General features: G+C 35.8%; 8 protein-coding genes, 3 long non-coding RNA genes and 1 pseudogene across 16 annotated transcripts; 6 read left to right on the forward strand and 6 right to left on the reverse strand.

Annotated features, from left to right (window-relative positions):
- Nucleotides 1–19,024: 19,024 nt before the first annotated feature.
- LOC117232358 lies at nt 19,025–21,399 on the reverse strand. Its single transcript, XR_004493109.1, has 3 exons — nt 20,671–21,399; nt 19,775–20,577; nt 19,025–19,420 (listed from the first exon to the last, which is right to left on the reverse strand). It is a non-coding gene; the product is annotated as an uncharacterized LOC117232358 (long non-coding RNA).
- A 1,089-nt stretch (nt 21,400–22,488) lies between these two features.
- LOC117232357 lies at nt 22,489–29,284 on the reverse strand. Its single transcript, XR_004493108.1, has 3 exons — nt 29,030–29,284; nt 23,671–26,434; nt 22,489–23,369 (listed from the first exon to the last, which is right to left on the reverse strand). It is a non-coding gene; the product is annotated as an uncharacterized LOC117232357 (long non-coding RNA).
- Nucleotides 26,430–57,118, forward strand: LOC117232348 (zinc finger protein 1). Of its 2 annotated transcripts, none has more exons than XM_033491682.1 (9): nt 26,430–26,908; nt 49,150–49,511; nt 50,762–50,902; nt 51,581–51,881; nt 52,447–52,802; nt 53,881–54,234; nt 54,544–54,876; nt 55,226–55,385; nt 55,664–57,118. In XM_033491682.1, the coding sequence occupies exons 1-9, from the start codon at nt 26,875–26,877 to the stop codon at nt 55,855–55,857; spliced, it is 2,235 nt and encodes a 744-aa protein (XP_033347573.1). In that variant the 5' UTR covers nt 26,430–26,874; the 3' UTR covers nt 55,858–57,118. The 2 variants fall into 2 exon arrangements, with proteins under 2 accessions (XP_033347573.1, XP_033347574.1); XM_033491683.1 differs by lacking the exon at nt 26,430–26,908 and adding an exon at nt 45,924–46,035.
- LOC117232359 lies at nt 29,568–30,906 on the reverse strand. The gene is made up of 3 exons (XR_004493110.1): nt 30,826–30,906; nt 29,955–30,015; nt 29,568–29,617 (listed from the first exon to the last, which is right to left on the reverse strand). It is a non-coding gene; the product is annotated as an uncharacterized LOC117232359 (long non-coding RNA).
- Nucleotides 57,119–62,725: 5,607 nt separating the features above from the next.
- On the reverse strand, nt 62,726–64,626 carry LOC117232350 (trafficking protein particle complex subunit 12). The gene has a single exon (XM_033491688.1). It carries the CDS (start codon nt 64,417–64,419, stop codon nt 62,848–62,850), a length of 1,572 nt encoding a protein of 523 aa, XP_033347579.1. The 5' UTR covers nt 64,420–64,626; the 3' UTR covers nt 62,726–62,847.
- Nucleotides 64,627–64,702: 76 nt separating this feature from the next.
- On the forward strand, nt 64,703–66,336 carry LOC117232355 (glyoxal reductase-like). The gene is made up of 6 exons (XM_033491693.1): nt 64,703–65,019; nt 65,149–65,229; nt 65,320–65,427; nt 65,532–65,818; nt 65,898–66,099; nt 66,164–66,336. The coding sequence occupies exons 1-6, from the start codon at nt 64,959–64,961 to the stop codon at nt 66,301–66,303; spliced, it is 879 nt and encodes a 292-aa protein (XP_033347584.1). The 5' UTR covers nt 64,703–64,958; the 3' UTR covers nt 66,304–66,336.
- LOC117232351 (tRNA-specific adenosine deaminase 1) lies at nt 66,258–67,821 on the forward strand. The gene is made up of 3 exons (XM_033491689.1): nt 66,258–67,024; nt 67,110–67,361; nt 67,488–67,821. The coding sequence occupies exons 1-3, from the start codon at nt 66,336–66,338 to the stop codon at nt 67,765–67,767; spliced, it is 1,221 nt and encodes a 406-aa protein (XP_033347580.1). The 5' UTR covers nt 66,258–66,335; the 3' UTR covers nt 67,768–67,821.
- Nucleotides 67,822–67,867: 46 nt separating this feature from the next.
- Nucleotides 67,868–69,519, reverse strand: LOC117232353 (RNA 3'-terminal phosphate cyclase-like protein). Its single transcript, XM_033491690.1, has 7 exons — nt 69,318–69,519; nt 68,989–69,228; nt 68,724–68,890; nt 68,475–68,649; nt 68,250–68,400; nt 68,076–68,180; nt 67,868–68,014 (listed from the first exon to the last, which is right to left on the reverse strand). Exons 1-7 carry the CDS (start codon nt 69,457–69,459, stop codon nt 67,870–67,872), a joined length of 1,125 nt encoding a protein of 374 aa, XP_033347581.1. The 5' UTR covers nt 69,460–69,519; the 3' UTR covers nt 67,868–67,869.
- Nucleotides 69,520–69,550: 31 nt separating this feature from the next.
- On the forward strand, nt 69,551–70,786 carry LOC117232356 (UDP-N-acetylglucosamine transferase subunit ALG13 homolog). Its single transcript, XM_033491694.1, has 2 exons — nt 69,551–69,842; nt 69,949–70,786. Exons 1-2 carry the CDS (start codon nt 69,750–69,752, stop codon nt 70,366–70,368), a joined length of 513 nt encoding a protein of 170 aa, XP_033347585.1. The 5' UTR covers nt 69,551–69,749; the 3' UTR covers nt 70,369–70,786.
- A 77-nt stretch (nt 70,787–70,863) lies between these two features.
- Nucleotides 70,864–73,476, reverse strand: LOC117232354 (succinate--CoA ligase [ADP/GDP-forming] subunit alpha, mitochondrial). 2 transcript variants are annotated; one of them, XM_033491692.1, is made up of 7 exons: nt 73,262–73,476; nt 72,287–72,522; nt 71,998–72,219; nt 71,757–71,861; nt 71,461–71,640; nt 71,173–71,307; nt 70,864–71,094 (listed from the first exon to the last, which is right to left on the reverse strand). In XM_033491692.1, exons 1-7 carry the CDS (start codon nt 73,296–73,298, stop codon nt 71,008–71,010), a joined length of 1,002 nt encoding a protein of 333 aa, XP_033347583.1. In that variant the 5' UTR covers nt 73,299–73,476; the 3' UTR covers nt 70,864–71,007. The 2 variants fall into 2 exon arrangements, with proteins under 2 accessions (XP_033347583.1, XP_033347582.1); XM_033491691.1 differs by having other exon boundaries at nt 71,437–71,640.
- A 729-nt stretch (nt 73,477–74,205) lies between these two features.
- Nucleotides 74,206–80,344, forward strand: LOC117232349. Of its 4 annotated transcripts, none has more exons than XM_033491684.1 (13): nt 74,206–74,732; nt 75,308–75,492; nt 75,693–75,984; nt 76,073–76,179; nt 76,264–76,391; nt 76,480–76,619; nt 76,685–76,800; nt 76,876–76,999; nt 77,060–77,285; nt 78,376–78,543; nt 78,605–78,805; nt 78,881–78,963; nt 79,054–80,344. In XM_033491684.1, exons 2-13 carry the CDS (start codon nt 75,309–75,311, stop codon nt 79,181–79,183), a joined length of 1,899 nt encoding a protein of 632 aa, XP_033347575.1. In that variant the 5' UTR covers nt 74,206–74,732; nt 75,308; the 3' UTR covers nt 79,184–80,344. The 4 variants fall into 4 exon arrangements, with proteins under 4 accessions (XP_033347575.1, XP_033347577.1, XP_033347576.1 ...); XM_033491686.1 differs by having other exon boundaries at nt 76,685–76,794; XM_033491685.1 differs by having other exon boundaries at nt 74,207–74,732; nt 76,483–76,619.
- Nucleotides 80,345–81,619: 1,275 nt separating this feature from the next.
- On the forward strand, nt 81,620–100,258 carry LOC117232346 (annotated as a pseudogene).
- Nucleotides 100,259–110,548: the final 10,290 nt, after the last annotated feature.

Here is a 110,548-nt window from a genome sequence, read left to right on the forward strand (position 1 = left end):
ATGTATTCATTGAACATTGTATATTTTTTAAAGGAGAATTGCAAAATATTTAAAGGTAGCAATATTGTTGATTTAACTATTTTCTTTCTATATAATTATATTAATATAATTTTTACGATAGAACGTACTTGGATATCTACAAAAATTAGTTACGAATTGTTTTTTTAAATACCAAATGCTTAAGATATCAACGGTAAATAATTAATAAAACTACGAAGAAATACTGCTACTATAAAGTAATTGGCAAACTTTTGAAAAATGTGGCATTGCTATATTAAACAATTCTTAAGGGTACAATAACAAATAATTGAGAAAACTATAGAAATATTGTTATTGTGCTAAAGAATAATTCACAAATTTTTTACAAATTCTCTCTTATTATACTATACTGTGTGACATGTGTATTATGAAAGATACACAACTGTATCAAATAAACAGTTTATTTGTTTCCACCTTTTTACACACTTTTAACAATTAATAAATTGCGGATATTTATACTATTACTTTCGAGTAACGCGCTATTACTCATATATTTTTTCATATTATGCATATCCCCGCGCTTTTAAATTCCCCATAAAAATTCCGAGATCTAATAATCGATAATTGTGCTGACGATTATGAAAGTGGCAAGACAATTAAATCACACTTATATTTTTCGTTCCGAGATATTTCAAGTTTTGCATTTTACGCTTCAGCCAAATTCTGTTTAACGACACAACTACCAGATCTACCTAAAGATTCAATTTTCCACTACTTTACAAAAATTGTTACATCGTGCAGTTACATCACTTTCATAATTACCGGTACAATCGATACACGCGATACAATTACCCTGCGCAAAAGAGATTTCCCAACTCTCAATTCCACTAAGTCCTTTCCTTTAATCAACCCTGTCGATCCTATTGCAGATTCTGTCGAATAAGAAATCTTCAAAAACAAAATCGCCTAGCGGAGCCGATCGTGACAAGTATCGCGAATCGAGTCGTTAAAGTGAGTCGTTGGTGAACTCTGCGAAAAGTATTTAGGTTGAGAGAGGGGGTGAGAAAAAGGGGTGGCGTCGGTGGTGGAAGGTAAGGCTCGACGGAAGAGCGGAGGGTTGAGGAGCTATCGGGCGTGAATAATGCGCGGCGCCGTCCGTTCCTTGGTTCGATTCTGGCTCGGCTGGATGGATTGATAAAGATTAAAGGTAAAGGGAGGTGGCAGGGTCCAGGGGTGTTTTCGAGTTAGGCGACAGAAGTCAGCCAGCGAAACGAATCGGCCGCACGTATGGAGGGGGATGATGTCACATAGGGGCTCCCCCCAGCTTAAATACATACAGATGCAAGCTGGACTGATGCATCGAGTCTCGGGGTACAGTGACGTAGGTAACCGAGGATTTTCATCAAACTTTTCCCTTCCACATGGATATGTATACATATTATACGCCGCGTCCCGTGAATATAATACCATCCTAAAATTGTAGTTTCTTATAGGCAGGACATGGTCAGAAAACAATATATGAAACAAAATATTCTGTAAAATATTCTGTCAGGTTGGTTCTGTAGTTACGAAGTAAGAAAAAAATTAGTGTCTTTATCATTTTACTCAGATTGACAATTATTTGATAGATTTTATAGTCGCGAGACGTAATGTATTTCCTTTTTTCAGATGAAAATAGTGCAATTTTTATATGCTTTAGTAACGAATGAACAAAAGTTTCATCTTTTGCGATTATTTCATTAAGAAGAAAAATCCTTCATCTACGCAATAATCGTTGTATAAAGAAAATTTGTATATTGGAATAGAAGGACGCGTGTAAAAGAAGAGATCCTACCATTGTCTAGAAAAATCACACGCAACGATTATTCCATTGAAAGGAGGAGAAAAGATCGTTTTCACCTATGCTTTCCCACAATGATCGTTACGTAAGGAAATTTCTATACGTAAAAAGATACGTGTATAAAAAGAATTTCCCCACTGTATTTAAAAGTCACGCTCGATGATGGGACTACTAAAATTCGTATAGAGCGCCCGCATATCTGCTATGATCGGTACCAGTAGCGACGAATTACATAATTTGATTTAACGTGTAAACCAAGTGAACGAAGCTGGTTCCTTAACGATCGCGTTACGATCGCACGAAGAATGGTGAACGGTGACCAAGGGTCGTTTTATCTCGCGATGGAACAAAGGAAATCGTTACTAGAACGTCGGGTATTCTCCGTGAGTCGTAATATCGAGGAAGCTGCGCGATGAAACGGCCATTTAAAATGAAATACAATTCTTACCGTCGTGAAGCGGCGTACCAACGGCGACACGACATTCCATCGACCTTCTAGAAAATGGATCTCATAAAAGACTTCTTTCTTTTTCGTTTTTCATTTCTTTTTTTCTTTCTTTTTTTTTTTTTTTTGTCGCAGACTACTTTCGCAGATAGCGTCGCTGGAGCAAGGAATCTCTTCTGTGCATGTTTTGGATGGGATGTGAGAAAGCGTACGAAAGTAACGATATCGTTTTGAGAGTTTGATAGGAGGATAGTTTGTCTCTGAACTTTATCGATAAGGTTCTTCTTACACCTTTTATTTTTGGACAGATTTGGGAATTGCTGGAATATCGAATCGATGTATTGGAAGCGAGAAATACCACCGTTTCAAAGTATTTTCGGTGTAAGCTTTTTATTTTAATTGATAATTAAATTATGAACAATGTAATGATAAATTTATAAGCAACCGTATATCGTGTGTCCTACAAATTAACACCATTATGAGACTCATCATGATCGTTTATGGTGATTATACCGATAGAATTGGAAATGAATCTGAAAGCATATATAGAAGTTATTTATTGCAAACGAGATAAAGATATTTATTGCAAGCGTGCACTTTATACACATCACCAAACAGTTAATTATTCATTATGTGTACGAATGACTCGCGATATTTGAAGAAATCATCTCTATTTATACCGCATACTAATTCTTTATATGCTTGTAATTAATATTTTGTAACTTCCATATGCGTTATTAGATTGGTCCGAAATTTTACCAATGTAATCGCAATAACCGTGTCTCGTTACGGCGCTAATGAAAATTTCAAAACGTTTCGTTTGACACGTACGATGTGCGCGTAAAAGCTTCGTACGACAAGTGCGCGAAAAATACTTTCGCGAGCCAGTGTATCTCACTGTATGTAGGATCATCTCATTGATACTTCAACGAAAGTATTGCGGGATTGTTCTACGCCAATGGAAACGGCTCGGCACGGATGACTCACGCGATTTCTCTCGCAGCCTCCTTTGCACGGTCCCGTATGGTAGTCATGTACAATGGAGAATAGTAAACGCAGTAAAGGTAACTCGAAAAGAAGAGGGCCGGTGGTGCAGGGCCAGCTTCCCCCTGTGAGCGAGTACCCGCGGGTCACGTGCCACGATTTTCACCCCCGTACGACCGATTGCCAGTCCGAGCGGATCCGGATCGCTCGTTCGAGACGATTTCGCACGGCAGGGTACGAATTTCCTTCGATAAAACCGTATAATGACCGTGTTCGTTCACTTTTAACGCTAGAACTATCGATGACAAAAGTAGAAGATATAATACGAATGGCAGGACAAGCTTTTATCCATAGATTGTAGAAAAAGTCATTAAAACTTCCCCAGATATATCGTTCTATATCTATAGTTTGTAATGAAAAAGTATAAACAGTATCGGGAAGAAAATCTTCCTGTATTTTGGAAAAAAGTCGATTCGAACGTATCTTTGTATATTTATAAAGATTCTTTGAAAAAATCGTGAACTATACCGGGAGTAGAATAAGTTTGTACCCTTATGCTTTGGAAAAATCATTCGAATCTACTAGCGACAGATTCTCAGTATTTTCACACTACGTAGGTACCGTGTGTTCGTGTGCCATAGCAAGTTTCATTAATTGAGAACATCGTTACGATCCTCCTCTGCTACGCGTTTCGCTGTAATTTACACGCGTTTCGAGCTTCTGCTGGAATAAAGTTATTATCCCTGTTCGGTGTTCTCGCCAGTGACATCATCCACCGTCAAAAATTGCGAATCAACGCAGTCACTAACAAACAGCACGAACAACATATTTACGCGAATTGTTCAGTAACAAAATACATATTTAATTCCAAACGATTTCCACCAACATGGGGTCAAATTAAAAGAAGTGTTTTCCTTAGAAAAATCGAAGAATATAGCTTGAAACGCATTAAACACCTCGTGATCTACAATGTAAATAAAAATTCGAAAACTTTCTAGATCCGCAACAAAAATCTCGTTTCAAGTTTCTCGTTTCAACAAACGTTGAACAAACGTTTCAGATCTGTTAGGTTCAAACGAGAACTGGTATCTGATGAATTTTTGTGGCTCAAACGCGGTGGAAGTAGCGGCGCGCGGTTCGCGTCAGCAATTAACCGTTGCAAGCGTCTCCGGCGAGGAGGATCTTTAATTAAACAATTACGGTTAAATCGAGCGGAATTTCCAACGTTGAACCCGCATGCTCGTTAAAGAACGATACGTGTGTTCTACCTACGGCTAAAGGTAGCTCTGTGAGAAGTAAGCAGCGCGTGCAACCTTTGATCAGGTACCACGTGGACCCACATATTTCAATCCAGGGAATTGTGAGTCACGACAAGAGGCCGAATTTAGATCCGCGATAAAGAAGGATTCTATCAGAGACTGTCGCCGGTTAATTCTTCTAAGGCCATTCTCTACTTTCAACGTGAAGTGACGCGTTCAATCAGCGGCCAACCAACCATTCCTCGTACCTCGAACGATCCTTCAGAAAAGGAAACCGGAAGATTACACGTCTGCCACGATAAATAGCGTTCTCTTTCGTTGACACGTACGCTACCATGCGAATTTTATATATCGTCGATGGAGCGCGGATGTTTGTATATTTAAAAAAAAATGTCATATTACAAAATGTAATATGCAGAAATATATGAAGCGTTTAAAGTGGAATATTTATCAGGATATTTTACGGATCAAAGAAATTTCTATTAAATTCCATTTGTTTAATCATGTTTGTAAAAGTATGAAATTGCGTGAACATCGATCGTGCACTTTTAAACAAAATTGTTAATATATCAATGGACGTTACATATCGTCATTCGATAGCCGATTTGATAATTTTTATTTATGCGAGTGGTCTCACCTTAGTGGAGTTTCGGTTTACCGATAACACTATCGTTTTTTACTTGATTTCCTTCGCCGGCCACAACATCCTTTCATCAGTTCTCTTATTTTAACCGGGCAACTCGATCTTACGTCCACGTTTCGTTTTTATCGCATTTACGAGCATAAAGATGCTTTCAGATCTCCTCTCGTCAAGATCCTAATTTATCCGCGTAGCCGAACGTAATTAACGATTGCGTTTTTATCTCAATCTTTGTACGTTTTTGTAATCTTGATCGGTAAAGGGATTATCAAATTAAAAAACTTGAACGGTGTAATACTTGGAAGAAACGTGAAAATACGAAGAATTTTTAAGTAATTTATCGTCTGTACGCTCTTTGTAAAATTCTTCCTATATTCTTCCAATATAATCTTCCCTTCTATAATAACAAATTTTACGTTTTGGAATACCAATACGCAATAAGGTAGGAAATTTGAATATTTTAACGTTGCTAATAAATGTAAAAGCAACAAATTCCTTGATCTCTCTCGATATTTAATAAATATTCGAAGGCAGAATAGAAGACTCCGATACTTAATAAAGTTAAAAAATCGAACATCGTAATATTCCGAAGAAACGTGAAAGTACGAAATTTTCTTATTTAATACACGCTCGTACGTTGCTGATAAAGTTCTACCGATATTTTTTCCATATTGTCCGTGACTCTTCTCGGCCTTCTCCTTAAAAAATTCTTCGACAGAACGAAGATGAAGTGGACTGATAAATCGATCGATGACTCTTCGATGAAAAGCGTGCATTAGTAATCGAGGAACGTATATGAACGTTCGAGGAGTTGGTTTATTCGCTTTGGATACAAAATATCAAAAGGTACAGCCCCCTCGAACGCACTTAAGTTTGCCGACAGATATTGATTTTCGTGAGGTCAAACACGAGCCAATGGTGAGTCCGAATCCACCGCGACCGACGACTTGCACAGGACTCATTGTCGTGCGTATTTATCGTGGTGCGCGAATGGCATTGCGGAAATCCATTATTTCGCGAATCAGAGTGAATAACTTCGCTCGACTATTCTCGTTCCAGTTTTACGAAACTGTAACTACGAAGAGTTTATTTAGAGTAACTCGTAAACGAGGTTCGAGTAGCAGAGTAATTCGTACGTCGAAGTAAATTCAAAGACTCGATGATTTTTATAATATATTATCAAATTTCTTACAACATTGTTGAAAGTAAGAAAAAAGTTAGTTGGAATGGAATGTCTCTCTTTTAAATATCTTATTTACTTGTATCATTTTTATTCAGGGAGAACATTCATTTTATTCGAAACAAAATAGTTTTGATTGAGAAAAGAGTATTTATATAAGTATAAAAGAATTCTTCTTTGGAAATTCCATATTTTTTCGCAAAACTCCATGAGATGTATAACCATCCCATATATCAAACATTTACCAACGATCCTCCTAAATCGCATCCCATCTTCTCTTGCCAGAGGTCCATCTTGCAGATCCTCGTTCTCAAACACCTCATTGACTTTCAACTCAAAATTTCACTCTCCACAAATTCTACCACGTGATTTATCTGAGAAATCTATTTGCAAATCGCATCCATCATCTTCGTAATTCCAGCTCCATCGTTTTTCTGAAATTTATATTAAAATAGCGTCGCCAATCGTAATACGCTTAGATCCCAGCTACGTCGATTTTACGCTGCGATTTTACTACGATTTTAACGTTCTGCCGGTTTTCTTATTCGTCGAAAATTAATGCTACGAGTATAAAGAGCGTTTTCTTCCTTTCAGAAGCATTTTCGGCGAATGAACTTTCCAGGTTAACAGAATCTTAAGCCGAATCCTCCTTAAGCCGACCTCAAATTTTTAATTAGACGACTTTTCCTCTTCTCGGTGAATGCTTCAACCTCGCAAGCTGTCCGACACTTCGTATTTGAACGTATCAATAGGCGAAATAAACAGCGGAAACAGAAATAATGTAAATTATTCAAATTTCATATCTTCTACGATAGATCCAAATTACATATGCATTTAACGATTGCTAGCGATATTGCTAAAACTTAGAGCAGAAAGAACTATTGTAACGTGATTCGAGTCTTAAAGGGTTAAAGAAAAGGGACAAAGCGAAAGAAAGAAAGAAAGAAAGGGAAAGGAATAGTAATTGAGCGTACCTGTAGGCGAAGAGAACGCGACAGAGAGGGTAAGCAAAGGGGGAGAGGAAAAGCGGCAGGAGGGTGGTCGACGATGCTCTCTCAGTCAAACACGGGGAAAAAATACAGGGCAACCGAATGAATGAATGGCTTCCAATCTGTTCCATCCCTTTGTTGAAGCGGCTCGTGCCGCGTGTGCAAATCTACCCTTCTCCCCATTTTCTCTCCTTCTCTTTCTCACACAGACATTCCTTTTCTCTCGCTCGTGCATAGTCTTCTCTGTCCACCCTCCCCCTCTTGCGAGCACACGCCTCACACCTGAGCACAATGGGATCCCGATTTCACCCTCGTGCACCACCTTCCCATCAAGCGTGTTTAAATACTGACGTGCGCCGTAATATGTGCGTCTGAGCATGCCCAGTTTGTCTGCCTGTCTCCTGTATATACGTATACACGTGTATGCGATTGTATGCGAGTTTCACCCTCTCGTTGGGCCATGTAACCCCCCAGTCACGTCGCCAACCATCCCCCTCTTTCCTTCGTTCATTCGACTCGCCTTCGATTTCACGTGACCGTAAACGGTCGAATGTGTGTCGGAATATGACTTTTGCCTGTACCGTGATCATTGATTATCGGATTTTATCATTCGTGGTTTCCTTCTTCTCTTCTGTTTTAATCCCTCGTCGATGAGGTTTCTTTCGTTCGCTCGGTGGTATTTTGATCGTGGATCGCGGTCCACTTAATTCGCAGACTATACTTCGGGTTTCTATATTTCGCGTTTCCGGGGAATTTGAAAGTACGGGAAATTGCGCAGAACGTACGTGGGATGGAAAAATATACGAGACATCGAAACGGTCAAGTTAGATTGCAACCGTCGCAAGAATTTAACTTCAACTTATCGGCTCGTTCTACAATTTCCGTTCTGTCTGTCGCGGCACGTGAGAAAAGGAAGTATGCAGTCGCCAGCCACCGCAAGAATTTCACTTATCGTTCGATTCTACGATCTTAGAAGTTAAGGTAATTAGAAATTACAATCGCCACAGTAATTCAATCTCCGCTCGTATAATTCTACGATCTTCGTTCTACTATTACACGCAATAGGGGAGTTTCTGATCTGTCCAAGAAATAAATACACGCGAGCAAATCTACTCGTTTACGCAAACGTTGTGAAACGGGAAGAAAAATCGTAGCCGTGACCACCGAAGGAAAAAACAAATTGATATTCGATTTCGTCGATCACGAGTCTAGAAAATCACGAAATTAAGAAACAGAAAAGACAAGACCGAAAATCCATCCACCTAACAAACCGTATAATCCATTCACAGACCAAAACGATTAATTCGACTTTTGCAAATTTTACTTAACGTCTGCTTGCTGTTTCGCAGAGTCAATCGATCAATGGCAAACGAACGGTTCGTATAAAACCGAAAGGAAGATCCTGATCGTAATCGCTGTAAAAAGCCTTCAAATCCAATTTCATCGATCATCAAGCTCGTGACAAAAGTGACTGGTAATTAAAAGAAAGAAGAGAAAAGGACCATTTCGATTCAGCTCGATACCGAATAGGTGAACGAGCGCGCATATTAAAAGCCTTTTAACGTAACCGACTGTATTCAAGGTACTTTGGAGGCAGGGTTGAAACCACCCCAGTCGGATTCACCCTCCTGGCACAGTCCAAGCTCTACGTGCGCCGATTCGTATGTACCTACGTGTTTAGGGAATAGAGAAGCACCACGTAGGGGGATGAAGGATAGAGGAAGAACCAAAATGGATGTTTGGGGGTAGGTGGAGGAGGAGGGGGCAGGGTGAATCAGGAGGAGTATGGGATAGGGAGGGATAGGTTATGTTCTTTCCGCCTGCATAGCCATCTATTCAAGTTATTGCATTACTGGCTTAGCTTTGCTACCCCGTAGTTCGTGCACGATGCGTAGCCACCCCATCGTCCATATCCAATATCCATCGACACCGCGGCTGCATTTTGCAGCGCGCACCTTCCCAGAACACGTAACCGCAATCCCTTTAACCTTTTGTTTGCCGATTCGATGCCACGCTCGATTCGACGGATTGCTGATTTTATGGCGCGATTGAAAAATGCAACGGAACGTTTTTGCATGCAGGGGCCGGCTAGTTTGTAAATATTGGGATTCTTCACATTTTTTTTTTTTTTTTATGTCCTTTTTCTTTTCTCAGATATTCTTATTTACGATATAGTATTCTATGGCGACAGGTGAACGATCTATAAAATTGAAATTTACAGAAGGAATATTGTATTTTAAATATTCGTACCACTGTAGACGAGGAGGTGAGTTTAGGTTGTCGTTGATGAGTATCGAAAGTTTGAGTGGCTTTCGGCCATGAAAAGACACGTCTGTCGCTTTACGCGGTAAAAGTATTTGCAAAATACGTTTTTACGTCAGACAGACGGGTAATTTTATTTGTCTTGTGATTTCTCGACAGTCGAAGATTATAAATTGTAAACAATTGTGGCTCGTTAACAATTGCAAGAGAAACTCTTGTACGCGTTTAACTATTAATTCTGATTGTTTAAAGAATGGTTTATTTGGACGCGTGTTGCCGATGAATAGGAGCGATAATTCAATTTATTATCACGGCTGATTTGACAAACGCGGCGGATCGAAAAATCGGAACGTTCGCTGAGATACAACCACGGCCCCGTGAAATATCTGTCAAATATCTATCTCTTGGACGTGAGTGCGAGCATAAATTATTTCTGTAAACAGTAGTCTGCCTGCGAATGCATATGCACGCGGTCGTATTTCATTACGCGAAACGTGGGCTGCGCGTCGCGCACCTGAGACACGTGCCATTTCACGTAGCGAACGAAACTTGTACCAGAAGATCTGCACAAGACGTTTCGGATAAAATTATCGATTTACGAAACTATGAGCTTCTACGTTCATCGATGTGCAAAAGTACAGGACATTAAAAGGCATAAGAGCAACGGACGAATAACGGTAAAAGTAAAACGGACATCGAATTATCTTGGTTTCTTGCGATATTACATTTTTGAGTTAGTCGACGTAAAGATGTTAGATGGACCAATGACACTGTACCTTTCTGACACAGAATAGCAATTTTCGCGTAAATTCTCGTTCGATAAAACTACGAAGAAAAGGAATATAAGCAGCAAGAAGAAAAAAAAGAAAGGAAAGTCTTTCAATCTGTCAAATTTTGTTATAAACGTCTAAGAAATTGTTTTTCCAATTTTATTAAACTTTGTTTTACTAAATCGATTAAAAATACCATTTAACTAGCAAATACGTTATATTTAATCAGATGTAGAACTTAAACACAACGTGGATTTAGCATCAAATCCGTTGAACCTATTCGTATTTGCAGCATTGAAATAATATTAACAGACTATTGTGATACTACTGGCGGAATATTAAATGAATTAAAGCTGCGCAGCCGATTCAGCAGACATACAACGGTACAAAGGAAATAATATTAATCACGATAATGAACAGCGAGTCTGTGTATATAAATGATTGAATTAGAGGCAGTATCGATGTTGCACGAGTTTCATGGTTCCATGATTCGGCCGGTGGCGTTGCAGGACGTATCGATAGATGCCACATGTGGGAGGAAATACGATAAAATTACCGGAGGAACAGCGATAGAGCAGCGCGTCACGAGGAAATCCAGGTTTATCGCGATACGCGTAGCCACGATTCGTCACGTATCGACGAAAAATCTATTTTGCGACAAGGGGCTTTCGTCGAACGCGATAAAACACGGCCGATGTGTCCATTGTAACGAGGCTAATGGACAGATTTATGGTCACTTCGCACCTCGTTTACGCGCCCTTCCAATTACCGGCGTTTCGAGCACCTTTAAACTACTGTAAAATCTCTACCCTCGACACGCTGATTTCCAACACGCGATCATTTCGTCGATCTTATTTTCTCAATTTCTAACTCACGCTAGATTCAGTTAGTTATCTAAATTAAGTGATATTTACTTATTCATAATACTTATTTATAAATTATACTCATTTATAATAAGTATTAACTTATTATAAATAATCAGCCATGTCACTGCGCCACGCCAGGAAAATTACTGAAAATTCTCAACGCGAGAATTGATCGTAATTTTAATAAATAAATAAAAAGAAAAATTTCTAACTCTCCGCTGGTATCATTATGATTAAATTACTTTGTCTTGGAATTTTTTATCGGTCCTGTTCTTTCATCGCATCTTCTATCTTTTAAATTCTCAGTGAATGGAACTGAGTTTCTTTTCATTTATGAGCTTCCAACGAGACACGTTTTTTCTTTTTGTTCGTTTTTACGTTTTTTTTTTTTTATTAATGGAATTTTCGAGTTTGCGAACGTATAAGAATGCGCGAATGGACAGCGAGATACAGACGACCCAATTTGTTTGCCTGTTAAAACGAAATTTCGAAACGTCAACGTGATAGCTCCGATAAAACGGAATTAACACGCGTGAAACAGGTTCCGCGTGTCTACGTCCGAGCTAACAGCGCGCGACCTGGATAATTTTGATATGTCGACGAAGTATCGATGAAACGCCGACGATAAATCAACGCTGGCTGATGATTACCTACGTACGGGGAAATGCGTTTCAACGATATTAATTCTTCAATACGGAAAGCTTAGGGATTAACAACGGAGAATTAACCGAGCAACTGTGTTTCCGAGTTTCGTTTCGTTTTTCTTTCCAGCTCATCGAGAATTTTTTTTTTTTTATTATTTATTTATTTACATTTTACAATTTGTCCAGTAGGACATTATCGAGAATTAGCTAGCGAAATAATAACGTAAGAGATACGCGAACGAAATTTTACAAATAAATACAAGAAAAAACCACAAGGAAGATGATTCTTCCATAGATCATACGTCTACTTTTTACACGAAAACAATTTTAAAATTTTCCTAAACTGTTACTGTCACCGCTCACGCAACTTTTCTACATTTATTTTATTATTATCATTTTTCATATTATTCACTTATCCTACCAAATGTCACAAATTGTGAATGTAAACAACTAAATAAAAGAAAAATATTGTTCGCTTGATCTCTAACGAGTTAGAAAAAAAACCACAAGGAAGATGATTCTTCCATAGATCATACGTCTACTTTTTACACGAAAACAATTTTAAGTTACTGTCACCGCTCACGCAACTTTTCTACATTTATTTTATTATTATCATTTTTCATATTATTCACTTATCCTACCAAATGTTTGTGAATGTAAACAACTGAAAAATCGCTTGATCTCTAACGCTCACGCAACTTTTCTACATTTATTTTATTATTATCATTTTTCATATTATTCACTTATCCTACCAAATGTCCAAATCGGACAAATTGTGAATGTAAACAACTAAATAAAAAGAAAAATATTATTCGCTTGATCTCTAACGAGTTAGAAAGAAAAAAGAACTAAAAACACGATTCCTCGGCCAATTTCGATGGTCCAATCGTCGTTTAAACGGGGGCAGAATGGTTACCCCGAAGAGGAGGCACGTGGTATAGGTGGGAGAGCGAGATTTCCTCGTGGGAACTGGCTGTGTCACTCTAGGTCGAATTTATCGATGAGTCACGCGTGCGATCTCGCGACGCCGCCACGTTTTTGCAGAATCGTTTCGCCTAAGGGGAACTCGCGGTAACGGCGGCCCTTTTGCAAGCAGCGCATACGTACCTAGCCCATAAAATCTGGCCCGCATAAGGGGCACCTAAGCAGTGAGCAAAGAGAGAGAAGAAGAGGAAAGAGAGGAAGGTGAGCAGCTCTCTGTGGACCCCCGGGCTGTCGCCCATATGGCGAACATCGTTATTGCCGCGTCGAGTCCATAGGTAAACTACGCCAGCAAGCACACACTTTTGTACTTTTTGTCTCGAAGAGAAAGAGAGAATATCGTTTGTGCTGTCCCACGTTCGTGGCTCCACCTTCCCCATGGAACACGATCTGTCGTTACAGGAACTCTGACCTGTAACGTTCGGCTCGACGTGGTGCTGATGAGAGCAGACCATCGATTTCCAAATGGTTGGTCCATCAATAGGTCACGTAGTCACGTTAACTGAGATTTTTGTCGAGTAAAAAATTCTTGCTATGTTTCAAGGGTACCTATCTATAATAAGTATTAACTTATTGTAAATAAACAGCCATGTCACTGCGCCACGCCAGAAAAATTACTGAAAATTCTCAACGCGAGAATTGATTGTAATTTCAACAAATAAATAAAAAAAGAAAAAAAAATGTTTCAAGGTGTTTCAGATAAAATTAATGGGACGGATGACGTACAGGTAGCGGTAACAATCTCGTCACATGTTCTACGAACTGTGAAAATATCTTTCTTTTTTTTTTTTTATTTGTTGAAATTACAATCAATTCTCGCGTTGAGAATTTTCAGTAATGAAAATATCTTTCAGCGTTAGAAAACTCGGGTCGTGGATGGTCGAAAGAAGGGACCCGTCTTCAAATTTTCATATTTCAATTTTCTTCCCGTTTTAGCAAACAAGAAGGATTTTTAACGCCGTAAGAGGAGATTTATCGTAAAATTGAAATATGCCAAGGTATTCCTTAATGTTAGGGAAACATAATCGCGTCGAAAATGATGGTCGAAAGCATGATCAAGATATAAAATAGTATGGAATAATTTAACTGTTTATCGGGAAAATTTTACTCGTCTAAAATCGTTTAACGAATAATCGAAATCCGATTCAGTTAAACATCGCACGAGTGTGTTTTTTTTTTTATTTAATTCTTTACATTCACAATTTGTCCATTTTGGACATTTCGTAGAATACGAAAAATTATCGTCTTCGAAAGTTTGACGAGCCCCGAAACAGATCAAAGACTCCCTTCCTTTTCAGAGACTCTTTCCTAAAGTACAGGTAGCTGAGTAAACGTTTGGAATGTTTGAGAATGGAATTTTCTTCAACGAATGATTTACTCGCGTTACGCGTAATATACAGAAAATGTTACTGCTAATAGAACAGAGTAAAGTGGTATTACGCGAAAAGAGAAGATAGAATCTTTTCAAGATTTTTATAGAGTTAATCTTAACGCTGGAATTATCAAATCGATCGAAAAGATTGATATTAATTTCCCTGATAGTATTAATGTTTAGATTTATTGAAAAATATCATTACGTAATTAATTACGTATAATATATTTAAGCTCGTTTTAAAGATCGATAAATTAGCATTAAATATTTACTTGGTACGTACATATTGTGTACGCATTTGATTATTTTTCCAGTAAAAAATGTTGTATAAATTTCGAGCGATAAATGCCTGGGGAACGGGGATCCGATGTGATTTCTGCGATGTTTTCACTGCAAAAATCGAAGATCATCGAGTCAAGTTTACACAGGGTTGTTTCAAACAAATTCCATTCAAAAGAGAAACTATCATATTCCAAAGCCAAGCAATCACTATTAAATTACGCTCACGTTCCCCAACATGAAATCTCCCATCGATAAGACCTCCAGCTTCCTCTTCGCTGTTCTCATCAGAAAACTTTTTGCCCTATACGGGTGTCGAGACGATCCTTCTTCTATCGCGATTCGTCTTTGCTTCTGACAGCAAAAACTCAGGCGAATTCGATATCTCGTATCGTTAAGAAGCCGATCGAGCCTCTGTGTAGCGACTGTAAAGGCGTACAGTAAAGGGTTGAAGTTGGTACGCGGAATTGTCGAAACAAAAGCAAGAAAACGGTTGCCCCATGGGCGTGAACCGAGGTCGAGTTGTTAATATGTCACGCTTTATGAGCCGACAGGTTATACAAAGTAACCTGGACACGGGGCTGCGTGTTGCTACGGTAAGCCTGTTTCTTAAAGCTTTTAAAGTGTAGCGATAGGGAGAGGAATTTGCTTGGATGCTGAGATGCTGTGAAATTTGTATCATACTTTAAATGGATTGTCGGGGTAAAGAGTAAAAATAGCAGCTTGGAATTTTATTTGAAAAATTAAGTGAAATATCTTGAGAATTTCTGCGAAGCAGCGACAACGTTGAGATTTTAGAATTTAGAATTTTTAAGTATTGGCGAAAAGACTTCTTAGTTAGAGCGTAGAATTACTGTGACGTTTGTACATTGATATAAATTAGAAAAATTGAAAATACCGTTCGAGAAGGATATTGGGATTTTTCTTGGCATCCAATTTTCTTCCAAGCTTTCGTAATTTCAAAGCGAAAATTCCCAACCAGCCTTATAAATTGCGGTATACCACTGCAATTTTCCAAATAGTTCCATCCAACGCAATATTTATGACTACACCGCGTATTTTTATATAAATCAGTATCTCTTATAGGACTAATTAAACAAATGGAATCCAAGTAGGAGTTTATTTAATCCACTGAATATTATTATCTTGTCCCAAAAGTTTCTTCCGTTTCGTAAGGAAATAATGGATGCGCGCCATTTTTTCTTTCCTATTATTTTATTGAATTATGCATGATCCATTTGTTACACCAGAGCAAAATGATATAGAAACATCAAATAGAACAAACGTACATTTCTTTCAATGGAATAAAATGGATGAAACATAATTTAATAAAATAATGTGAAACAAGAAATGTTGCGCATTATAAAACGAAGGAAACTTCCAGACAATTTAATATATTAAGTACTTTATACATGTGAATTCTGTGTAATTTTGCAACTCAAAATTTCTTATTATATAGGTGCATAGAAATCCGTAGCTTATTTATGACCTTCAAGGAAACACCCAACAGATCTCACAAAGGACGTCAATCAAATTCGAAGATGGTATCCCACTGAGAGTAGCCATCCACATGTTATATTATTATATCTCTAAGCTATAATATTTTACCAAACGTCCTACTGGACAAATTGTAAAATGTAAATAAATAAATTAAAAAAAAAAAAGAAATCCGTAGCTTATTTACGACCTACGAACTATTCTCCATCTTGTAAACCTGAATTTATCTTTTATTTAACGTTCAAATGATACACTTACGTTTTAACTGAATTGCCTTACTTAGTATCTGGATATAATCGTTTTTATCGACAAGATTCCTACAATGGGGGCAAACAGCTCCTCCGCGTTGTCGATTGGCTCAAGGGAAACCCGCGGTAGCCAGGACTGGTGCCTATCTTATTTTGCAAGCGGCACTCTCAGGGTAAACAGAAATTCGAACGTAACAAATATTTGCTCCGCTTGCCCTGGTTATATTATACCGCCTGACTGCTTAACTTTGTTCGTGCTCGGACATACTAGCCGTGACTTATCCACCACGCGTATTAAAAACCTTGGAACTTTCGTTATATCGTCACGATAAGGGGTATTAGTTCACGTCGTGATTATTGATTGCAACATTCTGACTCTGACGTGTTCTTTTCTCAGCCATGGTTAATCATGGTTGGTCGAATGTTGCATGTAATTGATGGATATACTGTTGCAATTTCAGAAGACGATACTATAATTGGGACGCTGATTGTCTTTTTTATCTTTCCGTGTAAGATGATGTAGTGTTTTCATTGTAAAACGATACGGAGCTTGAGTATTCCAATGCGAAACGACGAAGCAAAGAATGGCTGATATACGTGTAAGTAGTTTGCGAATGTTTACACAAATTCGCATTTTTATAAACTAAAGAAATGGAACTTACGTATCGTCATCGACATATTGTAACAGATAATTATATCTTGAGTTTTGATTGAAGGAGATTAAATTTTTTTTTTTTATTTATTTGTTGAAATTACAATCAATTCTCGCGTTGAGAATTTTCAGTAATTTTTCTGGCGTGGCGCAGTGACATGGCTGTTTATTTACAATAAGTTAATACTTATTATAGATAGGTATAATTTATAAGTATTATAAGTAAGGAGATTAAATGAAAATAGAAGAATTCGGCCATCAACGTTGGAAAAATGTCGACGCAACGATTCCAATAGTTTGACGAATGACTTAAGTCGATATTTTATGAGAATGTTTAACCTTTTAAAGATTAGAAGAATCTTGAGAGAAAAAATGAAGAGTCGTTGATTTTTCTCTTTAATCTTAAGAAGCAAAGTTTGATGAATCGATAATTTATCAAATATAAGATTAATAGACAGTGTACTGAAAATGTTTTAAATTGTTCTGCTGTGAAGTGCAAAAGCACGTCTAATTATTCTTTCCATATAGTCGCTTGGAAGGTAAGTAGACACGTGAAGCTAACGAAGACAGATCTATGCTCTCGCTTTCTTCTTCCTCTTCTATCCTTCTCTTTCGGTTTATTTCTTCTCAAGTTTTTCTCCTACGTTTTTCTTCGAGATTCTTCCCTCTCCCTTTTGCTTTTCTCGTTAAACGGAATTCTTCTCGTAACGCGAAGCTAGTTCAGATTCTTGGAATCCTTGATCGAAAGGTTTGTTCACTCGCATGGTTTCACAGTTGACGTTTTTCCTTCTTATTTGGCAGTTAGTGAACTGGCATATAATCACAGAAATTGAAACTCGATATTTGACTAAGATATTTGCACGTTACGTACATTCTGTTCATCTTTGCGCCTTCAAATATTCGTAAAAATGTAAGTTTCCGTAAGCATCCGCGATCCGATGATAAAACATCAATTCTCTTGAATATTTCGAAATGGTAAAAGTGAGGATTTAACTGACTAACGAGGATAAAGGTACAAAGCGGCGATCGTGTTTTTCCCGAGATCGTCTTTGTTTCTTATTCTCGTGCGTCGAGCAGGAAGAACCACGACGCCTCCCACTTTTGCTCTTGGAAGAGGAGCAAGAGCACGGAAGAATGCTCGCGTGTGTGGATTCCATTCCACGCCAGTTTTTCGCCGTATATACCTGATTAATCGCGATCGGGAAGCTTGTGGAAGCGTGTCGGAGAGAAATGGCAGCGAGATCAGCGTAACGTGAAACGAAGAGAGAACAAGGGAGAGACCTGGTATTGGATGGAAAGAGAATGGGGAGAAGAGAGGCGCACAAGTGGCGCACACATGGTGCACAGTTGTTCGAGAGGTCAGGTTTTTGTCCACGAGCCTTCAGTTTTACAGATCCGGCCGAGTTTCTCTATGTCTCTATATCTATATACAGGGTGATCCACGTAACGCGACATTTCCATTCCTCGATGGGATTATAGTCGGGGCTGTTTCTATGGATGGAATGACAGAATTGGGGGACAATGTGTATCGTCAGAAAGTTTCTCTGGGTACGGATTGATATTACGTTGGGATGAAATCTTGCGAATGTTTGGTATTGGGGATGCGTCGCAGCATACAATTTTACCCGGCTAGTTGATTATTATACAGAGATAATATTTATAATCGTGCTCGAAGATATTCTTTATCGTCGTTCATTGGGATAAATAATTTTGACGAATTGTATCTTCTCACGTTGCTTCTTTCTTTTCACAGGCAATCTTTACTATTGCGTTTGGAGATATTTTTTATTGTTACTCGTGCAAACGAAGAGTTTTGAAGAAGAATCCTTTTACATTTTTCTGAGTTCATAGGTACACGATTTTGTAATATTCTTATTGTACAGGAAGAGGGACAGTACTGACCTTGGTACTAGAATAAAGCAAAATGAAGACACTGAGAGAGAGTGAAGTAAAATAAAGGTATTAATATACCGTGGTAAAATTTTTTTTTTTTTTTTTATTTATTTGTTGAAATTACAATCAATTCTCGCGTTGAGAATTTTCAGTAATTTTTCTGGCGTGGCGCAGTGACATGGCTGTTTATTTACAATAAGTTAATACTTATTATAGATAGGTATAATTTATAAGTATTATATTGTCACTAAATGACGTAGAATTTATAGAATTTAACTCAATTAAGAATCAAGAATCGGCTAACAGAGACAAAGTTAGGAAGGAAGAATCCGTTTTAATTATCTCTTCTGGAAATTACACAGCCTGCAAGATCGAGTATATGCAAACTTCGTTAGACAGACGAATGAATCAGCCTGTACACAAGTACACAATATGCAACCGCCAGTCCCCATTCGTTCTAACAAATTGTCGAACCTTGGCGTTTACGTTTCGTTTTGTATAGGTGGCCAGGCTAAAGGTTGTAAGATACGGTGAAATTTGAGCAGTCCAAAGGAAAAAACTTACGCTTTCCAGGAGAAGCGATAAAGAACATCGATTTCGTGGCACAACGATAAGTCACCCTTCGCTTTTCTTTACGGTGCTACAAGAAAAATAGACACAATAAATTAACTTTTCGTAATCCCGATTTCCATAATCTCAGTTCTAACGACAAACATTGAAAGAATTAATTGAAAACAAAATAAAACTCTAATAGGGAAAGATAGTAACAATTATCAATTAATATCTTAACAATGAGAGATAACTTGCCATAGTTCAATTTCTTATCGTTAATAAGAATTAAAAACAAGACGAAAGTACGATAAATTCTCAATGAAAAATGGTTTTATGAAAATAGAATTTATTAATACTAATATTTTAATTCGATCTCCGACCAATTCCATTCTGATCTCATTGACGATTATGTGGCTACCGATCGTTAGAAACTATAGATTACATTTCTCGAGAAGAGTTCTCTGAACGAGTTTAGAATTCATGATCAGCTTAGGTGGCATGGCATGAATCATAGAAAAATTCAGTCGGTCGCAATGAACTCATCGATGTATCGAACGAAAAAGCAATGAGGCGAGCCAACGCCATCGGTCATCCGTGAAAGACGGTGGTATAAAACCGCGCGTTATCTGGATAAGAAGAAAGCGCAATCTTTGGTAAAACACAATTGACCGATGATCCCTGGAACAATAAGCGTCGACTGGCCTTTCCATCCAGTTATTCCACACCGCGTAGTTACCCCATCTCGTCCACGGAAGATAAAAATCTGGTCCAGTTTTTCATTATATAAAACCCTGGAACGTGGCTGAATGAACTCGTAAAAAGACAAGTGGAAAAAATGGTTACCTCCAATTGGAACGGACCAAGGAGAAAAAGAAGTCGAACCCTCGTTAGACGTTTATTCCTTCCATCATCGTTGATTAATATATAGCTCGAGATAAAAGCGTTCAACTATACTGTACACTTAAAAGGTATCAATCTTTGAGACGAGATAAGCGAGATAAACCCTCCAAGATCTCAAGTACCATTTAAAAAATGAAGCCATATATCACTATATATTGCGTTGTTTGGAAAGTTTGTAACAGAAGTTAAGAAAGATTTAACATTTAAGTAGAATTTTCGTCACCTGTAGCTTTACGAGTCTTTTAGATTCTAGAATACGATTACGTTGTTCAATTAATTTCTTGCAAGTGTTTTTCAAACACGAGAACGTTAACTTTCAGAATTCCTTGAACGTACGAGGTCTTACTGAAAAAAAAGGAACCTGTTTCATTAACAAATTTTCATTACGAATCAAACATTATATTATCTGATATAAATTCATAATAAAACAAAACGAACCTTTCGAACAATCCAATAGAGGGGAAAATATACTCCAGGAATAAATCTTTTCGAAACAACACGAAACGGAAATACCCTCTAAAATATTTCCATATAAACCATCCCAGTTCCCAATAAGGAAGATTCTTCTCCACCACTAAATCCTTCCAAGAGAAGTGTATCTGTATCTTTCTCTACGATTCAAAAGTCGAAACGTGATCATAACGCGTGGGGAGAGACGGAACTCGAAACGTGGCACGCGGCAACTTATCTGCGCGCATATACTACACAGAGATCGGAAACATCGTACCTACGGTGAATCACTCTGCTATTGTCCAAAGGGAGGAAGAGAAGGACAGAAAAAAGAGACAGGGTGGAAAGATAGGCAAGAACGCGTGCAGTCGGTCGCGTTCGCAGAGTCTAGCCTGGCTACGGCGAAGATAAAGAAACACGGTTGCGAATCACGCCGTGGTGGCGCCTAATGGGCGGCAACAAAAAGGGACACGGTGTGGTCACCACACCGCACCGGCATCGGGGAATTCCCCTCCGCGAGGAGACAAACTCCCCACCACGTACCATGCTCGACTCCCACTCGATTAAAGTCGGCCGAATTCGGATACGCTCGGTGATCTCCGCGTCATTGCTGGACCCGCCACGCCGGAGATCGCGCAGTACCGTATCCACCGAAGGAGATTTCATCCTTAGGCACGTTTCTTATCACTGAAACACTAACGACCCCTTTGGAATCCTTGATTAAGGGCTTTTAACATGCTACAAACGTTATATATAGTGGCTCGTGAACGTATTTGAATACCTAACACGGTAAACTTTTATACAATATTGCACGAGTTGTATAAAATATTTTGAAATTTCTTTGCACTGCAATCAGTAGACTGCGGATTTTTATGCATCTATAGAAAACTTAAAATCGTAAAAATGTATATAATATGCAAGAATATGTAAAATACGCAAACTATAGTCCTTGTAATGATATTCTGCTTAGATTCCGTTTGTTTAATTAAGTTTATAAAAATATGAATTTACGTACAAATCTGCAGTCTAGTAATGAAACACGACGACTGTCATGATTACAGTAGCTACAACGAGCATGAATGAAACGGCTTTTTTTTTTATCAGATTCTACCCCATTTCATTTTCATAGTATATGAAATTCATATAAAAGTACTTGAATTAAATGATACGAAATTTAGTATGTTTGTACATCATTAAGTAGTATGCGAATATTTCTTGTAGCTACTATATATTAATAATACTGGAAATTTTTTGAGAGGTACATTGAGAAGTTTCGTTGTTTTTAAAAGAGTGGAGGGTAATTTCATTGGTTTTGGAATTTCGGGGGTCGTATAGGTAATCGAAAGAGGTTTTTACGATTTGGAGCGTTCTGTTGAAATGCTGGTAGAACGATGATGGTTCAACTGGTGAGATATCAAGAAATTCAACACCTCGAGACAAGACCTTTGGGAGAAGGGGTCGGCAACTATTGGCTCTAATTGCCAGTACTCGTTGAATGGAGATGGTCCGGCTATGCTTTCGCTGGTATATAAGTCCGGCTTTAAACGATCACAATCCGACGCTTCTCGTTTAACACTTGAACACAAGAAAATTGTGTACGATGATCCCTTTTCATTTGTGTTCTTCTGTCATATGCTATATCTTCATCTTTTTTAAGCCTAACGTCATAAATTTTTATATAAAGTTTATCACATAGCTTTCATTTTAAAAATTTATCATTTTATTAAAAATACCTCAGGAAAGAGATAAATTTCAAATATTGCAATAAATTTTCTTAATATAAAAATGTGTAAGAAAATGTATATATAAGAGTCAAAAAAGGAACTGTTTATTCAGAAGATTTTCCTGATACAGTTCCAATCGTCTCAAATGTGAAGTACGTAATAACACGTAAGTACATATGTACAATATGTTTGTTCTTCTATGTGGCTCAGGACTGAAATAAACGTATGACTATCTCACAAATTAGTTTCATGAACAATTCCCTACTCGTATGTGAATCAACGTTTATACTCATCAGAGAAAATTCAGTCCAGTCTTTCGCTGATATTCAAAGCAAGCAATCAACGTGACGCTAAATAATTGTCCATACTTCTCTCGTAACCTGATACGTATACTCGAACGTGTGATAGATGACTTTCAAAATAATATATTACGGTCGTTCTTACCTTGCTCCATTGGACAATAAGTTCAGTATTAAATTTTCATGTTGATCGATTCATGTAATATTCAAGGTTTGATTGAAACCAAGTACGAAGGAATATACATTAATTTACAAATCAATCGATTCATGACGACTACGCGCGACGCTTTCGTTCGATGGCGCACGCATACATAGATGTACACGCGTAAATCTGACTCTAAATAATCGTCGGATGGCTGTCGCTTTAAACGATGCAGCGTGCCTCCCGTCTCTTTCGGATATTGTTTCGAAGCGGTCCTTCCCTTTCATTCAGTAATTCGCAGGCAGCTGCACACTAATAATAGTATCGGACACTGCCGCCACTGCTTGCCGTCTCTGCTTTCGTCGCGGCTGTACGTACACATTAGCCATCAATATCGTAGTTGCCGACGATAAGCTACCTTGTAGCTCGACCAAGCCTGCGGGTTAACTTCGCTTTCCTGCGTTCTCTCTTTCTTGCGGTGCGCGCACGTTTATCTGACGTTTATTCGAAGGAAACCGTGGTCTGGAAACGAAGTTAGAAACTGCTGGATATAAGTCTTACCGATCTCCATTTCAAATCGATTATTATTGGCTAATAATCAACTTAATATGTTTTTAACGTTGTTAGTATATGAACTGAAGGTGATACTCGCGATTCGTTTATTAGACGATATGTATTAAATTAGATGTACGGTGACTATAAAAAATTTGCAATTTGCATCATTGCATCTGCGTGATAATTAATTAGATCCAAGTATATTAAATTTTGCATCATCTATCTAGTAATAAATATTCTCATATGAGTATGAAAATTTAATACGTACCTGATAAAAAGATACGTCATGAAATAAGGGTATATATATACAAATACTTTTCTTAGCCACTGTATATATTTTCGTGATGATAGAATTGTTTATTGTTGAACTATTCTTGCTAGGAAGAGGAGAGAATGGAAAATTTCGTTGATACCGATGCGACGTTGTTACGTAGATTGCATCGCGAATAAGAGCTTCTTGTCTACTTTAAAACGTATTTACATACCTCACGGCGGTGAAAAGTCAAGGGAATCGACGAAGATAACCGCACGCGCTACCGAATGTTATCTCGTTTCCCCTCCGGGAGAGTCCGAGGTATTCGAGCCGTGATTGCAAAATATCTCGTGATATGTATAAACATCACGAAACGATATTGAATTTTTCAATTGACAAATTGACTTGACAAACGACCTCAAAAAAATTCAAGAAGAAACTAATTCATCTTTCTAACGTCTTTTCGTTTTATCACCTTCGTCTTACACGAAAGCTGTTTTCCTTTACGAAATTGCTACGAGAATTTATTGGACGTGAATATACTTGATAGCAACATTCTCGTAGATTTACACACCCCCATTCGACTGGTATTTCAGCGAAGTATCTTGGAGGATGCGCATAGAACACGTGAAGAGGAAGCTATATAAAAGTAAATACAATATCGGCGCAACACGCATCCTTCCTTTCAGCAGATAAATAACGAGGTAATCACATCTGTGAGCCAATGAGCCAAAAGATACCAGGTTTCCGGTGAACGAATGCGCCACGATAACGGAACACCACCGCGATCCATAAACCGCTATATTAGTGAAAACAATACTGCTCGACTACATAAGTATAAGTTCCCTCTGGCTACCCCCTTTGTATCGTCGTCGACGTCGTCATCGTAATGAAATCGTGGTATATAGAATCGATAGAGCGGGGTGCCACAGCTAGCCGGTTACGCTCCTGACCTTGATTGCGGCCAACGCACACGTCGAGATGCGACGCAGGTAGGGGATGTGGCGACGACACGGGTAGACGAATATATGTATAGTACGCACGAATCGCTCGAGGATAACATCTCGTAGCCCAGGGAAAGCTATAGCAGAGACCTGTATGTGAAGAGTAAGAGGAAGAGGAGGAAATGTAGAGAGAAGCGTGCAAGAGAAGTGGGAGAGAAAGGGGGTAAGTTGGATGTTGAAGAGGGGAGTTCCAGCGTGTCCATCATAACGCATAGAGGGGAGAATAGGAGAACGGTTGGAACGGTTACGGGGAGAAGTAGAGAGTGGAGGGAAATAGCAGTGAGAAACGGTGGTGGGGGCGGCGGTCGAACAAGACAAGGGAGACGAAGAGAGAGAGAAGAAGCATGGGGGCGGTGGCTGCTCTGCTACGGCCGCCATCACCATCCGTCCCATCCTATAGTAAACTCCGAAGCAGCAGTCCCCAATCTGTCTCCATGTGTGTTAGTTAGGACCGTGTTTTACCGGTGCTTGCTACTCCAAGCTGGTAGTAACACCGACATTTCTGCCTTGCCCGCTCTCTGCGATGCCCTAGCATCAACTCCCGATCACCGTCGCGCTCTTCCCTCGTTCCTTTCTTCTCTCCATCTTTTTCCCGCTATTCTTTCCCTCCAGTCAGTCTCCGTAAGTGTGTGGTTTTTTGCCTCGGTGCGTGGGAAAACGTATGCGTACGCGAATGAAAAGAATCGGTAGAAAAGGAGAAGGCGGTGGAGGAGGAGGTGGCAGAAGAAGAACAGCGTATCACTTTCCGCACGAATCGTTTCCAGGGATATAACCGGTGCGCGCTGTCTTCCTATCCGTTTTTCGACGTTCTTTTCATTTATCCTAGTTCGTTAAAGAGAGAGTGATATATAGTGTGATTAATTAGGAAGTCGTAACAGTGCATCACACCCATATCTTAAATTCGTTCCTCAATATACTCACGGATTCGTTCGAGACATCGAGCGATCCTTCAAACAGCGAGCAAGAAGAAGCGGTCCAGACACGAAACGATATCATCAAAAGAAGATTCTTTGAGTGGTTGCGAATCAAACACCGTCTTTAAGACGCAAAGCATGAGATCGAATGAATATACATGCGATAAAGCAGGCTATACCTTGGGACATAAAATAATAAACGAAATTTAATTACCCCGTTCGTTGTTCCTCGTCCGAAGAAATCCTCCAAGTTCTTAAGATACACTCGTAATCATTGGTCTGTGGCATATACACGATGAAACGGACGTCGAAGATCCAACGAGGCTAAAACGCGTCCCACCCAATCGGTCCTCTCGAATCATCGTCGTGGAATCATCACTTATCGGACGAGGGGAACGAAGGAACGGACGAACTATCCGTGGACCTCAGCGCTGCCGCCCGCTGGAATTTCTCCTGTCGTCGTCTGCACATAACCTCTCTCTTTCTCTCGTCTCTCGAGCCGCTCTCCTTTCACCACCTCTCACCTCTCTGTCCCTGTTATCACTCTATTGCTCCTTTTCTGTCTCCCTCGCGTATCCAAACACTTGACTTCGTTCGTCTATTTCACATCGAAGAGAAGAAACGTGATCAACATTCCCGTGTTTCGTTGAACTCGTTGTGCGCGCGAGTGACACGGCTGCTTTTTAATGATCGCGGCCACGGTAAGTGCTGGTCGTTGGTTCTGGTCCCACTGTCTGAGCTCTTCACCACCTTGTGGATATCCAGACTCGAAAATCAATTATCTATGATCAAAACGCAAAGGTGATACTCGCTCGATCCTTCATATACGTACGAAGCAGCCTTGTTACCATCGTACGTAACCTAAAAGCAAACGAAAGATAGAATAAGAAATGATACTGAACAGCCGTGCACTAGAACGTTGGTGGATGTGAAATAACAATAACACTTGGAGTAGTCGTGACGAAGTCCTGTCCAGTTTTCTCCGTCGTCCGATTAAACTCTTGCACGAACGGACGTTGAAGCCTCTGTTTCGTATCTCTATGCTCCTCGACACTAGAACAGCCGATTATCGTTGCTTTGTACTGGCAGTACGTTATTTATCGAACGACTCAACGGAGAAACGGGGAGGAAGGGTATAACCATGTGTCGCCGCTGTACCTTGAAACGTCACAGATCACGCTGGACGAACTCCTGAGCGGGATCGCAAGACGCGCTGCTGCTACCGAAGCATTCAACCTGGCGAAATTGTCGAAGAAACGCAAGACGTACCTCGGGGAGCACTGGCTCGCGCTCACGCGAATATGAGCATGACTCTCGTCCGCAATACGTTCAAAGGTAAGCTCATATTTTTTTGTAATCTACGTTCGTGTGCGTGTGAAACGCCTGTTGTTCTTCGCGGCTCGCATTCATAACAGTTGCGTATATGTCATTACGGTATCATTAACATTTAAATAAATTCTGAACATTGTTAGGTACTAACATGTTGACTAAAATTTTATATTACATTGTTATATTACACTTTGTTACGTTTTGTGTATATTGTTACTGTACATAGCATTGGATGTAATTGTATAAAAGAATAAGATTGTTTAAATGTTTTATGATGCATTTAATACTTTACATTGGTATTATAACATTAAAAGTATTACAAATGTTACGAATATGACTGTTTCTTTCACCCGAATACTTCAATTAATTTTGGCAATGGCGGTCACTTGTAAGCATGGCACTTAACCTGTTATGATTTGAATATGTACCTTGTTATTACTCTGTAAAATACATAGATCTGCAAAAAATGTTAACATAAGTCAGAATTTTATGCATACAAAAGATAGTTTTACACTCATAATATCGTTTTCTATATTTCTATGGTGAGTGATGGTTAAATGTACTTTGATCGTATGATTACATTTGGAAACGTAACATTACGTGTACTTCACGATGTGTTGACGTTTGTGTTTCAGAGATTGTGTTTTATTGATTTTCTCTCAATGACAGAGTTTTTCGTTTAAGGATCCATAAAGTTCGAAAAATATTTACACACATGTGATTTCTGCGTGTGCTTCATAAATACGACTGTGTCCGCGCGCGTGCGGACATAGACGAATACGCATTGTGTTTAACATACGCGTGCATTCCACGCATGCGCACTATATTCATGAAAATATCACCTATTTTTTGTGGACCGGTGGATAGGATGGCGTATATCTGTAAATCGTAATAGGAATCTTTACATAAATTGAAAAAATTCGATATATTCTCTAACGTGGTAAATTTAGATCTTTATCATATAACGTAATTATATTCTATATTTAGACCTTACGAAATTTGTCACTCGATAACGTTGCGACACATGTGCGTCTTAATAGAAAAAGACAAAATATAGCGATATAAATTTTTGTGAAAAAGACAAAATTCTAGTATACAGATTATTAAATAGAACATAATAATGTGTTCTTTGTAGTAAAAATAATTTATCCTTTTTTGTACAACCTTACCAATAAGGATAGTGTGTAATACATAGAAAGTAGTACGATCTAAATACGTGCATATAATGAATATTGGAACCAAATGTTTAAAAACTAACTACATTGAAAAATGTTCATTGGAATAGAATTTTCATCTAATAAATTAACTAATTAATTATGGAATATAACCCGAGGATAATGATGGGGTTAAATTAATTTATAGTAGTCGAAAAGCATAATATTCATGAAACCAGGTATATATTTTCATATTAAGTCATTAAGGTCCGACTGTTTATCAATTTACATTATCGAATTCTGTTTTCTATGCTTCAAATTAACTCACAATAACTAAAAAGAATAACACTCTATCAACTAGAATATATTTTTACATTACCCACACACGTGATTTTAGCTGGCGAGAAAAGTAATACTCCTTAAAAGGTCAACACCGATAAATCACACAATTTATTTCCCAATAAAAATTCCGCGTTGAGCCTATTGTTTAATGGATAACTTCCGAGAGATTGTTGTAAATAATTCGAGGAACGCGTCATCAAAGGAAAGCGTTGGACGCCGAATCTCGGACACGCGTGCATCTTAACCTTAACACATTGACTGGCACGCGAATTTTATGCATTTTGTCCCGGGAGCCGCAATAGATTGAAATATGCTGAACGGTAATATGTAATTTTTGCAAAGTATTATATTGGACCTATGCATTTTTTTCTCTGATAATGTTATCTAAATCATTCGCATTATTTTTTTTTATCGATTTAAAGTCAACAATTTCTTAGTCACTGAAATTTGTCTTGTTTTAATCACTCTAACAAAATGTAGTAAAAATTTAGTAAAAAAACTGGACAAATTTCTAATAAATTTAGCAAATTTTTAAAACATGTAAATAATCATCGAAAACCACCGTGGCAGACAACGTGTTAACGTATATCGGTGGGCGCTTTCGTCCAGCGAAAAAGTATTTTTTACTTACTCGTGATCTATAGGTTTCGCAACTTCGTTCGCCTTGCTTGATTCGTTGGACAATTTTTATCGCACACGAGCATACGGGCGTCGCGTCACCTAACGATGAGCCCCGACGGTTTTTCGTGATTCACGGCCGGTAGGAGCTTGTACGTTCGGCTGAACTTTAGACCCGACACGTACTACTTTCGTGGCGCGGATGTGCGAAATGAATTCAGATGTGGCAGTCGGTGTGCGACGGCTGTTTCGTTTCGAGTATCGTTCTCGCGTTTTCACGTAGGACTGCGTCTTTGTTCTTGGCTACGGGTGTAACTTCATAGGTAGCATTACGAAATTCCGACACGCAGTAACACGGCCACTGTGGCCAAAATAATTAACACAAAAAGGAGCAGCACATCCACCGTTAGATGTTAAATTCGTGGTACAATTGAAGTCAGCGAGATTTTATGGCTCAAAATAATATGGAAGATAGGAATGACGAAATTGCGTTGGAGATTTCATTTGTGATAAAGTTGGACTTGAAAAATTAGTTGTTATATCACACACTAGGTACAGACTATTTTTAAAGAATACTTGAAAGACATCTGAACTGCTATTTCTGTAATAAGAAGGGTCACAGATTTAGTTGAATTAAAATTTCATTCGACTATCAGTTGTTGAAGTTGAATGTTTAAATAATTATATTTGCAGTAGAATAATGTATGCACAAATGTAGACCAAAATATGTATTCCTATAACAAGGAAGTTCAAATAAGATATTTAAACATTGTATGTGGCCATTGACGCAGAATGAAATAACATGTGAAACAAAAGAGTCTTTCAAATGCTGTTCTTGAACTTATAGTAGAATGCTCTCGTACTCGACAAGGCAAACAAGAATTCGATCAATTGGCATAGCCAATTTTTTTCTTTTCCTATTAATAGTAGGTACATACCTGGAATTTCGGATGGTCTCGCAAAGAAGACACAATGTTCTAAAATATCAAACTGGTTTTACTGAAAACAAATACATTGTTCAATTAATAACCTACAAGAGTACAAATATAATACTTAATATATAGAAAGTTATATATATCATACACCTAGGGAAATGGTTAAAATACTTTTGAAATAAAAATATTAAATTAGTTGAAACAAGTTTTTTATTCCTATTTCAAACAAAAATTACTCTTCAGATGTAGAATCCGAACGTTTAGTCATCCACAATCGAAACGAGACTTCATTCGCCACAATTTAAACGAGATACTCTCAACTTGAGTACTAACTCGACAAAAAAAATTTCGCTCTTAGATCCTGTGGCATCTTGCCAGTCACTCGAAAGATACAAAAGAATTCTCTTCTCTGATGGACTAATTTACACGAGTTTACAAATGATATCGACAGTCAGACCGGTTCCGTACATCAGAAACGTAACTTGATATTTAGAAGCCCAAAAGATCATGCTTGTATATGTATGTGTATTATTTCTTCACGTTGACCATTCGGTAGTGTAGCTCATGAGAAGAAAATCTCAAAGAATCTAAAAAATTCTACGATACTTATTGTGAAATGCTCTGTTACACATTATACAATCAATTATCTACAAAGGATTAGATATCGTTATACGTTATACAATTATTAATATTTATTTTCTAAAAAGTTGAAAGTACATAGTTTTTTCCATCTAACCTCAGGAATACAGTTTTATTTTTAAATCCGTTATTCTGAATTCTTCGTTATTTTATTATGACACTGTCAAAGGTTAATAATTGACATATGGTAATCATCGAACGATATAACCCTTAATGAACGTAGAAAAATATTTACCGATTTGAAACCGATTCCCTGAGAAACTCTATTTGTGACGAAGAGTGGACCGTGTCGGTGGGAAGGATTCGTCGTTTCAGCGACGGCCATTCAATCGATTCTACCGCCCTCGATGGATCGAGGCCGCAACGCGCTCGTGCTCTTCACCGATTTGCTTCCAAGTAAATATTTACCCCACGCGAATGAACAACTGGTCCTAGACTATTTTCCGTATTCTTGTCGTCAATTTTGTTTGTTAATCGACAAAAGGGGCTCTCTTTGTTTTTCTTCAGCTTGTTGAAGTGTATAATTTGTATTGCTATTGTTGCCTTTGGAATATTGGCTAGGTTAATGTGCGGTTTTATAGATTGGCATGTAATGGAGGTTACAGGACATATTTCATTGGATAGGTAATATACGTGTAATAATATGAAACGTTAAGTAGCTATAATTTAATGTTTATTTTTCTTCAGATTGGCACAGTGTGAAATTTGTGGTGTTGTTGGTTATTAGTATTGATAAATTTTATTGTTAGGGCAAATATTGAATGAATTATTTTATGTAACGTATATTATAAGAATGCGTTTCGTCGAATGATAAGATAATAGAACATGGAACTATGAAACGTTAATTAACTATAATTTAATGTTATTTATTATTAATTCATTTTAAGATCGATAGAATGTGTAATTCCTATTACTATCGATGATATTAAATTAAATCGAATGATTTATCCCTATGTGTGGAATACAATGAATATATAAAATGAATGTAGAATATAATGAAATAGGTTATAGATATGTTATTAATAGTTTTTATTTTTTTAAAAAGCGTTCTTTATGATTCTTTGTAACCGAACACTGACTTTAAGGTGTCATTATTTACAAATCTATTTATTTCCGAACTATTACTAACCACGTGTAAAAATGTCAGCTTTGAATCTTCTAAACAAAGATGATACTTTGATATTTATAGTTTCCCGAGAAAACAATGTCACGCTTTTGGTACGCGACATTTAGTTGCCTCTAAATCGTCATCTGCATAGGTGTAAATCAAATCCTCGAAACGAATGCCAAATCTATGTCACGCCGAATTTCTGCCGTCTGTTTTTTCGAGCAGAAAATTCTTTTGTTCTTTTGTAAACGCGTACGAAGTGTACATTGTTCTTGTGGACAGATAAGCCACTCGTTCGTTCCCCATATTCCACGATGAATGACGTTACTGTATCGGAGACAGCACGCGTCGTATGCAGTTCACTAAGTCATCCGCCCGCTTGTTCCTCTCGGCCTCTTCTTTCTCTCTGCTTCCGTTTATCTCCTGCTGCGGCCGGTTATCGCGATACTCCGTCTGTTTCTCCGTTTTTCAGCGAAACGCGGACGAATAATCGACTTGCACACGCGAACCGCCGACGTGATTGCGAAAATGTCCGGTTTCCGCCGCGTACAATAGAAAATTTTAGACCGAGCTTGTTGTACAGATCTTCCTTTTACTTTTTTTCTCAAATACGTCAACACCGACCCGTTCCGCGGAATTTAATTTCTTAATCATTTAATTAATTCGCGAGAATCCTTTCGATACAGCAAACAAGATTAGAAGAGGATTTATAGGTGAATAATATTAGTGATTGCTCTATGTTTACTCAGACTGAAGATCGCAAGAAGAAAGAAAATGAAAGAAGAAGGGGAAAGAAAAAAAAGAGAGCAGAAATAGATAAATAGATAAATGAAAATTAAATGAGATTTTCCCGTTTGAAATGCTAATAATGCCTTAGGGAACGAGTCTGTAGTGGTATATAAATTGCACAGAATTTGTTTATTGGCTAATACTCTTTAATCTTTTTTTAATCAACGACTTTTTCTTCAGATCTCTGAAACAAGAGTATAGATATACCTGTCCTGAAAAAGTTGCTGCAAACTCGTTGATAATTGAAAGAAAAGAAATAAATATAAAATATGACAATAACAATATATATTTAATATAATAGTATCTATATTCTAATATTCTGTTCGCATGGTATACAATCTTTCTTGTTTTCTGTTTTCATCATAGTAATAATTTCTATCTCCACGTGATTAAATTGTTTTGCGGAAGAGAAGAAATTGATCGCATTATGACTTAGTACATGTATTGGTGAGATTGAGGCCTTGCTGTATTGTTTAATGGCATATTTCATCGAGCTAGTAAATAAGGGGATATTGCAACACTAAAAGCGTTAAAGATTAATAATAACAGGAACAAAGCATTTATAGGATATCTAAATTTAATGATTAGTTGGAATAAAAAAAAAGATATTTAATTACACAACAGTTTATTGTAATATAATTTATTAAGTATATAAAAATTCAGTATATAAATTGTTACAAGCGGATTAAAAATTATATATATTATATATTAGAAAACGGGGAAAAGATGAATAAAAATGAATTTTTCCTGGAATTAAAATCTGGAATAAATCGTACGGTAATAAAATATAGCAGGTTCTCCAATATTGCCAGGCAGTCATCTCATGCCAAACCAGTCATCTGGTTTGGTTAAGCTCGTAAGGTTCTAATTTTGAATTAATTGCGCCAAAGTAGAACTATATACAAATATCTTTAAGCGTAGCACGTTTAGACGCACGCATGGTTGCCTGTATTTGCGAAGTTCTCAAACACGGCGCACGACAAAAGAGTAATTAACTCTATTCGATGGCACAAGGTCCGGCCCTGTAGCTGTATTTACTCGGTTGTTTCATTGTAGTTTATACCTTGATGCGTTCCATGTATCGTGCGCTTCAGATTAACCTTCATTTAGTTTTCTTACTTTCCTTTGAATTATTACGGTACTCTCCAAGTTGCAACACGTTAATAAAAGAGGGAATTAAGAAGAACTTTAAAGACCTTATTCGTCGAAATTTACCGAAACAAAGAAACTATCCCGAAACAAAAGAAAAGAATTTTTAGTTTTATGCTTCGTTAAGTGTTAAATCTAAAATCAAAAGACAATATAGATTACTTAAAATAAAGGCTAATTAGGATATAGATTAATAAAATGTAGATTAATTAAGATGGATCGCGCTAATACTTAATGTAGAGCGCAAATTTGTCCGTAATCTCGAATGGAACGAGAGGTTACGGTACACGTTTGATTTCGCGGAAGAAGCTGATCACGAGCAACCGGGTGGCGTCAAATTCATTCACGCTATTACAACGTAAAACGATAATACAATGTGACGTAATTATTGTTTTCTCTTTTCGATAGGGAAGTAACACTATCGTTTCACCCACATTCCAGTATCTCGTCCCTTTCAACTTGCTGCAACGTTTTAAAGAATTTAGCGAACACGATAGAGAACGATAATTCAGCAAATAGGGAAATCATTTCGTTCTTTAAATTTGCAAATTTGTTTTCTGATTAACAGGAACTCGAGTGTCTGTCTTATAAGGAACGATAAGAGCAGTCTGATTCACTTTCTTTTTCCATGTGATTCATAGGAATTAAAAATACGTGTCAAAGCTAATACACAACTAAAAACAATAAGCTCTGATAATATCAACTTCACTCGCCTATTCGCGAAAATGATGCTTAAATCTTTACTATCTAAACATTTCCTCTATACGATTTATAAATATGAAAAATACACGCGTAAAAATTTCTAATCAAACAACAGCAATAATAGATTATCTGCATGGGCAGAAAGATGAAAGCAACAACTTGACTCGCCCTTTCGTGAAAATGATGTTTAAACGTTAACTATCAAAAGTCCGAAGGATCTCCGTAAACGTGATTTACGAGAGCGAAAAACAGTAGCCAAAATGAGTGGCTGAAAAAGCAACGAGGCACGCACATCAATCTGCGTAACGGAATAACGCAGCATCAAACGTTATTATCGCCGTTTAAATCTCGTTCGGTGAAAATATTTCCATGTGGATAATCGTGGCAACGCGTCGTCTCGTACTTGAAGCCAATAGCCCATTGTTTCTTGATAAAGAGACTCGTCCACTGAATCATCCATGACCCGAATTGCACGATTTCGAATGGTTTCTCCCTTCTCTTGTTATTACGGTAGAACTCGAAATTCGAAAACCTCTGTGGAGAATTAGTCGTGAATAGGTATCGCGAAATAACGAGGGCGAAATATTGCTGTCGCAGTCCGTCAAGTATATTTGAAATAAATAAATATGCGTACAGTGAGTTGTTGATACAATATGAAATTCGGAATAAATACTCGTTATTGTTCGTCGCGTAGATACTCGAAGGTGCTCGTTCATACTCGATATGAACTGTTCGACACTGTGTCGCACGCGATCACGTCTGTTTATTTATACTGGTCGGAGGAGAGTCGGAAAATTCAAATTCGTCTTCATTCGATGGTTGCATGTAGCGGCGACATTGTTTTGCCCGGAGTTTATTTGTTCTTACGTTACTTGTAATCTAACGGTCTTGATACTCAAAACAACAACATGATTTGAAATGCCCTTTGACTCATGTGCCGCTACACCTCTATAAGATTAGAATTTCGTTCGTTCGCTTGCACTCCGCTGTAAAAATCTCTGTGGGAATATAAATTTCGTCCAACTGGAATTATTCTCTGCGCGTTCGCACGCGTCATTATACATGTGTAACTCGAATTCAGAGAAGCTCTTCGTCCTCCGTAAGTCGAAGTTACCATGTACCATCCTCTGTCTGCCTCTCTTTCTTCCACGGAAACCATGTATATACATATCGTCTTTTGTCTAGCGCTTGTTCCTCCCGTAGATACCATCCGAAAGCCAAAATCTGTATGATTTGCATGTGCAAGTTGAATTTTCGTTCGTTAAGTCTGCCTTACTTGAAAGCTTCGATAAGTGAAAACCAGCGTAACTCGAAGATTTAAACTGTTCCCTTGAGATTCGAGGTTCCGTTGTAGTTGCGTTATTCTGGACGATATTCTTATTGAACGATCGATATATCGAGGCCGCGTGAACGACGACGCAAAGATCACGTGGACGATCCACGAGCATTGGTTCATCGAGAATTGACTTCTACAGATGGTATTCGATATCTTGGATGAGTAATCGTTGGCCAATAATGGCACAGTAGCGAATTTTTATCGACTCCACCTGAACCATTTGCCACGCCATTCGTCGATTTGGCCAGTGTTCCCGTTAAATCGTGGCTATTTGTTATCCACACTCCAAACAAGTCGCTCCTCCTCCAATGCTATTATCCTATCGGTCGATTATTTTTAGGTACATATCGTTGAAAAGCCGAGGGCTGGTTTAAAAAAAGGAGATCGATAATTTTACTTTGTGTACACGTTTGATAGACTATATTTTTCATTTTTCTCAAACATTCTGTGACTTTGTTTTCCGTGATTATTGCACTGTTTGCCCTCACTCCAAATTCCAAAGCATATTTTACCGCTCTTTAGGCTGCCTGTAGCGTTAACGTTCAATTCTTAAAGTAACATAGTATTTTCGGCAGCCCGACTACGACGTATCTAACTTAAGAAGTACGAAATCGTAAATGGTGTATGGATAAGTTGCACGTTTAACACCGCGTCAATGATAAACACCGCTGAAAGTGTCGAGAATATCAGAGACTTTTGTAAGAAAACTTTCGTTCCAACACCATCCACGTGCCTCGTCGTGGCTAAACAATTGCAGATACAAAGAACAATGAAATTTATCGTAAAAAAATGGTCGAAAGGTAAGAACAAAATTGTCGATATAGAAGAGAGAATGTCTCGATGATAGGAAATATTCGAAATTTTTAGGAATAGAGCCACGTCCTGTTAGCAAAAACGTCAAATACTTTTGGTATAAATCTCGAAGCGGCGAATTATCCTTCGCGTTTGGTACATCCACTTTTCTTCTTCTCTTGACCATTACGCGATTTTCAAGCGTTTCTCTCGAATTAATCGACGAGGTTGATACGACCGATTGGACGACATTTAGCCCGCGGCCAATTGGTGCGCGCGTCCCATTGATTGGCTGGTGCGTACACATAATACCGTGGAATAACGGTGCCATTTGTGTTCAATCACGAACGTTGCCGAAGATTTACCGCCATCGAAGTTGTTCCCATTTGCGTCGTTTGGAAATTGCTGTTTAATACGCCATTGTAAAATGCCTCGCTGCTTCCTCGTTTTTTTTTTTCGGAGCACGATTCTTCCTTCTCGTTCGTGGAAATAAATACTTAGATCGATGATATACGTCTTTCAGATCGTCTCTTTTCCAGCATCGTTTGCAAATTGCCATTTGATACACCGCAGCAAAACGGTGTATTTTACGCTTCGCTGATTCCAACGTTTTTTCGCTTCACGATCGATCTTTCACGTTTGTGGAAGCAACGTAGTTTCTTGATCGACGATCAGATCGACGATATCTTTATGCAAATTTAGCAGGAAAATCAAGCTGCGAGGTAAAAGGTGTAACGGATTCGAGTTTGCCAATATATTATTGCGAGTTATACGAAACATTTTCAGACACTGGCATTGACCTTGTAAAACATCGATTTTTTTTTTACTATTTAATTTATATTTTAGAATTTGTCCAGCTGGACATTTGGTAAATTTTTCTAACTTAATCGGTAAGTAACACGTGGATGGCTACCCCCAGTGAGATACCATCTTCGAATTTGATTGTGTAAAACATCGATGAGACGATTATACCGATAGAATCGGAAACGAATGTGGAAATGTATATGGGAGTTAGAAGATATTTATTGCGATAATGCACTTCATAGAAGTGAGCGAAATATGTCAAGAACCAAATTGTTCATTACCTAGGACGAGACTCGTTCTACTTTTAGGGACCATCTTTGGCACTAATTATCTACCTTTAGGTCTAATTTTCTGCAAAATATATTTGCAGGGAATTTATTCTACATAGATAATTTATTCTACATACAATTTCAAATTGCTTTCAAATTTCATCGATACAATCGCGACAAATCGTGTCCCGCTATGTATACTAATAAGACGTATAAATGAACATAAATTTATATAACGATACAATACGAACATCCTACGTTTCTACTGTACGATAAATATTCAAAGTACATTGTCGCGAGCCAACGCACTTTGCCGTAGATCGAATTCTCAAAGGAGTCGCGTACCTGCCACTTTTCTAAATTCTTTAAAATATCAACCCTAAAGCACTCCGACCAACGTTTATCTTACACGATTTCATATCGTTATCCGCAGAAAACGAAAAGCTATTACGGAGAAAATTGACGAGATTACGTAAGATATGCATCGATTGAAGTGCTGTGGCGCTTTTCAAATTCAAGAAATTTCAATCAAGTGGAGTCAACCGCTTTGGCCTGCCAGCGTTTCGAATAAAAGAATCAAAGTGAACGCCGACAAGATGGCGCGATGTTCGTATGGGAATGAACCCAAAATGAAGAGAATCATCGGCATCACGTGCACAGTCGTATCGTTGGAACACGCTGACCAACGATGCGTTAATAGAGCAATCTTTGTCGAAGAGCAGCTCGTACGGGGATCGTTTCTGGTCGGGCACGCGGTGCGAGCGTCGCCACGAAAGTCGTCGGGAAGTGGTTTGAACGTTGTGGAAGATGGCGGCCGCGCCCTATCAGGCTCAATGACCTCTCCGACAAATCGTTTACTTCGCACGCGGTGGCGGCGTCAGCGGGATAGACGCGCCGCGCCGCATCTTCGGCGCCGTGCGAACGCGCCTTTATGGCCTGTGTGTGATCCACGTTGCTCGAGTGACGTAAGCGAGTTCTCATCCTTCTCCCTCGACCAAGGTGTTGCCCAAACCTAAAGTTCATCGGGGCCCTTTTTTCTCTCTTCGTTCCTCCTCCGTTTTGTGGTTGTACGCCGAATACGCCCATCATGGCTCCCGTTTCTACAACCCTTTTGTCTTCGTCATTTGGAACGTCTTTCGCTTTGATTAAATATCCCGCGTTAGCGGATTTTTTCTATCTTTTTTTTTTATTCGATTATCTTCTTTTCTTGCGTTGTTAGCCGAGTTTCATTTGCTTTGTGAAGCATTTATTGAATCATTCGGTGTTTGTATCGTGGATGTGGAATTTCTTCTGATTCGATTAAGTCGACGTTCTTTTTTTTCTTCTTAGAATTGTTTGCTCTTCTGATCCGAACCTAATTGATCTTTATGATACATACATACATATGATACATACGTACATACGTATGTATATATTAGGTTGCCCGGAAAGTCTTCCTTTCGCAAACGTGTTTTTTACAACAGTGCACCTTTATACAAACGTGAAACCAAGTCTGTAAAATGCCGCGGTATTTATCTCAACAGAACAAAATGGATCGTACGTAATTCGATAAAATAATATAAAACAAAGAACGTTACGCGTCCATTATTTCCTCATAAAACGAAAGAAACTTTACGGACAACCTAATACATGCTGAGATTGGATGTTAACCCTGTCTTCCAAGTTCACATTCGAAGACACTAATTCAACAGAAGCGTTTCTATACAGAAACCTGACCTTCCTTTCTTCATGCGCGAAAACGTATTATCTTTATCGCTACATTATGATGACAAATATCACGTGTTTGAGGTTAGAAAGTCTCTTGTTGTCACTTGCAAAAAGAGTATAAGACGCTCGAGCTGATTTGCTTCTAAAAATTTCGAACCGCTATGGTACGAATTAAAATAAAAATTAAATAATACAAAGTGAACTCTTTGTAAAAAGAAGTGACTCTTTGTAAAAAGGAGTCTAAAAAAATATACATTTATCAACGAATCGCAGTACATACGTAGCAGGATAGTAAAGACGAAATTTCCCGAAATTTTCTACTAATCACATCATCTTTTGAATACCCAAATTATCTTTAAGCCCCGAATTAATTCGAATCTCACGTTTCTCATACAGAAGCGTTAAAACCTTTTTTTTTCAGTAAAATAATGCTGTATTCCGCGATATCTACGCTAATTATCAGCGAATCATAATACCGCGATACTAAAGGTGAAATTCCTCGAAGACCAAGAGAACGATCGGTCTCGTTTCCTCTGATAAATAGTTAGCTCGAACGCGGACCACGTAACTGCGATCTTTAAAAATAGAAACAATGAGACACGCGGTTTGATGCAGCGGTAGACATTGGCACGTCGTCTACAGTCTAGAGAAACTAAAAGAATCGAACCAGTCGTTTTACCGAGGCATTACGAGAGAAATTCGCACGATCGTTAGCCGATACACGTGTCTTTCCGCTAAATAATTATCGCGCCAAGCGTGACTTCCTCGAAATGCTTGGAGAGAGCATAGGAGCAAGCGTTCATCGCCACGTGACAAATCGCCCTCCATTTAATTTGTGATGAAAAGCCAGAGGAAACTCTGTCTATAGCGCATATCTTGTCGAAATTTATGGAAAATGTAGTCGAAGACGATGAGAATATCAGAAGATTATCCTTTTTATTGCGTTCTGTAAATCGATCAATTAAATATATTCGTTTGGTCGTGAGAGGATAAGATTGAAAGTTTTTCAAATTTATCGTAAAATCTACTACCGCTTGTGTCTCCTTTTGGCACTGGTGAATTTATCGAAGCAAGCCGTTTGTTTCGTGAAAATGAAACGTGAGTCGTAAACCTTATTTTAACGAAATCAAGCGATTGATAAAAAGCGGAGTTGGTCGCTTCTGAGAGTTTTTAATATCTATTTTCCTATCTGTAGTACTTTCTCTGGTATCTACTATTGTCTATCGATCGAGGTAATCGAGAAGACAAAAGATACAGAGTCTTGCAGCGAGCGTACGAGTGAATTAAAAAAATTATATAAATGATAAAAGAATAAAGCAGGACGAAGCAAAAATTTGGTAGATGTCATTAATTTCGCTATCGACAGGAAGCGTAGTTTCTTGCACCGACCGTTTACGACGTAAGAAAAATGTAGCGCACATTGCCTCCGTGTTTTGCAACACAGTTCTTAATATTCCTTTACCGCGATAAGATAAATGATGCAGCAGTGGCATGGAGCAATGCATCGTATTTCAATCGCGAGAAATTTGATCGTGTTTTGTTGTGTTTTCTCCGGTATTTTCCAAGCTTTCTTTACTATTTTCTATCGATGACACTTCGTAGATGAAAAGCGTCGAATACTCGTCAAATTTTCGAAACTCGTCGAAAAACTCGACTAGGACTTTCAAGACTATCGAGATTTTCAAGATTTCTAAAACCACCAGGATTTTTATGAGTTTCGAACTTCGAATCGTGCCCGAGACGATTCGAAGTGTCTCAGATGTTATCGCTGCTTCTGACCAAAGATGATTTCGTCGAAATCAACGAACGCGGTTGCGGCTGATCGCGAACATAGCCGAGATTTCTTGGATTTCCTAGAAACTCTCGTGACAATTGATCTCGCGGACGAAAGCCCACTTTCCGGAGGCAATCGACACGCTGCCACTTCATACGATAATCTCCGGAAACGTCTGTTGCGGTCTGATGGATCGCAACATCTCGAAATTAAATCCTAACTATTGCTACAAGAGAACGAAGAACAATCGCGAGAATAAGGAAAGAGAGAAACGGGAGATCGATAAGAGAATTAAATATAAATACAAATGAAGCAATAGAATAGCGACAAGAAGAACTTTTCGATTGTCGTATACGGATCAAGCCTGAGAATGATAAAGCCAGTTTCTTTTTCTGATAACGAAATACCATAGAAATGTGGAAAGAAAGGGCACTGAAACAATAAGAAGTCAGCTATTATTATATATATTTTGTACATATCTTAATTACCCACGTATCGCATCTTACGAAAGAAATCTATACTTGGAGTGGAAAAATTATAAAATTACCATAAAATGTAAAAAGACACGTAAATGGCGAACGAATTAACAATAGGAAATCTTTCATCGATAAGAGATTTAAATCGAATTCATCAAAACTGAGAAAAATAGACAGTTTTAGTATCCAACGGAGAAATTCGTTGCCACGTGCCAATATTAATTAACTATGAATTTATGAAACGTACTAATTAACTGCGAGTTTACAATGTATTAAATAAATACCATGTAGCAACATTAATCAACTATAAACCTACAACATGTTCGAAGAAGAAATATTTCATTTTAAAAATTAAATCGACCCTCCGATTCAAATATCCTCCGCTTCCTTTCTGTTTACTCAGATTGCCAGAAAACGGAACTGTCTCCTCGCAAACAACAATTCCTCGATTCACCGGTTTCAATGATTTCTCGATATCCACGTTGATATGGACGTGGATCTGCCGCATTGTATTCCTGGTTCATAATCGGCTGGCAACAAAAATAATTTCGCCGCAGGAAGGACACAAAGAGCGACGCGATTTGCGATCGAAAACAAGAAAAACAAGCCATCGTTTTGTGGCTTTCAACTGAGAATTTTTCTACCTTTCGGTAGCGGCGTGCGGCATTCCACTCTTCAACGAGGCAAAGAGAAAGAACAAGCACGCGCAAATAAAAATAAAATACGCCGCGGGTCGCCGATTCGCTGTGTTCGAATCGCAGTCGATTCGCGCGCGCCTCGCGATAAAAGCCGCATCAGAGGGAAAATCCTTTGATACACTCGCCACGAACGGTGTAACGACGTCGTTAAAGCCGTTTACCTGCGTACCAAGGAAACCTCTATTTACGATTCTTCTTTGGTACGCGTTCGTTACAGTTCTACAAATACCTTGGGTCAATCTATGAAGAAACGTTTTGCTCCATTTACACGAATTTAATGGCGAATAAACGTTCCGGGTTTTGTTTCCGCCAATGTTTCTCCGGTTCCGAGAATCGATTGATAAATTGAAAAAGAAGGAGAAACGTACGTTTGTATTTTTATCCGTTATTTATCTATTATTTATTCGTTTATTTGTTTACGAGTGTATTTTGACCCGATCCTGTTAAGGATAAAGTCAAATTCGTATTTCTGTGAATGATCGCGCGAACTAATGCTTGTATTTTTTCTAACGCGTTGAATTTCTAAATAATATGTTAGAGTCCATGGCAATGACGTAAATACTGACGTCTGTATGAAGATAATTCAACACGAAGTTCAATATTACAGCTAAAGATCGGTGATTATATTTTCGTTTGCTTTAGTTCGAAGTACCTTTTGTTTCGATATTTGCTCCTATATGTTTAGGGAAGCTGATATATATTTGTAGATAAAACGCGGAAAACGTAGATTAGAAAGTTTGTTCAAGAGGGAGAACTAATATGTATGTTAGCTTCATTAGCCTGAATTGGTTACTAAGGATTCTGAGAATTGGTTGATAAGCCGGCTAAGGAAAAATGTGAGTTCGTGTTTTCGTGATTACAAATATGTAATGATTGTATAACAACGATTTCCTAATGAGTAATATTTTTAAATAATATCTGAGAAAGTACGTTTATGATAGTGGTGAAAATACGTCTGTACGAAGATTAATTTAAACCAAAATTCGATGTCACAGCTCAGAATTAACCAATTAAGAATTAATTAGTATTTTTTTCATTCTACTTGAAATATCTTTTATCTAATATTCGGCTTTACGTTCTTACGGAAACCGTTGTACAGGATGCTTTTGGTAACTGGTGGTACAAGCGGAAAGGGGGTGATTCTACGCGAAAAAAGAAGTCGAAAATATAGAGTACAAATTTTTCGTTTGAAGCTTTGTTTTCGAGAAAATCGACTTTGAATTTTCGATGGAAAAATTAAAAAAAATTTTTATTCTATATTTCCGACTTCTTTTTTCGCGTAGAATCACCCCCTTTCCGTTTGTACCGTCAGTTACCAACCACCCTGTATAAATGGTAGGTACCAAGTGAGAAACGTAGACTGGAGAGTTCGTTTAAGTAGAAAAACTGAAATGTTATTTTTATTAGTCTGATTTGCATGCTAAAGAAAAGAGTTACATTAATTCCTTTAATTATTAATTAATTTTGTTTTGCTCCTTCAGATAGGCATGATATCAATTTCATCCATCAAGAAACATCATTAGAAAATATAAAATCCCAAATATAAAATAACTGCAATATTACATTGCACATTTAATAATCCCAACTAGACTGAATTACTTCGTTTCGTCCTATTCGATATCTGTTCGCTTGACACACAGAGAGACAGAAAGATACTGCTGTTGCTTAGAGAATGACGTTGATTGATATTACCTTCTGCACGAACCAACAGCCTAATCCCATTCTGCCATATCAAAATTCCATCGATCAGATGAATATCTTGCAGATCACGAGATCGACGATCGAGTTGATCGCCTCGATGTTTCGAGGCGCATGAATCTGAGATTGCGTGATATTACTTACAATTTGCTTGGCCAGTTTCTGCATTCCGCTGACGTCACTTGATGGCGCATCCTCTTCCCTCGCTCTGACGGTCGCTGAGAGATACGCATCTGCACGCAGTCTCGATCACTCGGATGATCCACGCCTGAGATAACGTTCGTCTATCCTAGATCGATCTGGTCTGATCGTTTCAAGAGGTCTGTAACGTTCAAAACGAATTTAAGAAACCCGTTCCGGTAGTCGTCTGTTGTATTTATTGCTCGTTTTGTTCACGAAATCGACACTGGTTTATCGCTCGTTTCGTGCAGTACATGAAAAATGAGAATTTGTAAAAGTGTGCAATATCGACGCTCCTCTTTTACTTTGAAACTTGTTAACTTCTGACGAACTTTTCGTGAACTACGATAGCCTCGTTGTGAACTATTAAACGTTCTCGCTACGCGATTAACTTTTTATTTATTCGTTAGACGCGACGTTCGTTATTCTTAGAAGGACAGTATGAAGGAAAATCGCGACCATCTCGCTACAAACTGTATTTAGTGCCCGTTGTGTTTCAACCGCGCCATCGAAATTCTATTACGGAAAACCAAAATCAAAAATTCGATAATCCGCATTCTGTAAAAATCAGCATTGTTTTATCGTATCTTGTATTTTATCTAATAGAAAATTGTATATTCTCAATGATTAGAAAAAGGCAGGTTTATTCCTTCTTTTTCTTTCTTCTTTTTAAGAATATCTATATTCACGATATCTGTACGATAATAGTTTATTCAACGATTACAATATCGAAGTAGAAACGCTGCAAAAATCGTACCACCGTAAAGAGTCGATAAGTTAAACGCAAAGCAACATTAGCTATTCTCCGTCATTGACGACAAATGATTAAAAGTGTGTTAACCTCGGGGATAAACCTGCCTTTTTGATAACGTTTTATTAGAATTCGATAACGTTCTAGATACTCGTTTTATGAAAAGTCACGAAAATAACGATCGAGTCGTCAGTTTCGTAACGATATTTCGCGCAACGTGATCGCGGTCGTTCTTTATCATCCGCGGCAACGATCACGGGATCTGTACGCCGCTTTTCAAGCCTCCACCAACATAATCGAGATCCTCGAACGGTACTACGTATAGGAGGAAGGCAGGAAAGGTCACGGCTCTGACCCATTTCGACGTTTTATCGGCCTACTACGCGAGCAAAGTTCGCGTCTCGCGGTGCACGAACTGGTCCGCGCTTCGTGGAACGAGATTACACGCATACGTGACTTCCGTTTTCTCGCCTCTTGTTTTTCCACCGAACGTTCTGCCCTCCTTTATTCCCCTCTCTTTTATTTTATTATTCTAGGCGTGGTGGAAATTTCAAAAATCGCGAAATATTCTCGACATTTGCGAGCTGTGAAATCGAATAAATATCGTTGGTGATGTTTAGAAGGCTAAACGAAGATTGACGTGTGTATGTCTGATTATTGTACATATGGCGGTACAAGCGGAAAGGGGGTGATTCTACGCGAAAAAGGAAGTGGAAAATATGAAATACAAATTTTTCGTTCGAGGCTTTGTTTTCGAGAAAATCGACTTTGAATTTTCGCTCGGTACGCGTGCACTTTATCGCGTCTCGTTATAACGGATCTCACTGTAGATTTTTAAAAAAATTAAAAAAAAAATTTTTATTCTATATTTTCAATCACTCCCTTTCCACGCGTACCAACCACCCTGTATATATGTATTAGGTTTTGCTAAAAGCTTTTTTCGTTTTATAAGGAAATAATAGATGCATCACATTATTCGTTTCATATTGTTTTTCTTTATATTATTCTTATTGTCGTCTTATTATTGCTGTTATTGTTCTATTGGAACAAAACGGATGGATTCAGTAAAATAATATAATGCAATAAATACTGTGCGTTTATTATTTTCTTATAAAACAAAAGAAACTTTTGAGATAATCTAATGTATATGCGATCATCAACACAACAGGTGTCTTTAGAGATTTATGGAAATATTGGCGAAAAATTTGAAAGGTAAAGACCAACGTGTTTATGTGTTATTAACGTGTGCGATTATCGAAGTATGGGACAAAATGTATTATCTGACTGTAGATTTAAACGAGCTGCGATTATCGAATAAGCGTTTCAACAAGATTTTTAGAAACAGTGGCAAAGAATTCTGTGTGAAAGTAAAACTTGAGAGTAGAAGCTAATATATTCGTATAATTATTGAATTAAAAACAAAATTCTCCTAGTATAACGATTTTATTGGATCGATACATTTTTTCGTACGATAAAAGCGAAATTTATTACAAATTACGGGATAAATAATGACTTGAGAAAATATTTTGTTAAATCCTGGCGAATGACGTTATATTGACCATGGATTTCGCAGAATTGGAATTTATTTCAATAGTTGGCCTTTGAAAATATTTCGCGATATTCTTGTTTATATAGAGATAGTGATGAGAAAAATGTTTATGGTATATCTGAGTCGTATAAAGTGCAGTCTTCAAGGTAACTCCTTATAAAATAAATAATCTAAATTCGCCTTCAGTCGTCTCCATAAATTAACCATTAACGAGCAACGAGCAAAAAATCCACGCATCTTCCGATATATTAACCGTGCATCGACAGAACAAGTCGTGTTTTTAATAAAAATTGATCTTCCACGAAATGTATTTCCGAATGGAATTTCAGTCTCGAACTCCTCTCCCCAAATTTAGCGTTTGTATCGGGAAAAGTTTGAAACATTCGACTCGACAAACGACTGTAATGCAACAAAAGAACATCAGCAAGTATCCTGGAAATTTCCTGCAATTTCTTTTGGAAGCCTGGAGCGATAAAAAATATTCGAACAGGAGAATTGAAACCATCGATGACCTTCGTCAGAAGGAATTTTCGTGAACGTATTCGAACGATTCTCGTGCACAAGCTGGCGAAAGTGTTCGACTATGTAGGCTGACTCACGACGAAATTTTATCTTGGCCGGCGATTTGCCAAATATCGAATCGTCGCTTGTAGCTTTCAGTAGCTTTCTCTCAACCGAAACGATACTTTCGTCCTCCGATTCCTCTTGCTCCACGGTCCATGTTGACTGCCAAGGAAAATTCGTTTAGACGCGGTTAACCACGGTACACGTAGTGGAAGAAGCGTCGCGGTGTTTGTATCGATTACTCGTTAAAACCATCGCATCGTCGATGTTTATGCAATGTTTTTGCGGCTGAGGAAAATCGGAGCTGTGGGATTTTTCAGCGGCAACCGCGAATATTTAATCGTTCGTTCGATTTATCAGAGGCGTTATCGTCCGCGATAGTTTGGCACACTTGTGACGAAAATAACTGGAACTAAATGCTTGGAGTTTACAAGTTACGGCGGCGGACAAAAGAAAATTTATAAAATGAAGAATGAAATAAAAGGATGTTATAATTTTACAAAATGAACTTATATTTAATAAGAACGAATGAATAAATATAATATAATACCACGGAATAAACGATCGTTACCATAACGAGTAAATAATTTTTAGTACAAAAATTTGCGATGTATCGATTAAAAATTTTCTTCTATCCTCCATTGTATTTTCATTTTACATTTTGTCATATTATCATTCTCCCATTTGATTATCAAGCGACGATAAAATAAGAAAAATCAATAAAAACCTACGTATCATGTTTTTCTCCCATGATCTTCGAAACATATAGTTCCTTTTTCTACGTGCTGTGTTTGACAGCAGATTAAAAATACGCTTAATACGTTTAAACAAAAGAAAAAAGACGCATGTTCCGTCATTTGCCTGGTTAAAGAGTGCTCGGGACATTTCGCGGATGTATATTTATGAACGTCGACCGAACAACGCAGAATGTGTAGTGGTACCGTCTTCAATTGGTCTCGTTCACGAAAACATTCGCGTCTCGCGTTTTACACTGATCGTATCTTAAAGCTCGTTACAAACGGTATTCGATATCTTCTAGATTTTACCGACATCGTTCCGCTGCGTCTTGTCATCGAGCTCGTATAAATTTTTATGCCCCATGGTTGCTCTATTTCCGGTTTACAATAGAGTGTAACCATGTTTGTCTTTGATCGACGTCGTTTTCTGAAGCAACGTAGTTTCGGCAAGTACGGAGGAATTTACACGATTGTGGTAAAATAAAAAATTTATTATCAATCTCGTGTAGCCGTCTTTGCGTACAAAGAGAAAAAATGTAAGTCATATTTTCCGATTTTTATAAAAAAAAAAAAAGTGATTTCAGAATTCGATTCTGTATTATTAAAAATAGTTTCGAATTAACTACGCACTGTATACTTTTGCATATTCAATAAACGTATGTTATGTACAATAACATACAAAATAAAGATTACAAAAATCATAATTTTTAATAGTTGAAAGAACTCTCCATTCGTGGTCTATCTTTCCTTCATTTTTGTTATATATCTAATGTTGTATATCTAAAAGTGGAAATTTGCAGAAAAATCCTTTCCATTCTGAAATCGTATTCTAATGATAAAATTAACAGGCGATACAACGCACGTGCAGCTATTATAGAAAAAAAGTACAACAAAAGTACAACAACCTTACTACTGTAATAAAACCACTCTCTTATCGCACTGCCCGGCAAAAAAGAAATTAAAATCTCCTTGCCTATGTCCAGAGAGATATAAATTTCCGCGAAAATCCTCCGCCCTAAAATCCCACTCTGACGATAAAATTAGCCCGTTGATCCAATGAACGCCGAACTCCGTAAAAAGAAAGTAATTCCAAATTTTTAATCGCGATACAAAGTACACGACAAACTTGCTTATACGCGCGCTCTCTTATCACGCTTCGCAGCAAAAACGAAAACCATTAAAAAAGCGACGCTTCCAAAGAGACGAAAAAACCCATAAAACGAGGCAGGGCCTATCTCTGGCGAGCACGAAAACCCCTAAAACGCAACCGCGTCCATGACAACCTTATACAATCGTGTCTCTATGGTCTGTTATCGCACACCAATATGTACTACGCTATATACGTGAAAAAAGAAAAAAGGACAAAAAAAAAAATAAAGAAAAGAAAAATAGAGGGACTAGGAGTGTTGGTTAAAGAGAGAAGAGCAGAGTGGAAGCGAGATATAACGTGGTGCACGTGTGTGGCTGTTGTTTCAGGTTGCAGCGAGGACGAGGCAGCAGGTGTCGTGAACGTGGAGGTGGGCGGAGGTTGCGCGGCCGGGGCGCCAACCACAGGAAGTGGCGTTGGAGGTGGTAGCGGTACAGGTAGCGAAGCCGGTGGTGGTGGTGGAGGCGGTGGTGGAGCAGGAACAGGAACAGGAGGAGGCGGAGGAGGCGTTCGTGGCGGCGGCGGCAGCGGTGGCGGCGAGGGCGGATCGACGAAGCAGGGTGGCGAGAAGTGTCCCCAGTGCGGCTTCCTCTGTCGGGACGTCCACGTGCTTCAGCTCCATCTCGAGGACACGCACAAGACCCCGTACGCCATCGACAAGAACGATCTCAACGCTCAATTCCCTCAAGTGGTGAGTGAAACTAACGTCAAGGACGAGAGGACTCCATTGTTCCTTGTGTATTATTGATCATGCGCGACCGGCCTGCGAATTTTCCATTTTACTCGTCTGTCCCTTTTTGGCTTTGTTTGGTCTTCCTTTTTACCTACGGTATTTTCTATTCCCTCTTCGCGTTTTGTAGGACAATCTCGATATATATTCGCTGTTTTTCCTTTCTTCTTCCTCCGAAATTCTGTTTTAATAGGAATGATATTAACGACGACGATGGAGGAGAAGAGAAACAAGGAAATTGGGTTTTCGAGAACAGAGAGACAGAGTTGACGAAGAGATTGACGAATCTTCTTTTTGCGTAGAATGGTTTCTTTCTTCGTTTCTCTTTGGAAACCGTTTTCCCTTTACGGCATTTTCTTTCATTTCTCTTGAAAGGAGTGATATATTCGTTATGAGATGACGGCGAGGAATAGCTTGCAAAAGAAGGAAGTTGAGACGCAGTCGATGATATTATTTCTTCGTTTTTGTAGATAGATACTCTTTTTCGTTCTTCTTGTTCTTTCTCCTCCTTCCCCCTTTCTTTCTTTCTTTTTTTTTTAATTTTCTTTTAAGAAGAACGGTATTGGTTACGATGACGGAGAATGGTCTGTAAAAGAAGGAAGGGAATTGGGTTGTTGAAAGTTGAGAGGCAGTTGACAATAGAGTTTTATGAACGAGTAGCTCGTGAAATCGAGATTGTCTTTTATATTACATATTTATACGCTGTTGTTTTATTACGTTTATTTCTTGCCTATCTTTATATAAGTAGACGTAATACACACTGGATGCACGATTCGTCATTAAGTTTATGTAAAACAGTATACTGGCCGGCGCACCTGTGCGATTATAAGATTCAAAGTAGCTCGTTCTCGTGATTAAATACTCGATTCTGCTTTGACTTTACTTTGATATTTCAGCTTGCCTTTGTTACTCATCGCAGTTGACGGTCCCGGTTGAGATTACGCTTTAAGAACAAAGAGATTTTTTGTGCTATTCTAATTATACTGAGAATTTGCACTATATCACAATTATCGTATTAAAGGAAATATTAAATTTATTAAAAATTCAACAAAATTACAAATAAATTATGGAAATGAAATTATAAGCATTCTCGGAATAGTAACTTTAAATAATAAAATAAATTTTTACGCATAAATAGTTAGTGAAAAGATATGTATTTATTAATAAAGATCGAATAAACGCGATGAAATTAATCGATAGATTTTTTCCAGTCCTGCAGGGTGTGCAGCAAGACTTTTGCTAACGTCTACCGACTCCAGAGGCACATGATCAGCCATGATGAGAGTGCCGTGCTTCGTAAGTTTAAGTGTCCCCATTGCGAGAAAGCCTTCAAGTTTAAGCATCACCTCAAGGTACTACGAGTGCACCCTTATTTTTCATTTCTCATTCGTACATCGTTATTTCCGTTCTTTGCTTTCCTTCTCATAATCTATTTTCACACAGCACTGCCTGACTTTGATATAGTTTTCTCCTGTAACCGAAACGAATGAATTCTTCCAAATAGAATTTCTCTGTATATAATTTCAACTTTCTTCGTTTTTCTTTTTTAGTTTTTATTTTTCGAAGGAAAAGAAAAAAAATTATTGTACGTAGAATGCATCGATTGACATATTTGCACCGGAACGAATATTCCTCGAAGTTAATTTTATTCGTCTTTAGTTGATAAACGCTAGTTCACGCTAGACTGCGGTTATTTATGCAGATTCGTAGTTTCGTTAATAAAATACAACGAAACAGATCGTTACATTCGATACGATACAATATTTTATAGAATTCAAAGTATTCATAGAATCGATAACAAAAAGAAAAATCAACTAGAACGTTCGTTATCGCTCGATCTTTCGTACGATATAGAAAAATGTTGCATATTATCGTATCACGTTGCATGTTTTTACAGTTTGAAATTTCGAAATTCGAATGGATAAAAAATTCACGGTCTAGCGATTGCACCATCGATTCATATACAACTTCCTTTTTTTTTCTCTCCTCCTGATTTCAATTTCGATTTTCATCTTTATCTTTGTTCTCAGGAGCACCTTCGCATTCACAGCGGTGAAAAGCCATTCCTATGCAACAACTGCGGCAAGCGTTTCTCCCATTCGGGCTCGTATTCGAGTCATATGACCTCGAAGAAGTGCCTGATAGTAAACTTAAAAAAATCCAGGCATACGAATGTGAGCAACGTGGATCGTGGTCCGAAAAAGGCGCAACAACCCCTGCCGCCAGGGCGGCGCGAGGTCGATCTGCTCGCGGCGAATAATAACACTTTCCTCCCTATTCTGCCGAAGCTTTCACCCTCGGATTATCAGGAGATACAACGGGAAGGAGCGGGTGAGGGTCGATAACGCCATTCTATTTCAACCGCAATCGTCGTCGTGCACCTTGAACGATCCGGCTCCGTGAACTCGATTCGTAATCGAATCCTAACACAAAACACAGAGTTCTGCTTTCAATCCTATTTAGAGTTTACGTCGTTTGCAATCGAATATCGACGTTGTTGAAATTTAATCGTTTATAGAAAGTTTCTGAGGCTTTTGTATTTAGTTAAATCAAATTATGGAAAGAATATATAGAACGACGTATTACAATGCAAGACGGTAAACCTGCTTGCAATTTTATTTATGGTTTATGTTATTTAGAATTGGATACCAACATTGTTGAAATTGAGCCGTGAATCATGAAAAGAATTCTTATTTTTGCTGTTAAATAGACATGGAATATTTGAAGAGAAATTGATTAGAATTAGGCAAAACTCGTTCGAAAAAGTTCGAAATGTTACGTAGACGAGAGAGGATGATTTAAAGAAGATACAAATCTACAGATCATTGGTTTAGTAGTTGCAATAATCGTGTATAATTGTTTGTTGTATCGAACAATGTGAAAATAATGATTTCAGGTATTTACGATATGCCGACCCTTCTGCCACAAATGATGGGCTTCGGCAGCTACTTTCTGCAGGCATCCTTGGGCAAGATCTTAAATCAGCTACATTCCAAGAGATTGGACGAGGTAGCCGAGAAATTCGAGTCTCATCGGGAGCTCATGAGCCCGTCGACGGCGGACTCTGAGGGCACGGAAGGCACAGAGGGTAAGGAATCACCAGCACCGACCGATCCTCAGGGTCTTGACGCGGTTCGACGTATCCTTGAAACGGTGAACACCTCCGTCACGAAGCAACTGCTCGAGGCGAACGTGAGGAAACTGTCCACCTCGCCGGCCACGATGAAACGAGAGTTCGAGGAGGATTATCAAGTAAGATCAGATCATTGTTTATATTGTTACAAATATTGTGCAGCGAAGAAAGTTTAGTTCGACAGCGCAGAATTAAAGAGACGATTAAATTTTACAGATCCGTTCTTGCACGATTGGATTAGCGTCGTTAGTGGAATTTTACAAGTCACGAATTACAAATGTTAATAGATATCCTTGCATAACAATGACAAGTTTGGTTTAATAAAACAAATGAAATTCTACGAGTAGGTTTTACGATTAGTGCTTGTCGAAAGATTAGAAAATTGTAAAAAAGAAAACTACAACTCGTGAGTTGTCTATTTACTCTAATATCACGATTAGGTGATAAATTATTGTGCAAGTGGACGCAGATATCGAGAAGTTCTAAAGTTAGTTATTAGATTTATCTATAAATAAATTCGCGTGACGAAGAAACCAGGATTTGTAACAGTATTGTTAGATCTTTCTAATTCGATCGAGTTTGTAAAATAATGGGAAGAAACGAAAGAAAGAGTTTAGATTCTAAAGAGTGATTTATTAACGAAACTTCCCAATTCTGTTAACCACGTGGTTCTTTACTTCTTAATGCTGATTGACGTGTCGTAAACTCGTTAGACGAGTGTCATAAACAGTCTAAGTATAAGGCGGATGAGGTCAATACTCCTCCGACCCTTTGTAAACTTACCCCAAGATTATATGAAGGTCATTATTGTGACACATAAAATCTCCTAAATATATCAATATAAAGAATCGATTATTACAATTTAATGGTCTGTAGAAAAATATTGTAACAGCCACGTTTATTGATTGAAACAATTCTTAAGGAATTTTCCTCAAACTAATCTAAATTTCCTTATTCCCTTGTTTTATGCTTTACACGTTCGTTCAGAAATTACAATTTCTGATGTATTTTAAAAAATCACGAATTTCTGCAATCAAACTAATAACAAAGATTTCAGGAGTTCTCTTCCAGATTACTTTGTATCGTTTAACTGATCTCTCCTTAAAGTCATTGATAATTGACCTAACTATCACAATTCGCTATTTCAGCCACAGAAAAACACAAATCCCTTAATTAGCGATGAATATATTGGCACAGGATCAAGACAGCGAGATGTCCAGCGAGATGGCACATTATCCAGACTGGTCGGCAGCGGATCAATATGATTCGCAGAGTGAAGGTTTGGCGGCGAAGCTTGAGGATGTGAATCAACCCAGTGCGAAATCAGGTTACAAGAGAAAAGCGGAGGATAGCTCGGAGGCGGACTCGGAGGACGAGGAGGATGGTACACAGACGCACAATGATAACGGAAGAAGAGTCAGGGCTAGATCGTTGATAGACGATGAGCAATTGGCTGTTCTCAAGGGTTACTATGCCATTAATCCTCGACCCAAGAAGGAGGAGATCATCATGATTGCCAATTACATCAATTTTCCTACTCGTGTCGTACAGGTGCATATTTTTCCTCAAAAGATTCTCCAAAAAAGAAATCTTACCCGATTAACTCCTTGTCTTATGACTCTTTTTAAACGAATGCTTGTTTTCCATTGCTTCAACACCATGTTCAAATTTATACATAATAACGTTCAGTTTGAAGAAGTGAAACTAAAATTAGCGTTGAAACTAAAGTTTGTTAGGAATAGAATTTTTATTTGTTTGAATTGAAACTGTTATCGCAAGAAATAATGGCAATGTAAAACAATAATATGCTTTTAAAAGAATCATTCAGAACATGTCATGAATACGTTATTTAATATTCAGGTTTGGTTCCAAAATTCCCGAGCGAGGGACCGACGAGAATCGAAGATACCACCTCTAGTACCATTGGCAAATCCGACCAGTCAGACCGCGTACGAACAACCATTAGATTTGTCGAAGAAAGAAGCTCTCACAGAGACGGCGTGCAAAGACAGTGAAACTGTTTGTGCAAAATTCACATCGTCGTCTCCCGTTGAACCGAAAAACGATAATGCGCCATCGCATAATCAAGACGCGGATGATCTGGAGGATTCGCCACTCGTTATTGACGAAGAGACCACCGATTCTGTAGAAACGAAACGTACGGCCCCGATGGGGGGAGAAATTGTTCCGAAGGTAACGATAACGCTGGTTCTAATGATTACTATTAAACTGCGAATATCTATGCATTTGCGGAAACTTTAAATCCAGCACTTTACTTTAAATGCGAAATATTTAAAGTCAAGTAATTGCTTATTTGTATTTATAAAAGTATGAGCTTGCATAAAAATTCGCGGTCTACGTATAATACAAAAATAAAGTACATATAGAAAATAATTAATAAGATAGTAAAAATGTGTTATATTAAAGCGATGAGGCGTAAAGAAGTTTACTGTTATATTCTATATGCCTCTATTTTAATGTTGCATAATTTGTATGTTGAATATTGCTGTGCTAAGTATATTATGGAGTTCCGTATTTGCAGAGTCAACCTCAGACAAATGTAAAGAACGAAAGTGAAAACACGAATCAACCAGAGGCTTCGCCAGCAACAGAGATCGAGCAGGGTGTCTACTTCTGTGATCGGTGTGACAAAACATTCTCCAAGCACAGTTCCCTAGCAAGACACAAATATGAACATTCCGGTATGCATTTAAATGTTGCTCTCTTCATTTCTACACATTAGAAATTAACGTATAGAAAATTCTTATTTTTTTATATTTGAAACATTATTTAATAACGTTAATATTCAACTAGTAACCAGAGCTTCCCAAGCTTTTTAGGGGTCGAGACCCATTTTCGAAAATGATAATTTTTCCCGACCCACCCAAAAAGCAGCTCGGTGATCCGCCAGTCGGTTACAAACCACACTTTGGTCTTCTATGATGTAGATAATATTAAAAGATCGGATGAATATCCACAGGGCAAAGGCCGTACAAATGCGTGGAGTGCCCAAGGGCGTTCAAGCACAAGCACCATCTGACCGAACACAAGCGACTGCACAGCGGCGAAAAGCCCTTCCAGTGCTCCAAGTGCCTCAAGCGCTTCTCTCACTCCGGCTCCTACAGCCAACACATGAATCATCGTTACTCTTACTGCAAGCCGTATAGAGAATAGAAGTATTCCCGCTAGTTGAAACGAAAACTCTCTCGCTGACTTAGCTAAGTATGTACGGTCCTTTTTTCCTTCTACGACAAGGGACTCAGCATTTAATGAAGAAAAAGAAGCGAATTTAAAAACGGGAAATAATATTATATCTCGCGATAAAATAAAACGCCTGGGAACCACGTTAGGAGAACGGCAAGTACACCTAGCGACGAATTTTTCCAAACGCGATCTCGCGCACGCATTTTACCCGCGAAAAGGCTTGCGTTAAACACAGCAAATAATAATCAAAGCCTAAAAAATATATTTAACTGGAGAAGGAAACGCATGTTGATCGGAAAGGAAAATGAAAAATGAAATGCTATTCTGAAGAAAAAAGAAAAAGAATAGAAGATCGAATGATACGTTGTATTAAAAAGATTAAAGAAGATAGCGAATGAGACTCGATAGTCGCGACTCTCCTGTTCAAGCAAACAACATCGTCCAAGTGTCACGTGAGTTTCTTCTCAAGTTCGTTCTCGCTGAAATAAAGAAAGGAGCTAAAAATGATAAAAAAAGGAAGCAGAAAAGCAAAAAGCAAAAAAAAATGAATTCGCAGCGACCTTGAGTCGACGAGAATTAAAAAAAAGGAAACCAAATACGCAACGGTACCAAAAATGCATAATGCAATAATCTATTATATATTATATATAATATACATAATATTTTAGTATTTTTATTAACAAGATTATTATATATACCATGACAATAATAAGGAAACTAATTAACGTACAAATTTGTTAGCCACGTTCGCACGGGGCACGCGATGTAATTCAGTCGCGACGCGCAAATTGGCGAAGGGATATGGTGACGTGATTTGAATGTTTCATTTTTGACCGAGTTGCGCGTGTGCAGTTGTACATTTAATAACGAACGAATTAAAATTCAAAGTAATATCCTGTACTGGAAAGTAACAATGTTTAAAAAGTGCAGAAACCATTTTCTAGATATTTTTACCAAATAATTAATTTACAAGAAAGGAAGGAAAGTTAAAAGTGGTGGAAAAATAATCTTTCGTTTCTGAGACATCCAATCGAATGATATTCTTCAGCCTTAATTCCTTCGTTCGCTAATGTTTTGGAACAGCACGAAGTTCGAAACATATTAAGAATTCAAAGTATAAAAATTCATATTACTAAAAAGACAAAAAAAAAAGGATAAGTGCGCGCGTGCAATTGGATAAGAACGAACACCAAAGGTAAATGCTGGGAAATGTTGAAGCACCGGACAAAAAGAGAATACATTTGAATTTAAACCGCTAAACTGAGAGAGCTTAAACGCAAATTCCGATGAATCGCTGAGAACGGAGACTAGAATTTCTAGTCGCCTGGTCTATCCTCATCGTCGAGAGAGCTTTTTTCAAGCTCGATGCAGGAGGATTCGGCCAAATTACGATTTATTATAGCGTCGAGGTGTTTCTGGGCCTTATCTATCGGTGATCGATGCCATAACGAATAATTTTCGATTCTTGTGTACTTACTTTAAATCCAAATCACATCTTCGTATATTTCCATAATGTTACGTGAGAGATTCATATATTTCAAGTTTATTTTTTTTTTTTGCAGATCTCACGATAGTTTTATAATACCAATCGTATATAAATTAGTTCTTACTCTCAGTTATTAACACTAGAACTATCAAATATGTTAAGATGACCGTTTCTAGCTTTCTTTTTTTTTTTTGTTTGTAATTACTAAAAACACGTAAAAGCTTTTGATAAAATTAATGTTAACGTATATTTGGATCGAAATACGATTATATACTTGTACTTTACTTTTATCATACTACCTTAATTACAATTATTTATATATTTGTATTTTATATAGTTCTAGTGTTAATTTTAATAATTATTTAAGTATTTTGTACATTGTTTTCTCTTTCTGTAAGTTAAATTTTCTTTATTTTCTTGAGTTATTCAGACATACGATAAGTTAAGCTTCAAGCAATGCACGTATTTCTCGATTTATTCAACATTGTTATTATTTAATATTTGAATCTCCGCGTATCATCCATTTACGCTAAAAAGAAAAGATTTAGAAAAACGAATGTTTCGCATCGTAGGAAAAAACAAAAAAAATGCCTTAGACATTCCGTAAAAATCAACGCGCTACCGGTGCTCCTTTTATTAGTTATTCATAGATCACGAAACATCACCATGGCCTCTCGTACTTTTTGTAGAGCTCATATGGTCTCGTTGTCATCATAAGAGATTTCAATTGAACCCGACGAGCTCATCACATTTGTTTCTGGCGCCTGAAACGGAAATGGCATCGAGAACCTTGCAATACAAAAAAAAAAAAAAAAAGAAAAGAAGAAAAAAAAAATACAAAAGGAAAACATTGAGAAAAAGTCCCTTCACCGAGATCCGGGCCCCGATCATAAACTCTAAGTATAATATTAAAATGCTTCCAATACTGTACTATTAAAACAGAAAAAAAATTATTATTACACAATTTTTATGATTTTATTCGTTCGGACGCGTAGGTAAGCGATATATATAAATATATATATAATCTACAGATCGATAATACTCGAGAATTGTATTTTATAACGGTTTATGCCTCTTTTTATTTACACGTACCACGAGTGACAAGTGATATATATATATATTATATTATATAAATATATATATTGTTATTGATAAAAAAAATTGATAAAAAGAAACGACGACTTATACGGGGATACACGGCAGAAAAAAAGAAAAGGTGTAACGTTTAAAGGGCCGCGCCAAAAAAAGTAGTGTCGTGTTCGGCCGAGCGGGGCGCCACCGTTGCATTTCCTCCGCGTCTAGAAGCTCCGGTTATCCGCGACAGGCATCGTGTCCGTACTACGAGATAAAATGGAAAAAATCCAGATATGATGCTTATAATACTCATTTATTATAGTGTTAATAGTTAAGAAATATATTTTTATATTATTATAATATTACGACACGATATATTATATATATAGTACTAATCGATCGCCGCGGATCCGTGAACCCGCGACGACGAGTCTGTTCCTCGGCTGGTACAGATACGCGAGAATCTTCTATTTTTATTTTCTAGTTTTTGAGACTCGATCGTAAACGATTCAACGTTCCTGTGCAATCGCTTTGTTATTTTTCTTCGTTATTTCTCATCATTACGTGTTATGTTCTCTATCTTTTTTCATTAATTTGTTTTTATTTGTATAATTTCTCTTCTTTTTTAAGGATTTTTTAAATTGTTGATATATATAACAATTTACCGGCATTCCTTAAGTATTTTTCCTTTCTATGATTTTACACAAAAATTTGTATTCGTAAATTAAGTTTCGTCGGTTATCGATTTTCAATTATATATAATTATTCTCACTCTGAAAAAAAAACGCCTCGATTCTGTACTTTCGAATACTTTCACGACCAACGGGTTTAGAACATCAGGAAGAAAAAGCAGGAAATTTACGAAGACAATATTGCATACGTATAAGTGACTAAATGAAGAATAAAAAAATTATATATATAAATATAAATATATAAATATATTAATATAGATATATAAAGATAGAAATATTTGCTCTGATTCGGGAGTATTTGCAACCTGCTCGCCTCGATGTATGTATGTACGTACTATTAAAAATAACAGACACAGACTACAGCGTAATTTTTGCCAGCTTTCGCGCATCGGCATCGGTTATGTCTCCGTTATTTCCTAAACTATTACGTGAAAACTACGTAAAAAAAAAAGGAAAAAAAGATGAAGTAATTAAACTAAAAGTGAATAGTAACTCATATGAGCATGATGAAATAAAACGAAATATGAGAAAACGAGGAGAGAAATACGAGAAAAAAGAAGAAAAAAATTGTTAATGATTGTTGATGCAACGATTTAAAAAAAAAATGAGCACCGTACGATGCCTTCCGTGAACGACCGAGCTTGCCTAGTTACCGAAATAATATAGAAATTCAATGATTCGATCTCGATATGAATTCTCTCGTCGAAAGTAACACTATCCCTGCGATGCCTCTTCCATCTGTCGAACGATTGTTTCCTGTAACCGTAGACAATAAATATAAAGCGAGTAAATGGCGTGCCATAAACGAATCTTCGTAAAGTTGTAAAGAACACTACGATACCGACACGTAGAGCATATGTACCTCTATATTCGTGTTTGATTGAAAAGTGTTCTAAAACGAATTCCATGAGAGTATATATTGTGATTTTTCTCTAAAGAGGGAGATGCACGTGGGGATAACAAACATATTCGCTTTAAATTGTATTCGACGAACACTGGTGGTTATGCCATCGAGCTTTCCATGACTACGTTACATAAGCACCAGAATCGTGCGTGTGTGCGTGTATTGCGTGTATGTACACCAGAAAAATACTCGGAAATAAAATACGGCAGGACAATAATAATACCGTTTCTTTTTAGAAATTAGAGAGCGTAAGCATTAATTACAATAGTACATATAATATATATATAAAAATTGTAAGTGTGAAAAAAAAGGATAAATTTGCTAAATGCAGAGAGGTCTGCACGTGTACGCACAAGCGCATCCCTTGCGTGTACGTGGATACACGTGTGTACACGGCACAGCATGTATGTACATAGGTAATACATTCGTAAGGTTACATTTAGTCGCCAGGAATAGCGATGCGGATGTTATTGTAACAGTGAAGTGTAATATGCGGTAGATACTTTGAGAGGACGGTAGGGGAAAAAAATATAAAAACCGGAAGGTTCCAGCTGCGTAGTGGATGCAGTGCCTTCTCCGGGTGAAATGATCTCGTGGTGTTGAAGCGAGCGGTTGCAAAACAGCTCGATAAGCAATTTGCATTGTATAATATTTTAATCTAATATTTTAATCTAAATTTCAACGAAAATTTATCGCTAAGAATTATAATTGTACCAGTTTCGTTTTAGATCGACGTATTTTTAAGTTATTTTTCGTCTTGCAATACAGTCACCAAAATAAGGAGCATGAAATTGAATTCAAAACGAATTTCAGGATAATAGTCACTTTTTGGAGAAGGAGTATATATATTCTTATAATTAAAAGTATGTTATTCTAACCAAAACGATCTCCTTTTAAAGTTCGATCGTTAATAATGGGCATTTGAGATAGAGAAACAAAATAGAGAAAAAAGAAGGAAAGAAATAAAAAGTATAATGGAAGAGGGAGGATGTTGGAAGGATCGAACACTGCGCGCACTACGCGGCGAACTTTCGAAGCACGAATCGATGAATTTGGTTAAAACGGAAACGGGAGCCGAACCTGTTACACACTGCGGAAAGAAGCAGCAGATAAAAAGAAAATGAAATTTAAAAAAAATAATGTATTGTGACGAAGTTCCATCCATAATAAAATAAATGAAAATATTATACAGTTAGGCCGACTTTTCCGCCAGTTCGTGCCTTTTTTCTGCAGGGAGAGAGAGTGCAGTTTTGGAATCGATCTGAATGATGTATGCTATTGATGTACCGCCTACTAATAGAAAAACATGGATAAGGAACAGAAAAGAAAGAAAGAATGAGACAAAGAAATTGAGGAGGAAGGGTATAATGTTAGAATCGTTAACGATCTTAGAGATCGTGATGAAAATATGGGCGGACAGAAGGGACAGGATATGAGGAATTAATTACGGGAATAGATCGAACGAGTTTATGTTTGACATGATGACAAAGTATGTGTCCTGTAATGCATTATTCTCGAAGAACATTACGAGTACGCAAAATTATGTCAGACGTTGGTGAGAGAGAACAACAAGCAACAAATGAAAAGAAACGAAAGGAGAAAAGAGGTGCGAGATTAAATGTGTAAACAGTCGAAACTGAATGATATGAATGAAGGGAGAGAATGAGAAGGAATGTGTGTGCGTGTGAAAGGAAGAACGGGAGGGAGAGAAAGTAAGTGAGAGAAAGAATTCTAGCAATTGTTGAACGTTCATTAAATTGTCCTCGTTTCACGATGTAATAAAGGCTATTTTACTTTGACATCGATGTTACATTTTTTACTTTACATATATTCCTTGTACCTTAGGATTTGGGTTTGAGGACTGGTATATCAAGATACGAAGATATAATCAAATATTATTCCCTTTAGAAATATGTACTACATCAGAATCAAATACATAGCTCTATCCATCGAGATGTTGTCGCATTCTTACTGAAAAGACGATGATAACATCTATAGCTAAAAATGAAACTACTTTTACAAATATATAAGTAAATGTTAGAAGCAAAATTATAATGGAATAGCTTTGTCTATTGATACTAATAATGGAGTCAACGATTAAATGACCACACCCATTAGGGCTCAGAAACGAAGCCAATTTGTTCAGTATTCCCGCCTATTGTGATTAAGGAGGGGATTAAGTTACTTGTCTAAGCAGGTAAGGTCCATATTCCATTCATTGTCTTATATGAATAATGTCAGATCTATTATGTATTTAGTCAATGCCACCTTGTAAAGATAGAGACTTCTGTAGTTCGTCGGTGGCGGAACATGAAAAACGATTACATGTCACATCTATTTTGTACCTCGTCAGTGATGCCATTACCATTAACTACACTCGTTTCCTCATCTGTGCCACTGCCATTGACTGAGGATAGTACTCGTTAGATGCCACTACTATACTTAATTGACAATGTCGCATGTGGCACAAAAATGGGTATCAGATGATTTCCAAAACATGAAACACTAAAACGCATTGCGTGCCAGATTTACTTTACAGCTCGTCTGTGATTAAATATAATTGTAATAATTTAGCAATATTATCTATTAATTAAAAAAAATATGCAAAAAATTAAAATATCAAATAACTGAATAACTGTGATTAGATTAAAAATGCACAAGAAAGAATACTGATCTTTTAAGAAACTGATTTTTATTGTTAAAATTTATACATTACTCGGCGCAACCATGTTCATAATTATATAACAGGTTTAAAATTTCATTCTCGCTCTATCATATACTGTACATGGACAAACGGAAAGATCTCAATTTAAAGGGAGTTTCAGGCACTGTATATCTACAGCATCTCCTTTATACCTGTTCAATTGACTCAGTAAATGTAACTTTGGTTGTTTACAATGAGTTGTATGCAATTCATATGATGTACATATATTCAACAGTACAGGTTCTTGTAAACTTTTTACAGGATTTCTTGTTATCATACTTTCATATAAATGCACTGCTGATTTTAACTGGCCTGTATATAAAAGACAAACAGCCATATTATTAATTAGTGCTATGTTTGATGGATCCAATGCTTCTGCTGCTTGGAAACACTTGTATGCTTCTTGAAAAGAATTGTGGGCTACTGCCATTAATCCTCTGTCTGTTAACTCTCGAACAGTAGGACCGCTCTCTTTTTTATGCAGATTGATTAAAAATTTTTCTGCTGCCGAAACATCTCCCAAAAATAGATGTAATCTACCTATACTAGATCTCAATGCATCCATTTGTTCAGGTGACCAATCTGCAGATTCACAAAGTCTTCCTAAAATATCTATACCCAATACATAATTTTTCATGCTAACAGCACAGTTAATAATAGATATAAAAGTCCTGGATCTTCTGCCTTTCCACAATCTTATAGCATCTTCTTGTTCTGCAGGGTTAATCTTAACACGAGATCCATCTCCATTAAATCCATTGCTAAAATTGATTATAATTTGGTTCACAATTGCTAGAATCTTATAAAGATTATCCAATGCTTGCTTTGGTTTTGCACAATACATTGGAATCTCAGCTAAAAGTAGTCTAAAGGAAAAGGAAGCCATAGAACCTGGCCTGGTACCATACAGTTCAGGATAAAATGTAAAATACATGTCTGGTTTATCCAGATTACCAAATGGTTTTGACTCATTCTCTAAAGTATCAATTTGCTTGAGCTTGGTTAAAAGAGCTAGCCTCGTGTACCACAGTTGCAAAGAATGTGGAGAATGTTTACTAGGTTGATTTATCTTGCCATATCCTTGAGCATATACTGCTAATAATCTTCCTGATAAATTTATTGCAGCTTTGTAACAACCAGCTTGTATTAATGTCCTTAAGCCACGTTCATCTTGAGTTACATCAGAAGCAGTGAGCACATGCCTCTGTCTATTTTCATCTTCACCTAGGAATCTTACAACAGTACTCTTTATCAAATTGGGCATGTCCCCTTGAACTGCAAGTCCTGGCATCGTTAAGTTCTCTCTATCCAGGAAACTAGTCCCAGCAGTCGACGTGGCTAAGTTTCGTAAGATTTTTCTGGTCTGTTCAGAAGGTATCCACGCATCTCTGTGTACATCGTTCGTGCCACTATGATCAAGTCGTTCGTTACCAAGCAATGAACTACTCTTTAAAAATTCATTCGATTGATCCGTCAGTAATTCAAAATCCGGGATTCGACTCCCAGAACCTCTTTGCACGTCGAATAAATCTTCCTTTTTAGGCGAAACGATCTCATCGAAGATCGTGCGAGATGCATTTTCAAAATAGCGGCTGATATCTGTCTCCATTTCTTTCGTAACCTCTTCAGTAGTCTCGCATTTCTGCTGTGAAGTCTCATTTTCTTCGGCCATTCTACGTCTGACTATTTTATTTTCACTTGAAAATCTATATATACATTTATTTATATGATTTACAAAATCCTATAAACATTAGATCGAAGAAAATACCTTAGACGTCAACTGTCAAAATCAGATGGAGACATTCTGCCACGAATTATGTGTATAATAGAACGTGTTATTATGCACCTGTTTTTGTCTATCAATCATTGATATTTTTATACAATCTTTTGTGCTACAATATGAATAAATTTATGCTATAATCACTAGGTTTAGTTGAAAAATCTAATATTCTGATTGTTGAAGACATAATTATGATATAATAATTAAATTTTCTAATAAGTTAGTGATAATAATGTACTTAATTCTGAAAATTATAGTCGTACATATCTGACTAGAAAATAGTTTTCAACATTGAAACAAAATTAATTTCTTTCTATTTAATATCACTATATCAAAGATGGCACTATAAAATGATAATGACAATATATACCATATGTATTTCATACGAGTGCAAGTGGAGATTATAAGAAATTTTATAAATTAAGTATAATATGAACAATGCAGCGAAAAATGTTCTCCTTTCAAGTGGTTATACTATGCCTCTTATTGGGTGTAAGATCATTAAAATATAAGAAATAGACTATTTTTTACTGTATTTAAGTCTGTATTGAAGGAAATATTAAAATAATGGTAAAAGACACTTGTTACTATTACTTATTATAAAATATTAAATCATTTTAGTTGGAACATACAAAATTCAAGGGAGAGATGTAATATATGAAGTAGTAGATGAAAGTTTAAAAGTTGGTTTTCGTTCTATTGGTATGTATCTAGTGAAATTATTAATATTATTAATTTGTCTTATTATAAATATATTCTGAAAATGTATCATTTCTTATTTATTACATATAGATACAGCTGTAGTGTATCGAAATGAAGAAGATATTGGCTATGCTCTGAAAAATTTATTACCAAAATATAATCTTCAAAGAAGTGATATATTTATTACAACTAAGCTTTGTATGTATCAATAATAATTTTATATAATATAAAGCATGTTAGACTTAAAAAATTAAATATATATACAAATATATAAATATATCATAATCATATATTTATGATAGCACCAAGTGAACATGGAGATCCAAAAGGAATAGAAAAGTCTGTACAAAGATCTCTTACAGCACTTAATACTACATACATTGATTTGTACTTGATTCATTGGCCAGGTGCAGCCAATATTTCAGAAAGTTCAACAAATAATCCAAGCTTAAGAGCAAAGACTTGGGATAAACTAGTAGAATTGAAGAAACAAGGATACATAAGATCCATAGGTGTATCCAACTATACAATCAAACATCTAGAAGAATTATTGCAAAATTGTAAAGATACACCACCAAGTGTTAATCAAGTAAATCAATTGTACCTGAATTTAATTTGTATTTTAATTTATATTAATTAAAAAATTGAAATATATTTTTGTATTATAGGTTGAGTTGCATCCACATTATCATCAAAAAGAATTAATTAAGTACTGCAATAACAAAGGGATTCATGTACAAGCATATTCTTCTTTAGGAACTAGTAGCAGTACTAATCTTTTAAGAGATCCAGTTGTCGTAAAAATAGCTACTCAACTTAATGTATCACCAGCACAATTATTATTAAATTGGGCTTTGCAACAAGGAATTGGTAAATAATTTTCCTTTTTAAGATGAATATTTCTACCATGTATCATTTAATGATATTATTACAGGCATCATTCCCAAAGCTGTAAAGAAAGAACATATAAGAGATAATATACAGCTAGATTTTGTTATTGATGAAGAAAGTATGAGAGCTTTATTTTCTCTACCTCAACATAAATATGCTTGGGACCCTTCCAATGTATATTAGATAGATTAAATGCAAATAAAATAAAAAAAAACATGGAAGATCTTGCAGATCAGATTGCACACCTTTGTTTAGAAAAATATAATAAGCTTGGTAAGAATGGTAAACCATCAGAGAAGGAGTGGACTGTGCTATCAGGCATAGTGTTAAAAAAAAAGGACAACTCGCTCACTTTAGTAGCTCTTGCTACAGGTACAAAATGCTTAGGAAAATTAGATTTAATAAATACGAAAATATATGAGGAAGGTTGCAGATTAAGTGATTCTCATGCAGAAATTCTTGTTAGGCGTGCCTTTTTGAGATATTTATATGAGCAAATCAATTTCTTACTCAGTGACTCTAAAAGTGATGTTTTTACAATAGATGATCAGAAAAAAATTAAAATAAACGATAAAATATCGTTTCATTTCTTTACGAGTCAAACTCCTTGTGGAGATTGTTCTATATTTTTGAAAGAAGAATTCTATGAAGATGATGCGCCTCCAGCAAAAATAATAAAATGTGATTATAATAACAGAGTAGAAACAATAGAATCAAATACCGATAAAAAAGAAAAACAAATAATTAAAGATATATATAGAACTGGTGCAAAATGCATAAAATCCGAAAAATGCCAAGATCCTCATTTACCTGGAATAAACTACCATGTGGTTGGACCGCTACGTACTAAACCAGGAAGGGGAAATCCTACTCTTAGCTTATCTTGTTCAGACAAAATGGCAAAGTAAATACAACTGTGTAATATTACAATTAATATGGAATGGTATTCTTATAGAATATGAAAATTAAGCTTTATCTATTGATTTTAGATGGAATTTACTTGGAGTACAAGGATCACTTTTATCAATATTGATACCTCCAATAAAAATGGAAACTATTGTAGTTGGAGGCAATTCTCCTTTTTCTCTAGAGGCGATGGAACGTGGATTGTACAAACGATTCAACGAAAAAGTACATAAACTAAAGATTGTACAAAGTAAACTTTACTTTAAACAACAAAAAAATTCTGAAAGGAAACATCCATGTCCATCGAGTATAATATGGTGTGCTGTAAGAAATCGGTAATCTTTAATATTTACTTTTACTTAAATATTTATATTTACTTTTACTTAAATATTTATATTTACTTTTTCTCTGATAAAGCTATGTTTTTAAACAAGATGGTCTTAATAATTGTTTATTTATAGCAATACTGAAGTAGCGGTTGAGGGTAGAAAGCAAGGAGCTACAAAAAAAAAGAAAGGTAGCAATCTACTTGTAACGAGACGCGCTCTTTTTGAAATGTTCTTGCAAACTTGTGATAAATATCAACACCCTGATTGTAATATAAGACATCCTAAAAAGATTACCTATTTGGATTGTAAAATGTGGTCCAAAAATTATCAAAGCTTGTGGAACACTTTAAAATCAGGATCTTTTTGTGCTTGGCCTTCTAAACCAATTTGGTTACAAACATTTGTGTTGTAGAATATTTAATATTCTTTAATATACAAATAAGAAGATTATAAATATGTACAAACATATATACTTTTAAAATTGGTACATATAAAAAATAAGTACAATACTGTTTTACAATGTTCGTTTATTTATATTAGTATATCCTACACCTATACAGGTTAAGACAACTTGTTCTAATATTTCATCTTCTTCTTTAAGTGGCTCGATTTTAAAAACAACTCCAAAGAAATCTCTTAAATCGCGTAAAAATTGTATCCTGTGATAATATCAGTCTTATCATTTTAGGATAAATACAAATGTATAAAACAGCTACTTACATTGCTGGTGATAAAGGCCCTGTTACAACTTTAGACACATCTTTCCTACCCAATGCCATAAACATTGCAGTCATAGCTTGAAAAGCTGAATCTACACAACCATTTCTAAAATAATATATATTTATATAATATTTTCATTATCTGATGTATATTCAGTAGTTATGCTTGCTTTACCTGTAAATTTCATTAACTAATTTCATAGCTGCTTCTTTACCAATATCTTCTGGTACACAAGGCAAAGAAGCTGCTGTCATTAGAGGTGAAAATGCTTCTCCACCAAAAATAACATCAGTTGTTGTTTCAGCTGATAAAGTTACTCCAAAACCTGTCATATTTTCAAGTATTTACTGATATTTAATATATTTAGCGTTATTAGTTTCCGAACAACTAAATACATACCTGGTGATTTTCCACTAGATGCACCTTTACAATGATCTGTATGAATGTAAACATCTGGCAGGAAGTTTAACAGTATACCTTTAGCAGACTCCACAATTCGATTAGCAATAGCAGGAGATACACGTATACTACATGCAGTACCTCTGATCCTTTTCACCATTCCACTATTTTGAAACTACATATGCACCTTTTTATTTTTAAGTTATAAATTATAAATACTTTAATAAAGAAGATATACTTTCTACTAACTTGGATACTTCTAAGATTACGACTAGGAGGACATTTAAATTTAATTTCTCCACCACCTAGAGGTGCAGCTCCTCTTTTATTAATGGTAAAGATAACTTCATTATCACCAGACAGAAATTTTTTCAATATAGGTACAGCACATGCCTTTAGTCTGTCCACAGAAGGATCTTAAATACAATGACATATATATAATTTTTTAGCTGTTTGCCATTACAATAACTGACAATGTTCTGTGCTTAAAAATTTATCATGGAGGATTAGTTACCTATTGTATTATTAGTGATTCCTTTGAGTTTTATATCCACAGCTTTTTTACAAAATGGAGCTAACATCATAATTCCTTCTAGATAATAACCAATACCTCGTTGTACATTACAATCATGCTCTAATTCACCACCGTACAATAATCCAGGATTATAATATAAATTAGTTCCTGTTTCATTTAATTCTATTCTTGATCCATTTGTTATTTTATCCAATAAGCGAATAAAACTGACTTCGTACTCTACACATAATGAATATATTAATAATAATAAAAATATAATATATATAAATCTTTGAATATTTTCAAAAGAAGTATATGTTTAAACTAACCTTTAACTCCTGGATAGTCATCTTTAACTCTAATATTTGTAATTCGCACAGGCTTGCCGGATAATGTTGACAATAATAAGCGATATCGTAAATAATTACACCCTTCGTATGTTAAAACGTTATTTTTTCTTTCGGCTGGCATGTTTTATTAAAATTCGCGGCGGTAAACAAATCGATGTGATGGAAACATGGAACTTGGAACTTTCTGACGTCATAATACTGTTTTATCAAGCACAGTTTTTCTTCTAGATTATTTTTCTTTCGTACAGTCGGTACAATTCTGATACGTACAAATTGAACAAATGTCAATTTGACAACATTATTGAATATTTTTGCCGAATTGTTGAAAAACAATATATTATTGCCAACAACAATTAAGATAGTGATATATGATTTTATTAATCGAATCTATAATATTTTTAAATATTTAAAATGACACAATTGACACAAAGGATATTTGTTACTGTTGGCACAACCAAATTTGATGAACTAATCGAGACAGTGCTTAGCTCGGAAGTTTTAGAGGTAAAAGACTATGAGAATTTCAGTTCTTAATATGAAGTTATAAAAACATTTAGTAGTAAATCTATAACCCAATTTAGAGTAATTTTTTAAACATATATTATTTTAGGTATTATCGTCAAAAGGATATCATGAAATCATCTTGCAAGTTGGCAGAACGTTATTTGTACCAGATTGTACCCCACGTTGTGGTTTTGTCAATATTGAATATTTCAATTTAAGCGCAGATATAATTAACTATGTACAAAATGCTGATCTTATTATAAGTCACGCAGGAGCAGGAAGTATTTTAGATGCTTTAGAGTGTAGAAAAAATTTAATTGTAGTTGCAAATGAAAATTTAATGGATAATCATCAATTAGAATTAGCTGAACAACTCTATGAAGATAAACATTTGTACTATTGTACTTGTAAAACTTTGTTAAACACTATACAAACCATGAATTTTACTCAGTTAAAACCTTTTGTTAATAAAAGGAGTAGACATATTGCCAAATTTATAGACCAAATAATGGGATTTTTACCATGAAAGAAAGTTTGAAAAATATTCCAAGAAATACAGTTTTTTATTTCTTATTTATAATAAACAAAAATATTTAAGAGGTTAATGTTTATATTTTGCTTAATATATTTAGATTTTTATTGTTTTACAATATGGATATATAACAGCTTTATTTGTTATAACAGATATAGCTTTAGTATAATTTACAACAATATAGTTTAAATAACTATTCCTTAAAATTATGATTTAATAGCATAGAAAAATTTATAATTTCTGGTTAATAAAAATGGTAACGAAGAATAGTGGCAGTTATTGTTAGATACTTTTTATAGCATCTTTAGATGGTTGCTAATTTTTAAAATAAAAGCTATATCAGTAAAAATATTTTCTAAATACTGTACAATGTTAACATAAATTTAGTTTTTTAACAAAGTGTCATATTTCTTTGCAAGTATTCTTTTTAGGAATAAGATAATCGAGCAACCTCGATTTATCGATGAACATAATCATTGTTATCAACGATTTAATGAATTTGAACATTCCAATGCATTATATCGTTTTCTCGATTTCTTAGACGGTCTTAGCATTGTTTATACTTTCAATTTATTGTATGAAGATACATCCATATGAAGCAAACTACATATGTATATTTTTAGTGGCATGTGTCTAATTACAGACCAAGCCAAGACGTGTCATTTCTTTCAAAAGTTCATTTCCCATTTGCGCAGGGCTCCTTGAAACTATTACACCAGCCTGAATAAAGTAAAACAATATTTATATTTATCATAACGAAAATATGGGTTTTATTGTAAATAGCAAACAAGTTAATACCTTTTCGAGTGCATTAATTTTATCTTGAGCGCCTCCCTTTCCGCCTGAAATGATAGCTCCAGCGTGTCCCATTCTTCGACCAGGTGGAGCAGTAATACCAGCAATAAACGACACTACTGGTTTAGCTTTACCTCCCTATGATTATACCAGGCATATTACATTCGTATTCGATAATATTTAAAAATGAATTGCACTTATAAGGATACAGAACGATTCTTGGAATATAAGGAATGGTAAGTTAAGATAGGATGAGGATTTGGGTACCAGTAACTTAGAAGAGCAACCAACAGTATTATGTTGAATGAGATATTCCGCCGCTGATTCTTCTGCGCTGCCGCCAATTTCACCAATCATTATAATACCATCACAGTCTGGGTCCCTAAGGAATACATCCAAACAATCAATGAAGTCTGTTCCATTAAATGGATCACCACCAATTCCAATACAAAGTGTTTGCCCAAGACCAGCCTTAAAGAAAAATTTTCTTACAGTTTCTTATTACAAAATTATTCTAAAAAACTTTTTTATTGTATTATTTAAAAAAGAATTATGTTTTTTAAGCAAAAAGGATATCATTCACTTACAAGGGTTGTTTGATTTACAGCCTCATATGTTAATGTTCCTGATCTTGACACAATACCAATTTTTCCTTTTTGATGTATATGTCCTGGCATAATACCTATTTTGCACTACAAATAGATATCTGTTATATGTTACCATATAGATATGTATCAACATAGTTATACATTTAAATTTAAAAATTTGCATATAATTTGTATGTAAAATACAAATTTTTAAATACTGATAAATATTAAATATCTGCACCTGCTCTGGAGCTATTATTCCTGGACAATTTGGTCCAATTAAACGAGATTTGTTTTGTTCCAAAAGTCGTCTTTTAACTTTGACCATATCATGTTGTGGAATACCTTCAGTAATACATACAATTAATGGCATTTCTGCATCTATTGCCTCCATAATAGCTGCAGCTGCACCTGGAGGAGGAACATAAATTACAGTTGCGGTAGCACCTGTAGCTTCTTTTGCCTAAAAGAAAAGCACAATTAATACATTTATAAATGTATAAAATATAAAATGGATGTTCTTTTCCCACCTCCTTCACACTTTTAAAAACTGGTTTTCCTAGATGTTCTGTACCAGCCTTCTTGGGGTTAACACCACCTACTATTTTAGTACCATATTCAATGGCCTGTTGACAATGAAATGTCCCTTGTTTGCCAGTAAAACCTTGACATATAACTTTGGTATTGGAATCAATTTTTAAATTTTTCCTAGTATCTACATAGTTGAACCTTATTTGGGTACGTAATAAATTACCACAGTTTCTGACTGAAACATACAAGAAATGATTTTTTTTTTTGAACATTTTTTTAAGAAATGAGATTCTAAAAGAATGTAAATACTAATATACTTCGACCTTCCTTGTAATAAATGTAATAATAATAAAATAATACATATTTTATGGCATAAAAAGATTTTAAGGCATTGCTTTAAACATTATTTGCAAATAGATGTTATTTATAGGGATAATATCAAATTTCTTAACTTTTGGGTCAAGGTTCATTAATTGTATATTATCCAATGATTAATATGACACTTATTCTGATAGAGCAGATTAATTAACGTATTAAAAAAACTATGCCATTGTATTTAATAGTTGTATAAAATTAAATTAATGTGTATGATACAAATAAAATATAATAAAAAGAAAAGAATTATGAAGCTTTTGTTACAAAGTACAACTATGTGAAATACACAAAGACTTAATATGGAATTATATAATGTTTAATTAATAGTTAAGATTGTTGAATCTACTGAGTTAAAACCATATATTGTCAAAAATATTAAGTTATGAAAAATTACATATGTCCTTATATAATTGAAAATGATAACATAAATAGAATTTATTTAAAGTATTTTTAGTTAAAAAAAATGATAGAACATGAGTATCACGAGAAATGGGCGTGAAATATTACGATATCTCACAAACATGTTACAATTATATTTCGAAATATACAAAGGTCTCCTTTTAACATCGGAAAATTTCGGACGATTATTCTCATCTTACCTGTGAATTTTGAAAATGTTCTGATAGCCACAGCCATTCTTTTAATTAATGTTTCTCTTAAGATAGTCAATAAACGAAATTGGATTATTAGAGGATCACCATTAGAGGACTACCACAGCGGACGACCGAGGTCAAGTTCGAAAGAAAATACACGGACGAATTGTACTTAGCGCATGTACATATAATTTAAGTATATCTAATGCTCCAGATTCGCTATGAACTTGTCAAATGACAGGAACATTGAACATCGAACTGATTGGTCCATTCTTCTATAAAATATTTTCTTCAAGCTAATTTTCAACGCAAAAATTTTATTGCTAGGTAATCTTGTACGCGATTTTAGACATGTCAGAACAATCAAATAGTTATCATTTGTTTATTATTAAACATTAGAAATAAGTACCTCTATAGTTTCTCGTTTATTTTTAAATTCTATTTCCTTTTTTTTTATTTTTGATATAACATTTCTATCTGAAATAATGAGATATACCTTATATTGATGTAATGAGATATGCTTTAAAATCTAATTAGGTATATAGATTTCATATAATTTAGAAGTTAAACATTAATAAAAAATTTCCGTAATTTCGCAACTTCTTTCTCTCTTGTTGTTAAAAATATAGGGGATTAGCTTTGTCTCTATTTATATCTTTGAAATATACACTAGACTTCGCGGCCATATAAACAGATCGCGACACTCGCTGGGGAAAACCGTCCGAAAGTTGAATCATGAAACATCAACATGGAAGACAACAAAGTTCTCGTTCTTGCGAGATGGACACAGGTGAGTAGAGTGTCTCCATCTCTGTTTGAGACATTTATAGCATGTCATGTATGCGCAGAACGTAAACTTTCTTGTCTTTCATGCTGATTTTCCACGATTCAATGTTCAGACGGTTTCTTCTATGCTTTTGGTATATGAGTGACGACACCTAATTATAAGATCGTGCCAGAGTTATTCTTTCGTCAGGTACATACGTTTTAAATAAAAATGTAAAATTAGAATAATGCAGTAAGAAACTTAAATAAATACATCGTAAAAGAATTAGTATCACATGGATAATCAACTTCATGCTCCGAAAATTGGTAATAAATATAGTGGTAGTTTTATAGAAAGAAAAGGTAGCATGCTGTATAATCAACGGAGGCCACCGAAAAAGTGAGCGTAGTTAATGAAAGTTACGATTGATGGTATCATAGTTGCCAAATGTATATTACTGAAAGAAAGTCTACATAAATCCTTTTTCGATTTTATTGTTATTGCTGATATAAGAATTTAATTATACACAAATTTTTCATATGGATCGAATAGTTTGTTAAAATTTGTAGTGATTCGATTACGAAGTTAACATCGATGGGCATAGATAGAACGACATAAATGACAGTGATGTATAGAAAATAAATATCTTGATAAAAATGACGTGGTGAAGAGAACCTTAGCATTTTACAAAACCATCGAAGGAATTGCAAGGTATACGCTCTTACAACAGTTTCTAGTGTTTCGTTTCCATTCTTTCGTGATACCATTCCAACAAGCATCTATGAAAGGGAACAATAAAAATTATTTCAAATGCCGAAGGTTTCAAATATAATTTCAAACGTAATTGGAGAAAATTATATTTTTGAATTTAAAAAGTTATATTAGTTACATTGTTCATATATAGCACAAAAATTTCTTAGTATATATATAATATGTATATTGATATATACATATATACATATGTATACATATACGTATATATACACACTCACATATATATATATATATATACGTTATGTATTACGTGTCATCGAATTATTTTCATTACGATAAAAGACTAGTATTGTTATATATTTAGAGTGTATTTTTTTTAAGATAAATGAAAGCTCTGTCATTGAGAAGTAAAGAAAATATGTCTATATTCTTTGCCGGAATATACAATTTTTTTCAATCATTTAGTATTTTATTTATTTAGTATTTATTTTAATCAATTATTTTACATTTTATAGTGATATATTTTCATTAACGTTTTATGTTAATGATAATTAATTGAATTTATCAAACAGGATGGAAGAAAGTGCAAGTTCTGAAAATATTTGGTGTAAAACTAAATCAGACGAACAAAATAATTTGTATCATGCAGAATCTATAACTTCCTCTATGGAAGCAAATTCTACTTCTTTAGCAGATATATTTGATACAGCTTTTACATCTACAGTTGATCCTTCTCCACAACCAAGATTTAATTCAGGTAGAGACGAAATAACGATATAAGACATATATTAATTCATTTTTTCATATTTTTAGTACTGAATTTCCACTAGATAAAGCAATAATGGAGTTCGTTGAATTATGTTTTTAATAAAATTAAATGTATATAAAATGATTCACACGAAAATAAACATACAAAGGGATCATAAATAACTTCAATATTCAATTTTTTCATTCTAGGCAACGAAATGGAATATGATCACTTATTTGCAGAAAGTGATGTAGAAGATTTAGATGTGGTTCCTATTAATCCTTATGTAAATCCATCTCATCATACTGCTTCAAATAGTAATTTTGTTTTTGGAACTTATTTACATGGGCCTGAAACAGCAGGAGGAATATTACATGAACGTGATCCTCCAGTAAAACATAAAAGTAGAAAAAATGAAGACCGTAAATCATTCAATAACCAACACTCTGATAATTTGGGTGTAGCTGGACCATCTAGATCATCAGATGGAATTTCTAACAAGTATGAATTTAGAATTAAGTTTAAAACTTTTTGTGATAGATTTGTACTTAGTTAGAACAATAATTATTAATGAAAATGTTTTAAACAGAGTTATGCAAAATATGGAAAATGACAGTGCCAATGAAGTTAATACTTTGTATCACTCAGTTTTGCCAAATACAATTAATTCTCAGCAACATTCTACACATGCAACAAGTATGGTTTTTGTTTCACATGAATAATATATGAATAAAAAGTAATAAACAGATAATTTATATAGTTTCACTTTATATTGGATAGAAAATGATGATACACCGTCAGCACCTGATCTACAATTAGATTGGTCCTCGAGTAGTGATGATGCTACTAGTAGTGATGACGAAGATGGATCAGTTGAAGTTCTTGTTTCAGTAAATCATAATAATAAGGTGAAATAGCTTTATTATGTTGAGTTATTTAAAAATATAATTTATGTTAAGAGTTTAAGATACAAAGCGTTTTACTATATTTTAACAGCAGAATTCTGCACAAAATAATGAGGAAGGTAATCGTCCAGTAACTGTAGTTGATTTAACTGTGGAATCAGATGAAGAGCATACACCTCCTACTCCTACAACTTCAGTAGTAACTCCGGCTACTACGGACTATGTACCTAGGTATGAATAACAAATTATTTTATGTATAATACGCTTCATTACTGATTTTAATCATTTTTTTACAGTGGGCATAACACTTATTGCTTGCATGACCATATATATCATGGTCGATGTATACACCACAATTACAGAATTCCAATTCCTGTTATACCTGTAAGATATAATCAAATACCAGGTACAGGTATGATAGAAAAATTAAAAGAAAGACTAACAAAATTTTCAGTGATGTTATTTCGAATTTGTTCTTTTTTTATAGATGCTTCTACAGGAATGTTAAGACCACGTATGCATCCAGTACAAGAAAGACTATGGAGGATGCAACAACGTGTACAAGAAGTACATAGGCGGAGTCTTCATCCAAGATTCTCAACACATCACACGTTAGTATTACAATAAATATTGGAAATTTCACATCATACAATACTTTTTATATTTCGTAGTACAACGTCGTGCAATCCACATGTGCATCAAGCAAGCCAACATACGTGTAACAATGGAAATGCTAATTCTGCGAATAATCGTTGCAACGGTGCAGAAAACATGACATTTGCAGAGAATTATTTCCCGCCTCCAATTTTGCCACCACCTCAACAACCTACTGTTTATAGTCATCCAGAGGCTAGAAGGCCACCAAGCGTTAGCCCGCCTTGTCCCGAAATAATTCAGGTAATTCAGTGCATTCAAGATTTATATTATACATGTCGGAGACGAAAGAACATTGGAGCCTTTGGAATTTTGGATAATCCCGCAACATTGTAATCTAGAGTCTACGATAGCTGTAATTAAACAATTGTAGTTATTCAATCCGATTGTAATTGTTCGAGATTAGTGATAGTGAGCTTTGGCTCGAGGCGAATGTAGCCATGGTCACGGGATGAACGCTTTGTCTAACAAAGGCATGGAGTAATTCTATAGCTCTCCTTAAAAAGGAAATAGTTGTAACACTCGACAGTAAACATTCCAACGGTCTCTGTCCCGTAGCTCGCCACACGCAGACCCTATTCTTAGAGTAAGATGATTGCCAGATGTCGATGTGTCTCCGCAGTACATATTCAGGTAGCCCGAGGGCCCGTTATAAATCCCGATTTAGCTAACTAAAGTCCTTCAAACAAACAGTCTTTGTTCCAATTACGAGAAGATAGAGGAGACCTATTTTTCAACGGACGACGTCTTCCACTAGCAACTTTACCTCGGGGGCGGCTAGCATCTTTTTCTAACCACCGATGTGGAGATTAACCAATTAGCAGCAACGCCAATTTCCCTTACTTTCTTAACGAAGGCTATTCTCGACGAATCCGATGATCCGTGTCCTTAGACACATCCCATATAGTTTTCCTCTGTGGCATCATTAGGACGGGAAAGTCATTTTCTCTCGCGATCTCATCGACGAAAAGAGTAACCCCTTACGACCAGTGAATATTACGCGTCCGACTTAGATTTTGTGAGCACGTTCATCTATCATCCCGTCGACCGCGGATTCGTTATTGAACCTAAGATCATTGTCATTAGTTTCTCGAGTATCTAATTACCACGGTTACTTGTCCAGTTCTATGATAATCGTATTTGCACTAGTCGATGTCTTCTCTATTGCATAACGACACGTGTAATCCAAACGAAGATTCGTTTCACGCTCCTAACCCTAATTCTAATGTAAACCCGACATACATATGATTTTAATGTTACAATGAATTTATAATTTATTTCCTTTTCGTTTCTATTAAATTTTATAATTATTGATTTATATTTTTGTGTTTAGGAAAGTCCTTTGAGTGGCCAGTTACCAACACAACCCATTATGCTGCCTTCAATGCCAGTTCATCCTTATGTACATCATATGTATCATCATTATGGTCCTCATCGAAGACCATCTGGTCCACAACATAGACACCATATTCATATCAATTGGTTACAACATCTTCATTTGGTATGCTTTCAAACACAGTACTTTGAATTCTATATATTTTTATACTTGTTATGTAATGCAGATGCGTTTCACGCAGCAAGGATCTGATGCTCACGACATGATGCCATTTCCATCTTTGGGTTTGCTGCACCCAGCGCGTCAAATGTCGGCGCAACTTGAGAATTATATGCGCCTTGTTGACCTACGACGCATGGCCGCTATTAGTTGCGGAGCTACACAGGAGTCAATAGAAAGTCACACATTCCGTCATAAGTACAAACGGGTAAATTACGTAAAAATTGACGTATATGTTCATTATCATATCATCCTTACTTCGTGATATTTTCTCGTTTTATAGGAGAAAAAAGTCGAAAATAGTGAAGACGCTATTGAAAAGTGTACTATATGTTTATCCGAATTCGAAGACTGCGAAAGTGTCAGGTACAAATTAATTCTCATACGCAATGAAAATTAATTTCAGCAATTAATTTTTCACAAATTATATTTTTCTAATATTGTTTTTTTATACAGGAGGCTTCCATGTATGCATTTATTTCACATAGACTGTGTCGATCAGTGGTTATGTACTAATAAACGCTGTCCTATATGTCGAGTGGATATTGAAACTTTTTTACACAAGGAGCTTGAAAGCACTGCATAGTTTAAGGTCGATTTTAACCATCCGTTTTCGTTTTTAAGTATAATCAGGTAATATTCACATCTAAGTATTTTAAAAGATCCTATTCATAAATAAACCTTTTTCTGACACTGCTATGAATGTTGATGTAAAAAAATTTTACTGTGAATAATCAAAATATCGATAATGGAATAGAACTAAGTTCCTGGAGTTGTAGGAGAGAGATTTGTTTTCATTATCTTTACATCCGTGTCATGGGTATTAATAATAGTGTACATAAAAAAATGTTAGGTTTGTTTATTATTCGTTATTATATTAATAAGTCACGTAATTTGATCGATAATTTATACGTGTATGAAATGTTTCGGATGACAACATTGTTAGATTATAGCAAATATTTTAAGTGGTACATCTCTTCGTGGTTTTTTATTCTACTTCTTTTATTATGTGATACATAAAAAGAAATTAATCAATCATAACAGCCAATACAATGAATTTTCTAAATTAGAACAGAAACGAATGTAAATTAATAATAATTACGTAAAAATATATTACTCCTGTGTTACGGTAATTCTCCACTGGGTGCTATACTGATATATAAATTTTATATACGCTAAACATAATTTAATGATTTGTCGAAATGAATTATTAAATATTTCCGCGTCGAACGATTCTTTGAGGCTATGTATACCTTTCGTAAGTTTTTATATTAAACTAGTTTTTTAATAAAACTGTACTCGAACAATTCTTTACTAATAACTTTTTATTCTACATAAAAGAGTATATCATCTTATTAAGAAAATATGGATGATCGTGAAGTTTAATGAAAAAAATAATGATTTAGAAAAAAACTTCCTATTTTAAACTTCATTTCCGCATCATTTTATTGGTACAGTTAGTAATAATTAAAAAGGACATGTATTTTAATTCATCAAGTTGAATGGAACACCTTGTATAATATTCAATAAATTATTATTATTATGTCTAGTGCGTAATAAAAATAATTATTATCCTTTTGCATTTGAATGTCGGCGCTGTGGCGGCATAATAAAATTGTCTACAAATTCGAATGCCGTCATGATGACGATACGCTTTTATTATGCTTGTACATTTATGATTCTGTAATCGAAAAGTATTGTAAATGTCTGTTACTCTTTAATCTAAAATATATTTACTTCCAGATAATCTGTTGTTTATTAATATTTATCTATTTAGATATATGCATATAATAATAATACTTGATAAATTTACTTCGATCGAGTATGTCAACTGTAAAGGGCTATAATATTTCCATTACATTGTACGCTTAATAGTTGTACTGTTTTCCAACTCAACAATTTTTATCAGAAGTTTTCCGCTCATTATCCTTTTTTCGAGACAATTTCTTCGTCCAATGGACTTCGTCAAATCAACTGTCCGACATATACGTACAGATGTCGTACAGAAGGCGCATAGATGTCGCGTTCGTACCATTTATTTTCAATTTTATGTAAGGTACAAAAATGGAACAGAAATAAAAACTAAGAGAAAAGAATCAGCATGGGCGTCCATGAGACTACGCTGCTCCTAGCAAAAACACCTCACCTTAAGGTATGTATAATCATGCGAATCGTGTGAGTCAGAGTCACAGTCGGTTGTTTACCTTTTTTTCACTATAATTGATAATCGTAGACAGTAGTACGAGAACTTGCAACACAAGAGACGATTTTAGATATGCAAAAGTTACTTAAAGTCCTTCATCTGCGAGATGCCTATCAAATTTATGACTAATCGGCATGACATTTAGTAGAAATGAGGGAAGAGTATATATATATATATATTACTTGAAAATATGTATTATTACAGTTCTATAGGATCTATAGTTTTTACATAAAACTAATGGAATAAAGATATATCCTCTGAAATTTTAAGCTTTCTTTCTTTTTATTATTAGAGTTAGAGTTAGAGTTTTTATTATTATTTTTTTCTTATTATTTATTAGTTAGTTATAAAAGGTATTAGGATAAAGGATATTAGTATATCCAATATCAGATGAAATTCTTTCAAACATCAACAGATTCTTTGGACCATAAACTGACGAATTTGTAAACATTTTTCACACCATTATACCTCATCTATCAAGAATATAACACGTCTCCAAGTTTTCCATTTCATCATCCACTTCCTTGATCATTTAATCTAAGGGTACTAAACGAATAAATAAATGGCGGAACAAGAAAAAAGAGGAAAAGAGGCAAGCCGACGATCCGACGATCTTGTTAACCTGTCTTCGGGGAGAGTGCGAAAGAAATTAGCCAAACGCCAATGACAATGATGATTGACGCGATCCCCGCTCTGTTCAATGCCACTTGCAGAGCACTGAATTCTACTTGTACACGTAGAAGAGAGGGAGTAAGTACCTCTCGGTCGGCGGCTATATAGCCAGCTACAAGACTGATCGTTTCAGTTACGATCTCTTCAGGTCAGGATTTGTCCAGTTTTCTCCTTTTGTTTCTATATATCGGTCGTTTCAGATTAGCCTGACTCTGTTACAGTTCTTGTAAGATTTTTGTCATTTGACTCGCGCGATGTCGACGACGAACGGAGTCCACGTGGTCGACCCTCGTCCGTGAAAATCGCAGTCTTTCGAGCCAGATCGAGTGAAAAATTTGATCGCCAACGTCGAGGTGAACACGTACAGGACCATGTGTTCGGCAACGTGAACAGTAAAATTCGCGATTTTTTCTAGCGAAACGAACCACCGAAGCGAGATTGGTGGTGACTTGGACGAAAAGGAAGCGATCTCGCTGCCAATAGCGATAATCGGTCGCTTTTTCGTTCAAATCGATCGATTAATTTATGATTTCCGAGAAAATGCCACCGCAAGAGAAATTTGGAACTTCCGTTTATTTGAACGACCGCGAGAATAACGCGGTGGCCTGTCGCAACTCGATGAACCTTCAAACGCGAGAAGCAGACAGGAGTGCCAAAGAAGAGACGAAAGACATAGATTTCGACGAATTGTTGCCGTACGTCGGGGACTTTGGTCTTTATCAGAAGATCCTGTTTATTCTGATGATCCCTTTTGCTTCGTTCGTCGCATGGGTCTACTTCTCGCAGATCTTCATCACGCTGATACCGGATGATCACTGGTGCTGGGTACCGGAACTGCAGAATCTCACAGCGAACGAAAGGTGCATAAAACATTGTACTTTCTTGCAAAATAGAGTCCAATTAAAAAGTTAATATTGAAATCTGCAAGTATGTGTTTGCATTCTTTCGCTTGGATTTAGATTTTAGTCGCACCTTTAGATCTTATCGTCGTTGACAGAAGCGTTGATAAGTCGAAGCGCGCGAATCAACAAATGTTGTTTATCGGATAGAAATAGACGATAGAAGGATAGAATAAAAGATTAATTTCTTTTGTAAAAATCCATCAATATGAAAAGTTTGTAAAAGAAAATAAATTGTCTGTTATAGTTGATTTATCCTTAATGCTATTGTTTATTCGTTTCAAGTGGGTTAGTAGTTATTTGCTCGATAATTCTTTGTCGTACAGATAAAAGCTAAGATCGATAATGAGGGAAATGGATTCGTTTCATTGTGTTGGCACCAATATTGACTTCGTTTACTGAGCACAGAAATAATCTCGTAAAAGTGCACATAGAAGAATCCACTAACTGAACTTATTTTCCGAAGCATCATTTATAAAGGCAGATAGGATTACAAAGATTCAAGTTCATCGATCACTCTGCTCGATAAATTAAAAGCAAAGTTTAATACAGTCCTTTGTCAAGTAAAATTAGATTCAAGACTATATTTGAAATTTCTCTCGTATCATTCCAGTGCATATTTCCGTTTATGATCTGATCGCTCCATTAGATAAAAGTATTTGTACCTCTTGTAAATGTACATAAGAATCCAAGGCAACTGAGTCGCAATCTTTTTATTGTTCGCAACATATAATTAGGGAAATGCGGGGTCTTGTCGCTTTTATGAATTACGTGTAAAACGTTGATTCATTCTACTGTACGGTGTACAGTGTCTGTCACGGTATTTATCTACCTTGCATGAGAAATTAGTACTTTCTCGATGACTAGGCGATCGTTTTTCTTTTGTTATCTATTTCGTTTTCGCGCAGGAGAAGGAAATTCTCAGTTTCGTTTTCATCGAAAACACTCTGATGAGTCGTGTACGGCTTCATCGTTTACAGATAGAGATTTTTGTCATACGATAGATCAGTAATTTTAACACTTTCTTCTACTAAAGAATTTTGAAACAAAAAGTTATGTTTCGAGTAGAGACGATCACAAGTATTTATGAATTTTTATTTTACGTAATACTTTCTGTATTTTTTAAATCAACGAGTACAAAATCAGAGATTTATTTATATAGCGTAATTTTCTTCGTTTCCATATTTTTTATTAGTGAAAACAAAATTGAATTTACTCTTGCAATAACTTTTCTTTTTTTGTTGTCAACGAAAACACCAAGAAATAATTTGTACTATAAATTTAATTATAAAAGTAGATTTTTTCATAAAACAATTTGCACCTTGTCAATGTTACCAAAGTGACGACGATGGAGTATAAAAGATTAAAATGCCGAAATCGGTAACTTAGAGAAGATTTCACATCATATAATCTGGAAATCTAATGTGATTAGTAGTAGAAATGAAAACGCAAAAGCCGTAAACAATGCTGACGAAAAATGCATCCGCATTACATTCACCTCGAAAAACTTGCATAGATTAAAATACAAGATTCCGGTGACGAAGGATTATTATCAACATCGATGTTTGATATATGTGCTTCGTGATTCACCGACGGATCGCTACGCGTACAGTGCACAGGCGCCTGGATGCTCACGATGAATGCTTTTTACGTTAGCGCATCACTCAATTACCGATAAAAGCACGGTCGTTGACTCTCTGCCTCTCTGCTCTTCTTCCTCTTCCCCTTTAAAATCATATTTGAAGACGAGGAAGTTGAAAGGTTCGTTAAATTCTATCGCGATATCGCGGTAATCTGATAATCATTGGCATTTAATTGGATAGAAAGCCACGAATCGTTTGACTGATATCAAAATAGGATAAAAATTCAACCCCTCGCAGGAATTAAGCTTCTATTCTCTGAAATTACTCTCAAATCTCAGAGTCAACCCTTCAAATTCTCCACACTGGATCTTCGATTCTTAATATTTGTAATATCGTAGAATAGCTTTGATTGGAGATCGGCTGAAATTAGAAAACACCGTGTACGTCGTCTTTCGTGGTTTGTTTACATCCAAGAGCGCCTAGTAACAGTGACGCGAAAAAAGATAAGCAGCGTCAAAACAGAAGTACGGTTCCACATTTCAAGGAGTGGCAATCGAGAGGCCAGAGTATGTGAGCCGAAAAGTGCGTGTGTGTGTGTGTGAGAGAGGACGAGAGCAAGAGCGAGCACGACCGAGCAGGAGTGTATTGGCGAAGATCAGAGCTAATTGAGTCGTCGAAGAGTAGAGTCGTTAGAGGTTTCGAGTCGTTGAAGAATAGTCGTGAGAATTGATAGAGTTGTTAGAGAGAGAGTGTGTGTGTGTTAGATTCGTTGTGACGAGAGTGATCAAATAACTGTAAAGTTATTTGATATAGATACGAGTATTGCATTTAGTTTCCGTTAAATAAATATCGTTCTCTGTCCAATTTATATTTGTATATTCAATTTAATATTAATAAATTGTAAGTAATCGGAAAAAAATTTCTATCCTTATTTTCCGATATTACATATTTGAAGCATAAATTAAAAATCGACACATTGACTACTTCAAAGAAATTAGCCCGAACGAGACATAACTCGTTCATCGTGGTTTTCGCGCGAAGTAAATATGCGGTTTCTCAATCGTTGTGAGATTCCAACGACGTTAATTCTGTCGAAACGGCGACGCGCGACGACGATCGCACATTCTGTTGCTAGCGAGTGCTTGCAAATCGCGACGATATCGAGCGTAAAGACTAAGCGCAAAAATGGAGGACACTCGGCGGGGAATTGGAAATGCTCGATGACGAAAGGTATTTCAAGGTGTAATTACATCCACATCCAATTGGATCGCACCTTCGTTCGGTTGCTAGGTCAACAACCTTCGATGTTATTCAAATAATGCAACGGCTGGAGCAGCCGGTAGCGAGTCGTAAAAGTTTCAATAAAACACGTTCCTGCTAGTGAACGTATGTTAAGACTTACACCGAGTTTTATTTCGCTACGCCGTTTACTAGTTCGAAACGATCGATTGCATAATAGTAGCTGTTTCTTTCATCTCGGAAACACGATCGTAAACGGTGACAACGATCCAGCTTATTCCTGATCGTGTTAATTTCCACGCAAACTTTGTAAACATTATACGTCGCGACGCTCTCGTTAACGCGTCATTCCCTCCAACTCGAAAGTCTTGCAACTTTGGTGATCCGTTTTCTGTGTAAAATTGGTTACGAGCATCAGGGGACTTATCGTCGTAATCGGTAAATTGTTTATTAAGGATCTACAGCTTTTAAGGATTTCTCTCTAGAGATTTAGAGATTAGAAGTTTCATTAACGCGTTATCGTGTCTCTAACTCGATCTTTTTTCGTGTAAATTGGTCACGAGACTTACGAGCTTCGTTGTAAATAGAAGATTAGTAATATTTCGTAGTTTCGTGATTCGTAGTTTCGTTTTAGTGCTTAAACGCGCAATTTTTAGTTCGCTTTTCGCTCGCATCGGCGCTATGAAACGGATCAATATCTCAACACTTTCCTTTAGTTCTACGAATCATCTTTCGACCGGCTTTTCTTGGCCTACCGTTTCCTAACGCTGTCCTAATACTATCGTCTTGCTGAGATCCTTTTTCCGATTGTATCTTCTGCTTATTTTATTATAAATCCGAACTTTCATTCACGTCGTATGTTTTACAGCGTAAAATCCGCTAGAGCGTTCCAATAAATGTAACCAGTAGGTGCTCTAATACTCAAACGCACCTGTGCGTATCTCTGCATATTTGCTGAAAAAAAAGATGAATCTTACGTTACATTTTCAATATGCGTAATAAGCCGAAAATTTCTCTGATGCTAATCCTTCGTAACAAAAGGATGGCATCACTATATGCATGAAAATAGCATTTGGCAATCGTTAGAAACACAATACATGGATATATATGTAGTTGCCAAATTAACCTTCGCGGTGTTCAAAGTGAACGGCTAGAAACGATTGCTTTTTGCTATACGCGCATGGTTCGATTGCACCATAATTCGTTATTAAGACGTTTCGAGAGAGGCAAAGGATGTGGTGTCGCAACGTGTTGCGCTCGCACAATGCTCCTTGGATATAATTCTCGGAGCGCGTATTATCGCGTACGCCGCGCGAACGCGTTGAACCTTCGCGCAAACAATGAGAGCGTGAACGCGAAAAAATAGCGTTGAGCACGTAACATTCGGCCTGATATCGTTGATTGGCCGCGAATCGTCAACGTGCACGGGACAGTTTTACGTAAAGACATTCGATCCGTACAATTATGTTAAGACGTCGACCATAGAACGTACTACGTTGATGCAATTAAAATTTCAATGAAACAGGAGAACGCGCTAATAACTAGTCACCCCGTTGTTGACCATAACGTACAAATACTTTTGTTTAAGAGCTGCTCGTTAGTGTTTACCGCGTGCAGCGATTAAGTGACGAACAAATTGCGTTCAAAGGGTATAGAGCTCGTTCTCGATTAAAATTCTCCTAACTTTCTAATGGTATTAGAAATTATAACTTGAACGTATGTACGCGACTGGCAATAAATATCAGGACAGCCGCGGATATTTAGTATTAATCGAATATGTGTTCCATTGTCCTTAATTTCTTTTATTATCGATTATTATTATTATAATTTTTATATTAATATTAATATTATTTAATATTTTAATATTAATATTATTTAATATTTTAATATTAATATTATTTAATATTTTAATATTAATATTATTTAATTTATTCTATTATTGATTCGTTCCATTCCGTTTACGTCATAATACGTAGCCTGCGGATTTTTACGCATATTTTTCAGAATATAAAGGAAGCGAAAGAAAAAACTAGAAGCTGGATAAAAAATTGTTTTACCTCGATTAAACGTTACAAAGCGTGCTACTTTCCGATGTTTTATATATTTCCACGTGTCACACGTGTACTTTGCAATTTTGCCCTTTCAGATTTCGCAGAAATGCATAAAACTTCCGTGACCTAATTTTTTGGCACGTGCACGTGCTTCAAAATAAATTCGATGATATTAAATACCAGATTATAGGAACCAGAAATGAAGAGTTCTACAACGATGGAATGGGTAAATGATTGTCGATCAGACGAAAGACAATAGCAAACAACGATATAGCGATGATTAATTAATGGAAGATTTTTTCCTTTCAGCAAACAAAAATAGAACTTAACGAACTCAGTAATTGATAAATGATTACGTATAAGATAAGTGCATTTTCCAACTGTGAGTCATAGTTAACGTTTAGTTTAGCCTAGGTAGGATCTTAGCTTTGGAGTAGATAAGTATAATAATAGCAAAAAATCGATAGAATTGTTAAAAGGCTGTGACTAATCCTGGTCGACTGGTCAGTTATCATCTGAATCTATTGTTATTTTGCTAGTATACTTCGAATCGAATCATTTTCAGCTATTCTATGGACAAGCATTCGTTTCTTTCGCGCATACCACGTATCATTCGCTCATTAACTCGTTTTTGAAAGCTTTTACCGGCGAATGAAAAACGTAACGTACACTTGCATAATGCGTTCGAAGTGTTCGCTCGTTCAATATTCATGTAAAGGTTAGGCGATACGCGTGATAAGTCGCGATGCTACGAGATGTGATTAGATGCGAATGTTAATATCTTGTAAATACCTTTCCTCGACTATGATAATCATCGAACACTAAGAATTTCGCAAATCGATGGAATTAATCGGTGATCTTGTGGGAAGAAATTTTGATATCACGATAATGTTAACGATAGTATGTTAATTACGACTAGTACCGTTACTGTTACATTGTTTCATAATTAGTATTAGTTTAATATAGTCAACGACTCCTCCGCAAGCATCCGTGCAAGTGTTATTTATTATTATGCTCACCTTCTATTGGAAAGTTCTTGCCTTGCTCAGCAAGTCTTTTTGATTTTTTTCCTGTAGAACTTCCGCGTGTTACCGATTTTTATGCTATGTACGTGTTTGTAGGAGAACTTTCTCTGAGCCGCGAAGTTTTCTTTCGACGACTCAACGATCGAAAATCAAAGAGAACCAATGTTCTCTCTTTCGATAAAGTATGTGATGATAGCCATTGCCAAAATTATTGATATATTTATCTGGTTGAAGACAATCTAGCAAATTATACAGCAAGCCTAATGAAATAATAATAATCTTTATCATTAAACTGCGCCATTATTTCATAATTTCATTGAAGGATAATAGAAATTCACGAAGCCTTCAAATTGGATTTCATATTATAATAATGTAAACATCGTTTGACGGTATTATCTGGTTGTGAATAGGGTTGATTTGATTCAGACAGCGCCAGTCATCATGACATCGACTTCCTATCTCGTTATGTAACATTCATCAGAATAACAGACGCAATTACCGTCACTGAATTATCTTAATGACATTCGTTATTAATGAGTAAGTGTTTTCGACATACGTCGGAGGTCGCAAATCTTGGATCATCTTTCTTTATTATCTGTTTAGATCCAATCCAGTTCCTTCACAGAACTTCTTTCCCTTCAATTTACCTAATTTAATAATTCTTCAAAATTTTCTCATTTTCATTTCTCATTGCATTGTTTATTATATATTCTACAAACCCGTATGAACACAACGCAATAAATTGACACGATAAAAGCGTTGAGATAATAACCACGAGACAATACTCGACAATAATAATACGAGACAATAATAATCGAAAAGGCTGATGAAACAAAGGAATGAGTAATTTGTAAAGACAGGAAAACAGCAATTAACGTACATCCAGCTACAATTGAAAATAACTTTCTTCGCTTTAAATGAAATTCCAATCAAATACGTTTTATCAGACTCGACTAACAATCAATATTATTAGCTCAACAAATACTCGAGATTCCCAATGTTTTTTGTCGAGTTTCAAATAGAACGTTAATTACTCGCTTGTCGGAACGTCCATCGGCATCGAAGACCGTGAACCAATCTACGTTATCTTCTCCTTCGTTTCAGGCTGTCGCTGGCGATACCAGTCAACCGCGAAGGTTACTCGAGATGCAGCATGTACGATGTAAATTACACGGAAATTTTGCTAAATGGAAGCCACGTACCGGACCCATCGTGGCCAACGAAAGATTGCCAACAAGGATGGGAATTTAATTATACCACCGTCCCTTATGCGTCTGTGGCATCCGAGGTGACAGAAAATGTTCGACTTGTAATTTCCTGCTTTTTGAATATTTTATCTGTTCCTATCAATCAATCCCTTTATACTGTGTATGTCGTATTCGATTATTTGCATGATCTATTTCGATAAAAAATAAGCGTAGTGTACAATTTTTGGAAAGAAAGAAGAACGATGAAAAGGGTCGAATAAACGTTTGTGGAAAGATCGATAGTTCAGAAGTGGGAAAATTAACAATGTCGATTTCCACAGAGGAAAATTATAGTACGTAACAGAATTACTAGTACATATTGCAGTAATAATTAGTGCATGTAGTGAAATTACAGAGTACATTCTAAATTCAAGCGTTACATTGCCAAATAAAATACAATCGAATAAATATTTATAAAAATACTTAAAGAAAAAAAAGGATAAAAAATTTCGAATTATGAAAGCTGATAAAACTAGGTTGCGATAAAACTGAAAATGAAAATATCGGATTGAAAAGAAACTTTAATAAAACTTTATAACGAGCAACAGCGCGAACACGCAGATTTGTTCGACATAAATTGCAAGACTTTTTGCTCCAGTGGATTTCCATGAACTTTGCGTCGCTCGTCAGGAGGAGAATTATTCATCGAGGGGTAGGAAGCATCCAGAAGAAGGACGCGAGAACGCGCAGGGTCTTAAGCTTCCCCTTCTTTTTTCCTCAAAGGGAAAGATAAAAGGACAGAGGCGCGCTTCATTAGGAATTTCGAAACTTTGATCGAAAATTCGTTTAATCGAGGCGTTGAAATTGCTATAAGATTTCCGTGATGCTGATCGTGATCAGAAGTAAATCATTCGACTGTAGTTTTCTGTTGCAGCTGGGATGGGTTTGTCAGTATGATGTATTGCCAGCCATAGCTCAAAGTATCTTCTTCATCGGCGCTATCTTCGGAGGATTAATTTTTGGATAGGTTGCTGATCAATATGGAAGAATACCAGCTTTGCTCGGAGCTAATTTAATGGGATTTCTCGCTGGGGTGGCTACTGCGTTCACGGGTAGCTTCTGGCAGTTCACTTTGTGTCGTTTTTTCGTTGGATTCGCCTTTGATAATTGCTTCACTATGATGTACATATTAGGTAACCGTTTTTCAATAATTTCTTTTTTGCCCTGGAATTGAGTTTGAAAGCCACACAGAGGCTACAAAAAGTACTTGTACGTATGTATCCTTATTTCCCAATGAAGCGTCTCTCTTCCTTTTTTTTAAATCAGTTTTTACGTTTCATTTTGATAGCATTAATTATTTATAAGCATGTATGAAAGTATTACAAATGATACGAAAGCTAATATTTTAATCAGTCTTATCTTAAGACTTAGTCTTAATTAATTGGTATATATATAAATGCTGTTTTAAATACGATGGTGTACAGTTGCTTTTTGTAATTACTGTAAGCAGGAAGATCTCTAAGTTTAAATAACAAAGTAATCTCTACAACATACTGTAAAACTGTTGTTATGCTTGATTTACGACTGACGTTTCTACAAGTATATGAATTTTGCAACAGAACTCACGTTGCCATGCAACAATTTAAATGAAATTGAAAACCATTCAAAGTTACGAAGAAAGATGCTTAAATACATATGAATATACATGAGGTCATACATATTTATTTTTTAACTGCGGCGTTTATATCAAAGAGAGGGAGAGAGACAGAGAAAAATTAATTTTCCTGTTTTATAAGAATTTCATGCAAGATAAAAATATGAAACTTTAAGATATTTAGATTTATATATACCATTGAATATTTATAATATTTAAAGGTAGTTAGTTCGCAATCATTTTCTATACTAATATTTTCCCTCTATACTCGCGATCAATTATAATTTTGTTTTCTCTTTTAACGAGACAATATTCTGATTACAAAGGATTAGTTGTTCAAAATTGCTTTTCATTTCTGGACAACTATAGCATACCAGGATTTTCATAAATTTTCACTTCCCAACGGAAAGCGAAGGTAACGAATGAATGGTTCTACAACGAACGCTTCCACAACTATAAATCTATGTATATATATACATACGTGTATATGGTTTTAATTAAAATGAACATCTTCTTCTAGCAAATTTATTTAAAATTCGCAAAAATATCACATAATAATATAAAACAATCAAGTAACATTTTAAATATTCCATTGAAAATTCTGATAAATTGTTTAATAAAAGATCGATAATTCATTGTCTGATATCCATAATACAGGCAATTTATAATACAAAATTTTATTATAACTCTACATGAAAAAATTTCAATTATAATACTGTAGAAATATATTTTCCAGTTATTGTTCTAATATCAATATACTGAAGAGAAAATCTAGACTAGTCTCTGTCTTGAAAGATATTTTATACCCTGAAAGTACAGCGTTAAGACCCTGATTGAAACTTTTGAAGAGACTCTGTTGAAACGTAAGAACGCTGATTGAAAGTTCATCAGACGAGTCATTGAAACGAGTTTTCTTGATCGAATAGCAAGTTTGTCCTGCAGACAGCATTCCAATTGTGAAAATCGAGACCAAAGAAACTCAGGTGACGTGCATTAACCCTGAATCGATGACTCAAGCCGAGGTTGGAAAAATTTGCAATTTGTTCGACAAAACAAGGCCAAGTTGACGAGATTCGTGAGCAAGTGGCTGGTTCGTTAATGATTTGGCGTTCGAATTTTCTTATTTCTATTCTAATTATCAAGGTCGATTAAACGATTGATCACGAATATTCGACGGAAATATTGAGAAAGAAGGCTCGATCTGTACGAGTGTAAATCGTATTTTAATCAATGACTTGAGAAAGTGAGGTATTGATTGAAACTAAGATAAGTGATACTAATTCGTTTCGAGCGCGTAACAAATTACATCATCGGATTCATTGATTTGCAAATAATTCTATATTCAGTTCCGTATTTATAATCGAGCGTAGCGAAGATAAAATGAAAGGGACGTGATTATCCGAGGGTCTCACAACTAGAGGAAAATCGATGGGAACGAGGAAATCCTTAATTGTAGAAACTACGTAGAAAATACCGTGGAAAATATCATATATATTTTAATAGAAATGTTTTTGTACTTTTTTTTAAACATTAAAACTTTAGAGCTTTAGAAGCTTTATGTATTAGTATACGTATTTATACAGACTTTGAAATTCATAACAAATTTCTCTAGATAGATGCGGATTTTTTGTATTGTTTCGTATGTATACTTGTGTCACTTTTCTTTCTAACGATATTTAGTTAAAACGTTCGTCTATATCATTTATAATAGATTTTGTTTTTATTTATATTAATGTTAATTTTATATTAATAAAAATCACTGAAATTTTCAGTATCATCATTATTTAGTATCATCGAATTTCTTTCTTCTTTATGTTCCATATTATTATTAAAATTCTCTAATAAACATTCAAATATCCTATAGAATATTTCCATTATTTTTCACGTCATTATTTGCAGTCATATTTTCCATATTTTATTATCGATAAAGTTTGAGTTGGTTCTTTAAATTCCTATTCAACATTCCAGCTAACCAGTCGATATCAATAACACGTGCCTTTCTTCCTGCCAGGATTTATAACTTATTCAAGCAGAACCTCACTCGACCAGCTCGTTGAAAGCGTAGAATTCGATCAACTTCATACAACTCACATACAAACTGCAGATAATGCTAACAGTGGGAGGAAAATATGAGACTGCAAAGCGTATAAACCTAGTAGTTTATAAAAGCATTTACATATTTGCCACAGAAAATTTATATGTATGTAGAATATGTGTTATATAAAACATTCTGAAATTTCATTAGCATTGTAATGATTATATTGGTAAAGTTTGAAGCATTTCTGAAGATGCACATAGAAGTTACGAGATATTTAATGCAAACATTTATTTAGTACAAATATACAGCATAAATAGTTATCTTAAACATGTAATAAATGGTTATCAAATATCGGGATTTATTAATATAATAAATGTTTGACTATTTTTATAATTAAATATTTTTGTAATTACTGTGAAATATATAATTACGCTAAATAATTTTGTATCTTGTATATAGATTTTTAAATTTACTTAATTGAAACTCTGCATTATAATAACCGTATTTATAATTCTGACGTCATATTCGATATAATTATTATATGACTTTATTACGATCCTAATGAAATTCCAATATATTCATGAATATATAACAGAAACGTAATAATACTTTGTTGTACTAATTATGATACCATCATATATAATAAATATAAATAAATAAAAAATGTCTATAAATGCTAAGATACTTTTACGAGCCAACAGGCGAGAAGGAAGAAACGAAAGAAAAGAAAGAAGAGAACGAACGTTAATCAGTTTCGAAACGTTAACAACGTCCTTGCGTTGGACGGTGCTCGCGTTTATCGATTGGTCGCATTGCGAGATATCGGTCAGATTATTATTATTAATACGATCGTCTGTAATTTATCTTTGCTAACTGTGCCGCACGGAATCTTCGTTTACAATAAATGAGTTGTCGCTTTTGATCGAACGGTAACACGATATGAAATTACAGGGTGACGGAAACAGCTGGGAGAAAAGCGAATACTTTTTCTGCGCGAATAATGTAATGTTAAAGGCAGTAAACCTTGAGAGGCGAAGTGATGAAACGAGTGGTCTCAGAGAAGCTTCTTTACGTCTTCTTCTCCTTTCTGTATCCTTTCTATGAGAATAATATCTCGTCTTCAGAAGAGATCTCCTCGCCCTATCTACGCGTTGTAAAGGCAATACAAACTGAATGATACATATATTTAAAAAACGATATTTTGTTGGTTTTATGAATATTGATTTTTATAACGTGAGGTTCTTCTACTCTTATTTTCTATTAAATTAATGATACATATATTTTAGAATGGCTGTCGCAATGGTGATGATGATGATGGTGATGATGATTTGCGAAAGAAGATGTTGAAAATTGCAGACAGCATAAATAATATTTAGATTTCATGGAAGTTGATTTTTGTAATGCGAGGTTCTTCTATTCTTATTTTTCATTAAATTTCTATGTAGAAAATTATTAAACATTTGGATATAACTGGAAGATTATTTCCGTTCATGCGTACCGGAGTTACTCGATGGTCTCGTACCGAAGCTGATAACCAACCCAGATTTTCGGGAAAGCGATTAATAGCTTAAAATTTATTCGTGCGAGATAATAATCCAAAATGTAGTTAAAGTTTTTAAGCATTGTTTGTTAGGATTACGAGAAAATGATGAATTAACAGTTATGTATAGACACGTTATATATATGTAGGAGGTCCAGAGCGTATTGGGAAAATTTACGGCGAATTAAACAGGAAATTCCGAGATATCTGCTCAAAATATCTGATTTGTGGAATTATCCTATAGCTATTTTATTTAATAAAAATTAATTCAGGTAATTTTAGAGAATAGAAATATCTGAAACTCGTGATTTAAACGAACGTTCGTCATTTTGGTTTATTATGAATTATAAATTGGTTCATTATGAAGCATGAAAAGTAAAAATCAATGGTGCAAAGTGATCTTAAATAAGGAAGCGAGTTCCATGGTAAACATGGTTCAAGCATCGCAATTATAATAAAGCAAAAAAAAAGAAACAACCACTGAGCGGTAATTATCAGGAAGCCACTAGTTACAACTAATTGAAGGTGATTCCGGATTAGAAGCAAGCCACTATTAAGTGGCTAACACGGTTGCTTCATTAAGAGCAATTACTCCCTATTTTACGGCAACTACAAATAGACGAAATAGACGTCCTGTTATGCGATTAAAGAGTTACAACCTTGCGTTTCTAATTTATTGGACGTATACGCACCAGACATTAATTTCGTCTACGTATTCGTGAAATTGCGAGATTCATTCATCGCGAAGGTCAGTTCAATTGTTCAAGATAACTTCTTATCGTTTTAATCTGTTTTCTTGTACGAAAATAGAGTAATATTTACTTGTCATTGCACTGTGGATATATATCGATATGTTCGTTCAGGAAGTCAATTGTTTTCATCGAATTAGACTCGACTTTCCGTAGAAAATGTTCATTTCGACATAAATATGTATCCCAGGCTTATCGATCTTTCAATATCTACCATAAATGGCTTAACAAGGTAACACACGCTCATGTTTGGATTATGTAAATGATCCTTTGACTCTAACGATCCGTTTATTCACAGTTAATTTATGATATTGCTAGTTACGCGTGATTCTACCTTTTGTATCTTTAAGAAATACAGGGTGATTGGTAATTGGTGGTACAAGCGGAAAGGGGGTGATTCTACGCGAAAAAAGAAGTCGAAAATATAGGATAAAAATTTAAAAATTTAAAAATTTTTAAAATTTTTAAAATAACGTCAATTGAGACAACGATCTACAGTGAGATCCGTTATAACGAGACGTGATAAAGTGCACGCGTACCGAGCGAAAATTCAAAGTCGATTTTCTCGAAAACAAAGCCTCAAACGAAAAATTTTTATTCTATATTTTCGACTTCTTTTTTCACGTAGAATCATCCCCTTTCCGCGTGTACCACCAGTTACCAACCACCCTGTATAATTCGTAAATAGAAACGTATTCTTGTCGATAAGTATCGAAACACTTACGGAAACTTAAATGGGCTTGAACAATCATCGGGAAATTATTAAAGTCCTTGTTATTAGATCTAAACACGATTTAATCGTAGAACTAAACACGTTTGTTAAATTAATCTATATATTGTATATCTACATTTTATATATTTGTAACTCAAATTTTTCTTCTTCATATTGCGTTAAGTTGCCCCAAAAGTTTCTTTCGTTTTATATTATTTTATTGAATTACGTATGATCTATTTTGTCCCAATGAATATAATTCAATAAAATAATATAAAACAAAAAATAGTATGCGTCTATTATCTCCTTACGAGACGAAAGAAATTTCTGCGACAACCTAATATATTGTTCCATTCTTTATTCACAGAATATTTCTTTCACAGATGATTCTTCTAAATATTATGTTTTTTATTCCAGTATTAGAATACGTTGGACCAAAGTGGAGGACATTCGTAGCGAATATGTCGATCGCAATATTCTTCACATTTGCAACTTGCATTCTACCCTGGATCGCCTATTATTTGGCCGACCGGAGGATGACCTGTATTGTCACCTCAGTTCCTCTTGTTCTAGCCGTAGGTACGCCATGGTTGATACCGGAAAGCGCTCGATGGCTGGTCAGCCAAGGTCAGATAGACAGGGCCATTAAAATCCTTGGTAAATTCGAGCGAATCAACGGCACCAAGGTGCCCGATGACATCTATAGACGATTCCGGGTAAATAAACCGATTACCGCAATCTTTTCCGTATTTTCTACTTTTATGATCTTTCCTGCTTTATGTGCGTTCTATAAATACCAATTTATATGCCTTTAAGCATATCATATAATCATTTTCTTTGAATAGAAGTCTAATTGGGTCTTTTACGTAATGAAAATTTGTTTACAACCTAGTAATTTTATATCTTATTCATCACCTAAATTGCCAGCGATAAATTGTTGTCAATTTCTGTTATTGTCTGTTATTGTCTATTTCTGTAATGTTATTTATTGAATTTGTATATTGTTTTTATCTTTGAAAATTTTTATACAAATAGATTAAACATTTGGAAACTGCTCAGTCTATGAATAGATCATGGCAATATTAACATTAATGTACGATATAAGGAGATAATCGACTTTTAGAGGTTTGATGTTTTATAAAGTAAAATGAAAAAATTTGCGAACGTCCAAGTAAACTATTTCGAAAGGATCGTCTCATACAAATATAACATAAACTTTCTTCCGGATTTTATCGTAATCTTTGTACACATAACAGATTCACATAAATTTGTAAGAAAAACAGACAAACGACATTAACTAGTTAAAAATTTGCTAATAACAGGAAACCTGTGCCAGAATCTGCAAAGAGGAGGAAGCAGACAAAACGTACTCCGTGTTGGATCTATTTAGAACGCCACGACTACGGAATATCACGATTCTATTTATTGTTATTTGGTTCGTATCGCTGTTAAACAGATATCAAATAGATTGACGTAAAATCGGAATTGTATCTTGTAAAAATCTCACGAACAGTTTTATATCTTTTGTCTAAAAATACTTCATTTCTGAAGCAAGGAATTTGCTTCTCACATGAAATATGATAGCGTGCTTTTCTTTATCATATGAAATTGTTTTACGAAATATAGGATGGCGATTTCTTTGGTGTTCGATGGTCACGTACGAAACGTCGATAATTTAGGCCTGGACGTGTTTGTTACGTTCACGATTGCTGCAGCAACCGAGCTGCCTGCTGACACGTTCCTCACGCTCGTTCTTGATCGATGGGGCAGAAGATGGCTGGCATGTGGTTCCCTCGTCATTTCTGGTATCTTCAGCATCAGGGCTTCTGCCGTTTCCAATAGTTCGTACATTTCGTTTTTATATATTCACCCTTCTATATTACTGATCAATCTTCTAAATAACCTAAGTCGATAATTCTGACTTAATCAGACGAATATTTTTCATTCGTATAACATTGTGCTTTTTGAAAGGAAGAAAATGTATATTTTGGAATATTTATAACATGAAAATGCTTGTAGATTATTTGCTACATTGCTAGAATAGTTTCCAAGCCCTATCATGTATCCGTTGTATAGATATTTTATTTCCCCTTCTACTGCTTTGATCATAAGATCGCTTCGTATTTCCGCATATATCAAAGGGCGTTGGCAATAGTCCTCAAAATGATGGGCTTCAGCGCTCCAGCAGTGCTATATGGCTTTCAGTAGCCGTAATCCATAATACAATCCCTTAGATTCAAGTTGACTAGATTAACGTTTTATAGATAAGAAGCTTATTGCTTGTGCTTAGCTTAGAGCTAAGCACGCTTATATTAAGCTTAGCAAATGCTTGTATCAACTATTGCAGACAACCAGACAAATTACAGACAGATAAAATAATTTCTTCCCTTTTTATTCCTTAAAATTTTCTAAAATTATTTCATGAAAAATTAGAATTAAAAACTAATGCTAAAATTTTTTTCAGGTATATATACAGCTTCTCTGGCAATTCTCGGTAGATTTTGGATAAACATTTCATACAATATCGGTCTCCAATATGCGGCTGAAGTATTACCAACTGTGGTTAGAGCTCAGGGTGTAGCTTTGATACATATAATGGGATACGTTGCTAGTATCCTCGCACCCTTCGTAGTCTATCTCAATGTTGTGTCCTCGTTCCTACCTCTTCTTGTGCTGGGCACACTCGGAATTATGGGCGGTCTTCTGACTCTCTTTTTGCCGGAAACATTGAATAAGGATCTTCCGCAGACGCTGCAGGACAGCGAGGATTTTGGAAAAGATCAGAAGATGTGGGATGTACCTTGTATCGGAAGGTAAAATCACATAAAGGAACTTTCGGTTTCCTTTTTTCAAAGATATTCACAGATCTTCAAGCTCGAAGTTCAAGATTCTCAAGCATTCTGTTAGATCTACATCTTCGTATGCTTTCGTATTACTTTCGTATTCTTAAAATCTGTTAAATCTCTCAAAAGAAAACTGGACTATCTTCTTTCTTCAAATGCTTTTTAAATCTTTTGAACAGAAGAGAAGGATCGAGTTGGGAAGTTATTCAAATCTTTAAGCGATTGGATTCAATATTTTTAAACGCAATGTTTTGACAGCAAACGCGAGGACGAGGAGACACCACCGGTCGCCATGTTCCGATCATTTTCTAGATGCAGTGCGAGGAATTCGATGAGAGCGTCGCTTCGCGGTGAACCTTTAAGAAGTAGCATGCTACGGAGATCGAGTATAAAATCGAGGAAAAGCGAAAACTCGATCACAGAGGTCGAAAGGCTGTAGCGAAACGTTCACCACGAAGTACAATACTTGTCGCGTTGATCTCGAGCAAAGAATCTTTAGTCTTCCAAAAACGTGCAATACATGTATTAGAGTAAGACAAGTTACTGAATCCAGGAATCTTAAATTCCACCGTCATTAATATTCATTATCACAAAACAGCGGATTTTTATGCAATTATGGGTGATTCGAAGATACGAAAATTTATAGAATGCGTATGACGCAAAATTTTGTAAAATATCCAAAAGTACAGCACTATCGATGATATTTAATGGATAGAAACATACTTTTGCCCAAGTCCCTTCGATTGCATCAAATCTTTCAATTGTATTATTGTATCCACGAAAATATGCATTTGCATAAAGATCCGCAATGCAATTATCATCGCAATTTTTCATAAACAATGATTGATTAAAAATTCAATCATTAGGCGAGCGAATAAAAATTAGAGTAAGAACGTAGGTTAAAGAAATTGTCGTAAATTGTCGTGGGTAGTTAATGTTAAAAATTAGTACTTTCCTTTGTTATAAAAGTTCCTGAAATTGTTCGTACAAAAGCTCCATCTTATAGAATATAGTGCAATAATCGTTATACTAGTAAAATAATAACATCATAAATATACAAAATATATTAACGAGATGAAAATAATATGGACAACGTGGTGTATGGCCACGAGTTTTGTACATATGTACGTGTAAGTATTTATAGATCGATTAGCAATCGCAGAGACCTCGTGCGCATGTCACGCGACGAGATAGCGCGATTATTTTTATTATGATGTAAATCGTTCTTAGATGTTTTGTAATAAAACTTGCCAGTAAAACCTTCCCTGGATTCTGCTAATAGTTCTTCACCACTTGTTCCTTAGTCGATTGAATTAACGATACAAATAAGTATGAGATTATCTTAGGAAATCTCATTAATATTTTTGTCGACATCTGCGACGTAAAAGCGGGGTAATAATATTTTGAAGTTTTGACGACGCGTTGCTTACTATAGATATTGTCTGTACAGGATTCATCAATTTTTAGAGAGCCTAGTCTCGCCGAGATGGAGATAATCCTCTTTAAAGCTGAACGTTTTAACACGTAATCCCACTAGCAAGCCATTGCAAAAATGATATTTCGATTAATGATGGAAAATCGCTTTTGAAGACAGAAAAATCTTCTTCGAAGGAAAAATTTGACCTAAATCTTTCGAATAAAATTAACGTAAAATCTGTGTTACGCCACGAGGCTTACCACAGGCTGTATTTTCTAACCGTCGCTCGCGGCCCTACAGTGTCGCAGGCAGACCGCCCTATCTGCCCGTCGGATCATATACAATGTATCGACGAGAGCATAGTTGTTGCCAAGCAGCGAGCTCTAGAAACGTCGATTTTTGACCGTTACGTTTTTCACGCAAGAAGAGGCATACGTGATCATAGGCGCGAGCGGTGGCGTGACCCGAGCATAGTGGGGGTCATCTTCCAAATGAGACAAAGGAATAATCGAAGGGGATCAGTTCCTTCTGACGAGTCAAACGTGACACTTCGACAAATCTGACGAGCAAACGAATTTATCTAGAGATATCGTAAAGTCGAGTCAAATTTCTGTAACATATTCATCATATTATTGTAAAATATATCATTCTATGTTAACCTGTTAATACAGTGTTACATTCATTAAACCACCTCTGTTGTCTTAACCGAAACAGGGGAACGACTATTTCGCGGCGTCGATTAACATAGTCGTCGCGAGAATTTACGCCTCTCGCTGACGCGTCCTCGCGACCGCATCTCTCCGTGAACGGTCGTACCAACTGTAACAAAGCATTTATTGACAAATTTAATATCTTTCTCCATAATCTCCATAAATCTGCAATACCCTTCCTTTGTATTTGTGTGCGTTATTGAATTGAATAAGACACCGATATAACAAGTTATAAATCACAGTTTATTCCAACAACGTCTCTCCGCGAACGGTCGTAACAATCTGTATATAAAATCGATAATTTCAGCATTCAACATGCTGTATATTATAATGCCAAGTTCACGTTATGTTCATAAAGAGTACAGAGATAATCTTCCAAGAAATTTCTCCCTAGAAGTGCTTGAAATCTCTTCTTGGAGAATCTTAGAAATGCGCGAAGAATATTCCAATTTCAGAGTGTTTCGAGAAATATCGTCGAGCTACAAATACCTGGAATTCGAATCGCAGCGAGTATTCGACGTATGCGTTGGAGTCGTTCGTGCTGTTACAGTGGAGAAACATGTTTTTGTTTTTACGGAGGTACAATTCAAGACTAATTGTAGATGTAACGCGATTTAAAGCTATAATAAGCGTGGAAAAACCATTCGCGATCGGCCAATTACTTTTTCCACTGTCAATTTATTAATTACGATTGCTTCTGAAAGTTTTCCTACGCGTAACTGCTAAACGAGAATTTTCCCATAGATCCCAGAAATTTCGTACACTTACTTTGCCATACCAGCTACCACAAGCAACCAAGAAAATATCGATGTCTTAATTTTCGCAACTTTCAGACATTCTTGAAATTTAGATAAATACAAATACAAATGCAAAACAATGCCGTTATAGATAAATACAAAAATTTCGAAGTTTTCCGCTTCTCAGACAAATTTTGCTTGCATGTGTACGCAGTGTTCAGAAACTCGGCAGATTTAAGCCTAAAAGGATTAAAATTCGATGAAAAGATTACGAGATAATAAACTTCAAAGTCGATTACCACGGAAGTTTACATCGTGTGAAAGATTAAAAGGAATATTCTGACGAGCAGCTCTTAATAGTTTCAGCGTCTAATCCTCTAAAAACGTGACATTAATTGTTCGTGCCAAAGAGGCAGCTACGAATTGCAAAATATCGCGAGAATTCGATCTCGACGGGCGTAGAAAAGGCAGGGGCGGGAGAACAAAAGAGGATAACGTCTCAGATTTAAAAATGCGCTTGTCACATGATTTTTAAAACTTGTTTTTTTCGGTATCTAAAGCACACTTACAAACACGATTTTTTTTTTAATTCGGTGAGCCGCGGAGAGCTGAATACGACTTTCGTATGGAAAGTCACGAAGGTACGATACGTTATATTTTTGCGAACTACTTACTTCATCTAGTCGGTTTTTTTCTTCTTTTTTCTTGAGGGAACGCATGGTTCTATATCGCTCTCTTTCTCTTCTTCTTCTTCAATGTAATATTCACGTAGGAGACTTATCCGCCTCAAGTACGTATTATAATCTTTTATTGTAGACCATCGACGAAATGATTCTTCTCGATACCGTAGTAGCATCGTTATGGAAAATTCTTCTCTCTTCTCATTTTAATTCCCTTAACAGTCAATGGAATCCGATGCTATGCGCACAGCTACGTACGTGCAGTGCTATATCATCTCTACTCCATAAATATCGTTCACTGCCCCAATGTTAAGGTTCAACATACGAGAGTTCGCAACCTTTATCGTAGTTTCTGTCGCTAATTAATATTAACGTGATGCAATCTGAAGCGACGAGTAATGAATATGCCCCTCTAGCGTGACGAGTTATCAATCATACATGTTACGAGACGATTGTACCATTATTCGGTGCCAACTAGTAAGGTTGCGGAGAAGCATGTTGTCGACGACAGACGAGATTAATCTTACTGATTGCAGTCTTGACACAGACACGCACATATGTAAATGGGACACTTGTAAAGTTTCTATCACGATCGTTGTATTCTTTTTTTGCTTACGTAAAATGTGAAAGGCATTGTGACTCGTTTGCGATCATTGATAGTTTGTTTGGTGAGTGTGCTGTTATGAATGGGATTAGTAGATGAAAAGATGATTTAACGTGGCGATTCTTATGATTGTAAATATTGACATCTTTTGACGCCGATTTGTATGTTTTTTTAATATTAATATAGAGTGGAATAGATACACCATTGGGGATTAAATGTTTTTAATCTTTCGTTTCTAAGCTTTAATTAATTACGTTTCAGAGTTACTCGAATGAACTATATCTTAAAGAATAAAATTCGAGTTTGATTATGCGTTCGTAAAAATTGGATTAAATTTGAGTTATTGCCACTTGAAGACACTTCGTTACAATAATCATTGTAAATAAAATTAAGAAGTTAAGTAAAACTAGGAACATTATATTTGTCTACGATTTTTTACATTTCTGCGAGACGCACATGTTTCATTGCTAACGAAATAATTAAGTTTATTATAAAATATGAAGGTAAATACGCTTCGTATTAGCAAGTTAATTTTCGAAAGCTAAATGTAGATATTATTATTTGAATGTCATAAATACCCGATACAACAAGTACATACATGAAGTGACACACACTTGTGTATTCATGAGTTTTTAATTGCCTTCTACGAGTTTACGAATTATAAAATTTTATAATTACAAATTACACACTCGAATGATAGATTATTTAAATATTTAAATACGTGTAATAAAATTTCGATTTATTCGATAAATATTATGTTCAGATAAACTCTCCGTTTTGTTTACTTTTCATATCTTTTGGAATCTTGTTAAAAAATAATGAAAAATGGGGTTCGTTATAAATTCATGATTTAGTTAACGATGTTCAAGGACGTTTAATCTGAAGGATCAGAAGGAAAATCACGATCGTTACGAGACAACGTGAGAAAGTTTAATGCCGCAGATTGTCTGAAATCAGCCATAATCGCATTGTTACTTACTGAGCGATTCTTAGATCCTTTAGTTCTGTTTGTTTTGCCGACGAAACACGTATAACATAATCTGTTACCGATACTAGGTGATAAATGAACAATAAGGAAGTGAAACTGGTAAATTCCATGAAGGAATACATTATCAGTTTGGAAAAGATAGATGATCAAGATAGATCACGATCATTATGTATTAGTATGGCAAAATGAAGACTGAAATATTTGTACAATATTACAGTAAATAATTAATAACAGATTTCGTGTTAATAAAATGATAAAAAATATTAAATTTAGGTTTAATATTTTAAGCATTTAAAAAAGATGGAACAGAAAACTGTGATAGGCTTTGATCTTTGAGTATTAGATGGTACGATAAGTATCGTTTTCGAAAAAAGAGTATTAATAAATGTAAAGCATTTTAAAAATGAAAATTTTCCATTAGCAAATTTCTCGTCTCTTCTAGTCAGAAATTAAAATTGAATGAACTGTTTTTGGGTAATATTATGGAATTCTCTTTAGTTACGTGTTTATAATACATAACAGAAATGTATCTATTATTCAAGATCCATCGTTCTACTGTTATGGAAACCAGAAGCGAACACAGATTTCCCTCAGTCCGACCTCTACACAGTCAGTGAAAGCATTTTCATACAACAAAGTAAAGATAAAAAATTTTCCTTCGACGACGCAATGCGATTCCAGTCACGTTGCTTAATGATCTATCAAGGTAGACAGGATTCTTGAGGAACCAATGTAATTACGTGACTACGATCATAATTTTTCTAAGGTCTCTGTACCCATAAACAATATTGTGATCCCGTTTGTTATTTAATATAATTACTTATATCTAGTTATATTTAGTTATTAAATATTAGCATGATTTACTATATGTAATTCAGTAAATCGGTACAAGATCTAAAGAAAATATTTCTTACGTATGATTTTGACGAACTTTGTGTAAAAATCTATAAAACTAGAAGTTGCTTAGTTTATATACAGATAAAGAAAAGCATCGTTTATATCGTCGAGATATCACATTTATATCATTTTAAAAATAAAAATTCTTCATCAAAGCGAAGAACATTTTCATAAAAAATTACGAACAGAATATCTCGATTCTACAATCTACTGTAAACAAGATAAGTATCGATAATGAATAAATCTTGACATTGAATTTTATTCAAAAAGTTTTATTCAAAAGTGATATCAAATAATCCGTAATGACATTTATTACTCCAATCATATCAGTCAACTACTACCTACCGCGTAATACGCGATCGATTTTCAAACGCACCCCCCCCCCCCACCCAAATAGAGTTTCCAGTGTAATTCTGTTATTCTTGAATCTTCGGCTTGTTTTTCATTTTTTAGCTCACTTTAAAATTTCTTCTGGCTTCAATTGTGCTACGATTTAAAGTTTTCCGTGTATACGTTTAGGACGTTACTGCGTGCGGAAATAGTACAGAAGGCCTCTAATTATACCGTCTACAATATTATTTATAGACTTTGAACCATATAGTACGTAAGTATGTAATTGTATATCTGTCGTGGTTCATTTTATCCTTCTCTGTTGCGTGAACCAGCGGTTAGGAGCGACACTAAATCAAGTGGGAATGAAACTCGTTGAAACAACGCTAGACATGGTAACGGATCCATGACTGTGCTTCTGTTATTATCAACGCCAGTAACGGTTAAACCTATTGCATGTGTGTAAGTTGGAAGTTACGTACATAACTTATGCACACCCGTTGTGTGTTTCGCGATCCCATATTTCTTTTAATTTGAATTTTATGAAACTTTTTGTTCGATAACTGATGTGCCATATTACATCCGTCACATTCAATGTTATATGATGTAATTTCTTCAGTTGTGGTGTTATGTAAGTTACAAGGTCATTCCTGTGTTTGGACATGTGTTTGGAATGTAGTGTGTATCTTTCTCTTCGTATGTACATAGTGAGTAGAGACTGTCTGTCTTTCGCTAGAAGAATATTCTGCATATAGTTATTTACTGTTCTTGATATTTGATTTTGGAAATTTAATTTTCGCTTTGCTTGTATCTTCGAGCGTAAGGTGAAATTTGTACAGACATATCTAGTAATTTGTTAATCGTACTGTTCGAAATTATTGTGTGTGTGAATATTTCGGTGAATATAAACTACGAAAACCTGTCCTTGATTTTTTATGGTAACAAAGCAGTCTTTTCAGAAGAAACAATATTCATAAATCAGTCCCTTCGCAAAAAGCTAATTCTACGAATCTTGTTAGAAGAAACCGGTTGACGAAACTACGTGTCCCTTCAGGAGAGGTCTAATTTATAGAGGTAGCTTGCAAGAAAAAACCAATCTCACAAAAAGCTTGAGCATTCTTAATTAATCCTCTTTAGAATTCAATTACATTTATGCCTTTTGTAAATATTAATTCTAAAATAACGATGCTAACATTTCTAACCTACAGAGTATCAACAAATAACATAACGCAATTCCCCATTTCAATTAAATATGAAAAATATACTAGAGTCGATCCAAGATCAAACCCGGTAAAACAAACGACAAATTTACCTGAAAAATCCACTGAATTCGTTTCAATACATCCGTTATTTAAATTGCAAAAATCAGTTGTGTTTCAACGTCAATTTTTAACACCGTCCATATATCGCAATTTTAGTACGCGACAAGACGACAATACAATTCATTTCAACACCATTGAAAAGTATGGCTGGCTTCGGACAACCGGTTTCCGGCGTGGCGCCACTATGCTTTGGAGAAACAAGGAAATACATATGTATGCACCTTGCTTTTTGTGAGACAGAAGAACTCTGTGTCTCTGTTCTACCAACGTCGCTGTTGCGACGATTTGCCGCAAACCTAAATGGAGTTCGATCAATGGCAACGCGAGCACGTGGTCCTCGATGTTCGCGATCGGAAAATCGAGTTTTCCAAACTATTTCTAGTTTCGCCGGTTCCACTGTCAATCAACGTTTCTTCCTTTGGTTCCGTTTCTCTTCGATTCTCTCCTTTTTTATTGGCAAACGCGTGTCACCGAGTATCGTGTTCGTCTTCGCTAAGCAAGCTTCTATATCAGCGATACGCGAGCCGGTTTCCCCTTCATATTTGTACAAGACTTCGTGAACATCGGACGTTTTTCTCCTCTCTTTTCGAATAAGAAAATCCTATCGTTGTTTAACTAACAATTGCATTTCTTTAAATGGAAATGTGGTCGTGTCTCCTTTATATTTTGAATTAGCCAGGGAATTTAGGTTTATTGCCGTGGAAACTTGATCGGTCGTTTACGTAAGGATCTGCGACTCTGCTTCATCTTCGAGGAAAATTTCATCGAATACAATCGTTTCACTCAATGATTGGATCAGTCGAAAGGGAGATTCCGCGACTGCCTGTATAAATATTGATCATAGTGTCTCTTGAAGGGAAGCTGTACCAATCTTGTTGATTTAACTACTGATCCTACTTTATCCTCGAGAAAAATTACTTACTTTGATTGTTTGACCATTAATTTTAGCGTTTCTTCGAGGGAAACAGTGTTGATCGCTCGAGTCTGCTTCTTTCTCAAGGTAAATTGTATTTACTATTTACTCGATCAGCTATTTCATTTTCTTTTCCCGGAGAAACCTTGTTTCTCGCCTGTTTGACCATTCGCGCTATTTCTTCTTTGAGATAAACTGCAGCGATTATTCGTGTAATCAACAAATCTACTTTTTCTTTCTTTACGAAGGAAATCGTGTGTTTAACGAAATCTCGCTTGTTTAGTCATTGATTCCGCTAACTTTTCCAAATAAATCGTCAATCATTCGCTCGATTGCCAATTCTAATTTTGCTTCGAAGCAAACTGCGTTGATTATTCGTATAACCTTTTTAATAGAAACTGTTTTTCGCCTATTTTATCGCCAATTTCCTTTTCAAAATAACATGTATTAATTATTCGTTTAATCGCAGATTTTATTTTATTTTATTTCTATTTCTATTTCGTTTTATCATCGATTTTCCGCCGTCTTCAAAGGAACCCACGTGAATTACTTTAATTGCTTTTTCAAACTAATTTTATTTCTTTACTTTTAAATTAAGAAGCAGCAACGAAAATGCTACAATAACGGAAAAATTCTTCGGTTATCTCCACAAAGAACACGAAGGTATCGAACTTAGTGTATTGAGACATTTTGTTCTTTGGAAGTTAGTCGACGACATTTGGAACGGAAAGATACATTTGACATGATTTAGTGTGACGTTGAGAGAGAAAAATGGTTTGATCGAGGGTGCCCTTAATTACTAATTTCATAACTTGCTGTTAATCGATCTGACAGTGATATTAGTGGATGTGGTTGGTAGTGCCTGATTAATCGTGATCGATATTTTGAACAAAGAGCAACGAGAAACGATCAGTTTAGAGTTTCACTTTGACGTCGTGAGACTATCGTTAATTAGACATAGAAGAATCGTTTGGTGACAGATAAGGGTTTCAACTTCTGTATTCATTTTCTTCTATAGACTGAATTTAATTTTTCGCTTTGATAATCGTTTATAAAAGAGAAGCGATAATTATTAGTTCTACCTAAGAATGTTACTAATAAATTAGGAAAAAGAAATTTTGATTGGATTCTTGATAATGAGTGAAAATTAATTTAAAAGATTGTATTTGGAATTTTGAGAATCGATCGAGTCCTCAGTTTCAGTGCAATGTAACGTTATCAGTCGCGTGAGTTTGGCTCATATGTGATTTATGTGCAAGCTAAATGTTTCCAACAAATTGTAGCATATTGATTTCTCAAAGTCCTGTATCAAATGTCTTGTAATTATAAACAATTGTTTCGTTTGGACGATCAAGGGTAATATACTCTATTTTTGATTTTAAAAATGCCGCCATTTGTGTAGACGTACACACGCAAGTATTTATTATGTAGACACGATGGCTCGTAGACACGAACGTTTCTCGTTGTCGTATTTTCCAAACAGGTCAGTTATTTCGAGCACTCGACCACTTTCTCGCTCCTGACAATGACATTAGTCATTCTAATCGATGTCTCGAAATCGATGGTTTTTCTGTCAGCTGTTTCGTTTCCGTGTTTATTCTATATGATAATATTGTTTCACGTATTCGCTTAAATTTAATTGGCAAATGATTAATTTCCCTGAATCCATTTTCAAGTAAACATATCAGTTTAACCTTTTGCTCTATCTGATACGAAAATGAACAATTTGATATAAAAATTTTGCGAAAGATCGATATATTATTTTACTTTTAACTTGGAAATCGTTCTTTTAATTTTTCAATATCTAATTAACCACCTCAGTCCCTAAGACCGTCTGTTTTAACGAATGGTAAATAATCAAATAATTGCGTTGATACATCAGAAGTACCATCTTCTTATATTCCTGATATTAGTATTAAAACAGGTTTGAAAAACCTTCAATTATTTCATTTATTCTTAGCCTTCGATGACTTAAAATTTTCTCGGTTATTTTCCAATAGAGTTCAATATATTGATCGAAAACTTAGTTTAGTTAAGCACTGTAACCGGAAGTCACTCTTAAGTCGCCGGGTAAGAGGATTACGAGTAATAAACAAACAATATTAATCAGAAAATTATTCCATTCAATTTTTCTCCTGCATTTAATTAAATATGACAGAGTCAACAAACTTTCCTTCGGTTCTTCTATCTCATTTGCAAATCTATAATATCGATATCCAAACGATAACTCGAACACCATTAACCAGCATTCGAGGCTATTTCTTTCGTCGAAACTTTCCTCAGACATGTAGATATCACGTTGACATCGCCGCGTATACCGAATCAGCCCTTTTTAAAGATGATCCCGCGAGCGTGGTTCGTATGCAATTCAATTTGAACGAGTCGCGTGTCACGATTCACTTGACTCCCGGCACAGTAATTGGCCGGCACTCGAGCAAACACTTACACTTAATTTAACGTTTAACCGAATCGAAAACAAAGCGAACAGTTGCCGGACTTCGCTCGTTCTTTCAGTTCATTTCCGAACGTCTTTCGATCAGCATATCGGGTCTCCTCTTTCATCTCCGTTGCCTTTCAAAATCTAAAATCATAATTGAGACTTTGCTGCTCGAACTATGGAAGGGGAAAACGTGAATGACGGGTAAGATTGTTCCTGCGTTCTGTCAGAAAATAATTTCCTGTTTGTGGGAGAGGAAAGGAGCATTGTAATTGGAATCACAGAATGTGAAACATCAAAGGAACTGCCGAATGACATTTATTTCAAAAACTAGAAGACTGAAAACTTTGTTATACGACTTTTATACTGCTACGCCTGGAAATCAAAGATGGATTCTGTTTCAGCGAAATGAAGGACGAGAAGAGTAACTCTATATTGCCCACTGAAGCGACTCGATTGAGACCAAGATTGGAAAGTTTCGATGATGTTCTGCCGTATGTCGGTGACTACGGGAGATATCA

The sequence above is a fragment of the Bombus vosnesenskii genome, unplaced genomic scaffold, assembly GCF_011952255.1.
Source record: "Bombus vosnesenskii isolate JDL3184/JDL3185 unplaced genomic scaffold, Bvos_JDL3184-5_v1.1 scf7180000013286, whole genome shotgun sequence".
Taxonomy (NCBI): domain Eukaryota; kingdom Metazoa; phylum Arthropoda; class Insecta; order Hymenoptera; family Apidae; genus Bombus; species Bombus vosnesenskii.

What these genes read in the sequence shown, in the direction of transcription:
- LOC117232348 (XM_033491682.1), top strand. Translation starts at nt 26,875, where the DNA reads ATGAGCATGACTCTCGTCCGCAATACGTTCAAAG. An exon ending in CGTCCGCAATACGTTCAAAG is followed by an intron (nt 26,909 to 49,149) that starts GTAAGCTCATAT and finishes CTGTTGTTTCAG; the next exon opens with GTTGCAGCGAGGACGAGGCA. An exon ending in TTCCTACTCGTGTCGTACAG is followed by an intron (nt 54,235 to 54,543) that starts GTGCATATTTTT and finishes TTTAATATTCAG; the next exon opens with GTTTGGTTCCAAAATTCCCG.
- LOC117232350 (XM_033491688.1), bottom strand. Translation starts at nt 64,419, where the DNA reads ATGGCCGAAGAAAATGAGACTTCACAGCAGAAATGCGAGACTACTGAA.
- LOC117232355 (XM_033491693.1), top strand. Translation starts at nt 64,959, where the DNA reads ATGAACAATGCAGCGAAAAATGTTCTCCTTTCAAGTGGTTATACTATG. An exon ending in ATTTATTACAACTAAGCTTT is followed by an intron (nt 65,428 to 65,531) that starts GTATGTATCAAT and finishes TATTTATGATAG; the next exon opens with CACCAAGTGAACATGGAGAT. An exon ending in CACCACCAAGTGTTAATCAA is followed by an intron (nt 65,819 to 65,897) that starts GTAAATCAATTG and finishes TTTGTATTATAG; the next exon opens with GTTGAGTTGCATCCACATTA.
- LOC117232351 (XM_033491689.1), top strand. Translation starts at nt 66,336, where the DNA reads ATGGAAGATCTTGCAGATCAGATTGCACACCTTTGTTTAGAAAAATAT. An exon ending in TGTTCAGACAAAATGGCAAA is followed by an intron (nt 67,025 to 67,109) that starts GTAAATACAACT and finishes TATTGATTTTAG; the next exon opens with ATGGAATTTACTTGGAGTAC. An exon ending in TGGTGTGCTGTAAGAAATCG is followed by an intron (nt 67,362 to 67,487) that starts GTAATCTTTAAT and finishes GTTTATTTATAG; the next exon opens with CAATACTGAAGTAGCGGTTG.
- LOC117232353 (XM_033491690.1), bottom strand. Translation starts at nt 69,459, where the DNA reads ATGCCAGCCGAAAGAAAAAATAACGTTTTAACATACGAAGGGTGTAAT. An exon ending in GTAATCTTAGAAGTATCCAA is followed by an intron (nt 68,650 to 68,723) that starts GTTAGTAGAAAG and finishes GTGCATATGTAG; the next exon opens with TTTCAAAATAGTGGAATGGT. An exon ending in ATCTAGTGGAAAATCACCAG is followed by an intron (nt 68,401 to 68,474) that starts GTATGTATTTAG and finishes AAAATATGACAG; the next exon opens with GTTTTGGAGTAACTTTATCA.
- LOC117232356 (XM_033491694.1), top strand. Translation starts at nt 69,750, where the DNA reads ATGACACAATTGACACAAAGGATATTTGTTACTGTTGGCACAACCAAA. An exon ending in TTAGCTCGGAAGTTTTAGAG is followed by an intron (nt 69,843 to 69,948) that starts GTAAAAGACTAT and finishes ATATTATTTTAG; the next exon opens with GTATTATCGTCAAAAGGATA.
- LOC117232354 (XM_033491691.1), bottom strand. Translation starts at nt 73,298, where the DNA reads ATGGCTGTGGCTATCAGAACATTTTCAAAATTCACAG. An exon ending in AACATTTTCAAAATTCACAG is followed by an intron (nt 72,523 to 73,261) that starts GTAAGATGAGAA and finishes TGTATGTTTCAG; the next exon opens with TCAGAAACTGTGGTAATTTA. An exon ending in CTGTAAATCAAACAACCCTT is followed by an intron (nt 71,641 to 71,756) that starts GTAAGTGAATGA and finishes TTTTTCTTTAAG; the next exon opens with GCTGGTCTTGGGCAAACACT.
- LOC117232349 (XM_033491684.1), top strand. Translation starts at nt 75,309, where the DNA reads ATGGAAGAAAGTGCAAGTTCTGAAAATATTTGGTGTAAAACTAAATCA. An exon ending in AGATTCTCAACACATCACAC is followed by an intron (nt 77,000 to 77,059) that starts GTTAGTATTACA and finishes TATATTTCGTAG; the next exon opens with TACAACGTCGTGCAATCCAC. An exon ending in GGTTACAACATCTTCATTTG is followed by an intron (nt 78,544 to 78,604) that starts GTATGCTTTCAA and finishes TATGTAATGCAG; the next exon opens with ATGCGTTTCACGCAGCAAGG.